Source organism: Trifolium pratense, linkage group LG1, assembly GCF_020283565.1.
Source record: "Trifolium pratense cultivar HEN17-A07 linkage group LG1, ARS_RC_1.1, whole genome shotgun sequence".
NCBI classification, from domain to species: domain Eukaryota; kingdom Viridiplantae; phylum Streptophyta; class Magnoliopsida; order Fabales; family Fabaceae; genus Trifolium; species Trifolium pratense.
Window position 1 is genome coordinate 11,823,274 of NC_060059.1, and position 133,257 is coordinate 11,956,530.

Below are 133,257 nucleotides of genomic sequence, written 5' to 3' on the forward strand. Positions count from 1 at the left end.
CACCACATAACCACATTATATTTGGTTCATAAACTGACACGAATATTGTTAGTTATAACGAACACTCTTATACAACAATGTTCATGGAAACCAAGATATTTGATTCAAAGTGGTTAACTAGCTCCCTCTAAAACAATGAACGAATTGTTTAGAACAATTATTAATCAAATTTGACTTGCCGTCAAATTCTGGATTACCGATTCCTCCATACCCCGACACCCAGGAACCATAGGTTAATAAAGAAAAAAGTTCATGGAGGCTTTAAGCCGTTTCATGACAATAATAATAGCAGCAATCATTGATATTTTTTTATATCTATCATCATAGTACTTCTTTATATGAACCAAAAAGACAAACCATATGCTCAAGGCAGGGCAAAAGACAATAGAATGATGCCATCAACCCTTGTTTGGATTCAAAGGCAAATTGTACAGCAAATCACCAAAAAGTCCTAATTCACATGAGTGGAAACAAAATAAACCCTCATAAAATTCACCTATTATTAATTAATTTCAAAGAAACAATAATAACATAGATAAAGATAGATCTATAATTTCCAACAGAAAAAAGCTCAATAATCCATTCCTAAATTGAATCATCATCATAAAATACAAATACACAATACAAAAAAAAACCTAAATATCAGAAACGTCACCGTTTAACCGAAGAACATCGTTGCAATCAAAGCCACAACCACACTGAGGAGATTCAAGGAAATTCTCAGCTCCAAAACTAGCACCAGTAATCCCAACAGAAAATTCAATATCATTACCCTTACGAGAAACCTCAACAATACTCAACCACAAAAGCACAATCTTGACAGAAACACCCTTCAATTTATAAAGCCTATTTTGAGAAATCACACCAGAAATAGTACTCTTATAACTAAGCGTATAACTTTCAATAGTAAAAGTACAAGTTTTCTCAAAATACACAGAAAATTGCCCTGTTTCTCTGTTTAACGAATACCCAATTGCTCCTATTGGAAGAAGACCCATTGGGAAACCATATTCCATTAGAAGATCGTATGCTGTTACCGAGTCTGGTTGTTGTAGGATTAAGGTAGATGATGATAATGATGATGATATTGTTAAAGAGATTAAAAAAATCAAAATCAATTTTGTTGAATGCATGGTGAAGAAAACAATTAGTAGTAGCTTATGATGATTGGGAAATTGGGATTTTTGTGAAAAAGGGTGCTTTAGAAGAATTGAAATTTTGGGTTGTTGTTTGAAGATGCGGTGGATATCGAGGTTAGATAGGAGATTCTTATGTTTATGGTTTGGTAGGTTAGGAAAAGTTTAAAATCGATTAAAATTAAAAAGATAAGATGTATATGAAAAAGTTGTTTAATTTAATGCGATTTTTTTTGTTGTTTTTAAAAATTTTACCAAAAAAAGTTTTATAAAAAAAAAATTATCAGTCAAAAAAGAAAAAAAAATTATCAGTCCAGTGAGCTTAGCTCAGTTGACGTAACATTGTAGGGCAAAATTTATATGCAGGGTGTCGGGATTAAAATCTCGATCATCTCACTTATTCCTCTTTATTTTTAGCCGCTAGACTACTCGATAATTTTTTTTATTTTATCAAACTACTTTTACAATTTTAGATATTAATCTGAAAACCAGCCTGCCTATTTTTATTTTATTTTAGGGTAAATAGAGTTTTACCCCCTGTAAAATAAGCCAATTTTGCATTACCTCCTGCAAAAAAAACTTGGGATTACCCCCCGTAATATTAAGATTCTCTCTTTTTACCCTCTGTTTGACAACTTGGCATAAAATCTTTTTTTTTATGAGGTGACATGCATATGTGGCATTTAATTTTTTTTATAATTTTTTTTTAATTTGCACATGTCATTTTTATTATTAAATAAACTAAAAATTAAAAAAATAATAATAAATTCTTTTCTAATTTTCCCTTCATCCCTACCACGATAACTTTCATCATTCAATAAGAACAACAACATCAACACCACCAAGAACAACAACAACATCAACAAAATCATCAACACCACCAAGAACAACAATCCAAAAAGAACCCAATTTTTTTCTTCCAAAAATCAATCTCGGTGATGGAGGAAGTAAACCCAGAAATATAATCATAAATTTCTTTTGTTCTTCTATTCTTCATCCATTTGCAACAACCCAATTTCTTCCTAACCCAAAAACATAATTCTCCTTCCCAATTCTTCATCCCATCAATTCAATCCCTAACTCATAAATTCAAAAACCCAGTTTCTGCCTTTGTTGAAATTTTAAATTTAGGTTATGGGGTTGTAGTTTATTTATTGATTGTTGACAGAAATTTTCAATTTTCAATTTTCGTGGCTTCTTGTTTATTCAAACTTTATCAAAATCAAATTGATGGAATATTAAGAAGAAAGATTTGGGATTTTATGCAAATTCTTTGCTATTAATTTCCAATGGAATATGGTTATTTTGAAGCATCTTAATTTACCAGCCATTGTGTTTCTATTCAATTCCATTCTATCAAAGATGGTGGTTTAGGCTATAAAATTCACCGACTTTTCAAAAATTAAAAGATATGATTTTTAATTAAAATAAATAAACAAAAAAGAATAAACCAGAGCCAATCAGTCGCATGACACGTTTTCCTTCGTGATTCTCGTTAAAATGTGATTCGTGGTAAATATCACTTCTCTAGAAACAATGGATTAACATATCTTTTTGAATTAACATATTTTTTTTTTAAATATTTGTCACCAATTTATTTAATAATAAAAATGACATGTGCAAATTAAAAAAATAAAAATGAAATAAATGCCACATATGCATGCCACCTCATAAAAAATAAAGATTCTATGCCAAGTTGTCAAGCAGGGGGTAAAAAGAGAGAATCTTCATATTACAGGGGGTAATCCCAAGTTTTTTTGTTTTTGCAGGGGGTAATGCAAAATTGGCTTATTTTGCAGGGGGTAAAACCCTATTTACCCTTTATTTAATGAGAATAGGTAGTTGGTTTACTAAAATGTAATTGGTTCGAGTGATAAAAAATTCAAATAATTAGTTATTTTTTTTGGGAAAAGATTCAAATAATTAATTATGAGTTTTATTCGTAACTCTTATTTTTTAATTTTTTTTAAAAAAATTATAATGTAGTCATAATTTGAGACTTAATGCATTCTACGCAAATCTTTTACCACTAGATAAAATCTAATGACTTTATTTTTGAAGAAAATTTAGTTGAATGGAGACTTTTCGACAAAGATTAGTTAGGGGTGACAAAATAAATTGTAATGTATAAAAAAAATCCATTAATTTGTTAAAATCCTAATAAAATATTTTATGGAAAAAGTTCGGTTGAATTGCGAGAATTGCTGTTGTGTGTTTAATAATAATATGTTACTCGATGAAAATTAATCACCATTAAACGATGATGAAAAATTTGTACTTATATATATACAATAAAAAAAACCGATATTAAGATTCTTTTTTTCAATACCGGCCTCATTTGTAAGCAAAAGTAGTTTTTTTAGATTCATTGGAAAAATGATGTATTTAGCCTAAATTTTAGACCGAACACACCATTTTTTTCAATGAATCTAAAAAAGTTACCTTTCCTTACATATGAGGCCGGAGGGAGTATGATATTATTTAGAGTGGTATGATGAATTTAGAAAAATATTTAGACAGATGAAATTTAATCTATATTATGAAATTTCCATAAAAAATATCAATTTATGAATTAAATTAAATGGATCAACTTCAATGAATCAGTTAATTAATTTTTATCAAGGGATGAATTGGGTACGTTGTTTCCGTGAGCTTAGCTCAGTTGGTAGGGACATCGTACTATATGTATAATAATCCGGGTTCGAACCCGGAACACTTCACTTATTCACCTTTAAGGTGAATTTTTTAGCCACTAATTTACTTGACCAAAATAAAAAGAATTGGGTAAGTTAAATATTGAATGGATATAGATTAATGAGTGTATTTACCATTTTTTTTAAATATAAAAAGTAATTTTTTGAGGTACCATGATAAAAAGTGTATTTGCTATGGAAAATGCTTTGTTGCACGACTCAAATTATCGTCTAATACGCACGACATCTTTATTCCAAGCGGTGATCATTCATTTTGTTGAGGTTTTTTTTATATCTTCTTTTCCTATCTTTTTATAGCAAACGGTGGGCATCCAAAAACAACAACTTTACATCAAGCAATCTATATTATTTATAGAGTATTATATTTTGTATAAATTTTTAATAGGACTAAAAATGAATCGAGTCGAACTCTTCTGAGCTTGACTCGATTCAATAAAAATTGGTTCCACTCAAAACTTAGTTTGAGTTACATGAATCATTTTTTTCAACTTAAGTTCGGCTTGTTTAAAATTTACAAACAATTTGGTACTTATTATAAGAGAAATAATTTTTTAGATTCATAGAATATTTAATGTATTTGATTCGTAATATAAACTAGAGACTGAAATTAATCATCGCTAACGGTATTCGTACCAATATCATGATTAGTTTGTGACACATCAAACATTCTATAAACCTAAAACTGATTTTTTTCCGATGATAAGTGTCCTGGACCGGGCATAGAAGCCCAAATACCAAAAGACTACGAGCAACCGCTACCGAGCAAGCCCTAATGCAACAATGCTCGACGACCTGTTCGACACACCAACGGTCACAATACCTACGCGTATTGTAACGGCCGTTAACCGAAATGATGAGCATTAACTGTTCATCAAGGCTTTCCAGCCGTTTTCCGGCAGTCACTTGATGATGATTAATGTCATCAAGGGCCTTGGCCCAGCGCTGAGGCTATATATACCCAACTCCTTGCCATTCCTCGAGGTATGTATACTTTAGCACAAAAAACCTTCACTTCACCTCACTGACTTGAGCGTCGGAGTACCTGCAGGTACACAACTCCCCTCCGCTTCAACAAGAGCTCACACGAACGAAACGCCGGCGCGGTCTTCCTTTCCGATCAGGTAAAATCAACAAGAACAGGTAAAAATATTATATTATTTTTTTTATATCTGTAAAAATATTATTTATTGATAAATCAAATTAGATACAAATTCCTAAATAACTGTTTAATTAATTATCAATTATGAAAGGAAATTCAATTATAAAAGGAAATTCAATCTGTTTTAAAGAGGTCGTGCGTTGTCGTGCTTGGAACTTGTCGTTCCATTTAGCAATGCTCATTTGCTATTAGTCACAAATTGACAGGTAAACAAAAAAAAAAGTCACAAATTGAGAATATATATGGAGAAAATTTGGTTGGCAAATGAGTCAGAAATTCAAATTTTGGTTATCTCACTTGTTTACCTTAAAGGAAAATTTCTAACCACCAATAAATTACTTGAAAAATAATATTAAATTGATATTTCCATGAATTTTACTCGATTAGTAAGAACATATACGGGAACCAAATTAAATCTCATACGACACTCTATTTAATCACCTTTAATTTTCTTCTTTAGAAAAAAAAAAATCATTTTGGGTCCAAAACTACAACCAAAGAAAAAGAAATAATATTCTAAGAATGCGAGGAACTCGCGTAGCACGTGAGAGACAAAAACTTTGTGCGGAAATGAATTTGTCTCTACATGAAAGGGATTTTCATGTTAAGCCACCATTTTTCACATGCTGTTTTATTTTATTTATATTTATATTTTAAATTTTTAGTTTACGATTAGTTCTTTTGCTTAAAACAAAATTAATTCTGCGTCAAAAAAAAAAAAAAATTGACGGAAAGTTTACCAGTAGAACAGTATTAGTTTTTCTGGACCGATTTTACTATTATTTTTTTTACTGTTTTACTAGTTTATCCAATATTTTTTTTTTTTGGTATTCAGTTTATCCAATATTTTGTTGTTGGCTTTTTTATTATGGTTGAAAAATGAGACTTCAATAAAATAATCAATTAAAATTTTAAAAGAACATCTCATTTATCTATTTTAAAAATGATTTTTTTTACATACTTTAAGAATTAAATTTTAACACCAAACTAAAAATTTAAACAAAGGTTATAATTTTGTGAAATCGGTCTATATTTTATCTATTTATATGATATAGGTATAATTATGCTTGCGATACAATTTTTAATACGGATTTTTCAAATATAGTTTTTCTATTAAAACTAAACAAATGTCATTTCACCCTTTTTTTCCCCATTTCCCTGAAACCCTTCTTCTCAAACATAAATTCCCACGATCAAGAAGACTCATCTCCATGTTCAATCTAGCTCATGTTCATTAAGGGTACGATTAATCTCTTTCTATTTGAGTCATTGGCTGGTGAAACATGTACCGTGAACTTTATAACAAACATGGAATAAACTTGACGACGGTAAATTTAAAAGAACTAAAATTCGAAGAAATTTTTAGTCTGCTTGTGAGAAATTAAAATAACGGGCCTTCACTTAATTTTTTTTTTTTTTACCACCCTATCTACTTCTCGCGCATCCTACACATTTCCATTTTTACCCTCCCACTACTTAAATATGTACGTTATATCCAAATGCAGTAGGTTTTGTTCCTATGATGTTTGAGATGATTGAGGCTTTAGATAACCGCACTACGTCAAAAATAGCCATGTCACTTTGTGTTGGGGCCTGCTTAAGAGGCCATGGGTATACTTGAACTCTTGCTTAGATGGCTGAACAATTCTTATAGAGTCAGATCGTCTACAAGTAGTGCCAAACATTAATGGCAACAATAGAAATCACAGAGAGCTTGGGGTTATTATAGAAGAATGCTAAAGATTGTTAGAATTAAATAACAACCGTAAGGTCACTTTTGTTAAGAGACAAGATAATCGAGTAGCTAACGAATTTAGCTTAAACAATTTGTTTTATCGTTAGTCCGCAGTTATTTCATTATTATCCGAATTAGTTTAAGCAACTTGTTTTATCGCTAATCCGCAGTTATTTCATTAGTATCCACCTTGTATTGAATTTTTTTATCATGAATAAAATTCATGAACAATACTAATTATTAATGGGAAATGTTTACTAGTGCATCATGGCACTAGTTAAGGGTACAAATACAAATTTATAAATTTAGAATTTTTTCCTTAAAATTGTATAGTTAAATACTTTAAAAATATAAATTCTAATTTTTTCAATTCATATTTTTTTTTCTCTCTTGTTAGTTCCTTAATTAGTGGTTAGCAAGACACTTAGTTTAATTTAATAGTAATAATTAACAATCTTAATAAAAAACAAAGTTTCATATACATATTCCCTTTTGAAAATACATACAAAATGTTTATAAAGAGAGAATGTAATAATAATATACAAATCAACAACTTGGTGTTTAAATTTGACTATATCAATCCAGTCAAGAAAGGGACACCAGTTTGAGGAATCCAACTACCAGTCAAGAAATTGGACACTGTGAAATTGGCTGCATCAGTAGCACCATAACCAGGCCATGTAACACGATTCACAGTGCTTGAACCTGCACCTCTATTATTGTATTCTGCATAGTACAAAGTGCTCAATGCAAAACTACCATTCCAATCATGCCAACCAGCTGGGTTTATGAAACTATCCATGGAGGATTGCATAAATACTGTCCTTGAGTATTCCTTCCATGGTCTTCCTAGATATGTTTGAACTGTTCCAACTTTAGGAGCCAAATCATCTGCTGCTTTAATAGTTGCATTTTGTATGGACGTTCCGGTGTTTTGATTTGGATCGGTTCGACCTTGAGCTGTGATGGAATTGAATTGACCACTAAGAGGAAGGCGAGGATAAATGTTACAATTTTGTAAAACAACTGCAGCATTTCCAAATATAAAGTCAACAGTTCCATAAATATCACATTCTCTATAAAACTGCCTTAGAGAATGTGTATACAATGTGTCTTGATACCCTTCAAAACTGCAACTATAGAAGGTCGACATATCTGCTCCACTTCTCAGTGCAACTGCTTGATGTTTTCCTGGTCCAGCAGTATTGCGAAACGTTATATTTACAGCGACAAACCCCTGACCAACCACAGCTGCAAATCCAAATAAAGCATCAAGTTAGTGAACAAATATATTTTTGTAGGGACTAAATGAATTTTATAGGGACAAAAAATAAATTTGACGACCATATTTAATATATGTTGAAGTGTCCCGTGAACTTAGCTCAGTTGGCACGTTGCATTATATATGCAGGGGGCCAGAGTTCGAACCCCGATCATCCCACTTATCCATCTTAAGGGTGAAATTTCTAGTCACTAGGCTACTTCACCAACAAAAAAAAATTATATATATATATATATAGAAGTATTAATTCTACATACCAAATGTGGCTGAATTGAATGTAGTGAACCCATCAACAACATTGTGATCGCCTGTTATAACTGTTTGATTGATTCCTTCTCCAACCATCATCAAGTACTTCTTGTTTTTTGGTATAGATACATACTCTTGATATACACCTTTAGTGATAAAAATGAAGAAGTATCCATCACTAGCAACTGTGTTATTCGGTGCAGCTGCTATTGCGTTGTTGATAGTGGTAAAATTTCCACTTCCGTCCTGGCTAACAACCACAATATCACTCACGACAACATTATCTTCATTAGTGACCATTTGAAGTAGTTTTCTTACATGGTGTCTAGAAGAATCATAAATAGCACGTGCTTTATTTGACATTTTCAATGGTAAACGACCATTTTTAAAATTCAAATGTTTTCCTTTTTGTGGCCATGATGTTCTTATTTTATTTTCAGGCATCCAAGCTTTCTTGTACAAGGCTAGGGTGACACTATGAAGCTTTATGTCATCGGAGAGTGATGACGACAAGTCGTTTTTCACTCTTTGATCAGAAGCTATAGTGTTCAGACCATCCAATCATGTTTGTTGGTTCGTCAAAACGGCACTGAGGAAAGTCTCAAAATCTTCAGCTTGAGAAGTTGGAAGAACATTATTCGATTGATTTGTAGTAGCATGAGTGTATGATAAGTATTCAAAGTTTAGGTCAGCAAGGAATTGACAATCTTCAATAGCGCGAATTGTGGATTGAGAAAAAGACGAGCTACCTTGAAGATAAGAGTTCATTGAGTTCATGAACTTACGGGTTTGGGATAAGGATTTTCTAATTGAAATGCGACCGTAGTCATAGATGTTTCCATTTTGATTGGCAAGTAAAGTTTTACAATAAGTAGGGTCTAAGGTAAACTTGCAAATGGTTTCTTGTGGAATACCATTTGCCACACACAATGATAGAAACAACAAGATTGAAAGTAGATCATAGGAAATGATTTTGTGTTTGAGAGCCATTGGTTTTTTTGGATGTAAGAATAAAGGGTTGCTTTAGCTATAGAACTATAGAAGGATGAGGTTATAAGGTGCATGGTTTGTAGGTTTTTATATAGAGGATGAATATTTTGTCGCATTATAATGATTAGTGAGAATGAAGGAAAGTCAACTAGTTGCTAGAATGAATTTGAATTGTCTTTGTATCTTTGATGTTGAAGTTGTGGCTACCTTGAATGCATTCACATGTACCAACATAATATTATGTGAAATATTATATTTTGTTAGGAATTAAGGATATGAACTTAAACATCCTTCAAATGTAATGGTGGATGTATACAAATATTCTTTGGGATTGTATTTATTTGTTTACGTTTGTTTTTTTAAGGAACATAGACTTATTTTATTGCCGTGGAATATAAAAGTACTAATTTAGTTGTTAACGGTGTGGTTGGTCGCTAGCAATCACTAGACACAAAAATACAAAACGATAGATTTTCTACGAGACGACATAAACGTGGTTGCTACTATATACTATTTTTTTTAGGTGCAAACGTGGATGCATATATTGTTACTATGTTACGAAAAACCACAAATGTGATAATCTATAGTTATAGACCATATATGTTTCTAACAACATCACTAGACGTCACAGAAAGAGAAAGTCGTGGCAAGGGTTGAACTTAGGCATGGCAACAGAACCCGTACCCGCGGGTACCCGCCCGAACCCACCCCGAGTTTGACGGGGAAAAACCGATTTGACTGGGTTTGGGTTCGGGTTTGGGTTTTCCCCGATTACAAAACATGGGGATGGGGCGGGTAACGGAGATATTGGTACCCACCCTGAACCCGTCCCCGAACCCGCCCGTTTATATAAAATTACTATATTACCCCTATTTATTTATAATGTCACAAATCATATAACTCATCTTCTCGCTTCCCAATTCCCACTTCACGTCTTTGCCACTTCCCACCTCCACCTAATTCTCTTTCTCACTTCCAATAATTTCACTTCCTAACAAGCAGTAATGATTCCTTCTCTCTCAATTCCATTCCAAACTTTTCAAGTTCTACACATCTTATATTGCTATGTTTCATTTATGGTTTTGATAATTTTGGTTTGATATTTTGGAATATCATTTCATTTGTATGTTTAATGCATTGAAATTTTGGTTTGTACTTTATTATTTGAAATTTTTTGTATTGTATGTATGTCAGCGTTCGGGAAAATTTTGGGTTCGGGTAAGGTTCAGCAGGACAGGGCAAGGTACGGGGATACCCGAACTCATTTGGGTAAACCCGAACCCATTTGGGACGGGGTTTGGGTTCAATTTTTCATCCCCGTCGGGTAATGGGCGGGGAACGGGTATTTATCAATGATTCGGGTATGGGGAACGGGGAAGGTAAAAACCGTACCCGCGGGTACCCATTGCCATGCCTAGTTGAACTTGAATGTTCTCTCATGATCTCATCAAAGAATTTTCACTATATTATCCAATATTGAGAAATTCAACTAACTGATTGGAAAGTTCGAACCACCGGGGGGGCTGCAAATGCAATTGACCATATACTAGCATTAGTACTATTTGACTTTGTGAGGAAAAAACCCAATGATATATACTTAGATCCTAATATGCAGTGGCGTCTTCGAGTTTTTGGAGACTCTGTGCGAAATATGAAAGTGGACCTTTAATAAAAAAAAATGTAACTTTTTTTTATAAAAAAATCATCATCGATTTAAATTGCAAATAACATAAAATTATAATTATTCTTCTAATTAACATAAAAAAGTTTCATAGTCTAACAATAACAACAAAATACATTATAGCAATTAAAGTAGAACCAAATAGACAACATTTTTTTTTTGAAAAGACCAAAATGAGATATCCAAATAGACAACATTGAAGTTGAACCGGTAAAAAAAGAAAAAAAGAACGTAATTAGCAATTAAAACAATCCAAATAGGACAACACATCAAACCAAATAGGACAATAAACATTAAAACATTATCATGTTGAAACTAGGAATATCCTCTCCACTTTATAGAAACAAAAGAACATCCCTATCAGTAATTAACTTTGGGAGAAAAAGAATGATGAGAATTGAGAATTGGAAACACAATTAAAATAGAAAAATTGTGATTTTACATTGCAAATTTTAGAAACCCTAACTTGTAAAATTTAGTTTTTGCCTTTGTTTCAACTTTAATGGAGTTTTTGAGAATAGAAAGAAGGAGGTTAATCGACGTTAATGCCGCCGGTGATGGTGGCTGGTCGACGCCTAGTGGTGGTGAATTAATTGAGTTTTTGAGAAAGAATACGTAGAACGCAAAACGCAAAACGCAAGATAGACTTATCTTGTCTGCTATTTTTTTTCCTTAGGAAAACGGGTTGGCTGAGCCTTACTGCCCTTACAACATTTTCTAACATAAATAATTAATTTTTATACCCCCTAACTTACTAATACTACTATCCGATAATTTTTTTTTGTAGCCCTCATTTTTAAGAGACCTTATGCCACGGCCGGCCTAGGCCGCCCCTGCTAATATGTAACACTAATATATAGACGTGAATGTCACTAATTCCAATATTCCATCAGTTATAGAAGTTGGTAATAGTAGCACTCTTGGTAGTATTATTAATTTTTTTTTTTGACGAATGGTAGTATTATTAATTGTGTTTACACCAAACATATTTTAAATTGTTAGTAGAATATATGCAGCTGGTAAATTTTAATATGGACCACTTTATCATGTGGTCTATAGTAGACAAGTCGTGAATAACAATATAACGAATACGAATTTTACAAAATTCATCGTTGGATTGAAAGTTTATATCATATAGATCATTCATAGAAAAATTTAGAAAAATTGAAAATCATTTGATATGTTATTGAGACACATCAAGATTAACGGTTTATTAAATAACGTAAATCTTGATGGGTCACAATAACATATCAAATAATTTTCAAAAATTTATGGATGATCTATGCGATATAAATTTTCAATCCAATAGTGAATTTCGTAAAATTCATATTCCGTAAATAACTTGTCCACGGTGGACCACCTTCACAAGTGGTCCACCGTAGCATTAGCCCTGAATTAAAGGTGAACCAAAATTTGAGGGTAGCTTGATAAAAGATGTGGTGAATTGAATATAGGGTAAATTCTAATATGGACCACTTCATCAAGTGGTCCATGATGAACCAGTCATGAATAACATTATAACGAATACGAATTTTACAAAATCCACCGTTGGATTGAAAGTTTATATCATATAGATCATCCATAAAAAAATTTAGAAAAATTGAAAACCATTTAATATGTTATTGAGACATATCAAGATTAACGGTTTATTATTTAACGTAAATCTTGATGGGTCTCAATAACATATCAAATGATTTTCAAAAAATTTATGGATGATCACTTGTTCACGGTGGACCACTTGTGAAGGTGGTCCATCGTAGCATTAGCCTTGAATATAGTTTTGGTTTCAAATGAGTCCTTTGTAGGCTCTCTTGTTAGAATATTTTTTTGGGAAAAATACACTAATCTTCTCTGAGGTCTGTTAAAATGACACTGACAGCCCCTCATGTTTAAAAAAATACACTAACCTCCCTTAAGTTATCAACAAATATACAAATATATAGTTCCCTTCTCTATTAACACCGTTCCGTTACCTTTTTTTTTTAGTTCAACATCTTATTGATTTAACCTAGGTTGTCAAAATCGGACCGGACCAGCCGGTCGAACCGAGAACCGGACCTAAATCCGGTCCGGTTAACACTTAAAACCGCTGAGGAAACAAACCGGTAAAAAAACGTATGAGCCGGTGCCGAACCGGTGAACCGGACCGGTCGGTCTGGGCGGTTTGGCGGTCTGTTTTTTTTTTTTTTTTTCATTTTAGTTTTTTTTATAACGTTTCAGTATTTTTTTTTTTTTAATTTTTATGAAAAAAAAATCAAGGAAAAGGAACAAACACGTTAACTCTATTTCAAGGAAAAAAAAAATAAAAACTGACTCGTTCCTCTTCCTCCTCTAGTGGCCATTTTTTAAAGTCATAATCACTGCAAAACTTTTCTTGATTTTTTCTTTTGCAAATTATTTTAATAAATACTTAAAGTTTTAGCTTCTTCATTTATTTTCAATACCAACACAGGAAGCCAACAACAACATATATATAAAATAAAAATTCCAACTTTGTTGAAATTGAAAATAGGTTGTGTAATGATGTTGTGGGAGTGGAATATCAGGGCTAAGAGGAGATTGATAAAATAAAAAGGATCTATTGTTCCTTTAACAATAGAAATTTGTAAAAAAAGAAGAGTTAAAAAGGTGGGAGAAGAAGAGTAAAATCAGACAATGAGACAAGAAGAATTTTGTGGAGGCTGCTGGTTATGCCTCATCAAGATTTGAGAGTTATAAATACTATAATTAGGGTTTATTATGGATTGGGCTTTTTTAGCAAAGTTGCTAGTTATATCTTATAAGAGAAGCCCAAAGCTCTTAAAAAAATAAATCTTCAACATGTTTTTTTTACACTATATTAATATTTTTTTGACAGAATTATTTATATATTAATTAAAATATATATTTAATTAAAAACGGTCCGACCCGGTTGAACCCCGGTTCGACCAATTGAACCTTGAACCGCTAAGCTCACCGGTTCGATGACCGGTCCGGTTCTGACAACCTTGATTTAACATCTACAGGGTTCATTGTTTAGAAGAAGTAACCCTTTAATCTCCTTTTAGTTTCTCAGCTGTTTCCTGTATATTGTTTTGGAAAATGATTAATCCTCCCAAAAGTAATTTTTCACAAGAAGCATGACTTAGCTCAACTTGGAAACAAAATCGTCGATATATGAAAATAATACAAAACCAATTGACTAAAAGACTTAGATTCTGCATTGTTGGCTCGTGTCCATAGATATTTTTGTTGTTGGCCTGTGTTGGTGTGCTACTGATGACGATGATGGAGGGAACCCTGTTTCTTGTGAAACTTTGAATCTGATGATGATGATACTTTTTTCTTACCAAGGTTTTTTATGAATCTTGTTGCATTAATCTGACTATTGTATGATTTTTAATGGATTTATCTGTGATTTGCAAATACTGTATGAATTTTTTATTTCAATTAATGTGATTAATGTGGTGTTTGAGAATAAATTCCCAATACTGTTTTGATCAGACCCCATTGCTCTCTTTGTAGGCTCTCATCTCTGTTGCTCTCTCTGCAAGCGGCATCATACTTCTTCAAGTAATGGAATTGAGTTCCATCAACTTATAATCTTATCTATAACAATCTTGATAAGGATCAAATATATTGTTTATTTCCAGATTCCATGGATATGGATTTTTGGACTCAGATGATTTATAAGTGAGACACAGATTTCCAGATTCCATGTTTTTCTTAAGGTGGTGTTGTAGTCGTTGCATTTAGGCCTTCAATATATAAGGGACCATAATTAAACTGAATTCGTTGCTTAAGTCAACCATATATCCTTTGGAGAGAGATGTGTATGATATCAATTCTTTTATAATAAAATTTACAACAAAGTCTCATATTCCTAATTGGACATCTCTACAACTACACAATTGCAAACCAACAAATAGCAAAAAAAAACAGGTGTCAATCTTTAAGCTACTCCACATAGGATTTTAACTTTCATGTTTAGACAAAATTTTAACCTCATTTAGGCAATGTTTTCAAAATTGATGATGGAGGGAAAAAAAGTGTGAAGAAATTCTCAAAGGGCCACAAAATTGGGTCGAAAATGCAAGGCCCATTGCATTTAGGCCCAAAACGAACAGAAAAAAAAAAAAAAAGCTGGCAGGAGTCATGGTGATACGTCGCTTTCCTCGTCTGTGTTGTTTCCCACTTTTGGTTAACAAGATTGAAACAAATTAATCAAAAAACAAAATCAAATTCCAAATCGATGCAAGCTTATGCTGTCCTTGGTCCTCATTCGTTAGAAATTCAAACCAAAAATCCTTCCACCTCATTCAAACATTCATTTCCTCATTCACGCTGCTGCAACGTTCTCTGCCCTCAATTCAAATTTCAAATTCAAATCACACACTCTCTCTCCCTCCCTCTTCTTTCACGTTCTTTAACATTCTTTAACATTGCTTTCACCTTCATTCAACATTCATTTCTTCGTCCGTTTCTCTGCTTCATCTCCCAGAATCTAGGTAACAATTTTTTTTCTCTCTTTGTTTTCACTTTGGTACAGATTAACTTCCACCGTTAATGATTAGTTAATATGTTATTTTCCTCACAGATTCACTTCCATCGCAATCTTCAGGTAACGACAATTTACGATTCGTCAATTTGGAAGTTCATGATTAGTTAATATGTTATTTTCTTGCAATTTACTGTTTGTTCAGGTTCACAAATTAGAGTTCATGGTTTGATTTCTATTGTTCTTTATTTGTTTGATTTGATTCTGCTGCCAATCTCATATAGATGCTATGTTGCTCTGTATTTTTTCAGGTTCTTGACACACCAATCCAACGAAAGGTTTTTTCTTTTTCTTTTTTCTTTTATGAATCTTTAACATTGAATATGTGTGTAATCTTTTATCACCATTATTTATTGTCTTTTTCATCACAAGTTATTCATTTCTCCTTATTTGAAAACTCTCATTTGATTGTGAAAGTGAGCACTCAAAGTGTTTGAGGAAATGTCTCAAAAGGAAAAAATGATGGCTTTGTGGTCTTATTATTTTGTGCTTTTCTATACCATCATTTGTATGCAATTAGTGAAAGAATTAGTGAAAATAGATAATTTGTTAGCTTCTACATCACCAACTTTAAGGTATTTTATAAAAATGGTGTCTTCTTCATCATATATTTTTAAATGATTTATTTAAATTTTTGCAACAATTGTATGAAATCAACTGTAATACTCTATTTGCACTTTGCAGGCCAAAAGATTTGTAGACTATTTGGCTACTTTGGTCCTCTAAATGAAGTTTTTGTGCCTCATGATTATTATATTAGGTAAGCTTATTTACTCCGTCTTAAACACAACTTATATATAGCTTCTATGTGTTGTTTTAATTTAAAGTTTTAATTTTCCAGTTCAATGTGTTATATGTGAAGTTGTATAGTGCTCCAAATTTATCATTTAGTTTTGGTCAACGTGATGACATTATTTCTCACTTTCAGATTACTACTTTTAAATATAGTTTTTATTTCTCATGTGAATATTTGTGTTTGTAAATCTCTTATAAGATGAGCTGAATATATTCCTGATGACTTTGACTTTTTTATTCAGGTTATTGGTAAAACATTGGTCCTTGATGAGATAATCAATTATACTCAATCATATCACCACCAAGTAGAGGTGTGAATTCTTTATCTAATGTTGTCATTCTTTGTGAAAATATGAATCTTTGAGAAAACTATCTGATATCTTTGTTAATGATACAACATAATTACAGGGTTAGGAATAAAATGGTCATAGTTTAAATGAGTCGATTAATAATGCCCTTTTTGCTTCTAGCTAAGTTCTTTGTAGGGCTACTTCTCTGTTGTTTAATAATCAATTATTCATGGATTAGGAATTCATATCAACAAAGGTTTATTGGCTCTTGGAAATGTGATTAGTGCTTTGGGAGATGAAAAAAAGCGAAAAGAAGGAGGCCACGTGCCATACCGGGATAGCAAATTAACACGACTATTGCAGGTTTGTGCGAGTTTTGTTTAACACAAGCTGTGTTCTTAAAGGCTTATACGCAATAGGTTATCTTTCCCACTATATGGATAATTCTTTAAACAATGTGAGATATAATGGACAAAAAAGCGCATAATATTAAAGTTTATTCATGAGTTCATGCGTTGTTGAAGTTTGCCTTGTCATTCTGTTTGACATATAAATACCATCAAAACAAGAGCCACGTGGCTAGAATGTATTACTATTACAGCCATGTGATACTAAAAAGCTTTAATTATACTATTTTGTATAAAATCTCGACTACATGAACTAATATCTCATAATGACATTTACCTGGGTGATGTATATGTAGGATTCTCTTGGTGGAAACAGCAAAACAGTGATGATAGGTATGATGAGAGAGTTGTGATATTTTGCTACATTCTATCATTACATGTATTTTCTTAATTGTTGGGTTTGTGACAGCATGTGTTAGTCCTGCTGATATAAAGTGATATGTTTTCACTATTAACTTGCCTTGGATTTCCTGAGTTTTGATTATGTATTTTTTTCTTTGAATTTCTGTTGAAAATATTGTTAGTTAGTTGTTATATTTATTAGGATTTGTTTCTATCTTTTAGTTAAATATCCCCCTACTTCTTAGGAGTTGTTAGTGGGATTTAGATGGTTTTTCCACACACCAGTTTTCAGTTAGTGGAATGATTTAGTAGAGTGATTTAATTTATTTGTTTTTCCTTTGTAAAGGCTTTATATAGGCCACTACATTGCAGTTGAATAAAATCATAACATTCCCTTCTTTCCATTCAACAATTTCATCAAAATGTTGGTGTGGTTAAGATGTATTGATGGATTTGGAGGTAGATCCATGTCCTCTCTCATTCAACTCATGGCTTTGGAGTATTGTTTTCCACCGTAGGTAAGTTACTTATGTATATATATTCTTAGTATTAGTATTTTGTATTGATATTATATATGAAATGTTGATTGATGCAAAAACCAATTCTTATGTTAGTTTTGACATGTCACTGATATTACATTTCATACTAGCTTTTATTTCACATTTCATTTCTTTTATGTGATTGTGCTTTAATTTGAGTAAGTGGTCCATGTATAATGCTAATTAAATATGATTTTCAATTTTTTTTTATTGTAAAAGTGAGCACCCACAAAGTGTTTGAGCAAATGAGTGAATATGCAAAACTGATGGCTAATTTGTGGTCTTATTTTGGTGCTTTTATCTTATATTTGGTTTGATATTTGATATATGTGATATTATATTAAATCATATTTGCAAATTTCATGATATGTATATGTATCAAGTATGATTCATCTTTGGTTGGAATTCAAAAAAATATATATGAATCTACTTTATTTTAAGTAATAAAATGGGTTGGAATTTTTACATGGAAATAGAAGAATTGAAGTGATATGAATGTGATTTTTTATATGCTTCAAGAACTTATAAATTAGTTACTCATATATGTGCTTTTAATTAACTTGGAAATTTTATTGGTTTGGTGACAATGCTATAATTTGATTTGGATTTGTTTTGATATTCATGTTTTGCAGACTCCAAAGAGAAACTACTGCAGAGTTATAAAGTCAAAAAGATGTGAGTATGTGTAGGGGAAATGAGGTAAAGCGAAGCATAGTTTTGATATGTCACTTATGCTACAAAAGACTACATCAGTACCAACTTTTAGCCCTACTCTGACACAAACAAATTGGGAAACCTTTCTTTTGAAATTCAAACACCTCTACTAAAGCCTAAAATACAAAATTTCCTTTCCATCTTTCACCCTCTCTTCTTCAATTTCCTCTGCGCACAGTTTTTCGGTTTGCTTCATTTCTCACAGCAACAAGCACACAACTGCAGCGAAGGTAAGCAATTCAAATCCATTTTCGTTTTTGGATTCCATATTCATTTTCATTTTTGGATTCCATATATATATATATATATATATATATATATATATATATATATATATATTATATTTTTGTTGCTTCAATCTATGGTGACACAACACCTGTTTTTAATGATATTGAATGAAAGGATGCATTGTTTGACAGACTTCACGTTTTGACCTTGAACTCCTACTTTTGGTAATTCTTTCACAGTCAAACAAAAAAAAATTGGCAAGGCAGAACACACAGTGTTGTGTCACTTTCAGCTCTGCTTTTCTTCTTTTCTTTCTGCATCTTGACCATCCCATTTTGGTGAAAAACCAAAAGCTGTTACTTTGCAATCCTATTCTACAAGCTGCCACTGGTTTTGTGTTTTATCTTAAATAAATAATACTTGATTAGTACCAGTGAAAATTTGGACACTAGAATGAATGAAAAATAGTATACTTATTTTACTTTCATTGCCATATCAATGACATTCCTTGACTACATTTCTTTTCTCTGCAGCAAAGAAGATGAAGAGAAAATATGACGGCTTAAATTATAAATTCTATTTATGTTGCACAATGAAGTTTTCTACATGATTTATAAGTTGCATCAAAGTTATAAAGGGTTAATTGAATGTCTTACCTAATTGATTAGAATGCTATTTTACTTTGTATAATCTATTTTATGTCGACTATACTATTATTCTACCCTAAGTAACTTCTCATTCATATATTCATTGTTAAATGACTTTTGGCTTTTTAATGTTGTGAATTTTCTTCACACCTATAATATACATTAGATTTTCTCATGAGTAATGACATTTAGATGATCAACATAAAAAAAAGTCTTTTGTATATCTATAATGCTATACACACAATTTCAAGGGATGAGTGTAGGAGTTTGAATCACCAGCATCATATTCAAATTATGCGAAACACATTGGATCACAATGTATATGAATTTAATATTAATTTTCAAATTATATATCTCTAAAAACGCACGGGGACTGTATGATTTTATGTAGCCTTTATTATACGCTCTATGTTTTGTGTATTCATTAAATTTAATATTAATTTTTAAATTTTATATCTCTAAAAAATGCACGGGGATTGTAAGATTTTATGTAGCATTTATTATACGCTTTATGTTTTGTGTATCCATTTTGTTTATCCATTAAATTTAATATTAATTTTCAAATTTTATATCTCGAAAAAATGCACGGGGACTGTATGATTTTATCTAGCCTTTATTATACGCTCTATGTTTTGTGTATCCATTTTGTTTATCCATTAAATTTAATATTAATTTACAAATTTTATATCTCGAAAAACGCACGGGGACTGTAAGATTTTATGTAGTCTTTATTATAAGCTCTATGTTTTGTGTATCAATTAAATTTAATATTAGTTTTCAAATTTTATATCTCTAAAAAACGCACGGGGACTGTAAGATACATTATCCATTCAAGATTACATTAATTTTTTAATTGAATTTATAATTTCATAATGTAACCATGAAACATGATATATGTTTTCCCATAAATAAATTTCAAATTTCGTATCTCTCGAAAATGCACGGGGACTGTATGATTTTATGTAAACTTTATTATAAGCTCTATGTTTTGTGTATCCATTTTGTCTATTCATTCAAGATTACATTAATTTTTTAATTGGATTTATAATTTCATAATGTAACCGTGTAATATGATATATCTTTTGCCATAAATAAATTTCAAATTTCGTATCTCTCAAAAATGCACGGGGACTGTATGATTTTATGTAGACTTTATTATACGTTCTATGTTTTGTGTATCCATTTTTGTCTATCCATTCAAGATTACATTAATTTTTTAATTGAATTTATAATTTCATAATGGTACCGTGTAATATGATATATCTTTTACCATAAATAAATTTCAAATTTCGTATCTCTCAAAAATGCACGGGGACTGTATGATTTTATGTAGACGTCCATTTTGTCTATCCATTCAAGATTACATTAATTTTTTAATTGATTTATAATTTAATAATGTAACCGTGTAATATGATATATCTTTTGCCATAAATTTCAAATTTCGTATCTCTCAAAAATGCACGGGGACTGTATGATTTTATGTAGACTTTATTATACGCTCTATGTTTTGTGTATCCATTTTTGTCTATCCATTCAAGATTACATTAATTTTTTAATTGAATTTATAATTTCATAATGGTACCGTGTAATATGATATATCTTTTGCCATAAAGAAATTTCAAATTTCGTATCTCTCAAAAATGCACGGGGACTGTATGATTTTATGTAAACTTTATCATACCCTCTATGTTTTGTGTATCCATTTTGTCTATCCATTCAAGATTACATTAATTTTTTAATTGAATTTATAATTTCATAATGTAACCATGTAATATGATATATCTTTTACCATAAATAAATTTCAAATTTTGTATCTCTTAAAAATGCACGGGGACTGTATGATTTTATGTAGACTTTATCATACGCTATGTGTTTTGTGTATCCATTTTGTCTATCCATTCAAGATTACATTAATTTTTTTTAAGAAACATTACATTAATTTTTTAATTTAATTTATAATTTCATAATGTAACCGTGTAATATGATATATCTTTTAAAATAAATAAATTTCAAATTTCGTATCTCTCAAAAATGCACGGGGACTGTATGATTTTGTACATATAGAAATCATATAGAGAGAAACACGTTTACATATCCAAAAATAGAAAATTCAACCACTTCATACTATAGTGTTGGAATTATAGACTAGGTCAATCCACTCAAGTATGGTACACCAGTTTGAGGAATCCAACCATCACCACTCAAGAAATTGGACACTGTGAAATTGGCTGCATCAGTAGCACCAATAACATGATAACCAGGCCATGTAACACGATTCACAGTGCTTGAACCTGCACCTCTATTATTGTATTCTGCATAGTACAACGTGCTCAATGCAAAACTACCATTCCAATCATGCCAACCAGCTGAGTTTATGAAATTATCCATAGATGATTGCATAAAAACTGTCCTTGAGTATTCCTTCCATGGTCTTCCTAGATATGTTTGAACAGTTCCAACTTTGGGAGCCAAATCATCTGCTGCTTTAATAGTTGCATTTTGTATAGACGTTCCGGTGTTTTGATTTGGATCGGTTCTACCTTGAGCTGTGATGGAATTGAATTGTCCACTTAGAGGAAGGCGTGGATAAATGTTACAATTTTGCAAAACAACCGCAGCATTTCCAAATATGAAATCAACAGTTCCATAAATATCACATTCTCTATAAAACTGCCTTAGAGAATGTGTATACAATGTGTCTTGATACCCTTCAAAACTGCAACTATAGAAGGTCGACATATCTGCTCCACTTCTCATTGCAACTGCTTGGTGTTTTCCTGGTCCAGCGGTGTTGCGAAATGTTATGTTTACAGCCACAAACCCTTGAGCAACCACAGCTGCAGATCGATATTAAGTTAGTGAATAAAATTTTATAGGACAAAATAAATTTGACCATATTTAATATATTTCAAAGTGTCCCCGTGAGCATAGCTCAAATGGCAGGGACATTACATGTAATATGCAGGGATCGGAGTTCGAATTCTGGTACACCCACTTATTCACCTTAAATGGTGAAATTCTAGCTATTAGGCTGCTTGACAAAAAACAATATATATGTCAAAATATTAATATGGCTTACCAAATGTGGCCGAATTGAATGTAGTGGACCCATCAACAACATTGTGATCGCCTGTGATAACTGTTTGATTGATTCCTTCTCCAACCATCATCAAGTACTTCTTGTTTTTGGGTATAGATACATACTCTTGATACACACCTTTAGTGATTAAAATGAAGAAGTATCCATCGCTAGCAACCGTGTTATTCGGTGCAGCAGCTATTGCGTCGTTGATGGTGGTAAAATTTCCACTTTCATCTTGGCTAACAACTACAATATCACTCACCACAACACTATCTTCACCACTATTCGTTTGAAGTAATTTTCTTCCATGGTGTCTAGCTGAATCATAAATAGCACGTACTTTATTTGACATTTTCAATGGTAAACGACCATTATTGAAATTCAAATGTCTTCCGTTTTGTGGCCATGATGTTCTTATTTTATTTTCAGGCACCCAGCCCTTCTTGAACAAAGCTAGGGTGACACTATGAAGCTTTATGGCATCAGAGAGTGATGACGACACGTCGTTTTTCACTCTTTGATCAGAAGCTATAGTGTTGAGACCATCCAAACATGTTTGTTGGTTAGTCAAAACGGCACTGAGAAAAGTTTCAAAATCCTCAGCTTGAGTTGTTGGAAGAACATTATTAGATTGATTTGTAGTGGCATAAGTGTTTGATAAGTATTCAAAACTTAAGTCAGAGAGGAATCGACAATCTTCAAGGGCACGGATTGTCGATTGAGACAAAGACGAGCTACCTTGAAGATACGAGTCCATCGAATTAATGAACTTCCGAGATTGGGATAAAGATTTACGAATAGAAATGCGACCATAGTCATAAATGTTGCCATTTTGATTGGCAAGTACATTTTTACAATAAGTAGGGTCTATAGTAGACCCACAAATGGTTTCAGGTGGAACACCATTTGCTACAGACAATGATACAAAGAACAAGATGGAAAGTAGAATGGTTTTCTTATTGAAAGCCATTGGTTTTTTTGGATGTAAGAATAAAGGGTTGCTTTAGCTATAGAACTATAGAAGGATGAGGTTATAAGGTGCATGGTTTGTAGGGTTTATATAGAGGATGAATATTTTGTCGCATTACAATCATTAGTGAGAATGAAGTAAAGTCAACTAGTTGCTAGGATGAATTTGAATTGTCTTTGTATCTTTGATGTTGAAGTTGTGGCTACCTTGAATGCATTCACAAGTACCAACATAATATTGTGAAATATTTAATTTTGTTAGGAATTAAGGATACGAACTTAAACATGCATGGTGGATGTATGCAAATATTCTTTGTGATCATATTTATTTGTTTTTATTATTTTTTTATAGGAACATAGACTTATTTTATTTCCGTGGAATATAAAATTATAATTAAGTTGTTAACGGTGGGGTTGGTCTCTAGCAATCACTAGACACAAAGATACAAAATGAAAGATTTTCTAAGAGCCGTTATACGTACTACGTGGTTGCTTGCTATATACTATTTTTTTTTAGGTGCATACTCCAAACGTGGATGCATATATTGTTACTCGAGTTTATGTTTTGATAAAAGTATAAAACCACAAGTGTACATGTACCTTCTACCTACTCCATGGAGTCTTAGGTCAAAAAAAAAAAAAAACTTCATGGAATTAATTAAAAAAAATTGGCAAGGTCGTTACAGAAAGAAAAAGTCGTAGAAGCAAAGGGTTGAATGTTCTCTTGATCTAACCAAGAAAGAATTTGGATCACCATATTATCCAATACTGTGCAATTCAACTAACTGATCGGAATGTTAGAACCACAGCGTTGCCATTGAACATATATTTATTTTTATTTTATTTATTTATTTATTTTTTGGTACAATTTATTATTATTTTATACCGTGTTAGAATATAGTTAACAACTTATTTGTCTCGTAAGCTTAGCTCAAGTGGCAGTATATTACATTATATAGTAGGGGTTGTGGTTCGAACCCCGTCCGGTCATCCCATTTATCTATCTTAAGAGTGAAATTTTCAGTTATACCAGACTACTTGACAAAAAAAGAATATCGTTAAAATTATTGAAATCTAGCAAAAGATGAAGTCATTCAAGCAAGGCTATGGGCGACTTCATTGACTTGTCTCCTAATGAGCTTAACATGAAAACGCATCATATTTGTGGCTAATAAAAGCCTTCAATTAGTAATGATAGCCCCAAAATCGGAGGTATATAAGTTTTTTTACTATATAAAGGCGGCTATTTAAAATCCATCTAAAAAATCATGTCATGCAGTTGTATTTCTTTAGCCCACTTGAGAGCATTCATAAGACCTAGTGCTTCTCCTACCGCAACCTCGAGGATATGTGACTTCCATTTTGTCTTTACTGCCACAAAATGACCTTGATCGTCTCCAATACACATTTTTATTCCCACTTTATTCACTCGTAGAAAAAGTTTAAATATCGGCGGAATTTAGAGACGGAATTTATTTCTTCTCTATTAGAGAAAAAAAATTAGTGACAAAAATGAAAATATATGTATTAGTGACGAATGTTAGAAACGGAAATAATATTTCGTCTCTAAATTATCCTGTCTCTAAATCCATATAAACTTGATTAATTTTTTCTTTTTAAGTATAAATAAAAAACAATAGTTGAAGACGGATTTTTGAGACAGACTTTGGCTGTCTCTAATATTTTTGGTCTTTGTATCTATATCTAATGGGTCAACTTGTTATTAAAATAGTCAAACTATTGTTAGAGACAAAACAAATCCATCTCCGAGTCTTTTCGTCTCTGTAGTCTGTCTCTATTAAATTAACATAATATTTCATTTTGCGCCAAACTTTTTACTAGCCCGAAAATTAAAATTTGGGTTAAATATGTTTTTTGTCCCTATAAATATCTTAAATTGCAATTTTAGTCTTATAAAAAAATTCATCAAGTTTTAATCCTTCAAATATTTCCTGTCACAATTTTTTTAACAAGAGATAAATTAAATATGAATTTTTTTTAGTTTTTTTCACGTAAAAATTCACAAATAATTCATCTTATGTTTAAAAGTTCTAAACTTTTGAATGAGAGGTTATTATAATATTATAAACATGAATACAAAAAATTATTAAAAAAAAATGAAAGCACACAAGAGTTGATTAAAAGTATGCACCGAAAGTTGTGACAAAAGTTATTATTTTACGGATGTGACATAAATTATTTAAGGACCAAAAATTGTTGAGATTTTTATAAGGACTAATAGTAATATTCGAAATATTTATTCATTAAAGAGTGGTTATTTTAGGCTACATTTGTTTTAATCAGATATCAACCTTCTAAATAGTTTTCTTTTTCCTATTTTATTCAAATAAGTGATTTTCACATATATTTTTTGGTTTTTCTCTTCGTTATTTCGCCGTCTTAGTGCGACGTTTTGTTGATCGTCGTCGTGGTGTAGCGTTATTTTGTTTTCCCATCTTGGTGCAGTGTTTGTTCAGTTCGGATTGACATATTAGATTCGACTCGGTGCATATTCAATCAATGGTTTTGACGTCGTCAACATTGCATACTCAGAGACATGAGTATTTAGAGCACTTCAATTTTGTCATATATTTTGTAGGTTTTCTCACATTTGTAGGTATTTTGCCATTGTATGTATGTTGTGATTTTATTGGCAAGATTTATGATCATTTTCAATTTGTAGCGATTTTGAATTTGTATTATTCGATGTATTCCATCAATTTCAACTAATAAATGTTGTTTTTAGTAAAAAAAAAAACTAAAAATGAAGCATTATGCAATTTTAATTTCGTTAATAGTGTACATAATTAATTAACCACATTATACAAAATAATGGGCTTGATAAAATTATCAAATTTTGAGGCCTTGTGTCGGGGGGGGGGCAACCTGACAGGCTATGTGACGAGGATAAGAAGTGATCGTTAGTCCACAAGACATGTATAGAAATGAGAGCAGCTTCCGGTCAAAAGAGATCCGATGAATGAACTAAATTCACACAAGAATAAGATGGATCCTGAGGATGTCCATACAAACACGTTTAGATAACAAAAAATATAAAATTCAACAACTTGATACTATAGATACTATAGATGTTTGAATTTGACTATATCAATCCACTCAAGTATGGTACACCAGTTTGAGGAATCCAATCATCACCACTTAGAAAATTTGACACTGTGAAATTGGCTGCATCAGTAGCACCAATAACATGATAACCAGGCCATGTAACATGATTCACAGTGCTTGAACCTGCACCTCTATTATTGTATTCTGCATAGTACAAAGTGCTCAATGCAAAACTACCATTCCAATCATGCCAACCAGCTGAGTTTATGAAACTATCCATAGATGATTGCATAAAAACTGTCCTTGAGTATTCCTTCCATGGTCTCCCTAGATATGTTTGAACAGTTCCAACTTTAGGAGCCAAATCATCTGCTGCTTTAATAGTTGCATTTTGTATAGAGGTTCCAGTGTTTTGATTTGGATCGGTTCGACCTTGAGCTGTGATGGAATTGAATTGACCACTAAGAGGAAGGCGAGGATAAATGTTACAATTTTGCAAAACAACCGCAGCATTTCCAAATATGAAGTCAACAGTTCCATAAATATCACATTCTCTATAAAACTGCCTTAGAGAATGTGTATACAATGTGTCTTGATACCCTTCAAAACTGCAACTATAGAAGGTAGACATATCTGCTCCACAGCTACATGCCAATTCAGACTCGAAACAGACAGGTTCAGGGTAACACCAACAATCAGCTATCTATTTTGCATGCTGAAATCACTAACCCGGGCACTCAAACTGAAGGTAAGTCTAGTCAAATGGCAAAGAATGAAGGAACGGGAGGTATACCAAAGAAAAGATTGCGGTTGGAAGGAGGTCTAGAGGACAGGTATGAAGGTATCGGTGATACAAATATGCAAGAAGAAGAACCCATAACAGCGAAAGAAGGAGATGGCCTGACCACTGTTCATGACAATCCTTTATTTTCTGCAAACACTGTAAAGGCAGGACCTGCTAAGCAGGCCTGCCTCAAAAAATGAGTTGTATAAGTTGGAACTGTCGGGGTTTAGGGAGCCCGAGTGCAGTTCCAAACCTTAAGTACCTAGTCCGGATATATAAACCGGCTATAATAATATTGTATGAAACCATGTCAAATGCTAATAAAATTGAAGAGTTGAAATATATGTTGGGTTTTGAATCTTACTTTACTGTTGATAGAGAAGGAAGAGGTGGTGGAATAGCTGTAATGTGGAAAAATTCTTTAAAGTGCCAAATTATGAACTATTCTCTAAACCATGTTGACATTGAGGTGATTGATGACTCGAGGGGAATGTGGAGATTAACTGGTTTCTATGGATTCCCTGAAGGAGGTCGAAGAAGAGATTCATGGAATTTTCTCCGCCACTTAGCTAGCACTTCTCAACTCCCATGGTGCATCATTGGTGACTTTAACGACATCCTCTCGTCCGATGAAAAGAGAGGACGTACTGATAGACCAGATTGGCTCATCAATGGTTTTCGTGATGCCGTCATGGATGCTGGCCTTATTGACATAGAGCTGGTTGGTTACCCCTTCACTTGGTTTAAAAGCCTTGGTACTGAAAGAGCAGTTGAAGAAAAACTTGATAGAGCAATGGCGAATATTGAGTGGTGCAATTTGTTTACACACGCTGCTTTGGAATGCCTCACAACAACAGCCTCTGATCACTACCCCCTACATCTAAGTTGGGTTCAAAGAGATACTGACAACAGACCCCCAAAAAAATTCAAGTTCGAAAATTCTTGGCTGCTAGAACCAAATTTCAAGCAATTTATGCATCAAACTTGGAATTCAGCTGAAGGACCGTTGGTAACGCAAAAGTTGAATAATTGCGCTACAAGTTTAACTAAATGGAGTGCAGCAAATTGTCAACAAACACGGAAGGAGATAGAAAAGTACAGGCGTAAGTTAGAAGTGGTAAGAGCTCATGTAGATGCTACAAATCTGCATTATTATAATGAATTACGCCAGCGACTTGATTTTCTTCTAGTCAAGGATGATATGTTTTGGAGACAAAGAGCTAAAACTTTTTGGTATCGCGAAGGAGATCTCAATACGCGTTACTTTCATGCTACTGCTACAACCCGAAAGAACAAGAACTGGATTGTACGGCTAGAGGATGTTCACGGTAATGTCTGCAATTCTGTTGAAGACATTAAAGGTATAGCAAAAGACTATTTCATGAATCTGTTTCAGCAGCAAAATGGAGAGCGCATGCCTGTTATCAATGCGGTTACTTCAAATATTTCCGCGGAAGATAATAATGACCTCACTGCACCTTTCTCTATTGCTGAATTTAAAGATGTTGTATTTTCAATGGAAGCAGATAAGTGTCCAGGACCAGACGGTTTCAATCCTGGTTTTTACCACAATTTTTGGGATCTTTGTGGTAATGAAATTTTTGAGGCTGGATGCTCGTGGTTAGAGTGTGGCGCTTTTCCCCCAAGCCTTAACTCAACAAATATCGCACTTATTCCAAAAGGTGATTCGCAAGCATCCATGAAGGATTGGAGGCCAATCTCTTTGTGCAATGTTCTTTATAAAATTGTTGCGAAGGTTCTTGCAAATAGGCTGAAACCAATTCTTGAAAAGTGTATCTCTGAAAATCAATCAGCTTTTGTCCCAGGAAGATCAATTCTTGATAATGCAACGGCTGCCATTGAAATCATCCACTATATGAAGTCTAAAACAAAAGGTAAGAAGGGTGAGGTAGCGCTTAAGCTGGACATTAGCAAGGCTTATGACCGTATCGATTGGGAATACTTAAAAGACATAATGGCAAAGATGGGTTTATCTCAACAGTGGATTGGGTGGATTATGTTATGTGTTGAAACAGTTGACTACTCAATCATTGTCAACAGCAACCTGGTGGGACCTGTTGTTCCTGGTAGAGGCTTACGTCAAGGCGACCCTTTATCGCCATATCTCTTTATAATATGTGCAGAAGGGCTTTCAGCTCTAATTCGCCAAGTTGAGAACAGAGGAGATTTACATGGTATCAAGGTATGCAGGCGAGCACCTATTATCTCTCATCTTCTTTTCGCAGATGATTGTTTCCTTTTCTTTAAGGCAACGGTTCATGAGGCTATTGTGTTAAAGAATATTCTATCAGTTTATGAAGCGGCATCCGGTCAAGCTATCAATCTCCAAAAGTCTGAGTTCTACTGTAGTAGAAATGTACACGCTGATTTGCGTGAAGAAATTGCTCATCAGCTTGGTGTGCCTCAAGTCCTAGGCACCGGAAAGTATCTTGGCCTTCCATCCATGATTGGTAGAAGCAAAAAGTCAACTTTTAAATTTATAAAGGACAGAATTTGGAAGAAAATCAACTCTTGGAGTAGTAGACATCTCTCTCAAGCAGGCAGAGAAGTCATGATTAAATCTATCTTGCAATCTATTCCAACGTATGTGATGAGCATTTTTCTACTCCCTAAAACCTTACTGGATGATATAGAAAAGATGCTTAATTCTTTTTGGTGGGGTCATAGTGCTAACAACGGTCGCGGTTTACACTGGCTCTCTTGGGAATGACTCTCGGTGAGCAAAGATTATGGTGGTATGGGCTTCAAAAACCTTCAAGCTAGTATTCAATATGGCCATGCTAGGCAAACAAGCTTGGAATTTAATTACAAGACCAAGCAACTTAGTCACAAAATTACTCAAAGCTAAATATTTTCCAAATTGTGATTTCTTCGAGTCGAGCATCGGGCATAACCCAAGCTATGTCTGGAGGAGTATATGGAGCTCTAAGTCACTAGTCAAAGGGGGGTGTCGGTGGATTATTGGTACCGGCGAGCATATAAATATATGGGAGCAACATTGGCTCAAGGAAGGCATGCCACTTACTACACCTTATGACATGCAACGGTTTGGTGATATTACAAAAGTAAAGGATCTCATGTTGATCAACTCAAAAACATGGGATTTTGACAAGATCCGTGGTATTTTTGACAATATTACTCTAAGACGGATTATGTAGACTCCTCTTTATGCTTCTGTTCGTGATGACAAGCTAGTATGGAAGTTGGAACAAGACGGGTTTTATTCTGTTCGCAGTGCTTACAAACAATGTGTTAATGATGCAGGTTATCAAGACAGACACGGTGTTGCAGGTCAATGGAATAACATTTGGCATGCCAAAATTCCTCCAAAAGTGAAGAACCTTATTTGGCGCATTGGTCGGGATGTTTTACCAACACGCAAGAAGCTTAATAGCTGTGGAGTACAATGTCCAATGCATTGTGTTGTCTGTAACGATGGAGACGAAGATAGTACGCATGTATTGTTCTCATGTACAAGAAGCATTCAGTGCTGGCAGCAAGCAGGTTTGTGGGCTCATATCAGTACAGGTCTGGTTGCTAATAACAATATTGCAGAAAATTTGTTCTCAATTTTGCACCGGTTGAATAAAGACCAGCAAGAATTGTTTTGTGTATTAGTGTGGAGCATATGGAAGCGCAGGAATAACAAAGTGTGGGAAGATGTCACTGATTCTGACCAAACTGTGGTTGAACGTGCTAAACATTTAATCACGTCCTGGCGAAGTGCACAACAGATCTGTCAATCAGCCCATATAACTCAGCCGAGTCCTCAACAAACGGTCTGGACCAAGCCAAGACATGGAAGATACAAGTGTAATGTAGATGCGTCCTTTTCGCTAGATCGCAACAAGGTGGGAGTTGGTATGTGTTTAAGGGATGATCATGGTAGGTTTATGGCTGCGAGAACAGAGTGGATAGAACCTATAGTCGATGTGGAGATTGGTGAAGCCATGGGCTTGCTGCATGCACTCAAGTGGGTAGAAGGAATGCAGCTATATGACACTGATTTTGAAATGAATTGCAAAAAGATAGTCGACAGCCTTCACAGTAAAAGAACCTATCTCTCTGATCTTGGTGCTATTTTAATTGATTGTAGAAATATTCTAGCTTCTAATCTTGTGAACTCTGATGTTAAGTTCATTAGGAGACAAGCAAATGAAGTTGCTCATAGGCTTGTCGGGGCGGCTACATCCTTAGCTAGTTTCCATAATTTTATCACTATATCATCTTGTATTTACAACATTATTATTACTGAAATGAGATAAGCTTTTTTTCGTCAAAAAAAAAAATATATATATATATATATATATATATATATATATATATATATATATATATATATATATATGCTCCACTTCTCATTGCAACTGCTTGGTGTTTTCCTGGTCCAGCGGTGTTGCGGAATGTTATGTTTACAGCTACAAACCCTTGAGCTACCACAGCTGCAGATCCATATAAAGCATCAAGTTAGTGAACAAATAAATTTTTATAAGACTAAAAAATAAAATTGACCATATATTTAATATATGTCAAAGTGTCCCCGTCAGCATAGCTAATTGCATATAATATTTAGGGACCGGGTTCGAACCCTGGTACTCCCACTTATTCATCTTAAAAGGTGAAATTCTAGCCAGACTGCTTTACAAAAAAATATATATGTCAAAGTATAAACATTGTTTACCAAATGTGGCCGAATTGAATGTAGTGGACCCATCAACAACATTGTGATCACCTGTGATAACTGTTTGATTGATTCCTTCTCCAACCATCATCAAGTACTTCTTGTTTTTGGGTATAGATACATACTCTTGATACACACCTTTAGTGATTAAAATGAAGAAGTATCCATCGCTAGCAACTGTGTTATTCGGTGCAGCGGCTATTGCGTCGTTGATGGTGGTAAAATTTCCACTTCCATCTTGGCTAACAACTACAATATCACTCACCACAACACTATCTTCACCACTATTCGTTTGAAGTAATTTTCTTCCATGTTGTCTAGCAGAATCATATATAGCACGTGCTTTATTTGACATTTTCATTGGTAAACGACCATTTTTGAAATTCAAATGTCTTCCGTTTTGTGGCCATGATGTTCTTATTTTATTTTCAGGCACCCAACCCTTCTTGAACAAGGCTAGGGTGACACTATGAAGCTTTATGTCATCGGAGAGTGATGACGACAAGTCGTTTTTCACTCTTTGATCAGAAGCTATAGTGTTGAGACCATCCAAACATGTTTGCTGGTTAGTCAAAACGGCACTGAGAAAAGTTTCAAAATCCTCAGCTTGAGATGTTGGAAGAACATTATTAGATTGATTGGTAGTGGCATAAGTGTTTGATAAGTATTCAAAACTTAAGTCAGAGAGGAATCGACAATCTTCAAGGGCACGAATTGTCGATTGAGACAAAGACGGGCTACCCTGAAGATACGAGTCCATCGAATTACTGAACTTTCGAGATTGGGATAAAGATTTACGAATAGAAATGCGACCATAATCATAAATGTTGCCATTTTGATTGGCAAGTACATTTTTACAATAAATAGGGTCCACGGTAGACCCACAAATGGTTTCAGGTGGAACACCATTTGCTACACACAATGATACAAAGAACAAGATGGAAAGTAGAATGGTTTTGTTATTGAAAGCCATTGGTTTTTTGGATGTAAGAATAGAGGGTTGCTTTAGCTATAGAACTATAGAAGGATGTCTTGGGAATAATGCCTAAATATCTTTTTTGGAAGATTTTATATTTAAATATAGTTTAGATTTATATTTGAAATAATATAATATTAGGGTTTATGATTTATATTTCTGTTTAGAATATTTAAGATTTGTTTAGAATTTATTATAGGATTAGTTTTGTTTTAAAAATATATGTGATTTGTTTTTATATAGCTCTATATATAGAGCCATAAGCATATGAATAAAATAAGAACTTTAGTATTCTTTATATAACCCTATATTTGAGGAGAGTTTTCTCCCTAAATTTATATCTCACCAAATTCCGCAATACAAAAACAAAAAAAAAACCATATCAGGATGAGGTTATAAGGTGCATGTTTTGTAGGGTTTATATAGAGGAAGAATATTTTGTCGCATTACAATCATTAGTGAGAATGAAGTAAAGTCAACTAGTTGCTAGGATGAATTTGAATTTTCTTTGTATCTTTGATGTTGAAGTTGTGGCTACCTTGAATGCATTCACAAGTACCAACATAATATTATGTGAAATATTATATTTTGTTAGGAATTAAGGATATGAACTTAAACATCCTTCAAATGTAATGGTGGATGTATACAAATATTCTTTGGGATTGTATTTATTTGTTTAATATTTTTTTTAAGGAATATAGACTTATTTTATTGCCGTGGAATATAAAGTACTAATTTTGTTGTTAACGGTGTGGTTGGTCACAAGCAATCACTAGACACAAAAATACAAAACGATAGATTTTCTAGGAGACGACATAAACATGTTTGCTATATATTTTTTTTAGGTGCAAACGTGGATGCATATATTGTTACTCGAGGTTATGTTCTGATAAAACCTCAAATGTATAATAGTTAGACCATGGTATTGTTTTTTAAGTACAACATCACAGAAAGAAAAAGTCGTGGCAAAGGGTTGAATGTTCTCAATTCTCATGATCTCATCAAAGAATTTTCACCATATTATCCAATATTTAGAAATTCAACTAACTGATCGAAAAGTTAGAACCACCGGGGGTTGCAAATGCAATTGACCATATACAATAGTATTATTATTTTACATTTGTTTCTTTTGTGACAAAAATAATCCGATGATACTTCGGACCTGCATAATATTGAATGAGGCCTAAAGATAATATTAAAGTAAAAATGTTTGATAGATGAAGATTAACGGTATTCAATAAAAACGCATAAATCATTAATTTTTATCGGTCTCAATAACATATCAAATGATTTTAGATTTTTGTAAAATTCAACATGGATGATCTATACGATATAAGCTTTCAATCCAACGGTGGATTTTGTAAAATTTGTATTCGTTAAAACGTTATTGAGCGGTGTAACATTACTCAAATGTTACACCGGTGTAATTTGATCTCTCCCCATATATATATATATATATATATATATATATATATATATATATATATATATATATATATATATAAAGTGATTTTGGTTATAAAAAATGCCAAATCTCAAATTAAAATGTGCAAAAACATGGCATGATTCGTAACAATATGAATTATATATATTTGTATTTGCATTTAAAACAATTTATTTGTAGTGTTTCGTAAATATCATACAATGCCCAAACCATACCCGTGGATACCCGCCCAAACATATCTGTTTTGACGGGGAAAATTCGAGTTGACTGGGTTTGGTTTCGGGTTTGGGTTTTCTCCGATTTCAAAAGATGGGTTTGGGCCGGGTAATGGGTACATTGATACCCACCCGAACCCGTCCCCGAACCCGCCCCACTTATACTAAAAAATAGATTTCACCTCTTTTAAATTAAAAACGCTTAAACAATCTCTTAAATTATATTCATATATTTATTTTTAATTTGTGTATTAAACAAACTATTTTCTCTATTTTTTTTCTTTATTTAAAAACATATTGTTGAGAGAAAATAATTTTGAACATTTAACTTGTTTTTTAATAAAAAAAAAACTAAAATACAATCTAAATTCATGTGACAATTTGAGTAAAATAAAAGAAATTTAACTTGTAATGACATACAAAATTGTAACTAAAAGTCAAAAATCCGTATATACACCTCATATATTATATAACCTATATACCGTAACTCGTCTTTAACGTAACCCGGATCTGTTTTTCATACCGAAAAATCTTTTTTAAAATTACTCGTCTTTCATTTATGTACAAGAAATTTGACAAGTAGTGACAGACAAAAATTGTCAATAAAAGTCAAAAATTTATAGATAGAGTTCGTTCTAACGTATACCGAAAATATTTTTTAAATTAGTCTGGTTCAGTGTCCCTTACCGAAAAACCTTTTTAAAAATTTCTGACTTTTTATTGACGTACAAGAAATTTGACTTGGATCGACAAATAAAGACTATCACTACAAATCCAAATTTTGCAAATATATCTCGTACTGGCGTGTACCAGAAAACTTTTTTTTCTTAAATTCTGGTTTTAAGTTCTAAGAAATTTGACTTATAGTTGCAGACCAAAAGTGTCACGGAAGGTCCAACATCCGTAACAAAAACGGTCATGTGGCGGTGAACTCATGTGTGGTTCAAAAGGGTGAAAAATTGAAGGATAAAATTGAAATATTGTGTGATTTGTAGGGGTGAAAGGGAAAAAATTCTATTTATTGGTTTCAAATGGGTCCATTTTAATCATTTTTTTAAGTTGGTTTCAAACTCAAAAATTGCAGACAATTTAGCATCAATGGCTATAATTTTCCTCGTTTGAAATAGTTAAATTAATTTGCAAGAAGAAAGGTTAGGGCTCCAACTATTTTCTAGGAAGCATTACATACCAAGGAAGAGGAGAAGCGCAGATGCGCGAAGGACTAAAAGTGAATTTTCACAAGAGTCGGATGGTGGGCATAAAAGTGTCTATCATGTGGATTCAAAAAGTGGCAAAGATGTTAAGGCATTAAAAAATAAAAATATTAAGGCGTTTAACACAATATTATTGGGTAAATGGGTGTGGAGGATGTGTGTAGAGAAAGAAAATTTGTGGTACAGGATTCTTAAGTGGAAATATGGAGAGGTTGATGGGAAAATTAAGATGGAGGGTAGGAGGGTTTTAGCCAGGTTAAGAGATTTAGGGAGAGTGAGTAAGGACTAGAAGTAATTATAATTGGTTCGAGGAACACTCAAGACGAGTGATGGGTGGGGCTTTTTTACTACAGCAGCACACTTTTAAGGTGAATAAATGAAGTGTTTAGAGTTTGAACTTCGACCCTTGCATATAAAATGTAATTTCCCTACCAATATGATGATGGTCGGCAAATAAGATGACCACGGCGTGGAGCTTGACTTTCTTCAGCATTAAGGTTAACATGAACCGTTAGTGCCACTCCCCAATCTCCCATAAGCGCGTCCAACATATATATATTTTCACAGACAAATGAAGTGTTCTTGGTGAGAAATATTTAAGGTGTTGTAGTTGCTGCATTTTGGCCTTTAACATATCATCAATGGCCACCAACAAAAAAGGAAAAATCATGTATGGAGATTGGTTAAAACATTAAATTCAGACTCATTCGTTACTGAAGTCAACCATATGTCCATATATCCTTTGGAGAGATATCATATGTATAAGTATAATCATCAATTATATTTTTATAATAAAATTTACAACAAAGTCTCATGTTCCCTTGAACACAAATGCATATAGAGAAAACACGTTTAGATAACAAAAAATATAAAATTCAACCAACTTGATACTATAAATGTTTGAATTTGACTAGCTATATCAATCCACTCAAGTATGGGACACCAGTTTGAGGAATCCAACCATCACCACTCAAGAAGTTGGACACTGTGAAATTGGTTGCATCAGTAGCACCAATAACATGATAACCAGGCCATGTAACTCGATTCACAGTGCTTGAACCAAGTCCTCTATTATTGTATTCTGCATAGTACAAAGTGCTCAATGCAAAATTACCATCCCATTCATGCCAACCAGCAGAGTTAATGAAACTATCCATGGAGGATTGCATAAAAACTGTCCTTGAGTATTCCTTCCATGGTCTTCCAAGATATGTTTGAACTGTTCCAACTTTGGGAGCCAAATCATCTGCTGCTTTAATAGTCGCATTTTGTATCGACGTTCCGGTGTTTTGATTTGGATCGGTTCGACCTTGAGCTGTGATCGAATTGAATTGTCCACTTAGTGGAAGACGAGGATAAATATTACAATTTTGTAAAACAACTGCAGCATTTCCAAATATGAAATCAACAGTTCCATATATATCGCATTCTCTATAAAACTGCCTTAGAGAATGTGTATACAATGTGTCTTGATACCCTTCAAAACTGCAACTATAGAAGGTAGACATATCTGCTCCACTTCTCATTGCAACTGCTTGGTGTTTTCCTGGTCCAGCGGTGTTGCGGAATGTTATGTTTACAGCTACGAACCCTTGAGCAACCACAGCTGCAGATCCATATAAAGCATTGGGTTAGTGAATAAATAAATCTTTATAGGACTAAAAATAAACTTGGCCATATTTAATATATGTCAAAGTGTTCCCGTGAGCATAGCTCAATTAAAAGGGACATTGCATGTAATATGCAGGGATCGTGGTTTCTACCCTGGAACTTCCGGTTATTCACCTTAAAAGGTGAAGTTCTAGCCACTAGACTACTTGAAAAAAAAAAAATATGTCAAAGTATTAACTTTGCTTACCAAATGTGGCCGAATTGAATGTAGTGGACCCATCAACAACATTGTGATCGCCTGTGATAACTGTTTGTTTGATTCCTTCTCCAACCATCATCAAGTACTTCTTGTTTTTGGGTATAGAAACATACTCTTGATACACACCTTCGGTGATGAAAATGAAAAAGTATCCATCGCTAGCAACTGTGTTATTCGGTGCAGCAGCTATTGCGTCGTTGATAGTGGTAAAATTTCCACTTCCATCTTGGCTAACAACTACAATATCACTCACCACAACACTATCTTCACCACTATTCGTTTGAAGTAATTTTCTTCCATGTTGTCTAGCAGAATCATATATAGCACGTACTTTATTTGACATTTTCAATGGTAAACGACCATTATTAAAATTCAAATGTCTTCCGTTTTGTGGCGATGATGTCCTTATTTTATTTTCAGGCACCCAACCCTTCTTGTACAAGGCTAGAGTGACACTATGAAGCTTTATGTCATCAGAGAGTGATGACGACAAGTCGTTTTTCACTCTTTGATCAGAAGCTATAGTGTTGAGACCATCCAAACATGTTTGTTGGTTAGTCAAAACGGCACTGAGAAAAGTTTCAAAATCCTCAGCTTGAGTTGTTGGAAGAACATTATTAGATTGATTTGTAGTGGCATAAGTGTTTGATAAGTATTCAAAACTTAAGTCAGCAAGGAATCGACAATCTTCAAGAGCACGAATTGTCGATTGAGACAAAGACGAGCTGCCATGAAGATATGAGTCAATTGAAGTCATAAACTTCCGAGATTGGGATAAAGATTTACGAATAGAAATACGACCATAGTCATAAATGTTGCCATTTTGATTGGCTAGCACATTTTTACAATAAGTAGGGTCTACCGTAGACCCACAAATGGTTTCAGGTGGAACACCGTTTGCTACACACAATGATACAAAGAACAAGATCGAAAGTAGAAAGGTTTTGTTATTGAAAGCCATTGTTTTTTAGATGAAGGAATTAAAAGTTGGTGTTATATTGCTAGAAGGATGAGTTTAAGTTGCATGGTTTGTAGGGTTTATATAGATTTAGAATGAAGATGTTGTTGCATTATAATCATTAATTAATTCGTGGGAATGTTGGAAAGTCAACTAGTTGTTAGAATGGATTTGAATTGTCTTTGTATCTTTGATGTTGATGTTGTGTCTACCGTGAATGCATTCACCAAGTACAACCAAATATATATATTGCTAAATATTTGATTTTGTTAGGAATTAAGGATATGAATTTAAACATTCATCAAAGTTCAATGTAATAGTGGATGTATACAAATATTCCTTGGGTTATATTTATTTGTTTACGTTGGTTTATAAGGTTAGTTTGGTACACGACTTATCTTATTGCAATGGAATATTTAAAAATTATAGTTTAGTTGTTAATGGCGGGGTTGGTTCCTAGCAATGACTAGACACACAAATACAAAACGAAAGATTTTCTACGAGACGACATTAACGACGTGGGTGCTATATATATTTTTTGGTGCAAACGTGTGTGCTATATAGTTTCTTGACATTGCGTAGATATTTTGATAAAATAAAAAGCACAAAAGTGATATTGGTGATAGAGAGATTTTCTTACCAAAGTGGTTAAGTGGTACTATAACCGAGCTATGTTTACTTAGCCACGAACCTAAATAATTTTAATTTAGGCATAAACACAAAAGTTTGAAAAAAATAATTAAAAATATAATAAAGTCGTGTTACATATGATGTGAATAAATTGTTTTACATTTAAATTTTTTCATTTGTGTGTTCAAATAATGTATGTGTCCAAATAATTTTTATTTTGAGTTGTGCCTATATAAGAATTATCCAGTATAACCTATACATATGACTTTCAAGATAAATTTCTTTAGTAGTATGTTTAATTAGTGTCTCACGGTACTCTTTAGCATTTTCTTTTACTTAATTTTTTATTTTTTTGGTCTAGTAGCCTAGTGGGTGAAATTTCACCTTAAAGATGAATAAGTTGAATGTCCTGCATAATATTTATAATGTTTCTACTAACTGAGTTAATTTCACGGGGACTGTATTTAATTTACTCTATCTTCTTTTTTCCATATTCAAGAACTAATAAAAAAAATTTATATATTTCCATGAAACTTATTTTAAAAAAAACAAAAAAAAACATAAAAAGTCATACACTTTTATAGAAATTAAAAATAAAAGTTGCTATTTATATAAAATAAAATCATATTTAACTCTAAAAATTGCAATTTGACCCCTAATTAATATTTGGCTAAATTATAGTTTTGATGCCAACATTTCTCAATTGTTCGATTTTGACCCTCTACTTTCAAATGAGGGAACTTAGGCCCTCACATTTTTCCCCTTTTGTATTTCCATACCACTCTTGATTATTTTGACAAAAAAACTGCTGACGTGGATATTTTTTATACTTGTCTTAATTATATTAGACAACCAGGTTCTATTTTCTAGAAGAAAAAAAAATCAACGTCAAAAAATTCATTGTTGTCTTCCCCAAAGTTCCGACAGTTAGAGGACATTAAGATATCGAACCACGTGGATTTATTTATGGATGATGAATACATTCAGATAGATGGTCTAGCTTGTCACCTTGGATTTGTGTTTAAGTACCCAATACCAAGTGTGTTTTATGCGATTTTTTATGGGCATGGATGGCCTGAAGTTGTTTCCTTTGTTAATAGGAATACTATGAGATTATTTTTTAAAGATGCTAATGCATGTTTTTATATGGGCAGATCATGCCTTGGCACATGAACAAACTGATGGGATTTGGGATGAGTTCTTAAAATTTCTCTTGGATGGAATGAGAATGAGTTGAGAGAAGTTAAGATTTTTAAGGTTAGAGTTTTGAAGAAGACAACGATGAAATCCATCGACTTCTTTTTCCTTTAATTCTATTTATTAAAAAATAAATAATATACTTTTTAGGTTGTTCAATAGAATTAATACAAGATTAAAATATTTCTATGTCAACAATTTTTTAGGTTAAAATAGTCAAGATGGGTCTGGAAATGCAAAAGGGAGCAAATGTAAGAGTCAAAATTCGCTTATTTCAAAGTATGGAACAAATTCGAACAATTGAAGGATATGGAAATTAAAATTGCAATTTAGCCTTAATATTTATATTTTCATCAAATGAAGGACTAAAACTCAAAACTTGGGCCTAAAAAAATATGGCTAAATTATTGGGCCCTAAAAGTTGATCTGCTTGCACAAACAAACAACCCACACTATGTGCTTGCCACCACGAGTTACCTTTATTATTAGTTAAATATAAGTTTTTTGTCTTGTGGTAATTATAACATTAAAAGTGGATATAATTTGACGTTGAAATGCATGTAGAGGGACGGCTGAAGCACTATATGATGAGGGTGATTGGAAGAGTTTATGGAAAGTTCATGCCCCTCCAAAAACAACTCACTTATTATGGAGAATTTGTAAGCGATGCTTGCCAACACGAACTCGTCTAAAATGAAAGGTTTGTGAATTGTCCTTTAATATGTCCCATATGTGATCAACATAATGAAGATGATTGGCACATAATTTTTGGTTGTAAATTTGTAATGACAGTATTAGTGCATGGCAAAATGTTGGTTTAGAGACAATAGTTTCTGTATATACTCATAGATATGATACCGTTAAAGATGTGATTATGCATATATGTGGAAATGAGAATGAAGAAGTGGTGGGACTGTTTGCTACAGTGCTATGGGTGCTTTGGAATAGTAGAAATAATTGCGTTTGGAAAGAAAAAAAAAGAAACGGGGCGCAACTTAGGAGGAAAAGCTTTGTGTTTATGGAATGAATGGAACCAAGTGCAGCTGACGCGCACCAACAGCAGCGCTGCTACTCAGCTACAGCAGCAACACAGCGCACAACAGTGGCAAAAAAACCCCTTTTGGGTGGTTTTAAGTGCAATGTCGATGCGGGATTTCATAAGGAAGTTAGGAAAACTAGTGCGAGATGGTGTGTTCGTGACAGTACGGGTCAATTCATCATGGCGGGAACATCATGGCATCAAGGTGTTCTATTATTGAAGGCGAGGCTATGGCTTTGCTGAAAGCAATGAAGGAAGTGGCTCGACGAGGCGTCAATCATGTAATTTTCGAAACCAATTCCAAAAGAATAGTCGATGCAATACAACGGCTCAATAGCGGTGTTTCTGAATTTAGTTCTATTATATGTAATATTCAAAGTATATTATCTTTAAATTCTAACTTTAAGGTGAAGTTTATTAAGTGACAAGCGAATATGGTTGATCATAAGCTTGCTAGAGCGGTCATTTTTTGGGCTAGTCGCCGTTATCTTGAGACGCTACCTATTTGTCTAGCACGTCACATAGAAAAATTAGTTCACAAAACATTTTTTATAAAATAACTATTGGGTCAATTTTACAATGGTCAAGCATATCTCTTTTCTCCGGTCAAAAAAAAAAAATTTATTCAAAGAGGAAAAGTAAAAAATATTTATTATATTTCTTTTCAAAAAATACATTTAAAAAAAGTTACATTTTTTCAAATGTGGATTCTATGATTCTGGGAAGCACATGGCAGTGACTGTATGAAATCAACGAGTTTAAAATCGTCTAATTAATATCAAACAATTGAGATTTTAACATCAAAGTTTATTATTAAAACTAAAATTAAAAATTGTCTAACTATTTGAATTGTTCGATCAAGATCAGATAATCCTAAAATATAAAATGTAACTGACAGCATGTGAACGCAGTTATTTCATGTCGTACTTTATAACAGTCATTAATAATTTTCAACAATGACAAAAGTGACCCCTATCATCAAGCTAGCTAACCGTGTATATATAATGAAATTGATCATAGAAATTGTGATATCATAGTCTCAATAAATCTCTTGAAAGCTAAGATGATTACAATCTCTAAATTTGTGTTGTTATTTTCTATGTTACCAACCATTATCGTTGCTTTGCCATTCAATGACACTAAAACCGTAGTCGGTCACAAAGTAACCGTGTATGTTGCCAACAACATGACTGACTATCAGCTCGGTGTTGATTGTAAAGACAAGAATTATGATTTTGGGTATCGAGTACTAAGGTTTGGAGAAAATTACATCTTCAGATTTAAACCTTCATTCTTAATAAAAAGATCCTTATACTTTTGTAGTTTTTCATGGATTAATGGAAATCACCACTTTGACATTTATGTTCAAAAACGAGATGAGAGTGATTGCAAAACCGAATGTCATTGGCTAGTAAAAGAATCGGGACCATGTAAGGTTAAAGCCGGGTCTATAGAATGTTTTCGTTGGAATCCGGATGCAGATAGAAAAGGGAGGCAACTTGGTCATACATACTCTTAGGGTGTAACATGATCAATATATCTCCTTTTGAACTTTATGTAGATTGAATAACAAAAAATAAGAAAATTAATAAATTATAAGTTTTGCTATAGTTAATCACAAATATATACATTAGAATTGTGATGTGAATTTGTTTTCCTTTTATTCTCAAAATGTTTGTTTTCGTTTATTTTTATATTTTTGGTTTTTATCGCAGTTTAATCTGGTTCGACGGTCAGTTTTGACATCAAGTAATTTCAGCCTCTTGTAATCACAATTGCGAGAGATCAAACCATAATCATCTCTATCAAATTCATCATCAATCACCACTAAATACGAATGATTTACCTTATAATGAGATCCAAACAATCAAACATAAAATAGTTGAGATGAAGCCATAGTATGAATTTGGTTTTCTGGCTAAACGTGGTGTCAGCTTTTTGATTGAGTTATGATCAAATTCAAATGTGACTTGTAATAATTAACATGTGTCTACCATCTTTAATCTTTTGGTGCATACGTTAAAAAATGGGCATGAAAGCCTAATTATTGCATGTGGAAGGACAACAGGAGCACATGGTAGTATGCCAATTTCTCAAATCCGTCTATTCGTTTTCTCACTCAAAGAATACAATACACATTTAGTATTTTATCTTGTTGCAAGTCAAAAAAATAAAATACCAATTAAAAAATTTCCCTTTCCTCTAATTTTCTTCATATATACAGTTTCTTTTTTTCGGCTTCGGCCTTCTATATTTTTAAAAAATCAAAATGGTTATTATTTATGTCGCATTTACGGTATGGACGAATAAATGTTTGAGTATCGATATAAAAATGTTAGTGAAATATTATAACTATTGCAATATAGGAGAAATTACTCTCGTCTCCAAATAGTCAACCTCAAGATAAGGTACTATGGTGTCGATTGGAGTGTCATTCCATCGGAGGATGGTGGTGGACGTGGATTTCAAATGAATAATGGAGCAATATTCAGAAAAGGGAAGGTCATTGCACAACACGGATTTAGATTAGTTAAAGACTTTTTTTTTTTACATTTTTTGTATATAGGCAAAATTTTAAGATATTTTTTTCTTTAAAACATATATAAATGCATTTACATGTGAAACTTTTTCTTTCTCAACAAATGTTTGTCCAAATGTAGTAGAGAATTCGCACTCAAGTGCTCTCTCTCTCTCTCTCAGCCGGCCCTAATTTTCTTTTCTTCAAGTCTACTTCTTCTTCCTTGAGTGGTGAGGGGTGGTTTTAGGTCTTTTTTTTTTGCCTAAAATCATCCATCCGCATTTTATTTTCCTCTCGTTTAATCTAAATAAGTGATTTTCACATAACTAGTTTTTTAGTTTTTTTCTTTTGTTGTGATTTTAGTCGTCTAAGTGCGGCAGTGTATTGATCATCGTCCGATTGGTGCGGCGTTTTGGATTATCCGTCGTGTTACGGTGTTTGTTTAGTTCATATTGAAATATCAACTTCAATCAATTGCAAATTCAATCAATGATTTGGACGTCAACGTTGCAGATCCGGAAGCATGGACATTCCGGTGACTTTAATTTTATCATATTACTTGTAGGCATTTTGTCGTTGTATGCTATTAACTTGGATGTTGTCAGTTTGTTCCCAGATTCATCCTTTTCATTTTTAGCAAAGTTGAATTTATATTTGCATCTGATGTATTCTATCAATTATTAAAATGAATGAACATCTTATTTTAGTAAAAAAAAAAATGTAGTAGAGAATTCAAATCTGGCGAATTTATAGCATCAAGGGTGAAAATGGCAAATTTATAGCATCAATGACATCTTGGTACGAGTGATTGTCAGAATCTCATAAACAGCAGACTTAAAAGAGGCGTTCATTTTGCTTGGTAGTATGAGTTTAGCTAGAGTATCAATTAATTTGACCGTAAGTATGACAAACTTAATAACATGTAGTAATCTCTCCAGATACAATTATAAGCAAAAGCGTAATAACATGTACTTTCTCCAAACACAATTATAAGTAAAAATTATTTTTTAGGTTCATTGAAAAAGTAATCTATATCCGATCTATATTAAAGTGGAAGTATATTTTTAGAGCTATATATTTTAAATACATGTTAACTAAAGCTTCTCTTAGTTCATTATCGAACTTTAAAGACAAGTATTACTATTATCCAAAGACAAACAAATAATATGGTCCATTTGTTAACAAGGACATCATCATTGATATGTCACTTATATGTTCATTTCAAAAAAAATCATGACCATATAACATCTTATATTATTTTTTAAAATAAAATGAGTTAATAATATCTCAATGATAAAAAATAGCATAGAAACATATATATGTTAGTCCGACTTTTTCTTTACAGCGATATAGTACATGTATATGCGTCTATGCGATAATCACATTACTCCAATCATTTATAAGAGAAACATGATGATGAAAAGTTATTCTTCTCCACATGTTTCATGTTATAAAAGTCTTCTTGTTAGCACAATACTTCTAATTATTTTGTTTGGTATCTTGGTGAAAAGTAACAAAGATCAAAGGTGCGTCGCTTGATCTTGGAAGAGGTTCAAGATAAGGTGTGTCACAAATCTTAAAATTTACACTTTGTCAAAAAAAAAAAAAGATTATTATACCAATCAACAAAACTATAGGATTATTACCATTATGTCTTATACCAAACTTCTCTTAGAAAAGGTTCTTAATTCTTTAAACCTTTTATATATTGGTCTGTCACTATTCAATATTATTTCAAATAGATTAACTCATGTGTAGATTTATTAGCTAAAAAAATATTTGAGGTTTCCTTCTTTCCTGATTTAGTCAAATATTTTTTTTGAACAACTTTAAATTTATTAAAAAGCTCTCAACAAAATACAAGGAGTATTTGAGGAGGCAAAGAAACCAACCACTTAAAAAGTGGAGAAAACAAAACAACCTCAATGGGAGGCTTAACAAACTTGCACAGAAAAACAAGCCAAACAACAATAAGTAGCTAAACAGCAAAAGCAAAAACAAGACACAAAGCCAAAACAAGCAGCACATGGTAGCAAAAAAAAAATGTTAGTCAAATATTGAATGTAATTTTCTTCATCCACTTTCATCTATTTTATTATTTTTAATTTTTTTTGAAAACTTATGTCCGACCTCATCTATTTTATTATTAAAAAATGTTAGAGAGAAATACCAAATTAAATTACAACGGATACGACCGAAATCCATCATTTAATAATTGTAAACATTATATAAATAATAATAATAATAATAATAATAATAATAATAATTGTAAACATATTAAGGAACTTATGTGATATGATACATTATTAATCTTATTCCACACAATCCATGCATGAACTTATTCATATTTTAAAATTACTCGTCATTTGATATTTTAGTTGTTTTTTTCTGTTTTGTTATTGTAATATAATTGTACAGAATTTTTATCGTCGCTAACAATGATTAATCTTCGCCAAAGAATTTGTGCAATATACAATACGAGTTATCGTCTTTCAACTGAATTATTTCCATACGCAAAAACAAAAATGAATTCTTGACCACTTATTTAAGAAGCTCAAGATCTTACTACTTGAATAAATTCATTGTTGTTACTTTATATTTTAGTTTGATAGTGACACAAAATATAGTAAAATAGTTAGATGCATCTTCTACAGAAATATACTCAATCAGATTCATTTTATATGAGACAATTCATCTTTCAAGATTTATTGAACAAATTATGTATTTGGTTTATAATATTGACCAAATACGTTATTAATTCAATGAATTTAGAATAATAAATTGTCTCTTATATGAACTTAATTATATAGGCTAGTATAAGCTTATTAAGCTAGCTTATTGTTCTTGTTAAACAAATTTTATATTTATATGATAATAATTGTTCATTCAAACATATGTAGGATGATAATCTCTACTTTATATGAAGTAATAAACACTACTAAAGCTCACATCATCTGTCGAGATTTGCATGTTCTTTTTAATGAATGAAAGAGTTATGATAACCTACGACGCGTTGTGGAGAAGCCGTATGTGTATGTGTGTTGTTGGTTATGTTACGAGCTGTCGTGGAAGGAAGATTTTGCTAGCAACCGATCGTTTCTAATAATGTTGTTGTCAGATGTTGTTTTTTTCTTCTAAAACGTGGTTCATTTGATTAACACAATTTTTAGATCATAATTAACTAATATATATTCTCATCAATTATTATTATAAATAAATAAATTTGATTTTTTGGTACATTGAAAAAGTGAAGTATGTAGCCATGAAATACATCCGTAACTTTTCAATATTATTTCAAATAGGTCAACTCATGTGTAGATTTATTAGCTAAAAAAATATTTGACGTTTCCTTCTCTCCTGATATAGTCAAATATTGAATGTAATTTTCTTCATCCACATTCATCTATTTTATTATTTTTAAATTCTTTTGAAAACTTGTGTCTGACCTCATCTATTTTATTATTAAACAATGTTAGAGAGAACTACCAAATTAAATTACGACGGATACGACCGAAATCCATCATTTAATAATTGTAAACATTATGTAAATAATAATAATAATAATAATAATAATAATAATAATAATAATAATTGTAAACATATTAAGGAACTTATGTGATATGATACATTATTAATCTTATTTCACACAATCCATGCAGGAACTTATTCATATTTTAAAATTACTCGTCATTTGATATTTTAGTTTTTTTTCTATTTTGTTATTGTGATATAATTGTACAGAATTTTTATCGTCGCTAACAATGATTAATCTTCGCCAAAGAATTTGTGCAATATACAATACGAGTTATCGTCTTTCAACTGAATTATTTCCATACGCAAAAACAAAAATGAACTCTTGACCACTTATTTAAGAAGCTCAAGATGTTACTACTTGAATAAATTCATTGTTGTTACTTTATATTTTAGTTTGATAGTGACACAAAATATAGTAAAATAGTTAGATGCATCTTCTACATAAATATACACGATCAGATTCATTTTATATGAGACAATTCATCTTTCAAGATTTATTGAACAAATTATGTATTTGGTTTATAATATTGACCAAATACGTTATTAATTCAATGAATCTAGAATAATAATTTGTCTCTTATATGAACTTAATTATATAGGCTAGTATAAGCTTATTAAGCTAGCTTATTGTTCTTGTTAAACAAATTTTATATTTATATGATAATAATTGTTCATTCAAACATATGTAGGATGATAATCTCTACTTTATATGAAGTAATAAACACTACTAAAGCTCACATCATCTGTCGAGATTTGCATGTTCTTTGTATCTAGTTGACCTCCCCCGCGTTGGTGTTGACTGTTTGGAGGTGGACTGTGTGCTGAGACTTATCTGCCTAGGTTTTCTTTCTACCGTTGCCCCATCAACTTTTGGCTCACTGATCTGTTTTTTGGATTCTGATGGGCCGATCACTTTTGATTCGAGATTAGGAGTTAGAGTCTAGAGACATCTTTATAGGTCGGGTTGATGTCTTCTCTGGTGGTCTAGAAGCTGGGGAGTGTCTTTCTAATAATGAGAATATATGTGAACTTCTATTAGGTGATGTCTGTCTTAGTATTTATCATTGGTGTTCCGCTTATATATGACACGTTTATTTTGTAGTACTCGTTTTATCAGTCTCTGTTCATCTTATGCGGAGACATAATTTTTAATATTAATAATAATATATTTGCTGTTAAAAAAAAAACTAAAGCTATAATTGTGAAATTTCTAATTTTATTATTTGAACCTCGTCGTGTCAATAACCTATGAAATTATTATACTCGATCCATCCATCTTTTTTACCCACGACATTTTCCTTTTATTGAGATTGAATTGAAAGGTAATGAAAACAACATAAGAACGAGAAGTGCGCTTTGAAACTCATACTGTAATTTAATAGCACCCCCAATTATGCCATTTGAGTCTATCTGAATGGAAGGACATGTAGGGTTTGGTTAACATGAGACCCGAACTAAATGCTGGAGTTGCTTTTTTCCTTTAAATCCATGGATGTTCCATCACTGTGTGTATGTGCTTTCATTATGTCCATTTAGGGAAAATTTTGTTGGATGGATAATTTGTAAAAGGATAAACAAGCATATATAGTGTTATAACAGACATGTGAGAATCACGGCGATCTATCGTAATTTTACAGAAGTTATATATGAGTATGCCAAAATTACGATGACCTAACTTTTTTTTTTTTTTGGTTACTACAAAGTGTAAATTCATAAATTTTTTATAAAAATGATCGTTTAGAAAAATAGGTGCAAATTAATTTTGCAAATAAATCATTGTTGTATAATATAAAATAATTGTTTTGACAAAACGTTATAATTTCAAAAATATATTTGTGAAATGGATCCATTTGGGCCACCACCTCCCTCCACATATGCATATAGGGTTTGTGTTTGCGACTAAAATTAAACAGAAATAGTCCCTCCAAAATTGGATAGACAATTTGGTATAAGGTGATACTTAAGTTTTTAATTTTTTGGATACTGATGTCCATGTTAATTGAGTTAAGTTAACGGGACATTGTGGTATAATTCTAGAGAAGTATTTACCAAGGTCGTCAAAATCAGACTGAACTGGTCGGCCAAACTGGTCGACCCGCCATTTGGTCCGAGTAGCATCTAAAAACGATGAGTCGATGACCCATGAGCTTGTTCTATAGGAGTAGGATCTTGTTGGGTCGTGAGTGGGTCCGAGATCATTACGTTGAACTTTAAACAACTACTACTCCGGCCTTATTTATAGCAAAATATTCTATTTCACACTTATTAAGATAGTTGTTGTAATTACTAAACTATCATTTACAATATATTAAATTTGCATTGAAAATATATAATTATCTTTTTTTTTTTTTTGACAACAAATATATAATTATCTTAAAAAGTGGAAAATTAATGAGGGGTATTTTAGGAACAATAACATTTAATAGAGTTGAATTTGGTAACTTTTGCTTATATTTAAGGCCAAAAAAATTTGTTGATTTTTGCTTAGTGAGTACATAAATTATACTCCCTCCGGCCTCTTTTATAAGCAAATATTCTAATTTGCACACTTATTAAGAAGTTGTTTTTTTGTATTGATTTTATGTAAAAATTCTATTACAATTACTAAAATGACCTTATAATATATTAATTTTGTATTGAGACTCTACAATCATTTTAAAAAGTAGAACAATTAATGAAGGTAATTTTGAAAAAATAACATTAAATAAAATTGGTTTTGGTGACTTTTGCTTATATTTAAGGCCAAATTTTTTTGTTGATCATTACTTATAAATAAAGTCGGAGGGAGTATAAGTGAGTTTGACACTATATTTTAACCCAAAATCTTAAAGTATTTAAATTGATGAGTCTTTTTACTTATAAAGTATTAAATATCTACTCTCTTCAACCTTAATTATAAACAAATTTTCACTTTTTAAATTCATTCAATATAATGTATATGTGCTTAATTAATTTTCCAATAAACCTAAAAAATTAGGGTCTTGTTAACATGTGCCCTTAGGGCACATGTTAAGATATACCAAAATAGAAATTCAACATTTAATGATACAAGAAATTTAATGCTTCAAAAGTCAAAATGCACAAATTAGCATTTAATAATTTCTATTTTTACTTCCTTAACATATGTCTTAAGGACATAAGTTAACTTTTTCCAAAAAAAATTATAATTTACTTACCATTAAAGTCGAAAGGAGTAGTAAGTTTTTATTGGATGTGGAACTCAAACAAAAGATGTGGACATAATTATTGTTGTCTTGTAACAAAGCAGACGTTACAAAGGCAGCTTTTGCTTTTATAAATACCAGTGTTCCAAGCAGATAAACAGACCACACTGTGTCTTGCAGAGGTGGCACTTTGCTTCTTGGTTGGTTGGTTTCTTTTCTTGTGTTCATTTTTTCCTTTTCACACTGTTCAAAATGACTCTTTCCCTTTCCCTCACTCTCCTCTTCCTTCTTTCCCTTTTCTCCTTTTCACTTCTCCACACTCATGCCATTCCACTCCATCGCCACCACCCTCACTTCGCCACACACAACTACAAAGATGCTCTCACCAAATCCATTCTCTTTTTTGAAGGCCAAAGATCAGGAAAACTCCCTTCAAATCAGAGAATCTCTTGGAGAAGAGACTCTGGTCTCTCTGATGGTTCAGCATTACATGTATGTAAACAAATTTACCCATAAACCCACCTCAAATCAACTATTATCATGTTCTTAGTGTTTTTGTGTTGCTTATTTTGGTTTAAATGTACAATGCAGGTTGATTTGGTTGGAGGGTACTATGATGCTGGTGACAATGTCAAGTTTGGTTTTCCTATGGCTTTTACTACCACCATGCTTTCATGGAGTGTTATTGAGTTTGGTGGGATGATGAAAGGTGAGTTACCAAATGCTAGAGAAGCTATTCGTTGGGCTACTGATTATCTTCTTAAAGCCACTGCAAATCCAAACACCATTTATGTTCAGGTTAGTTTTTTTTTACTTCTTTCATGGTTTTGAAGTTTTGAGTCAGGAGAAAACATGGAAAATTTGTTGATTTTTGGGGTTTCAATTTGCAGGTTGGAGATGCTAAAAAGGACCATGCTTGTTGGGAGAGACCAGAAGACATGGACACACCAAGAAGTGTTTTTAAGATTGATGCAAATGCACCTGGTTCTGAAGTTGCTGCAGAAACTGCTGCAGCATTAGCAGCTGCTTCTCTTGTTTTCAGAAGAAGTGATCCAACATACTCCAAGGTTTTAGTAAGAAGGGCTATTAGGGTAAGCTTCTAATTCATCATAAACTTTATAAAAATTGTTTCTTTTGCTTAAAATCTGAGTTTTTTTTCTTTCTTTCTGGGTTTAGGTCTTTCAGTTTGCGGATAAACACAGAGGATCTTACAGCAATGCCTTGAAACCCTTTGTGTGTCCCTTCTATTGCTCTTACTCTGGCTATCAGGTATAAAGTTTTGATTTTTATAATGTAGTTATTATGGACACTCTTCGAATCAGACGTGTCTCGGTGTTTGACACTTCGGTATCCGACATTTATGATTACATTAAATTATATCATTTTTTAAAAATTATTATCAGTATTGACGTGCCGGTGTCGTGTCCTGCGTATGTGTCCGTGTTTCATACTCTAGTACTCAATAGTCAATAGTATAAAATTTTGATTTTTCTAAAGATTAAAGTACTTTTGATTAATGTGTTGATAATGATTTGTTAGGATGAGTTGTTGTGGGGTGCTGCTTGGTTACATAAAGCTACAAAGAATCCAATGTACCTAAATTACATTCAAGTTAATGGTCAAATCCTAGGAGCTGCTGAGTATGACAACACTTTTGGTTGGGATAACAAACATGTTGGAGCAAGGATTCTTCTTTCAAAGGTCCTACATTTAATCATAACATAGTACTGTAACAAACATATTCACAATAATGGTTTGAATTGAAAGTTCCTAAATTACTTTTTTTGTGTGTCGTGTTGTGATTAGGAATTTCTAGTTCAAAGGGTAAAATCCCTCCATGACTACAAGGGTCATTCAGACAATTTCATTTGTTCTTTAATTCCTGGAGCTGGATCCTCTTCTGCACAATATACCCCAGGTAAGGTCTTGATCTTGTTTCAGTTTTAACTCTTGTTCATTTTAATGTGGTCCAAAGTTGTAACTTTTTGAGGTTTTAAAAACTTTACAGGTGGGCTTTTGTTCAAGATGAGTGATAGTAACATGCAGTATGTCACATCTACTAGCTTCTTGTTGGTAACATATGCCAAATACTTGACCAAATCACATACTGTTGTGCAATGTGGTGGTACCACTGTTACACCAAAGAAACTCAGAACCTTAGCCAAGAAACAGGTAAAAAAAATCATTCCTATTTTGTAACAATTAATTAGGCTTTAATATGCTTTGGTCCCCTCAAACTTATCATTGTTTGCTATTACTAGTACTATGTAGTAAATTTTGTTTTGTTTATAGTATAATCAAAATTCGGTTTTTAGGTTCAATGCATGATGTAGTATCTGGTTTATAATATAGATCAAATACATTATTTATGTATTGATCGGATATATTTTATACAATGAATCTGAAAAGTGAAATTTGCATATATTTTTTCATGAAGGGAGTATGTTTTGGGACTTGGAATGCATGCGGTCAATATTGCATGCAGTCAGGACAGATCTGACTGTCCGATTAAGATCAGATGGTCTAGATTTAAAGCAGTTATGCAGTCTGATTAAAACGACTTTAAATGTAGACCGCTGATCTTAATCAGACTGTCGGATTTGTTTTAAAACTGCTTTAATTGTTTGATTTCTTGAAGAGTAGAATTGATTGTCTTTAGATTATGGATTAATATTAGGTAGATTATTCAATTTTTTTTTTGTAATTTTTTTTAGGTGGATTACTTGCTAGGAGATAACCCATTAAAGATGTCATACATGGTGGGGTATGGACAAAGGTATCCACAAAGGATACACCACAGAGGATCATCACTTCCTTCAATGGCTGTACACCCAGGAAAGATCCAATGTTCAGCAGGATTCAGTGTAATGAGTTCACAATCCCCTAATCCTAATATTCTAGTGGGTGCTGTTGTTGGTGGACCAGATCAACATGATAGGTTTCCAGATGAACGGTCAGATTATGAGCAATCAGAACCAGCTACTTATGTTAATGCACCACTTGTTGGAACATTGGCTTATCTTGCACACTCTTTTGGTCAAATTTAGAAAGCACCATCTCCAACTTGATTGTGTGTATTCTAATTATAATGTTTTAGTTTTAAATTATCACTACTAGTTTGGTTAGTACTTATAATTAGTTGGAGTACTAACCATAGTGTTTACAAGGTTAATTTGTCGCATTGAGTAACTCATTGCATATGTTAGCTAGTAATGTTAAGCTATGTATGAAGGGAAATTACTAAGAACTTTAGCAAGTGGCATATATATCAATTATCAAGAACTTTATTAAGGTTCAAAGCAAATCAAAACTAGATGTGTTTAATTAATTTGCTTGTTATTTGCGTTATCAACTTCCAAGACATTGGTGAGGACAAAAGGATAAAATAAAGTTTGGGATAAAGGGCATGCGATATGGTTGAATTAAAAATAGATTAACAGATTAACTTTTCCTAGGAGCTTGGAAAATGGAAATAATCCAATGTTTTAAAGACACTTTCAAATAAACATCTTTGACCATTGTGATTGTGAATCGGAGAATTTTTTGTAGCGCCGAATAGCTGAAGATTCTCCTCGAGCAACATGGATCATGGAAAACTGGTTGAAAACCCTTTTGGTTGGATATGGGAAAATATTGTCTTGTTCATCATAATTTCAACGTGATCTACCTTTATTGAGCTACATTCCCTCAATGAGATTACTTTATTGAATGAGAAAATAGTCACTTTGGTCCCTGAAAGTGGTATCGTATCATGTATCGGGACTTCATAGATGGTTAGTACTTTGTAAATGTTAACTACATGTGGATCAGATTAGATGCAACCAATGATATGTGACGGTTTGATTGAGATGATGGTAGCACGAGCTTTGGCGGTAAGTGTGAAGTGAGTTAAGTCTTACATTGCTTGAAAAAATGGATATTGAACATTTATATAAGTGAATAGACTCATAAACTCAATACCTTAAAGTTTTGAGTAAAAATGTAATGTCCAACTAACTTGTTTGATTGCTCTTAAGTCCTATGTGGATGATCCCCGAGCTGATCTTTGATGACCCAATAGTGGTATTAGAGTTGATGGTTATACGAAAGGTTCGATTGACTCTTTGTATTGAAAGTCTTTCAGACAAATGTGGTCGGGCGGCGTGTTATGTTGAATGTGGCCAATAACGATGCAAGTGTATGGATAAAAAAAGTTTATGCTTAACGGGAAGCATAATGAATTGAATGACTCGTTTAAGGGAAAATTGTTGTGGCAAGTGTGAAGTGACTTAAGTTCTCACATTGATTGAAAATGTGGATATTAAATACTTTATAAGTGAATAAACCATAGTCAAATGCTTTAAGATTTTGAGTAGAATGTGTTGTCTAACTAACTTGAATAGTTACCGTTAGTCCCTCATGACCCAACACAAACAACATAAGAGAATGAATTTAAGAGAATTCACTCACCACTATACTTAACCTAATAACTTTCATTGTAAAATATCTCCTTGAATTTTGGTCGATTCTAAACTCCATTGTAAAAAAAACAGTATACAATGGACCGAATTACTCCATTATATTTTTTTTTTAAAAAAATAAACATTTCAACTTTCATAATAAAAATACTTGAGTCTTTAACATATTACTTTTTTTAATATGAGTGAAAAAATCAACATAATTAATTACTTTCTTAAAATGTGTAACGTCCTATATCTCTCACGTCTTTTTCTTGGGAGATTCTATGGTGCAGTCCTGTTTTGGACTGTTTTGATACAGTCTTTTTAATTGACCAATAGAATATCAATTAATTCCAAATCAACGCAAGTCTATGGTAAACCCTATAAACTTTTTATTTATTGCACATCAGTCCTTCGTTAAGTTAATATTAAGGGTCATGTTAACCGGTGCCCCCGGGGCACTGGTTAAGGAAACCAAAAAAGGAAATTTTAAAATTGAAAATAACACTTTTAGACTTTCAAGGCGTTGACTGCACAAACTTCAATATGATATTACTATATTTGGTTCCTTAAACAGTGCCCGGGGGCACTGTTTAGCATTTTCCTAATATTAAATACTCTCTTACTTAAAAATCAACAATTAATTTTTTTTATTGACGAAATCAACAACTAAACATAATCATTAATCAGTAATAAAAATTAATCAACATGAATTAAAATCTCATAAAACTAGCATATACAAAGACCAACATAACAGGAGAGTTGGCTTATGAACACAAAGAGAACATAAAAATTGCATTATTCAGAATCAATTCATTCCAGATATAAAATTCCAGATCTAAAAAAATTGCATTATTCACGGAGATTGAGGTGATTTTGTCACTTTTAATATGATAAGAATTTACTTACAATATTAATACATATTAGGATACATGGTAAATGGTTTGTACCATATAATTATATATTTATATTTGACAATAACTAAGTTAAGTGCATTCTTATTGGCCGGATTAAGAATGTACCAAAACAATCCAAATAAAAAATACACCATAGAATTTTCTCTTTTTCTTACCATCTTTTTTTTACCTTTCATCTTGAATGTAAAAGATGAATAAAGATAAAAATTTCTCTTTTTAGTGATGGAGTAAGCTAGTAGCACTAGCAATATGGTTATTTTAGTTACTAGGCAGTACTAGCTGTATGCCTGTATGATGAAAATAAAAGCAGGTATTTGACCATTGAAATATAGGGTGATGGAGAGAGAGAGAGTATAGTACTGTAATGGTCACGTTAGAGACATGTGAAAGAGAAGCAAAAGAACTGGTATATGTGTCAGAAGTGGTGGTGTTAACAATGACAAGAAAGGTACTTCCCCTAAGTTATGGCACAACGATTCCCATTGGGACCCAAAGACATTCCTCTAAATCCAATCCGTGCCTACATGAATACATACTGGATAATAAAATTAACCTCCCAAGTCCTTCCTAGCTAGCATGAAAACCCTGATATTTTTTAATGAATTCATGCCTACATACACGCTTAACTTGTGAACATATATTATATTTTCATCTAAATAAACTTGTGAACATACTTGGTAGAGTTGAGAAATGGTACATTTATTTTTAGAATTTAAGTGACATCCAATGAAACCGCTATTTTCCTATACTACTTTTACTTTTAAGATATTAGTTAAGAAAATAAATATGAATATATTATGTTAGAAATAGTGGCAGAGCTAGGACTCTCAGTTAGAGGTAGAGTTGACAAAAATATTCGTATCTGCGAATAAAATTCATTACGAACAGAATAAGATAATTAGATATTTTAACTATATGTTATATAATGTATATAGAGATAGACTTAATGATATTCATACTTGTTGTGGCAAGTGTGAGTGGTTAAGTCCCACATTGCTTAGAAAAGTGGAGGTTGAACACTTTATAAGTGAGATGACCCATAAACCTAACACCTTAAGGTTTTGGGTAAGAGTGTGGTGTCCAACTCACTTGTAGAGTTGTTCTTAAGCCCAATGTGGATGATCCCCGGCTGCCCCCTCGTGATGACCCAACAGTGGTATCAGAGCCGATGGTTCGACGAAGGGTTGAACTGGCTCCTTGTATCGAAAGTCTTCCTGACAAAGGTGGTCAGGCGGCGAGTCCCGTGGAGCAGTGTGGCTTACGGCGGTACAAGTGTAGGATGAAGAAAGCTTCCGCTTGAGGGGGAGCATATCCAAGAGTGGATGGACTCACACTTGAGGGGGAGATTGTTGTGGCAAGTGTGAGTGGTTAAGTCCCACATTGCTTAGAAAAGTGGAGGTTGAACACTTTATAAGTGAGATGACCCATAAACCTAACACCTTAAGGTTTTGGGTAAGAGTGTGGTGTCCAACTCACTTGTAGAGTTGTTCTTAAGCCCAATGTGGATGATCCCCGGCTGCCCCCTCGTGATGACCCAACAATACTTACAGATATCCGTATTCGTTAACAAAATAAGAAAATTATTTAAATATCTTTAGTTATTAAATATAAAAGAGTTTTTTAAATTTATTAGAACTTTGTTTTGATTAAAAATGAAATGTATGAATTCTAATATTTGTGAGGTCTCATGTTTGAATTCGGAAGTGTCTTGCCTAATTAATAATATCAATATTTACCATTTGAGTTGAGCCTTACGGAAAATCCATATCATATAAATCCTTATTATTATTCTTTTTTTTTATAACTATTACATGAATTTATATAATAATAAATATTTATTGTTTTACTCTTCTTGCTAAAGTATATTTATTTAAAAAATAAATAAAAATAAGTTTATATTTTGATACCTAAAAATAAGATTTATAATTTGGATCGTGTTTAAAAAGATCATCTTCATATTCATAATACTTGAATAGATCACCGATTATTGATCCCCTTAAATTAGATAAACAATTATTTTAATCTTTAAATGTTGAGACGTTGTCACTATAGTCTATGAATATATCAAAATTACGAACACATCTTCAATGTCCCTTTAATTGGTCATTTTGGTTTTTTTAATGAGTCAGGATCCGTTGACACCAACTAGTTTGACACCAAATGTTACACCTCTCAATAACGTTTTAACCGATATAAATTTTATAAAATCCACCGTTGGATTGAAAGTTTACATCATATAGATCATTTGTGTAAAATTTCAGACAAATCCAAAATCATTTGATATGCTATTGAGACACATAAAGATTAACGGCATTTAAAAAAATACAAAAACCGTTAATTTTGATGTATCTCAATAACATATCAAATGATTTTGGATTTATTTGAAATTTTACACAAATGATCTATATGATGTAAACTTTCAATCCAACGGTGGATTTTATAAAATTTATATCGGTTAAAACGTTATTGAGAGGTGTAACATTTGGTGTCAAACTAGTTGGTGTCAACGGATCCTGACTCTTTTTTAATAGTCATTTTGTTCTTTAAATTTGTTTTTTCATTAGGCAATGTAGTTCCTGAAATTACAAACAAAAGATACACTAAATGATGTATTTGCATTTTGGTATATCCAATCCAATGTCTATAATGATAGCACACACTTGCAATTTTGGTACATCCAAAGTCTATAATATTCATAAAAGAGGTTAAACAACTAATTCAGTTACTTGATTATAATGAAATATCATAGAACAATATATTGAACGTGAAATGTTAAAATTACTTGATTATAATGATTTTACAGGTCAAAAAGGCAAAATAAAATAAAATAAATGAATGTTAATTGTTAATCATGTTTTTATATTAAATTTCTCAGACACAATTCTGTGTATTGCAATTGCATAACAGCTAGTAAATTTCTGAACATATTACTGTTTCTAAATGTACATTCCTTTTTCCATTTCTAAATGTTTACTCACAGTCACCTTATTACCTGTTTTTCATAAAGACAGTCACGTTATTACTGACATAACATGTATGTATGAGCCCCTCAACTGGTTGTTTTTCTTCATATGCTTTGGTTGTTTTAATAATTGTAGGAGGATGACAATTATCTGAAACAAGAACAACAATCTTGTTTTCACAGGTGGCAGGTGTACTTTACATGTAATGAAGATTAATATTGCTAAGCAAAGCAAAACACATACAAAATCCAATATCCTTCATTAATCACATTTTGAACATGGACTAGATTGCCTGAAACTCGTATATTCCAGCAGAACAAGATTTTTAGGAAGAAGTCAGTCATCATAAGTGGTATAATTTGGATACAGAATTTCATCTATACTATATAGACTACTTACCGTCTTGAAGCAGAAATTTGGAATCTATATTATTAGATTATACTGTCGACAGTGAGAGACGCCGCTCGGTTAATTTTCATCATCCTTTGCGAGCGGAACAGACTTCGCCTGGATTGAAGTTGTAGAGCACACAAATTGAAAATAATGATATTAGTAGCTTTCTTTTGTTTCTGTCACATTTGTTATTAAGCATAGGACATAAAGATGATAAAGTAATAACACCCTTCATGATATCAACCCAATAATTTCCTATCAATACTCCAAGTTATGAAAAATGTTGTATCAGTATCACTCACCAAATCACGGTATTTAAGGATATAGAACATTTCAAGATATCGCCGAGTTTCACGCCTGTCTAATTTGGAGACGTACTTCCAGAAACTATAAACTCCCGCCAAGGTCATAAGCCTTTCAGAATAGATCCTCCATGTGTACCTGATTATTGTTTTGCTTATCATCAAATGTCCCTATAAGAAAAGCTACCAATTTTAACCGAAATCACACTATATACCTTTCATAAATTCTTTGAAGACCACCATCAGATATTTTATTCCAATGACTAGGATCCTCCTTACATCGTTGGAAGAATTCAACCAACAGGTCAGAAGCTTGATCAGGGTGATAAGGATCAATACTGAATCCCGATTTGCCATGATGGATAATCTCAGCTGGGCCACCATGACAAGTAGCAAAAGTGGGGAGGCCACAAGTCATGGCCTCCACAACTGTAAGACCAAAAGCTTCGTAGAAAGCAGGCTGCATTAAGAATTTAAGATAGTTATGTTACGATTACAAATTATGTATGGTGGGTTAATGAAGAGACAGTAAATATATACCTGTACAAAAGCACCTTTCGTGTCTGCTATGTAGCGATACAACTCACCGTTACGTGCTCTATTTGTCTGGGAAGCAATCCATCGAAAATCACCATCTAATTTATATTTTTTTATGAGATCATACATCTTTTCAATTTCTGCTATTTCTTCTCTGTCCCTGGACTTGCTTACATCGATGTAACCCGCCACTACAACAAGGTTTACCAGTTCTCTCAGTTTGTCGTTCTTACCAAAGATTTCTACCAACCCTGTAATGTTTTTCACTCGGTCTAGCCTTGCCATGGAGAATATTATGGGCTTTGACCGATCTTTCAGTGTACCACTGACAACCAAAAATCAAAACATCAGCTAAATGAGAGGGTCAATATTATATATAAGATAATTACACATGAACAAAAGGTAGACGGCCAAACAAGTTGCGCTGCTAAACATGAGCTAAATGCTATCAGCATTTTTAAGTTGCCATATCCTCAACTTACATATGAAAAATTGAGGTGTTGCATAGTATTTTTTACAACTGCATTAAATATTTTATCCTTTGAGTAATAAGCCAAAGGTCAGGGTGCGATTCTAGAGTCTAGACAAGCACGATACATCACATTAACAGAAAACTAAACAGATTACCATTCTTATCAAATTTCTAGACAACAGATAGTAACCAAGAATCACTAAATTAGACCTCTCACTTCGCAAGATATGGATCCCTCCCCAAGTATACTACCCAAGTTCAAAATTTGTTAAATTAAAAAAGACTCACATGTATTCATCAGTCTGCTCAGGATCATATAATAACTTTTCAATTGAACCATGCAGAGCTGTAAGTCTTTTCTGCTTTTCTGAATAGGGGAAATATATGCACATATCAGCTCCAGGAGAGACAATATTGAACTTAGGATCAAAAACATCAATGCCATGAACAACCCTATAGAGCCCAGGAAGAGTAAAAGCAGTGTGACTCTCATACTGGCCAACGGTATTCATCCTGAAAGAAAAACGATAAAGATAAGAAAATGAAGTAACTAGGCACAACCAAAAACAAAAGTATTAGCAAAATCTTTAGAAAGAGGGTAAAAAAGGAAATGAAAAATAGCACCATGGATCGCTAAAGGAGATACGTGTATGATCAATGGTATAGAAAGGGATATGGACACAACTAATTATCATATATGTTCAAGATAACATGCAAGTGTAGCATTTGGTTGCATATGATTGTTTAAAATACATGCAATCTGAAGCATGAGCTCGCAAAAGAAAAGAAACGATGGTTATATATAAGGGCCAAAATCATTGAGCAAAACTTACGTTCCTGCAATCTCTTGGTATGTACTGGTGATGATAAAATCAGCACTATTCATGGCTATTAGATCAGCAGTGAACTGACATGAAAAATGGTATTTATCATCGAACTTCCTCCAATACGTACCCGAGTCTGGATATTTTGTTTTCTCTAGTGCATGGGCAATTGTACACTAAATATGAACATTCATATCTAGTAAGTTCCAATATAAGTAGAAGATAGCATGAGATTCCCATTTCCATGGCAAAGTAAGAGAGAAAAGGAGAAAGAACAGAACCTGTGTGACTCCCATTTTACAAGCTAGTAAAGATGCAACTAGATTCCCATCACTGTAGTTTCCAATGATGAAATCAGGATAACCTTGTAATTCAGCAGCAATTTCACCAGCAACATCCTGTGACCACATAATGCTACCAATGTTTAAATGGAAAGACTTGAACATTTAAAAGTTCAAAACAAAGGCAATAGTTCAACATATATAATGAAATTTACCTTTGCAAAGGTCTCAAGAAAAGGCCACACATCAAACCTTGAAATCCATTTACGAAGAATTCCTTTCTCTGATCTAAAAGGAACCCGCAAAATATGAGTATGTTCAGTACCACATACTTTTTCTAGCCGCTGGTTGCATGTTGTCCCATGTGCATCAGGTATTAATCTGGTAACCTTCATAACAAAAATGGTATACATACTACTATTAGAATCTAGGTGTGTGTGATCAATATATTGGAATTAGATTTTGAAGAGATGGTGTAAGGATACACACATACAATTAGAATTTTGGGTGTGAAATCAAGTCCTTGTTTCTTAATCCTAAGGAGCATCTCTTTCTCAAGGGCACGCACTTGATCCAGTATATATACAACCTGCAGACAAAAATATGTCATCTAGGTTGCTGCTTATACACAATATTTCTTTAAACCAAAGCAAGAGAATTGAGAATTAGTAAAGAGGCCAAGGGAAAAGAACAAAATTAACATGTCCGGATCAAATATTATTATGCAAAGTATATGTTAAAAGAATACCTGCCCACCAGTGTCGGGTAAACCCAGGACATTGGCTTGCCCAAAGTAACCATGAGGAGATAATATGACGACATTGAACACCATTGGCACTCTCCCAAGAAAAGTCTCTAGTTGAGAAGGATCAGGAGCCTGAAGAAGGTCCGAGAGCAGATGCATCATCTCCAAAACCCGTTCAGCTGTATCACCCCAACCTCTCTCAAAACCCATTCCTTGATATCTACACTTAGACAAGAGTCAAAAATAAAAATATTTGACTGCAATATACAACTAAATTTGTCACATGAATCTGCAAGGAGGGGAAGACATATTAACTGATTTTTATTGAACATAATCTTACACATATTCAAACTCAGAATACGGTGTATCAGGTGGAAGCCTAGAAAGATGATCCTCGGCCTTGGCCAATGAAGACTGAAGTTTCGCAATGCTGTGTATACGATCATTTAACATCAGTCCCTGCACCATAAACATAAGTGGGAATTGAGAAAGAAAAACTGCAGGCTCACTTCATTACAAGAAAAGGTGGATAACTAGCACAGTACAACAAGCTTACATGGCCTTTATATTCGTGGGCTCGGAGGAAATCAAGCAATGGCTCAAGTGAATCTTTTTTTCTAAACATTATCGAAGAAAGGTGACGATTGAGAAACTGAACACCATTGCCAATGGAAGATGAGCGGGTTGGTCGAGGAAATGAGGCATTAAATGGCTCAAAATCAAGCTCTAATAAATATTGGTCATTATCCCTGTTGTGTATAATAAAATAAAACCAAACCAGTCATGAAAACAGCAATGAAGATACTCTTAAACCACATGGTGAGAGATTTTATTGCTTATTGCAAAAGCTAAGCAAGGGGTTTCTCACGTTCCATCGACAAGTTCTTCTTTGCAGCGGAGATATTCAGCAACACTTAATTGCTCCACACTAAGTTCATAAACGTGCACACGGACATATTCCCAAATACCAGGTCGTGGACGAACGGCTATTGCCACAAAAGGAGGCAAAACTATGGCTTCCTGTCACAAAAATCATGCTACACATTTTATTACAATATATCAGAAGAAATGCTAGTTCAAGTAAGTGAGTTTCAAATCTAATAAGTGAAAGTTATGGTGATGAAGATGTTAACTGCTGAGTTTCCTGACCAATATATTCTTTAGTAGATAAAGTGATAAACCACTTATAAATGCACTATCAAACTACAGATAGATTTAATTCAAACTAAATTCTATATACCATTTTGTTCCTCAGAGATCAAGTATCTACATATTGCTTTGCAAGAAATCTGTTTTGAAACCTTTTCGTTTAGACATAAAAAGAGTAAACCACCAAATTCATCCCTAACTTTGTAGAGTGCTCTCAAATAGGTCATAACTTTATGAATATTTCAAAAAATCCCGGACCTTATCAAAATTTTCTCATATTAGTCATTCTTAGAGTAAGCTAGGGACTAAATTGATAGTAAGTGGATAAACTTAGGGACAATATTGATAGCAAGTGGTTAAATATAGAGATCAACTTGCAGTTTAATACTGCTAAGTACTGTTGGGCTTGTTGCGCGGATATAAATGGTGGAGGGCCCGATCAGAAACCTGATTGCAGGCGGCCCGACGAAGTGGCCCAACGAATCGTGGATAGACTATGATACCATCTTAGAATTGAGTATTGGGCCTAATTGTAAGGTGATGATTGCCTCTTACTTATAAACACTTGTTCAGGCCATCTCGCAAGCAATGTGGGACTTCTTTAACTGTTATGAACTAATTTGGTGATTCACTCGACATAAAAATGAAATTAATCTTCAAAGTAAAAAAATATTTATATGCTTATAGCCTCACCATATTATCTAATTATACACGTATTCAAAATAATTACACAGAAAAGACAAGCAGATAACAAGCTGCGCCGCTAAATCAAGTTCACCTGAGCAGACTTGATGATTTGGCCAAAAGGACCACTTTTAAGATCCTCGGTAGCTTGAGCCTCGCCGTGGATACTTTCCAACTCATCAATCAAATTATGTGGTTGTAAAATCCCTTTTCCCTGATCAACATACCTTAAAAGTTCAAACACAATATCAACAAACAATTAGTAAAATATAATAAATAGTATTTAGAATTTTGAGGAAGAAAAAGGAACAGGTACGTACGTACCTGGAGAGGAGAGAAACGAGTTCGTTACGGTGGGCGGAGAGGGTACCCTCAACTCGGTCTCTGATACTAGGAAGTCTAGCGAGTTTAGAAGATTGAGACATGGTAATGATGATATTCACAGTTCTTCAGAGATGCTATCAAAGAGTGAGATTGGTGTCGTCTTCTTCATTCGCATTGTCGAATCTCACGCGACGATTATTGTCACAGACCATCTTGTTATCACTTCTACGGTTACCCGCCATTTTCGACCTTATTTATTTATTAGAGTTCACAACACAATGTCGATTTTGGAACCTTTGACACAGACTTAGGGAACTGATATTTTTAATTTTTTTAATATAAAGTTTAGGTAAATTATCAGGGGTCATTAGAGTAGGAGACATTCTTAAATGATCACTTGACCAAATAAATTGTATTTGGTCACACTTAAAAAAACTGTTATATTGTATTATTTAATAATTTGAAAAGTAAACCAAGTTGATTGGGCTCAAGTGGCAAGGAGCTCCTTCTAAGGACGTACCCGGGGAATACCGGGTTCGATTCCCAGGGGGAACAACGCTTGGCCAGTGCGCATGTCTCTACGCACGAGCTGGATTAGTCGTCCACCTTTGGTGGGTCGGAACCAGTGCGAAAGCCAAAAAAAAAAAAAAAATTTGAAAAGTAAATGTTATTTGATTATTTTTTAAAACAACTATTTTTTTTTTTGAAACAACTATTTACTTTTTATTATTGTGACCAAATGCAATTTATTCGATCTTGTGACCATATAAGAATATCTCATAGCGTCGGGACATATCTTAAGATTAATAGATCATTTACAAAGATAATTGTACGGAGATTGACAGCCTCGTAAGTGCACAAATTTATCGTCGTAATAAAATGAATATTGATCCACATAGATTAAAGAAGAAAATAAATAGTATTATTATTTTTATTTTTTTTTGGTCAAGTAGCCTGATGGCTAGAAAATCCACCTTAAAGGTGAATAAGTGGAGTGTCCCGGGTTCGAACCCGGACTCCTGCACATATAGTGCGATGTCCCTACCAACTGAGCTAAGCTCACGGGGACAATAGTATTATTTTTTTATTAAGTAGTATATATTTATATAAAATAACCTACGGTGATAGATTTTATCAAAAATACATAAATCCTAATCCAATCTAATTTCTCTCGTCATGGGAATTTTTTATTTTTTATTTAAAAAAAAAAAAAATGTCAAATGATAATGGAGTAAACTACATTGCAAAAGTCTTCTCTTGTGGCTAAATAAACCCAGGCCGCGGCAAAGCTTTACACACAAGGTGAACTTTGACTTGCCGGACACGACCGTGGGGAGATCCACAAGGCCGTGGCAAGCTCTCAATTTTGTAATTTCTTGATTTTTGACGACAATTTTCATCACATGTTGACTACGACCAACACTTAAATACATTGATTTTCCACATTCTCTTCGTTAAGAAAAGTCTTCCACTTATCATAAATCAAGTTTTGATCAATAAAACATCAATCTATGCATCAAATGCACTCATTTCTTCATCTTCCGTAACACAGCTCGTTTTTCGGTAAACCCAAAACAAGAAATCACCACCTAGATTTAGATTCTTGCCAATCTATAATGCTTTGATTATTTTATCTAAACCCTGAATGGCGTCATATGTAACAACCCAATTCTTTACTCACCAAATGCTCTATTATGGTGTTGTATAAAAACACCCCTGCAGCAACAATGCAAGATACATGGGGTAAGTTGGGTAAGTCAAGTGTAAAAACACCTCTATTCTCAAGCTAGGTTCATCTTTTCAGACAATATATTCCTTCATCATCAATTCCATTATTATGATAGGGTGAATTCTTCGGTACATATTTTATTTGAATATGTACTTGGTACACGGTTGAAGTGAATAATTTTAATAGATTTATAAATAGTATTTATCAATTTTTTATGCACATATCAGAATTATCCCCCTTAACGTGATACATATTCAAATAAAATGTACACCGAAGTGTTATGTGTTCACTATGTCATGTAAATAATTGCCTGCATTATCTCAATTCCTAGCTAACATAATCAAACCTAAGAGTTATGTCAAAAAAATAATCAAACCTAAGAGTGATGCGTTCTATACTAACTGAAAATTATTCATAATGATTACAAATGAATTCAGATGTGAAGAAACCAACACTTACACTATTGCAGTCAACGATGAAATGAACTTTTTCAACATTTGGTTACAAAATTAAGGGTTCAAAATAGGCCAGACATATACACACTAATTATTTAAGCATTTTGTTTATATAAGTGATAATTGTATAGCTAAATGTAGAGAAAAACAATACTAAATATAGAAGATCTAAAATCAAAAGATTTTCATTATCATCCAGATTAATAGGAGAATCATAACCAAAGATAGCTCATAGGCAAAGTATGAGGTATAGTTCTATTGTATAAATATGATTAATTCAAATCACATGCAACAAAATTTTTCAAGGTTTTCTGAATTGCAGTTTAGGTTGCAATAACAAAAACTGCAATTGAAAACCTTAAATATTTTGTTTAATTAAGGTTTCAAGCTGGTAATTAAATAACCAACAATATGGCTACGGCGAGGACCCTTTTTTTCTTAGCCATTGTTTTTATTTCTTGTAGCTTGATAGGTGCATCCCCTAGTTTTGGGGACCGTCGTAGCCTCCTCATTGATGGTGTTTCGGCACCAGAAACGGCACCAACAACAACCCCAACAACAACACCAGCAACGGCAACAGCAACTGCACCAGCAACAACACCAGCAATGACACCACCAACGGCACCAGCAATAACAGAGGCAACGACAATTTTTGACGTCAAAACCTTCGGTGCTGTTGCTGATGACAAAACCGACAATGTTTTAGTGAGTTAATTTTCTTTAAAATCGAATCATCTCCCTAAACTCAACAAATTATAATTCCTTAAAAATTACTTCTTCCGATGTTAGATATAAACAAAAATGAAAGTGTCTTTTTTCGGAATTTAAACAAAATACATTTTGTTATTATTCAAAAATGAAGGGAGTATCAAACTAACATAAATGTTCTAAAGGAATCAAACATATTTTTATTGGATTATAAAAATAATAATTTTAAAAGACAAACAAGCAATAAGTTGTGCCACTAGTCTTTTTTAAATGGCAAAATCAATCATTTTAAACACTATATCGAAACCTAAGAGACCCATAGAAGATATAAAATACAGAACATACATTATATTGAAAAATTGTAAGTGACAAAATAATAATTAATTTTGGTATTATGCAGGCATTAAGGGCAGCATGGATGGCAGCATGCAAAAACAGTACTAAACCAGCAACACTTTTGATCCCACAGGGAACATTTCGTACTGGGCAAACTCTATTTGCAGGGCCATGCACAAGCCCAAAGCCCATAACTGTTGAAGTTATTGGAACTCTTACAGCCACTTCTGATTTATCTGAGTATTATAGTCCAGAATGGATCAATTTCCTAAGTGTTGATGAATTGGTGTTGAAAGGCAGTGGAGTTTTTGATGGCAAAGGAGCTGCTAGTTGGCCTTATAATGATTGCAAGAAGACCGGCGAAAAATGTGCTCCCCTTCCATCAGTAAGCATATACTACATCCGGTCTTTTTTATAAGAAACAGTCGACATTTTAAGTTTATTGAATAACTGATGTATCTGGTCTATAATGTATCTGATGTCGAATCATTAAACATGTTTAACTTTAATTTTATACATATGTGCAGAATTTGAAATTTGATAAGGTGAACAATTCAATTGTGAAAGACATAACATCACTAAATAGCAAAGAATTTCACTTTCATCTCCATGGTTGTAGCAACATTTCATTCAACAACCTCACCATAACGGCTCCAGGAAACAGTCCAAACACAGATGGTATGCACATTAGCTCCAGCGACTTGATCAATGTAACGAACAGCGTCATTGGAACTGGTGATGATTGCATTTCAATTGGACATAGTACATCCAACATTTCTATCTCCAGCATTACATGCGGTCCAGGACACGGTATTAGTGTTGGAAGTCTTGGCAAGAGGCCAGAGGAAAGAACTGTGGATGGTGTACATGTAAAAAATTGCACTTTTACAAACACAACCAATGGTGCTAGAATCAAAACTTTTTTGGGAACAGTACCGGCTGAGGCTAAAAATATTATCTACGAAGATTTGATCATGAATGGTGCCCAGAATCCCATTATTATTGATCAGAGTTATGGCGGCAAAAAGAAACCAAGAGTGGTAAGCAAATTAACGATTGAAATTACCTGTAACTTATCATTTTTGCTAGCTTCGTAGAAGTTCCTAACCTAATTTTATAAATAAGTCTCCGAACTAAAATAATTATCAATTTATTTACATGGATCCCACAATAATATATTCAGGGACGAAAGTAGTATCTAATGTTTATGTGTGTACATGTGCGCAGGCTTCAACTTCAGTGTGGAAGATTAGTAACGTTCATTTTCGTAGGATTCGAGGAACCTCGAGCTCAAACATTCCGGTGTCATTGCAATGCAGCTCGACGAACCCGTGCGAAGCTGTTGAGGTAGCAGATATTGATTTGGCTTATGTTGGCCTTCCAAAAAATACAACCTTTTTATCCCTTTGTTCAAATGCAAAGGCTACTTTTGGAGGGAAACTTAATCCACCAGCTTGCCAATTATAAACGTTATGATAACGTTTAAATTGGTGATTACTTATTAACTTATAATTAATTGATTGGTTATTAATTACCGCTTGATTACCAGCTATGTATGTGTGTACAGCATGCTAGCTATTTGATGTATTTATGTATGTATGTATATATGTACATACACAATTATACTTAGCTTTGTATCTTTGCTGGGTGTATTATATATAGCTATGTATCTTTGGAGGGGTGTTGTTGATGTCAACCTCATAATAAAAGTTTGTTATTGACTTCTAATACTTGTTCGATCAAATCTGGAAAGCTCTATTCTATACTTCAAAAATGTCGAAGTATCGGTGTCTGACATGTATCCGACACTTTTACTTGTTTGATACGGCCTGATAAATATTAGAGAAATATCTATCAATTAAATTAATTTTAAAAATAAAAGAAATTTGGGTGATATGTTTACGATATGGTAGGGATAGACACAAGATACGGCTTTGTAGTAGGTTACACACAAGATACTTTAAACTCTAAATATTTTAAAAAAATAGCAAAGACTAAAATTGAACGCGTAAAATTTTTTAAGGGAAGAAAACATGTTACTTTGTTTTATAGGAACCAAAAACGAAATTTGATGATTTTATTGAGACCAAAATACATATTTAACCTTTTGTAAATATTACTAGTGTATTCAACATATATTACTTGTAAATATATGCTATAAACTTATTGTGATTTGAAGGGTAAGTATATCTTTAATGTGTAGTATCATAGAATCATACAAATTTATAAATGATACTACAAATTTTCTGGCTCCATAGCCCTCACTAATTCAACAAAGTGTGACAAGTTGATTTGAAATTCATATCAATATTCTAGTACTATTGCAGAAAAGAAAATTTCTGTGTAAGAAGCATAAGCAAAAGTATGACTAGAAGCAAGATCAACCCTGGCAACAACATAAGCAAAGTTGTCAATTGAAATGAGTTTGATACCAATATTGCTTGATCTTCATCATTCACCTCCATGTCTGTATTGGCTTCTTCATGTTCTTCATTCTGCATTTCAATTGTCCCTCCCTCATCCTTAGAATTAAAATCTTGTTTGTCCTTGGAATTTATTAGTATTGCTTTCGATGAACAATCTTTTTCTTCAACAATCTCCGAAACAACGCCATCATCAGCCTTTTCTACTTCTAAGGAAGCCAAACAGTCTTCATCAATTCTACTATCATGTGATGAGACACCACTTTCTGAGTTGGAATCATTGGATAACACAATTTCCTCCTGAAAAGAGGTCGCGAAAACCACTTCACTGACGTCGTTTATGTTAGCGACAGTGTCAATTTTCTCCTCCTGATGAAATAAATCAAATTAGAGCAACTTATTCAACTTCTTTCTTACATAACATAACCAAAGAGTCCAACGTTATAACGGATAGAATTCAAATTCTCTCGTAGACGATTATAAATGATCATCAGCGTCACTTTAATTAATACAAATTTCTCCGTTCCCCAATTAAAAAAATATAACAAATAACAAAGACAATAATAATTGATAAATCACCTGAATAAAAGTATGGTTGATGCTTTCTGTATCGATTGTCCCATGACTGTTGCAAATACAAAAGTTAACTATTAATAAACAGAGAAAAAAAGTTAAAAGAAGAGAGTTTTCAAATCCTGACAAATAGAATAATGCTAATATAACAACTAATATACTAACATTGTTTATCCAAACCGTTGTGAATTTGTCGAAAAATCACACAAATAAAAGAACTTGATGTGAGCAATAGAACGACAATCAATATCAAGAGGATAAACAATAATAATAACAACCATAAACAAGATAAAAGAGAAGAAAGAACACGATAATTTGTTTATTCAGTCCGGTCCTGAGTGAGAGAGCAGCCCCTCCGTTCCACTATAATCAAACTAGTAACTTTACAAAAGAGTTCCCAACAGAGTTACAAGAATTAACCTTCAATTTTAATTCTAAAAGTCTCGAATCTCTTCCCTTGGCCAAGAGACTCAATTTGATAGTCTGTCCAAGGTTTACCACAAAGATAGTTCCCATCAATAGAGTTATACCAAGAGAAAACCCTTTTTCCTCTCTAAAACCCTAACCTTTGTGTGGTGGCAAACCCCTCTATATCTTGCCTCTCGTGTTCTAAATCTTATAAACAAATCTGTTTATCAATTGTGGCGCCTAGCGCAATTCTTGCTGCGCCTAGCGCAGAGGCCAGTGTGCAAAACCGTTTTCTGACTTGTTGTGACCGAGATTTCAAGACATACTCAACACAAACAAAAAATACTATGAAATACCGACGAAAAGTTGAACAAGACAAAAAAGGGGCAGATTAATGTTACCATGGTGCAGTGTCTTTGATTTTGGTTGTTGAACTTGAAGGTTGAAGAAGAATATGAAGACCTTGATTGGTTTCAATTTCTTGATCTTCTTGGTTCTTAAGAGGTTTAGGTTTAGGATTTGACTCAAAACCCTTTTTCCTGTTTTTGTTGATTAAGGACAAAGAAACAACAGCTATAAAACCAGCCACTGCCAATACAAGTCCGGCAATCTCATTCCCGCCACCACCGCGACTACCGCCCTCACTTACGTTGCGGCTGATGAGATTTTCGTTCTTCTTTTTGTGATTGCTTTTCATTCTCAATTTTTCATCTCCCATGATGTGATGCCACTTCATTGCATGATTCATGATGCTTGATAAAGATGAAGAGTCATGTGCACGAATGAATATATATTAACGAAGAGATAGGAAATATTGTTAGTCAAGTCATAAACATTTAACAAATTTTTCATTTTCAATGTGAGGTATTGTTTTGTCAATTTAATTTAATTAATTAATAAAGTATAAAATGCTTTTGGAAAACCTATTTAGTCATTTTTTCATTTTTGGTGAAATGTTTAATTTACTACTACTATTAATTAATTTATTCAACAGAGTTTAATATCACAACAATTTTACTATTACACGAAATTTAGACATCTTTGTATGTTTTTGACGCGGTACGAAAGTGGGAAGTATCAACAAACGCTAATCTTAACAAAAGATATGTTAGCAAGCGACAAACCTGTCAGATAAAACTCTGAAATCCACCAGAAATAGTATATAATTTGGAATCCACCAAACTTGAGAAAAATCTCTATAATTGTATTGAATGAAAAGGTTGTCTTCAAGGTTACAATAATTTAGCTTAAATAGTAGGGAAAAATAAAAATAACAAGAAAATAATAGATCTAGATCTAGTTAAATAAAAATAACAAATTAATCTAGCTAAAAGATAATAAAAGAAAATAACAAATGTAGCTAAATAAAAATAACAAATCTAGCTAAAATATAGTAAAATCAAATATAGCTAAAATAATACTTCATCTGTTTCAAATTACTTGTCGTTTTAGAAGAAAAAAAATGTTTCAAATTACTTGTAATTTTAGTAATTTAAAATTATTTTTTGTCTATTATACTTATACCCTAATGTAAATTTCAAATATTTAGCAGTAATTGTTGAAACCGAAAAAGATTTAATATATATTTGGAAAACTAAAGTTTTTTTTTTTTGGTACATAAACATAAGTACATAACATATTAATTTTTTTTGTACAAAACATATTAAATTTATTGGAAAGAAAAAGTTTGTGCAAAAAAAAAATTATTGGTGAATTAAAATAAGGGTATAATAGGAAAATAAAGTGCAAAAATACACTTTCTTAATTTCGTTTTTTTTCTAAAAAAGTAATGTGAAACGGAGGTAGTAAAATACTAAAGAAACTCTCCTACATCATTTCGAGTGGTGGGTTAATGATCTTTAGCTGCATGACATGGACTTCGAAATGGATTTCAAATGAGCAGTGGACTGCTAGTATATATCTATATATTATATGTTTAGGAGTTTCTCTCTCTTGATCACTTTTCACATGTGGCAACCCTTGAGAAGATCTTCAATAGAAATTATGTGTGGTACTCATATAAGGAATGTTCTTTTCTTTGGTGTCATTCTCAATCAAAATTTAATGCTAATTCAAAATAATCATTCAAAAGGAAACAATTGAATACATTTTAATTTTTTAATGACAATATCAATTTTTACTTCTAATAATTTGATTATTTGATATTTTATTCATTATTATTATTATTATTATTATTATTATTATTATTATTATTATTATTATTATTATTATTATTATAATATTTTGGAAACAATGTCATTTTGTCTCATAATTTGTCAGTTAGATAACTGCTATTAAATGACATTTCTAATTTCGATCTTCATTCTACTAATATAAATAGCTGTGATTTGCAACCGATTTCACACACTATATATTGCAATTCAAAATTATACTCTTTGCAATCTTTTATCTCTATTCTTTTTTTAGGTGATTTCACTCTCATTTCCTTCAACTTTTTCGTTGTTCTATTTTATTATTTCCATGTTTTTTTTTCAAGTTTAATATTATATAGTATATTTTTGTATTTTGATGCTATCCTTTTTTGTGCCTACAAGGAGATAATCTTCTTTTCTTATTTTACCGCAGTAGCCCGTCTTTTTTGTGCCTACAAGGAGATGATCTTCAACTTTTTCTTTGTTCTATTTTCTTATTTTTGAAGATGTTATATATATATATATATATATATATATATATATATATATATATATATATAAAGCTTTGTATTTAAATGATGTTTATGATTAATCATAATTGTACTAATTTTGAGCTATAATTTTTTATTAGCAGGTCCATACGGAAGAACATATTGTTCGTTATTCAAATTAGGATTAGGTATTATCAACTGATGTTAGAGTTTTAAATATTTATTTATATTTTATTGTCATTTTTTAATCATGTTTACTTATTAAAAAACACTTTTTGTTCATATTATTTTTTATTGGTGTAAATCATTCTTATAAATGTTTTTTTTTTACTATTATTTATAAATGTTGTACTCTTTTTTTTACTTATTATTTTTTTGTTTGTCTAATTTTTCATGTGATATTTAATAAATATATTGATAAAATAGTAGAAACTCCTCGAAGGACTATACTATAGAACGAATTGCTTATATAAAAAAATACTATAGAACGAATTGGCCAAATGTGGAACTGAGAAATTGAAGGCTTAATATGCTTCAAAACAAAATTGAAGGCTTAATATGCTTCAAAACAAAATTGAAGGCTTAAGAATCTCTGGACGGAATATAAAAAAAAAATAAAAATAGTAATTTAATTGTTCACAAAAAAAGTTATTCTAAAACTTCATACTTGTCGAGCAGAGAAAATGGTGTGATTGTCTGAAATATAAAAGGAATGAAGTAATTGACTTCATAGATTATTTTTCTATTTTATTTTATTATTTTATTAATTATGGTTTACCTTAAGGTGATTTTTCTATAAAAAAAAAGTTACATAGTGATTTATACCAAACAAAATATTACAATACGGGGGTATTGATCAAAAAAATAATCTACATGAATGTATTAAGCAAAAAATAACTTACACGGAGTGGGACATACATTTGTAAATTTTATTATATAAAAAATACGATAAATATCAATTGAAAGCAAGAAAAGTAACAATGATTTTATATATAAAAAAGAAAGAATTAAAAGTAATAATATCATGTATTACTTTGTTTTTATTTTCCATACATCACTGTAAGATAAACAAATAAAAACAAATAGATAACTTTTTTTAAAATTTGCACCATTAACAAATGAGATATACATAAAAAAAATTATATAAATTTTTTTTGTGTCAAGCAAATGACAAATAATTCTACCGTTCATTACTCTTAAATAAATAATATTAACATTAAAATCGCCTCATTTTGATTCTCAAATGTGAAATTTTTTCACACGGGGACATGAGATAAAATACTCCAGAAGAAAACAAATGTCTAAAGGAGAAAGATGACGATTAAGAACAAATATATATTAACCGTTAGATTAGTGTTTGCTTAATGACCTTTTTTATGAAAATAAAAGAACAAATATACGAACATGTGGGTTGGGAACGGGGAGTGGAGTATCACTCTTCGTTCTACCATTTCTCCTTAAAATCTCCAAAATTTGGATCATTTATCATATTTAAATATATTATTACGTTAAATATAAAATTAATTTTACAAATAATTAAAAAAACCACAAAATATTGAAATTTTAATAATCCATATTTTTCATGTATTAAAAAAATATTTATATTTTTCATTGAACATTAACCCGTGCATTTGCACGGGTAAGTTATAGTAATAAAATGAACGTTTATGAGTTAGGTGTCCTAATTAATGATTGTAGACGTCTTTTAGCTAGAATGAATTTATAAAAGTAGCTTTTAAAAAATTACGGTGGATCGCCATCTTACAAATCTTATCCTAAACATAAACTAAAATTAGAGGAAGAGAATCCCCATCCAATCAAAAGATAGATAATAAACACAAGTTACATTATTAAATGCATAATTTATATATTAAGGGTTCGTTTGGCCCTGTTTTTTTTTAAGCTTATGCAAACAGTTTATGCAATATAAATTAAATTTTATGTTATTTTATAAGTTCACACTGGTGAAAATTGTAATTTTATAAGCTATTTTATTATAAACTACATTGACAAACTTATAATAATATATAAAAATCGCATAAGTTATTTGCATAAGCTCTAAATAAGAAGAAAAAAAAAGACCAGGGTAAACGATACCTAAGATAGTGTCGTTAGGACACATGTTAACGTGACACTTCTATAAATATGAAAAGAGTATTTGAACATTCCAATCTTAAAGATCTAGAACAAAGAATATCATGGAAGACAAAAGTCAAATCACATAACTAGCCAGCAGGAGAAGAGTATACAAAATGGAAAACAATCATCAAACACATTTAGAAAAATGAATCACCAATGAGCCTAGAGCTAACTGGAGATTCCATTCCAATCATCTAACTAATACCCATCAGAGATTGATTTGGGTGTTGGTGAAAACAAAAGGTCCTACAGTATACAAATTCATCTTCTTATCATGGAGGAAGCTATAAGAAAGAAGCTCAGCACCACTGATTCCTTTGTTAAAGTCAGTAGGATAATTGCAGTTGTCCAAAGGAGATGCATCAAGGAAAGTCCTGCACTCCTTCAACACCCTCTTTTCTGCAATGAGCTCTTGCTGAAACAATGTTGCAAGGAAATAGCCTTTTGCATTGGTTGCATCACTTAAAAAAGAGTATGGTTTTGTTTCAAATCCATATTCATCTACAGCTTCACACCTTATCCTTGTAACGGCCCCTATAAAAAAAAATTATTCCGTGGTTCAGTGAGCCACAAAAATTTCAGTTTTTATTAGCAAATCCTTTATCAAAGTTGAAATTTTCTTATCTGATCCTTTATTTTTTAGCAGATCAAATACATCATAAATACAACAATTATGATAAGAGAAAGCAATTAATTACCTTCAAGTGGGATGAGTTTAGAGCCAGATTTGCAATAAACAAGGCCTTGAATGCCAATATTATTGGACAGTAATTTTTCTTGAAAATTTTGTTTTTTGGTGTCAAAGTCATTACCGCTGGCATAAGTAAAACTGCATTGGACCAATATGGATGTGATGATCAAAAGCATGAAAGCCACAAAGGAGGTATTTGTAAAAGCCATTCTCTTATCTCACGTAATGTTCAAAACAAGTTAAGTTCACAAATTAAAGAGATGGATGAGGCAACTAATTTATATACATGAATTAATGTAGGGAGTTTTCTTCAATAATGTACATGTACACACTATAATAGTAAATAATTATAGGAAGTAGGATATGACATGGGTGCACGATAAAGACTTGAATTGCATGTCCTAAACAATTATTGGACTACATTGCTAGTACTATACATGAATTATATATTTTCGTTCATTCAATAAAATATTGTAGAATCTTGAGGAAAGTCTACTTTTATTTTCTTTCTCCTCATTTCTTAGTTCAAGTATTGTTTTATTCTTCCTTTTAATCTAAGACATATCGCTTCTATTTTTGATTTTTTTCGTTCACTCTTTGATTCTCAAGAGAAATGGGTTTCGATAATTCAAGCTTCGGTTGCGAGATAAATAAAATCAGACCAAAAGTTATTCCCACTAAAAATTAAACTTGGATTCTCTTGAACGAACATCACTTCGCTTCCATTTAGAAAATAAAAGATATTGTTCGAACCCACTTGTGGCAACATGAACCACATCCAACTTTTAAAATTTGGATATGTAAAATTGATTTTTTTTTTCCCTTCAACTTGCATTCGTTGTAATCATAATTTGGAAAGTGTTTGCACTACAAAAAACGCGCCAAATAGCGGCAGGTTTTTAGGCGAGGTTTAGTGTAACCCCCAATATATTGCGTTAAACAGGAATTTGGGATGGAACGCTCTTTAGTTTAGCGGGGGATTGAAACCCCCACAATTTAATGATTTAATTTTCCCTTTTTTAACTTGCGCCGCTCTTTTTCCCCCAAAATTTTCAATTCCCTCAATTTTTTTCTTATCTCATATAGAAAATTTATTCTCTTCAATTTATCGACTCAGAAATGCTCTCGTTCTATGAATCTAGCTCAATCGCTTCAAAATTTCAATTTGATCGCTCTCTTTGATCTTAATCATGCTCTCGTTCTATGGAGTTTTTTTATTCATTCGCAATTTTATGATTCATTAGTGTTGGCACTTGTTTATTGAATGCGCGGAAGTGTCCGATGTAATTGGCAAAAAAAATAAAAATTTGTGGCTGTTGTTTCAACCAATTATGCATGATTCCGAAGATTTTTTCTAGCATTTTTTTTACAGGTTTTGCATAGATTGAATGAAGCCCAAATATTCATGTTTGCCATTATATCATGGAGCATACGGAAGAAAAGAAATGCACAACTTTGGAATAACAAGAATGAATCAGTGGAGAATGTAAATTTTCATCCTCAAGATTTCCTCAATTTTGGCAACATGTTCACCAAGTAAACAGTCAACAGCCTAGAAATTCTTCCTCTCAACAAACTGTTAGTTGTCCCATGGTGTCTTCAAGTGCAACATCAATATTGACAGAGCAACATTCCAACATCAACAATTCTCAGGTACCGGAATTTGTGTGAGAGATATCGATGATCAAGAACGTTTCATTATGGCAATGACGAATTGGGGTGGTGTATGACACTCTAAGCGGTTGAATGTGAAACTTAGCTCAATTGGTAGGGACATCGCATATAATATGCAGGAGTCGGGGTTCGAACCCCAGACACTCCACTTATTCACCTTTAAGATCCACTAAACCAAAAAAAAAATATATAATTCGTCGACAATTATTAGAACTTCTAATAATTTTTTTACACTATCTACTGTGGATGTTATTACTTGCCTTCAAAATTAATGAGCATGTCATAAATTATTAAATCATGAGTGAGATCTTGAGATGTACAAATATATGAGTCTTTCATTTTCTAGTTTATGATCATTTTGTGGTTGGTTGTCATCATATTTCTCATAATTTTAAGGTCAAATTCCTCATCTTCTTGTGTTCATAATTTTCTTTTTAAAACAAAGTTAAAGAACTAATTATTTAGAAGCAGATGCTCTCCCTCAGTTCATCTAAGAACAGAGGAAAATGTATATAAGTAAATATGAAGAAATAAATAAAATTTAGCTCATGATGAACCTTGTTTTTCTTTATATATCAATAATCAACGAATTGTGAAATCAAATGACAAATAATAACAAAAACATTAGAAAAATGAAAACCCACAAATTCAAAACAAATAAAAAATAAACCATCATTCTTCAACTCTGCATCCATGCAAATAACTTAATGATCTCTTTGACAAATCAATGGACATGTTTCAATAACCAGGGACAGGTTTAGCTTCTGAAGTGTAGAAGAAAGTTGCCACAGAGTACAATCTGAAATTGTTTTCAAGAAGACGATATGACGAAAGAGGAGAACCACTGATTCCATGATTCACATCAGTTGGAAGTTTACAAGTCTCTAATGGAGAACTCTCTAAGTATGCTTTGCATTCAATATTCTTCAATTTTGATCCAAACTCTGCAAATGACAATGTAACATCATAATAACCTTTACTATCTGTTACATGACTCAATACTGTTATTGGACTTGTCTCATATCCAAGCTCATTCACACTTTTGCATGTAACTCTTGCCACTGCACCTGCATCTCATAAAAATGGTATAATATAGTTAATAATTTATAATCAAATCTAAATTTCAAACTAACAAAAGATTGATTGTTTTCAATTTCTTAGGTCATAAGAAATGTTTGTGAAAAATATAGTTAGGAAGAGTTCTGTTTTATTTTTTTCCTTTTTAATTAGATTTCTGGAAAAAAATTACCTTTAATTGGATAATAATTGGTGCCTGATCTACACAATACTGTTCCTTGAACACCGATGATTGTTGGGAGTTGTAGTTCGTAGTTTTCTTTTGGTTTAGGAACTTCATAATCTGGTTTTGTGGGTTTTGGGTTCTTAACTTTTGGTTTTGGAGCATATCCATTATTTGTTTTGGGTTTGGGAATTTCATAGTCTGGTTTTGTGGGATTTGGTTTGGAAACTACTTCGGATTTTGGTTTTTCAACCTTTGGGGTGGGATTATATCCATAATTTGTTTCGGGTTTGGGAACTTTATAGTCTGATTTTGCCGGGTAAACAGGTTCGAGTTTCTCAGTCTTTGGTGTTGGACTATATCCATAATCTGTTTTGGGTTTGGTAACTTCATAGTCCGGTTTTGGGGGATTTGGTGTGTAAACTACTTCAAGCTTAGGTTTCTCAATCTTTGGGATTAGATTATATCCATAAGTTGTTTTGGGTTTAGGCACCTCATAGTTTGGCTTATTGGGATTTGGTGTGTAAACTGGTTCGGGTTTGGGTTTCTCGGTCTTTGGTGTTGGACTATATCCATAATTTGTTTTAGGTTGGGTAACTTCATAGTCCGATTTTGTGGGATTTGGTGTGTAAACTACTTCAAGCTTAGGTTTCTCAATCTTTGGGATTGAATCATATCCATAATCTGTTTTGGGCTTAGGCACCTCGTAGTTTGGCTTATTGGAATTTGGTGTGTAAACTGGTTCGGGTTTGGGTTTCTCAGTCTTTGGTGTAGGACTATATCCATAATCAGTTTTAGGTTTGGTAACTTCAGTGTATGGTTTTGTGGGGTTTGGTGTATAAACTACTTCTGCCTTGGGTTTATCAATTTTTGGTGATGGACTATACCCATTATTCGTTTCAAGTTCGGGTTTCTTTGTCTTTGAAACTGGATTGTATCTATAATTTATTTTTGGCTTGGGAACTTTATAGTTTGGTTTTGAAACATGTAGATTGTAATCTATATCGGATTTTGATTTCTCAATCTCTTGAGTTTGACTATACTCATGAGCTATATTGGGTTTGGAAACTTCATAATCTGATTTCGTAGAATATGGTTTGTTATCAACCTCGGTTTTAGGTTTAGATTTCTCAGTATTTGGTGTTGGACCATACCCATAATCAGTTGCGGAGGCAATAGCTAGCAACGCAAAAAGAAGGATAGAGGTGGCAAAGATGGATCTATGAGAAGCCATCATAAATTAGCTTCTTTGTAATGTTTTAGGAAAAGGGTGGTATAAAATGCTTTCAAAGTAGTGGTGAGGTACCAATGGAAGAATGCCATGGCTATTTATAGATTATAGTGTTTGTCTAACATAATCATATAATGCATTATGGATAATTGGTTGCACGTTGTTGCTTATGAATCAGAAAATTCTTGGTCTATAGAACGTGATCGCATCATCATTTGGAGGGTGTTTCCTTGCAAGATTTTTTATTTTATTTTTGACTAACCGTTGTAGAAAAGATTAAGCACCACAATGTATGACTGGTTCACCTACCTACCTTACCTAGTGAGTGGAGAACATGTGTCCTGCCCTATAAAAATACACACTTAGAAAATCTTAAAAAATGTGATAATTGGCCCAAAAAATTATATTTTCTTTTCATTTTCTAAATCGAAGCAAAAAACCACAATTTTTTAAGGATAAAAGTATGGATTGGACCCAAATTACAAATAATGTGTGATAATTGAAGATCAAGTTTGAATTTAATAAAAGAGACTATTTGTATGAAGATCAAATTACAACCAATGTCTCACAAGCATTCTAACAAAAAAAATGTATTTTTAAGCTCTACAACCTCCCTATAGATTTTTATGTCAAATAGAAGGAGAAAAAAAACCTTTTTAGACATTTATTGATTTCTTGAACGAAAAATTCTGAATTTAAAACTTACATTAAATTGAATAAGTTTTTAAATATAAGAATAATTGAATGAAACATTATATATTATATTGTTTAATTACAAAAAAAAAAATTAATTAATAATATATCATTATTTCTGATATATTTATGATGGATATGGAGCATCCAAATTTTTTTACATGGGATGAAGGTTCTCTATGTTATATTAGTGGCTAGACTCAAAGTAGAGAAATAGAAAATCTAGGGTTTGAAGTTCGGTCCCCTAATAATGTCAAGATTTACCAACTGAGCTATATTCATAGACTACATGGATGAAAATTTTACAAGTATATGAATGAATGAATGTTTAATATAAATTACTTATAAGTTTTAAAATTTAAAAACTTTAATTTTGAACGTATAAAAATAAAATTTCAAGATTTGGTCTTTTGATCCTTGGTCAAGGTGTATAGAAATTAATATACACTTTCAGTTTTTTGGTGGAATAATTATTTCGAATAGGAACCAGAAGATTAACACACACAAAAATATTATATACACCTTCAAAAATAAGGTAATTGTTCATGCTAAAAAGTATGGGGTATATTCAGTGATAGATGGTTTATACACTGAGTGTGGTTGTAAATGTGTTTCTAGTCTGATTGGAACGTATCCTCGAATGAAGAAGGAGTAAGGTATATATAGGCCTTGAGATAACTATTTTTGCCTTTGGAACCCTCGTGTGCCATGCTTGCTCTTTCCCGCCAAGTCTGAATTTATCATGTGGCTTAACTACTGGATCGTGGGTGAGTTGGGTCATATGGTCAGGCGATATGGGTTGGATGCATCATTACGGGTTATAGGCCCAATAGGGATATCCAGTGGGCCTAGGCGGATTCGGTCCTAGCTTGTTCGCCCGGTCCATCAACCATATGTACATTTAAATTTATTATTAAAAAAATTACATTTTAATCTAATCTATTACTAATATAATAAAATCGATTACCACCAAAATTATTAATTTATCCTTATTACTTTTAACCATGTTGCAAGTTTTATATCTTTCCTTGTAATTTCACTAAAAAAATATTTTAAAAAAATATAGAATGATGATATGCTTAAAAATAGCAACAAAACAAAGTATAGATAAGAACAAATCAGAACAATCTATACATAAAAATAGGGAAAAAAAAATACAATACAAAAATTATAGAAAGTTTAACCAATATAAAAATTATAGAACAAATAAGAAAAAATCGCATAAAAATAGGAATGTAAAAATAAAAAACATACTCTATAGAAAAAAGAAACATAAGTAAAAAAAACAAAACATAAATAATATTTTTCATCAAAAAAAAAAAACATAAACAATATTACTACAAAGTCTATTACGAACCATTAATAAAAATATAATAAAGTTAATTAGTGGTATCAAACTTACTAAATTACTCTAAATATTCCTAATAAAATTTATAATTTTTTATTAAAAATATATACAGGACCATTATTTTTCACTAAAACATAAAAAGTTGAATAAATAAATTTAGCAAAAATAATTAACACAATGATTTCACATATATTTTAACAATATTACATAACAAATTTTTAAATATTTAATTTTAAGTAAATTTTCTACATTAATATAGTGGCAAACTCAAATATCGAATAAAAGTCAATAGACCCGTGCGAATGCACAGGTCTTTAAACTAGTAATAATATATTAAAATCGATTACCACCAAAGTTACTAATTTATCCTTAGTACTTTTAACCACGTTGCAAGTTTTATATCCTTTATTGTAATTATACTAAAAAAAATTAAAAAAAAAATATAGAAACAACATAAGATAAATACTAAAAAAATATAGAAAGAATAAGATGAGTCTAAGGCTAAGAACCTTTTACTGATGTTGTGTCTAAGGCTAAGAAAAAGAAATTGTAGAAGGAATTTCCGGTTCGTTATACTCGTTCTATGGGAAGTAAGTAGTACGTGTCTCTTCGTTTTCTTTTGTTGCGTTTGTTTTTATTTTCTTTGTTTTGTTTTTGCAGCTTTTGCTTTTATTTTATTGCTCTTTTGCTTGAGAAGGTTTTGGTCCATGTCCACCTTCTCTTTTGTATCTCCTACTTTTTATTTATCTATCCAGGGTGTTGCAATTGGTTCTCCATCTGCACCCCTTTTGCCTAAAAAAAAATGAGTAAAAAAATGTGTCAAAAAAAAGGATGAGTACAAAAAAAATATTATATAGAAATCTATGCATACAAATATGAACAAAAAAATAATAAAAAGATTATAGAGAGTTTAGTCAATAAAAATAAATTATAAAAAGAATATAGAAAAATAAGCTGAATATATAAAAATAGGAATCTAGAAATGGAAGCATAAACATAAACAATAACTATATTGAAAAAAAAACATAAACAATATTTTTCATAAAAAATAAAATAAATAATATTACTGCCAAGTTTACTACTAACTATTCATAATAATAAAATAAAGTTAATTACTATCAAATTTACTAAATTATCCTAGATATTCCTAATAAAATTTCCAATTTTCGATTAAAAAATATATACGGGACCATTATTTATCACTGAAACATAAAAAATTGGATATATATATATATATATATATAAGTTTTACAAAAAAAGACACAGTAGTTTCACTTATATTTAAAAATATTTTATTCTAAATAAGTTTTCTACATTAAAATAATGATAAACTTAAATATTGTATTAAATTCAATGGACTCGTGAGAATGTGCAGGTCTTTAAACTAGTTATTATTAAAATAATATAAAAAATTAATATCATAATAAATAATAATTTATATTTTTATAAATAAAAATTAACTCGTGCATTGCATAGGAAATTATACTAGTAATTAATTAGTCAAAAGAATCAATGGTTATTAATGATAATTATTTTTCCTTTTTGATAATAAGTAAAAGGGTAGTCAACTTTAGTCAAAAATAAAGTGTAGTCAACTATTTTTTTTGACGAACTTTCTTCGTCCCACAATGAGTGAATCGGTTGACTTTGACGCATGTCAATGCATAACTTTGAAGATTAATATTTTTAATTGTATAATAGTAAAAATTATAAAAATATAATATTGTGAAAATACTCATCGAGATGAATCCAACAACATCTTAATTATATGCTAATATTTGTTTTATTTATTAGTAAAAATATAGGGTAAAACATGATATGTGAATAGTGCATATAGTCAAAATGGCTCACTCATTTTGGGACGGAGGGAATAGTAACAATTTTATACTCCCTCCATCCTTAATTATAAGTAAAAGCCAACTTTTTAGATTCATTGAAAAACTAATGTATTTGGACTATATTATAGATCAAATACATCCATTATTGAATGAATCTCAAAAGAAAAATTTTGCTTATAAATCAAGATAAAGAGAGTATTAACTATTAGTCAAAAGAATTATTTAAGGTGGACTCTGATGTGCTATATATAAATAGACTCACTACATCTTTGTTTATAAAAAAACATATTCACTGCTAAAGAACATATATTTTGTGAAAACAATGGAGCCATTAAGAAAATATTCTCAAATAATGGCATTTGTTTTGGCTTTTCTTATCATTGCTTCAGGTTTAAATTAAACTTATTGATTTGACCATTTTTCATAAATTATCTTTTAAATTTTCATTTCATCAAATTTACTCGCATATTCTATCTTATTTAATATGCAATGTTGTTCTTATTAATTTATTTTTTTGTGTGTATAGATTTGCATAAGGAAACACAAGCTGAAGGAGTGAGTGAGAATTTCATCCCTGCTTGTTGGACAACTGCCGACTGTATACGTATCAAATTTCCTTGTGGAAAAGACTCAACTCCCCTTTGTTATGATGGTCGTTGTATATGTACACATGATGGACCACCAACCCGGTTATTATTGTAAAATAACTATCATGTTTGATTAAGAAATAATATTGAATAAAATGTTAACCAAAAGGGTTATTTATTGCACCATATTTGTATTCAAGTTTTATGAAAATGAGATGAGATGAGATGAGATAAAATTAGGCTAAATTACAGTTTTGGCCCCCTATGTTTTATAATTATGCGATTTTGGCTCCCCACGTTTCACATGTGCGATTTTGGCCCCCATGTTTCATAATTGTGTGATTTTGGCCCCCCATGTTTCAAATGTGCGATTTTGGCCCCCATGTTTGCCCCCTTTTGCATTTTTTGGTCCCCGTTGACTATTTTGACCAAAAATTACTGACATGAAATATTTTTGACACGTATCTTAATTGTATTGGCCAACCAAATTTTATTATTACTTTTGTTAAAAAAAAAAAATAAGAAAGGTCACGTGACTTTTTTTTTGGATTAATTATTATTTTTTTGACTAAATAGGTGCAAAAAATGGAACCAATATCTCATCTTCTTCTCCATCAGTAAAACAATCTCTTTGATCAATTTCTTCAGGTTATATCACAGCTTTCCAAACAAAATTCGAAAAAGCCTTATGACTGCTCGTGAATTGCCTCATATCACTCATCGGCTGTGCGTTCTTCCGTTCACCGACAAACCCAGAATTACCATCCGATTTCCTTTCCATAAATTTGGGTTTGGATTGTGTGAAATACCCTCTGAAACTTTGATTTCTTGACCTCCGTTGTCAGCATATTTACGAGGCAAGTGTTTGAAGCAGAAAAAGGAAAGTTGAAAGTTATTGGTAGAGTTGGTGTTGGGATTGATAATATGTATCTATCAATTATTCCTAATTTGGTGTTAGTAAAGAATTACAAGTGTTAAAGACAATTAGGAAACGTGAAATGTTTATATATGCACTTTGTGCATTATTAGTATATGTAAATATTACATTTAGTATAAATGAAGAGACTCATTTAGTATCAAAATCAAATCTTGTATTCTTTAAACAATTAAGACACGTGTCAAAAATATTCTATGTCAGCAATTTTTGGTTAAAATAGTCAACGGGGACCAAGAAATGCAAAAGGGGGCAAACGTGGGGGGCCAAAATCGCACAATTATGAAACGTGGGGGGCCAAAACTGCAATTTAGACATAAAATTATTATATACTATTTAGTTGTTTTTTTTTAAAAAATGTCAAATATATTAATAAGACTTAGGTCCCGTTTGGATTAACTTATTTTTGAGTTTATGCAAACAGTTTATGTAATTTTTATGTATTATTATAAATTTGTCAAGGTAGTTTATGATAAAATAGCTTATAAAAACACAATTCTCACTAGTGTGAACTTATAAAATAACATAAAATTTAATTTATATTGCATAAGATGTTTGCATAAGCTCAAAAGTAAGTTAATCCATACGAAATTAGTATTTCAGTCCCTTAATTTTTATTTTTATTTTATATTGGTCGCTTAATGATTAAACGTTCTTTTTTGTCCATAAAGATATTTCTGTTTGTCACATTGATCTCCGCTGTTAACTTTTTTTTTTCTCTTCATAAAACGTTAAATTTGGTTTCATATTGGTATATCCATTATCTAGTTTTGCATCTAAAATAATGCTAGTACAAATAGTTCATATGAGTCTTTAGATACTCCTTCCGATTATTTTTATAAGAAATTTTGACCAAATTTTAAATGTGAGTCTTTTGTTTTCTTACTTATGATCATTTTATGGTTAAAGATCAAATTCCATATATCCGCTGTCTAAATAAATTTGTTCTCAGCTATTTACTAAGAAAACAGAGGAAATGGAACACTTAATACTATAAAACATCATAATATAAAATAAAATAAAAAAACACAAAATAAAAAAATAATAAATAAAACTTAAATACAAGGAAATTTATTATTATTTTAAACTTTGCAGCAATCAGCCATGCAAATAATTTTATTTTTCTCACTTTATTTGACAAACTAATGGATATATTTCAATATCCATTAGGGACTTGTTTAGGTTGTGAGGTGTGAGGTGTAGAAGAAAGGTGCCACGGTATACAATTTAACATTGTTTTCAAGGAGACGATAAGAAGAAAGAGTAGCACCACTAATCCCATGATTAACATTGGTGGGAACTTTACAAATCTCTAATGGAGAACTCTCAAGATATGCTTTGCACCCATTAATCTTCAATTTAGAACCCATCTTTGCAAAGTAATAACCTTTATTATCAGTTGCATGACTCAATTTTGATATATGACTTGTCTTATTTCCAAGTTCATTCACACATCCACATGTAACTCTTGCCACTGCCCCTGCACCCCTCACACATGATAAAATTAGTAATGTATCATCAAATCCAAAATACAAACTAACATAAATTAATTGGTCTCAATTTAGTAATGTATCATCAAATCCAAAATACAAACTAACATAAATTAATTGGTCTCAATTTATTACATGCATGACATTAGAAATGTAAAATAATATTGTGGTTTCATCGTATATTTGGTCTCTTGCGTTTATTTTAAATGTTAATTTGGCTATTTTACATTTAAAAAGTTTTAAGTTAGTCATTTTAGTCAAATTTTTGATTAAATCTTCTACGTGGCTAACATATTTGCATACATAGACAACTTAGGAGGGTGCCACGCGAAAGTTTTAGAGAAAATTAACTCAAAATTTTTTGGAAAGTTAGACGAAATTACCTTAAATTTTAACAAAAAAGACGAATTTATATTGACATCAATAACATAAAAGACCAGCTTAAAATTTTTTAAACGCAAGAGATCAAATTAAAACTTAAAATAAACGTCATTAACTAAATATGTAATTAAGCTTAATATAGCTATGTAGAGTTTTATTTAAGGATTTTTCCTTTTATATTAGATCAACAAAAAATATTACCTTGAATTGGAAAATAATTGGAGCCTGATTTACACAAAATTACTCCTTGAACACCAATGGTTGTTGTGGGTTGTTGCAATTTGTTGCTTTCTTTTGGTTTGGGAACTTCATTATCTAGTTCTGTGGGGCGTAATTTATAATCTGTTTTAGGTTTGGATTTCTCGATTTTTGGTATTGGAGGATACGCATAATTTGTTTTAGGTCTTGGTAATTCATAGTCCGGTTTTGTGGTGTTTGGTTTGTAAACTACTTTGGACTTGAGTTTTTCGATTTTTGGGGTTGGACTATATACATAATCTGTTTCAGATTCGGGATCGTCATAGTCTGTTGTGTAAATTTCTTTGGGCCCGGGTTTCTCAAATTTTGGAGTTGGGCCATATCCATAATTTATTTTGGGTTTGGAAATTTTATTGTCTGATTTTGTGTGGTTTATTGTGTAAACAGCTTCGGACTTTAGTTTCTCAATCTTTGGGGTTGGATTATACCCGTAATCTGTCTCGAGTTTGAGAATTTTGTAATGTGATTTTGTGAGGTTTGATTTGGAGACTGTTTCTGACTTGGATTTCTCAATCTTCGGGGTTAGACTATGCTCATAATCTATTTTGGGTTTCGAAACTTCATAGTCTAGTTTTATAGAAGATGTTTTGTTATCTAATTCAATTTTGGGTTTAGATCTCTCAATATTTGGTGTTGAGCCATACCCATAATCACTTGCGGAGGCAATGGCTAGCAAAGCAAAAAGAAGGATAAAGATGGTGAAAATGGATCCATGATAAGCCATCATAAATTAGTTTCTTTATAATATTTTAGGAAAGAGGTAGTGAAAATGTTTCAAAGTAATGGTGAGGTACCAATGCTTCAAATACCATGACTATTTATAAAGCATAATGTATTATGTATGTCTCACAAAAATAAAAAACGTAGACTTAAAGTTCTCTGCATGCAATACTTTATGTTATCTCACAAGTTTGTGAAAGAAAAAAAAAGGTCAAGGCAACAATATTTAGATGTGTAAAGTTACAAAGTCTTCACTCACACTCTTTTCTCATCTTAATATTATACAACTTCATTACTATTTTAAGATAAATTTCAATTGGTTTCAATCACAAAAACTAATTTTCCATGTCATATTATAACAACATTAAGCTTCCTTTTCAAATCTTTCATATGTGACCTCCCCCCAATCAAAACAACTTCAACAATCAACAACATCAAAAGAAAAAAAAAAGTTTTATAATTTCTTCACTTATCTTCACGCAATTTTTCTTCTACATCACTAGTTTCTTCGATACACAGCATAGAAATTTCTTTTATAATTTCTTCACTTATCTTCACGCAATTTTTCTTCTACATCACTAGTTTTCTAAGAGTTAAAAACTTAAAATGAAGTTTGAGACCCTAGATTCAATCTCACACGAAGGAGAAATTTTTTTACTAACATTGACGGTTTAAAAAATATCTAACATTAAACTCTCTACCCAAATTCTTCATAAGCGACCTCCCCAAGACAAAACAACTTCAACAATCAACTTTTTTTCACACTTATCTTCATCTTCATGCAAGTTTTCTGCTATGTACCTCACAATATTATTCATCACACTACATAGAAATTTGCCAATTTAATGAGGAAAAAAAAGAGCCAAAGCCTCTCTCACACTCTTCTCTTATAGCATATATATACACCTTTAATTTGTTATTGGCCATTGTTTTAAGGTTGGTTTCAATAGGTGTCAATCACTAATCTTCATGGAAGAATAAAAAATACGTACAAGGCAACAATGTCCAATTGTAAAGTTCCAAAGGCTTATCTTGCACTCTTCTCTCATCTTAAGATTATACACCTTCAATATACTAGTATTTTGAGACATGTTTCAATAGGTGTCAATCATTTTAATAACAATAAAAAGAAAATGTTGTCTCATTCCAAAATCGGTATATGTCATAACTCTTCATATTTACAAATGTGTAAGTCTTTTGTTTTATTGTGTAAAATCATTTTGTGGTTATCTTTTAGAGTTCTGATTTCAATAATTCTAAGATCAAATTCCTCATCTCCATTGTCTGAATAATTTTCTTTTTAAAGCAAAATTGAAGCACTAAATAATTATAAGTGATTGCTCTCAGCATACCCAAAAAATAGAGGAAAGTGCATGCACGCATTGAATGAAAAATTTATTAAAACAATTCGAACATCTCATTTTTATAACATTAGACGGGTAACGTATGGTGGTTTTCAAAATTTCTCCAGAATTTTTTATTTTATAATGTTGGCTACTTAAATAGAGAAAATGCAAAATTAAAAAAGTAATAGGACATGCAAAAAGCATGGGATGCCAAAAATAATGCTCAAATTTAATTGCTCCCACTAAAATAAGGGCCTTTTATAGATAGAAAAATGTTCTTATGGCACCAAATTTTTTTTTTCTTTTTTATATTTAGGAAGTTAGGTTCCAATCACTTAGTTTTCGGAAGGTAACTTTCGAAATGGTATTTTTTATGCTGAAAGTTCAATTCAAATCCTCCTCCATTATTTTCAATGGTTTCAAGAAGAAGAATTCTGAATTGAGTCCCCTTCTATTATTTTCATGTGTTCTTACACTTCATCATAGTTTTCCTTTTACCTCAGTTACAAACATCTCCAAAAAGTCATCAAGGAAGCAAGTTATACCTACGGTTTTAATGCTTGTCACTATAACCTTTGTTGGTAAATGTAAAATTTCTTACCAGAGCTGTTTTATTTCTAGATAACACCATTTTGGACTCTAGGGTTCGAAATGCTCAAATTTGGATAGTAGCTTCCAAAACTTAATACCAATTTGGATTCTAGAATACAAACTAAACTGAAACCAAAATCAGGGTATTTTCGAATTTTGTGGAGCTGGAAGTAATATGAAAACCTAAAGAGCAATTTTTTATGAATAAGATCGAGGCCCTAAGACCAAATAAGTTTTTTTTTTCTTTCGTAAATATGTGTTTAGATTCACGTTTAAAAATCACAGCAACTATATTTCAATATATGAGTTTAATGGATATGTTAGGTCGGTGAAAATTAATTTTACACTGACATTCAATAGGAATCAAGCTTTCTTCATGTCATACAATTGAAGTGGGGAGTGGTTATGGTGCATAAGCTTTTTCCTTATGCACCATGTATAAATAATGAAAATTGCTTAACACACCCCCAAATTGCTTAGCGCCCCCCCCCCCAATATACTTAGTGCACCCCCAAATTTTCTCGCACGCCCCCGATTTTTTCTCACGCACCACCCCCAAATTTTCTCACGTGCCCCCCAAAATTATTTTTGTTGTGGAATGGTTTCACATTAGATGTACTTATAATGCAAAAACTATTTTTACTGTCGAATGATTTTAGAGGGTTGTAATCCAAAATCATTCTGCTTGTGAAATGGTTTTGTGTGTTCTTTATGTTGGGGGTGGGGGCGCGCTTAGCAATTTGGGGGCGGGCTAAGTAAATTGGGGGGCGATAAGCAATCTGGGGGGTGCGCTAAGCAATATGGGGGCGCATTAAACAAACTGGGGGGCGCTAAGCAATCTAGGGTATTTATGCATGCATAAGCAATAACTTATGCCATTGAAGTGAGTATAGTGTATTGATTTGATAGAATGCATTGTTACTATTGAATGACCGTAAAATTAGTTTCACACATACTATTTTCTTTGTATTTTGTTTCTAATAAAAACAAAAACTACATATCGAAGTTTTTTGTGTTGAAATAAAATTTTGTTTGGTTATTTTGGTTGATGCCTCGTGATAATGGTGCAAAATATATATTTTTTATTTTATTTTTGATAAATCAAATATATTCTTTTAAACAATATTGTTTAAAAAAACAACATTTTCTTTAAAAGTATTACTCCCTCTAGTCCTTATTATAAGAGAAATTTTACTTTTCAGGTTTATTGTAAAATTAATGTATCCAGATCATAATATAGTCCACATAAATTTGTTTTACAATGAAACTAAAAAGTAAAACTTCTCTTATAATAAAGATCGGAGGAAGTAAACCGAGTCATTGGACTCAAGTGGTTAATGAGCTTCACCAAAAAGGACGGATTTCAGGAGAACCTGAGTTTGATTTCTGGGTGAAACAATTTTTTAATCAGACTTTACTTATCTCACAGCCGAACTCTAAACTACTAAGTCTCATTTTCTCTAGACCAGAGAATTATAAAAAAAAAACGGGGGAGTAATTAGCTCGAATAGAATGAAATGAACTCCTCCGATGAGGTGGCCTGAGAAAAATATTATCATAGAAATATAAAAATTCAAAGCTCCTTGTATCTTCATTTTAAAAAGTCACTGTAATTTTTTTCAACTTTGTAATTCAAAGTCAAAAGGCTCCTCATATCTTCTTCTTGTCGGGTCGCAAGCCTACATATCTATTGTTATTTAGTTCAATATTATTAAAAATCAACAAACATTTGACCAAGAAAAATCAACAAATATAAGAAAAATTATAAAAAATCAATTGGTGAAAATAATTACTATAAAATGTTATAATTTTGAATTTTATTTTAACTACAACCTTATATTAAATGATCAATAAGTGATTTAGATAAAAACTTCCCTTGGAATATAAATTATAAAAAAATAAGCTTAAGTAGTTCCTTATGTTTATGGTTTTAATTTGGTCTATTATATTTAAAAAGTTTTTAATTTGGTCTACCGTGTTATTGATGTCAACATAAATTCATCATTTTTATTAAATTTTGAGTTAATTTTTTTAAAATTTTTCGTTGATATTTGAGTTAGTTTTTCTTAAAACTTTCACATGATACCCTCCTAAGTTTTTTGCGTACGCAAATCTATTAGCTACGTAGACAATTTAATAAAAAAAATACTAAAAGGATCAACTTGAAATTGTTCAAACATAAGCGCCCAAATTGAAATCTAAAATAAATATAAAAAATCAGATATGCAATTAAGAAAAAAAATTATATTAAGTTCTAAAATATTATTTCACTAATTTAAATTTTATTTTTTTCAATATCTCTTTTATTCCCATGAAACAAGTTTCATTGATAAAAATTAGAAATACAATTAACTTTTATTTCTTGAAAAAAATTAATTATTCAGACCTTAAACCATATAACCAATTGCATGTGCACAAAAGAGCTTGAACCAATTAATCTTTCATTGAACTTTTATACAATTAACCTTCAAACCCATATAATCAATTGCATGCGCACAAAAGAGTTTGAACCAATTCATCTTTCATTGAACTTCTATACTTATTCAGAGTTTTTTCTTTTAAAAATTTTATCCAGGACTTTAATAATGTTATATACCTACTCATATATTTTTTTTAAAAAATAATTATAATTTATTCGAATTTACAGACCGTCTGTGGCTCATTCAGGTTAGCCCATATTTTAAACGGACTTTATTCGACAGGACTAAAAAGCTCAGAAAAAACTCGAACTATTCGAAACAGGCCATTTTAACAGCTCTACTTACATTGCAATCAACTCTAAATTATGGGGATTTTTTTCCTATAGCAAGAGGGTTTAAAAGGTACTTAACTTAATTTCCTTCTAGTACCACCACGGATGCCAGCAAGCAAAGTAGAGTTTGGTAAGCGAAAAAACAATAGTAAAAGGGCTTATGGCGGCGTAGGTAAATCTAGTACTAGGAAGGTTCGTGTCACATCTGTCACGCATTGTCCTTAAGCCCCTTCACATATTTTTCCAACTACATATACCCTCCAAATCTATCCACATCCTATGTCATTCTCATTCTTACACAATAATTACACAATTCTCACAACACAAACATTTCTTCTTCCTCAATAATAATATTAACCCATTCATTGCCCTTTCATAACATCATTTCACACTCCCTCAAAACTAAACTCTGCTTATTTTTTCACACTAAGTAGTAACAATAGAATGTGTGGCGGTGCTATCATCGCTGACTTCATTCCTCGCCGTGGCGGTCGTCGTCTCACCGCCGCTGAACTCTGGCCTAACTCATTCGGTCAACAAATTGACTCCACTTCATCAGACTTTGATTTTTCTCATACTGTTGATCAACAACCACCACCACCACCCACTACTCTCAAAAGATCACACCCTCTCAAAGGTCAGTAGTTAGTTACTCTTTTATGTTTTCATACATTTATTTCATAAAATTATACATTTTTTCTGATTGAGGCATTTTATCGAACAGTTAACGAGCGAGTTGAAAAGCCGGTGAAAAAACAGAGGAAGAATCTCTACAGAGGGATTCGACAACGTCCATGGGGAAAATGGGCTGCAGAAATTCGTGATCCTAGAAAAGGAGTTCGTGTTTGGCTTGGTACATTCAACACTGCTGAGGAAGCTGCTAGAGCTTATGACAAAGAAGCTCGAAAAATCCGCGGCAAAAAAGCTAAGGTTAATTTCCCTAATGAAGATGATGAATATTCCATTCAAGCTAATCGTCGTCCACCGCAACCGATTCGACCGCCTAATCATGCTCTCTATCATCAACAACAACATCATCAGCAACAATATCCAAAAAATCTGAACTTGGAATTTGGTTATGATCTGAACCAAGCTGACACAATTCAAAATTCTCATGTGGGTTCAATGAACACTGAACCTTTTATTATATCTGGTTCTGGTGGTTCTGGTGGTGATGAGAATTCTGTATATGGGTCTGGTTCAGGTTCTGAAATCGGTTATTCCGTGATAGAGTTCAATGATGGTTCGAATCCGAATGAAACCGGTTATTTCTGTGGTGTTGTGAATGAACATGAGAAAGAAAAAGAGAAACTTCAAGTGCAAGAAACACAACATGCTGTTGAAGCTGATGAAGCAGCTAAGAATGAAGTTCAAGAGTTATCTGATGAATTAATGGCTTATGAGGATTACATGAAGTTTTATCAGATTCCATACTATGATGGACAATCTATGCCACCAAATATTGTTCAGGAACATGTTGTTGGTGATTTATGGAGCTTTGATTGATTGATAATATATTAAATAACTGTTTTTTCATATGCTTCTACTACTACTACTGTGAAGAAGCTTTCTGTGAAGACAGAATTTTCCCATGATTATGATTCAGTTATGTCTATTTTGCATTAGGATGGATGGAATTGTAAATTTGGGTATGGGTACTTTGGTTAGAATTTGTGTTTGTGTCATGAACATGAATTTCGATTCTCTTAGTTTATTTAATTGTTTTTTGAGTTTTTGGCTCTTTTTTGGTCATGTCAAGTTTTGTTCAATTGTACTACTTCTTCTGGTTTTTTACCGGACGAAATTAACAATGTTTCAATTCCAAATTATCTGTACTTAAATCATTTGATTTTACTTGTTGATTATGTTCATTTCCCTCCTTAATTTGAGCGTTTTTTATTCTGGTACTGGAAAATGGGAACACTTTTTTTTTTTGGTCAAGATTGGGAACACTTTTTTAATCTACTCTAATTTATTAAGAACAATAAAATAAAACCATTTTTCTGTTTATTTTACAGTGTATTGGCGTTTCAACATAACGAAATATTTCTTCAAAAAACAAAAATGACGAAATAAATAAAATGAAATTCTGCTTAGCAGCTCCCTAAGAAAATGAAAAAAATTGATGTTTTTTTATTAAATAAAATTCTTTGCATAATTTTTGTTAAAGAATATTATCTTCTTAGGTGTGATGAAACGGTGTCAAGGCACTTTTGAGATTTCTTTGTCCTTAATATAAGACTTCAAGAAATATTAATATTTTTTAGGCAAAATTACACTAAACATCCTTTATCTTATTTTTTTGTAACACTTTGGTCCTTTATCTTTTTTTTGTAACAATTTGATCCTTTATCTTTTTTTTGTAACACTTTGGTCTTTGTCTTATTTATTTATAAAAAATAAAGGACCATAATGTTACAAAAAGAAAAAGATAAAGGACCAAACTGTTACAAAAAAGGGACTAAAGTGTTACAAATAAAAAAAATAAAGGACTAAAGTGTTACAAATAAAAGATAAAGGACCAAAGTGTTACAAAAAAAAAATAAAGACCAAAGTATTACAAAAAAATAAGATAAATGACCTGAAGTGTAATTTTGCCTATTTTTTATGTATTGTAGTACCATTACCAATAATAACTCAAGAAGGGTAAAGATAATTATAAGGATTATGAAACAGTAACACATTTTGTGCCAATGTAATGTAATGTAATGGTGGGACAGAAAGAGTACTTAGGATTAAAGACTTTTTTTAAGATTATTATATTGGCGACAAAGTTGGATAACGTAAGCACTAGTACTACTTTGCTTGCATGATTGAATGGCGCAAAAGAAAGATGGTGATGTTATGCAATGCAAAAGCGGGAATATGAAACCAGTGGCGCACGCAGCTGGTTTGTCTTTCTCAAGAAAACAAGTGACGCCGGACTCGGTGGGCGCAAACGGGTTCATCAAACAGACTTGTACTCACTCACTAAGGAAAGGGTCTACTAGTTGTTGTTGTTGTTGTACTGTACTACTGTCACTAAGGTGGCTGGCATAAATAGTACTCACCTAAAACGAACACACGCTTTCAATATTTTGTCTTGGTCAGACATGCGCGGAATGCCGGCCTGTTTCTAACTTATGTAAAAAAAAAAAAAAATTTATGTTATGGTGAATTTTTTAATTAAAAAATTTTATTGCTAAAAAAAATAAGGGTATTGTTGGAATTATGAAAAGTCGACACCAAAAATATTTGTATCTTCTTTATATATAGTATAGATATAATATTAAGTTGGTAACCGTTCATGTATAGGCAACTCATTTGCCACTTATTCTCATTTTTATGATTTGATTTTTTATTTTATTTTAAAAATAATCCATTAGTTAATGGAAGTTGTGAAACTAAGTCAAGGTAAAATAGATATATTGAAAAATTCATCCCAAACTCATCTATCTTTTTTATATATTGTTATAGATTTTTATATATTGTTATAGATATAAGAGACGAACTCACTTGGTTTGGTTTAGTGGTATTAGCTTGAGTCCTTGGAGTATGCTCTTCTCAAGGTCTCAGGTTCGATTTTCTCTAGTGTCAATTTCGGTGAGCTTGTCCATACAGAGCAAAACAACTTTGGCTTTAAATGGAGCCTCCGCAAGTGGGCGGTGGAATTGATCCCCTCGGATTAGCCGGTCTAAGGTCAGATACCGAGTTTTCAAAAATATATATATAAGAGACGGTGATTAAACTTTAAACCTCCACTTATTTATGATTAAGGTGAAATTTTTAGCAACTAAACTACTGGACAAAAAAATTACCATAATGTTTTTAAGGGTCTTGCTAAGAAACTTAAAAATCGAAGTTTTGTATTGATAACAACCAAGTTGTATTTTAAAGGTGTTGAATATATAACTTTTGAGATGAATTTTTTATATTAAGTTCTTTAACATGTATCTTTAGGACACATGTCATTTTTTTTCATTTTTTAAAGCATAGTTTATACACAAATTTTGTTCCACTAATTGAAATATGCTCATAAGGATGTTGTGAAAACATCTTTAATTTTTTTTTCTTTTTGGTGATAAAGCATCTTTAATTTCTATAATATAAAATAAATAAATCAATAAATAGTTGATCACTCGCCTATATTGACTCGCCAGGGCAAGTTGGTCTGTTTGTCAATAAATATAACTTTAGGGGAAAATAAAAATTGTTAATTGTTAGCAAGTTGATATATAGGTTGACTGAACAAACATTACCTAGAAAATACAAGAAAAACAGTATATTCCAATAATTAATTAAATTATTTTGACCAAAATTTAATTCAATTAAAACAATAAACTAGCATAACAGATAAAACAAAATTGTTATTTCTAAAGGTGACCTTACCTGATTGGAACGGATGTGGTCGGTGTTGTTCCACTTCATTGTGAATATGGTGAAGGTTGGGAGTTGTACATGCAGACACTTTGACAACTAAATAATAGAATTTGCACTTAAGTGAAAAAATTTAGAGTAAAAAGTGAATTACACGACCCTTCTGCATTAAAAAGATATATATATATATATATATATATATATATATATATATATATATATATATTAATGGGAGGTCGTATCTGGCGGCTTGTTAGAATAACGGTTGAAAAACCATGTTTGACAGTAAATGTTATTCATTCTGATGTCAGGAGTTATATAAAAAGAAATATTAGCATATAAGATGTTGTTCAATTTATCTCGACGAATATTTTTAAAATATAAATTTTTTATAATAGATAACTAAATATATTAGTGATCAAAGTTGTGCATTGACATGCGTGTAGTGATCTAAAATGACATTTAAAAAGAAACGAAGTGAGTATAATGTATCTATCATATGGATTTGGATCCTTTAAAGTATAAAGTTAGAAAATCAAGGGTTGTGATTGTAATGATATCATGATTTGTTATGATGTATGTATATTGTATAATATCTACCATTGATTTATTAATTAACCGGTGATGTTATCCACTTTACACTCTATAGTGATTCACTCACTTAAGAAAAGTTGGACCCCTGATAACATCTACCTTTGGTTTATTAATCAATAATAGATATTACTTACTCTACACCTTAAATTGATTCACTCATTTTAAATGTTTACGGGGCATGTTGAAGTGATAAAAGTTTTTATTTTTTATTTTTTGAAGTAGTGATAAAAGTTAAATAATTGAAAATTTGTACTTCCCCTTAGATTCTCGAAATCTCCCTCATTTTCAGTTTTACTCCTTTCAAATTATAAAATTTGGACGAAAACTATCTGAATTGTCTATTTCAAACTATTATGGGAAGTCTAACATCGTATAGCAAGTTAGTCAATTCAAATACCAATCTATATAAGTCAATAGTTTGGTCTAGTGGTGAGGGGTTTGAGTATACAGGAGGTCATAAGTTCGATTCTTTTTGGCTCCATTGTAAAAAAAAAATACCAATCTATATTTTAAATTTTAAATGTTTACAAGTTATGTCATAACGAGGCGAGAAAAGTTAATAGAATGAAAATTTCTCTCCTTACATTCTTAAAAGCTCCATATTTTTCAATTTTACCCCTCTTCAAAGCACAAAATTCATACGAAAGTCGTCCAAGATTAACTAATCCAAACTATTATGAGAAGTCTAACATCATATATAATATTGGTTTACTCAATTATTCGATTTTTTTACACCTCCAAATTGACCGTTCTGGAGTATAAATAGGGGTAAAATTAGAAAAGAATTTAATTTATATGCACTGTCAGTGTAAAGTTATTTTACACATGCATCCAATAATATACTGACACATCATGTATGGTATTTAAAAACACATGATGTGACAACTTATTATTGAATGTATGTGTAAAAAATCTTTACACCGACGGTGCACAACAATTAAACTCAATTAGAAAATTAAGATATTTAAGAAAGGAAAAAAAAACCATTTATTGTCTAAATTTCAATGAGAAAGCCCACGAGTTATTCGACCAAAAACTAGGCCCATAAAAAAACCCAAATTAACTGACCCAATACGCACAAAAACAAAATGGTGCAAAATCTAGGGTTACGGAGAGGTAGGAGATATAAATAGCCTCGTTCCACCGCCAGCATACCAAAAACCAGAGAGAGAGAGAGAGTGAGAGGTTAACGATGGTGTCACTGAAACTTCAGAAGCGGCTCGCCGCTAGTGTTCTCAAGTGCGGACGAGGAAAGGTCTGGCTTGACCCTAATGAGTGCAATGAAATCTCCATGGCTAATTCACGTAACTACTTTTCCCTCTTTTATTTTTTGTTTTTTGTTAATGATTTTGTTGATATCTCTTAATTGATTATGTTTCATGTGTTTTTAGTTATGAACATGTTTTGTATCGTTTGTTTTAGTCATGAAATGTTTTATTTTTATTTGAATTAGATAATACATGTTGTTTTTTGAGCTATTAATGTTGTGTTCTGTTTAATTCTAAGGAAAAGCTATGGTAGAGAAAATTACTAGAAATATTAAAAAAAAAACTAGAAATATTGAAATATTTTGATTCAGTTTTTGCATTTAGTTGCTTTTGCTTTGGTTTAGAACTGTTATTATACTGGTTTAATTTCAGAAGCTAGTTTTTAGTAATGGTTATATAATTTTTTTTTAATCTCAATTCAGCTCTCTTCAATTGTGAAAATTGGGTTTTTTTTTTTCTGACATATTGTTGATTTGATGTATTATTTTATTTATCTTAGGAGAGATCAAAATGCCCCATTTTCTCAATGGTTTGTAGTATTAATTAATTATATTGGTTGGTTAAATACTATCCCCTAAGTACAATGAAAGTTTTATTTGAGTGTGTAAATTACTGATTGTGTTATATAAGTATCTGATGTATTTTTCTGATCATATACGGTTAATTAATAGTTTATAAGTATGCAATTTAGCTGATTGAGTTTCTGTTTGTAGGCCAAAACATCAGGAAGTTGGTTAAGGATGGTTTCATTATCCGGAAGCCAACCAAGATTCACTCCCGCTCCCGCGCTAGGCGTATTCAGGAGGCCAAGAGGAAGGGACGTCATTCTGGATATGGTATTTAACCATTTTCAACCTTAATATATAATTTCATTGAAGGAAATATGATGCATACATTCAAGTGTAGTGCGTATTAGTTTGTAACTGTGCTTGTTAAGATTGTAAGATTTTACTTATGATGATGAATAGGTAAGAGAAAGGGTACAAGAGAGGCAAGGCTCCCCACCAAAATCCTTTGGATGAGGAGGATGCGTGTTCTCAGGCGTTTGCTTCGCAAATACCGTGAGTCAAAGAAGATCGACAGGCACATGTACCATGATATGTACATGAAGGTGAAGGGTAACGTCTTCAAGAACAAGAGAGTCCTTATGGAGAGTATCCATAAGTCCAAGGCTGAGAAGGCCAGAGAGAAGACGTTGTCTGATCAGTTTGAGGCCAAGAGGGCAAAGAACAAGGCCAGCAGGGAAAGGAAATTTGCTCGCAGAGAAGAGCGTTTTGCTCAAGTGAGTTCCATAATGATTTGATAATATATTGATGTATATGTTGAATTGGTATTGTAACTTTTTTTATCACAGAATTTAGCTGTTTACAACATCTAGAACTGGAATTGTAACTCGACTCTATTAGGAATTTGGCTTTTTAACCTTTCCTTCTAAAATGGTAGGGACCCGGGGAGAAGGAACCTGCAGCACCAGTTGCACCAGCTGCAACAGCAACCCAGCCTGCCCAGTAAGTATTTAAGCACTTCTGTTTTTGGCTTAATTTTTTGTTATGTTGTGTTCTAAATGTATGTTTTCTATGCAGATCAAAGAAATCCAAGAAGTAAATCAAGTATTCAGAGGTTGAGTATTTCATTTTATAGCTTTTGTTTTAACTTAAATTTCAGTTGTACAAGTACAATTTGTATTGGGTTTATTTTTTGTTGACATTTTTGGTATGGAGATGCTTTTTGTTAAGAAATACTATTGTTATTTTATATTCTGGTTTTGAAGTTCCTTGACTCATTTCCTCGATATAATTAAGCTAGACACACTCACGGGTTCGATACAGATACATTATCAGCTTATGGAGAGAAATTCCTTAATTTCACCTTGTGCATCAAAAGCCTCGTTTCTATCTATTTAGCCATGCAATTGTGTCATGTCATTAACATTTTTTTGGGGATAAATTTCCTAGATAAATGTTTGATGGAAATGCTGTTTTCCCTAGAGAAATTTCCATATCATGTTAATTTACATTTCCCTATGGAAATTGTCAAAGTCATTTCATATACTATATAAGAATCTTTAAATAAACTTTTCGTCCATGTATTTTTTAGAATTTGATTTTAAATACACACTTGAAACGAAAGTGTATTGAAAATGTTTTTTTGTCAAAAGCCAAAAACCTTAGACCTTTGAAGTGTATCTTGAATGTTTTTCGCATCAGATACCGATGCTGTTGGTAATCATGTCTATTCAAAAAGTTTTGTAATGCATATTCTATTTTTCAAAATATATTTTACTAGATACGTTTGAGTTCTCAAACATACATGCATATATATGTGAGACAAGGTTGATGAACATCAATGTAAGATTGAGAACAGTCATTCGAATTAGTGTCTTTGGCCAGTTGATTAACAACTGTGTTATCTTGTCTCTTTGTGATCTCAACATAAGTGCTTAAACAAAATAATGACAGAATTCTTCTACACTACAGTATAATGCCAAAAGTTACCTCCGAACTAGGTTAGACGGTTCAGTCGGTCATATACTGATGATGAAAAAAAAGAGTCAAACATGGTGATGTCGTCTTGATGGTGATTAAATCCTTCCCCACGAACTTGGCATCTATTTGAGAAATAACATTCTTCAAAATAAGCTCTTGCATCCAATTGATTTGTTTACGCTTCTCCAAGTCTTTTTTTGAAACAGCAAATACTTTATTAAAAGCTCAAGCAAGATGTACAAGGCATACAAACAAGGAGCCTAAGAAAGCAAACAAGCCACACAAAAGCTGTCCACTGACAGAGCAAGGCAAAACAACCAGAAACTAGAAACAGAAACCACAAAAAAACCTGCCAAACCACCAAACAGTTTCCCACCCCATCTCAGCAAGACAGGAAAAACAGCAAAACACAGGAAAAAAACCACCAGTCATCTAGAGAAACAATGTTGGGGCTCCCAAGACCATTCGTAGAATAAACACGGCTCAATCTTCAACCAGTGAACACTCCACTTCCAAGACAGCACCTTAATCTCATTCACCACATCAGTACAAGTTTTCATCCCCCCGTTAAAAATCTTATCAGTTCTCGCTTTCCATAGTAACCATACCGTCGTATGCCAAACAAGGATAAAACCATTCCGGAGCTGCACCTTTTTCTCCGCACCATAAAAATTGAGAAACAACACACAGATATTAGGAGGTATTATAAAATCCAGCCTCAACCAATTAAACACCTCCTTCCACACCTTTTGCGCAAAATCGCAATGAACCAGCAAATGAGTGGGCGTTTCAGCCGCATCCATACACCACACACAGTTACGAGAATCCGCATCAAGAGCGACCCCCCCGCCTCAAAAGTTTACTTCTCGCAGGTATTCGATCATGAACAAGTTGCCATGAGAAGCAAATCACCTTCGAAGGAGCCAGACTTTCCCAAATTCGCTTAAACAAGTCCTCCTTCAAATTAGGGAGCAACGGCACCCCCTACAACATCCAAAGCGAGCACTTCATATGTAGATTTAACCGAAAACTCACCATCCTTATCCGGCAGCTAACGCCACTTGTCTCTTTCTGAAGACAAAGGGACACCCCGAATCAGCTCCTTTAAAAAGACCGCTTGTTCTTCTTCCCGTTGGAATAGTCTTCTCCGCCATAACCACACTCCCTGATCAGCACCCTCCCCCACCATCTCACTCACCAACACATCCTTTTGTACAGATAAAGAGAAAAGTCTAGGGAAACGGACGAAAAAAAAACTAAACTCAAGAATGATCCAACGGGTCTTTGCTCCCACGAAAAAAAAAAACTAAACTCATCTCTAAGACCAATGGCCACACAATTTAATTGGTCAAAGAAAGAAACAGTGGCATTTAGGATACCCAAATGCAATTTCAGTCATTGATTTATATTTCAAAATTTCAATGGCAATGATTTTAGAAGGTAACATGTTATGAGTAGTTTTGAGTTCTTGACCCAAAATGAAGTACTTGTTGATCATGTATGGAAAGTTTTACCAGCATAAGAAAGAACATCTCGCGAAAGGAGTTTGCATGTAGAACTTGTGCAATCAGGTTCCAATGATGAACCTTGCCCTAGCATTTCACACCTCACAAAGGAAAGCGACACGATAACAAGTTTAACCATGAACAGCATATCAAAGTGCAATTTAGACTGCAAGCAACATCCGAGCTCTCAGTAAAGTCTTGGTCGAAATGATATCTCCACACACTTTCGAGGTGAAAATTTTAACTTTTAAAGGAACATTGACCTTTGATAATTTCCTTCAACCTTGAGCTCTGATGTATCTATGATTTGATCCAACCAAAGTGATATGCAAACCTCACCGATTACACCCCTCGCAACTCTGACCATCACACATGATGTTCCTCAACTACAGAGCGTTTAACTACCCTCTATTTTTCGGCTGAAAAGATTGACTACACCACATTGGAATTCATTCCTTAGATTTAACTAATCACTGAATATTGAGGAAGAGGCACCAATAACTCAATAAGGTTCCCCCCACACCACCTGGTCCCTCTGATTTAAGAACCACTCAAGCTTTGTTTCCCAAAAATCAGTAAATCACACTTCAAAAAATATTTAGCTTTCAAAAAGGGTCTCTTGTGTAATTAACCTTAAACCAAATTTTCCAAGTGCAATATTGAACACATAAATGTCTCCTCTAGCTTGTTTGAGATGTTTTGTTCTCACAAATCAACTTGTAATTTTACCATATTAAAAATATGTACATTTTCCACAGATTGCCCTTTTTTAATCCCCCAGCTGAATAATTATATGATACTCTCTGTTTCAAATTTATTGTCGTTTTAAATATATAATGAAAACCAAAACATCTGTCATTTTATTGTTTTAATGCAGTATTATGTTTTCTCTCTATTGCAATCAAATAAATACTACTACATAACCCGCATGTTTCGAACACGTCAGACTCAAACTTTAGAAATTGAGTTCTCTACTCTTAACTACACGTAGCACACCCTTTTTTTTTGCGTTGAATTTCACTCTTTACCACAACCAACAACTCAAATACATCAATCGACAGACTAGAAAAACACAAGGAAAATATAATTCAAAGACAGTAAACAAAATTGTTTCCTTTATTTGTTGTCTCGTTACAAATTTGGAGGAACTCTTTCCTCAAGAATGCCGACTAAGAGTCAAAATCATTGGTTATTTGGATTGCCATTTCCCACTCATTCAATGGGTAAGCTTCAAAAATATTAATCCAAGGTAGCTGATGAGGAGCTAAGTAATAATTATTAAAACAAAACACATCATATGATAACTAATCAGTTGGGCCAATCATTTTTTCGGGCACCACAAGACTGTCGAAATCTTCAGAGCTCAGTACTCCAAGCTTCAATGCAGCTTCCTAAACATCATTTCGATTTCAAAATTTCAGAAAATTTGTTGAAACAACAATTAGATATAATTTAATAGGAATACATTCACCCATACAAACATCACTAATGTCAATGGCACTCAAACAAGTATAAGAGTCAAAATGGTACTTATGAGAGGTATATGCTTCTAAGATTAAATTTGTTTTCATAGTGAGATATCAAATTAGGTCAAGTTCCAAAGACAAACAGAAAAATAAAAATAACAAGGTGTCGTCACCTTAAGTGTAGTCCCCTCTTTGTGGGCTGTCTTGGCAACTGCAGCTGCCTTGTCATAACCAATTTTCTGGAACAGATGAATTAAAGTCAGTTTCGCATGTGAAATTTAGTGAGTAACAACAGGATAAGACAGGAGAAAACTTACTGGGTTCAAGGATGTGACCAGCATTAGTGACTGAAAGTTGAAACAACAGCATACATTAGATAAGGGTTAGGAGATTTGATACACCAGTTTTGATTCAAAATTCTAATAAGTTGTCAACTCACCTCATGCAATAGCTTTGAAATTCTATCTCTATTAGCTTGAATACCTCTTACACAATTCTTTTCAAAGGAAGCAGCTGAATCTCCCAGCAGTCTCACCGACTACAGAATCAAAATAGTGAGTAATTTAGTACGTCTTAAAGGTATTCCAAATTGCATAAATTTGGAATACAAACAAAAGCCAACAGATGCCCGTTTATTCCCACACCCCGGATTTATCTTCTTTTTTGGTGCATTACCATATCATATGTAATATTACCATGTCATCACAAAGACATGTAAGCATTCTAAACAAACACAGCATATCTGAATTATCTTTCCTTCCCATTTCCTACTTTGCCAACATAACAAAGAATTTGTTTAAAATTCTAGCCAAGTCCATCTGACTTGCATCAGAAAAATATATGTTGCCAAACTAACAGAAAGGAAGTATAGAATTTAATCTATGCTTCAATGCACAAAGCTTAGCGCTGCATAAACAATTTTTCTTTCTATGCACCAAGCCTAGATCAGTGCAAGAAGTTCGAGCATTACTAAATAGAAAGATTCAGCTACTTTTAGATAATATTATACCAAGAGATATACACTAAGCTTCTTATTAACCTAGAATCAGGTAACATATTTGGACCAAATTAAAAGTTAGCCAGAAGTTACTTGTTTCCGTGACATTAATTTACAATTAGAAATAAAATATCAAGACAAAGAATATGAAACATACTTGCAGGAGACAACTGGCAATCACAGGTTTGAATACATTGAGCTCAAAATGACCATTTGATCCACCCACGGTGATTGCAACATTGTTTCCCATGACCTGAAACACATGGATCGTAACACTTATTCAGTAATAGTCAGAGTCACTGAGAAACTATATAACCAAAACTAAAATCAAAGTTAGAACTCAAAGAATGTATAAAAAAGAGAATAAATAACTGTATTTTTCAATACTCGAGGAACTTCAACATTGATTTCCAGAGTTCAAAGCCCCAACAGAGAGACTATTGCCCCTACATACCTAGCCCTATGCTAAAAAATTTCCCTCCCCCCCCTCTTTTGCTCAACACTTCCCTCCTAATACTAATAGCGAAACACTCTTTCCTCTAACAAACTTCAACCACCTCACTAACATAACTAGCCCCTTCACACCAACTTGTCACCCTGTCCTGTTTCTTTTTCAGTTTTTCTTAGTGTAACTGTAAACTGCCAATATTTTATGTATCACAACCCCCCGTCCTGCACTACATATTTTTCTGCATTATGGACCCTATTAATCACCATAATTCAAAATGTGTGACTTTATTACAAGTAATAATATAAACTGTATGCTTATCAGCACTCCACAAGTCAAAACACCACACACAAGTATTTTAATAAAATGAAGAGTGACTAGATGACTACCTGTGCACAGACCATAGTCAAAGCCTCACATTGGGTAGGGTTAACCTTCCCCTGAAACAGAATAAGATTGTGGCACAGAATCAAATCCCAATTCTAAGGCTAACAAAATAATAAGCTATAGCCAGTAACAATAAAAAAATACTCGTTTTTTGTGACAAATGTATATGTATATATTAGGTAAGAATGAGGATCTTACAGGCATAATACTGCTTCCTGGTTCATTTTCAGGAAGAATGAGTTCACCAAGGCCGCAACGAGGACCACTGCAATAGGACAGAATTAATAAAAACCCATGAAAAAATATTTTCTACACAAACATGCACACACAACCATATAAAAGCAATTTGTCAGTAAGATTTCAAGCATTCTACCTTCCTAATAACCGTATATCATTAGCAACCTTCATTAAAGAAGCCGCAATTGTGTTGAGGGCTCCACTAGTTTCAACAAAGGCATCATGGGCAGCCTGCAAAAGGAGAATATGAGCACAGTGCAAGCCAATGTTTTTCTGCGTGTGATGCTAGATGCCAAGATTCATGAAAAACCAATGTGATGAAAAATAGCATGAGACAAATCAAAGACAAGGAAAATAAAAAGTTTTAGCAACAAACCAAGGCCTCAAACTTATTTTCTGCTGTTACAAACGGCAAATGTGTTTCCTCAGCTACTGCAGTTGCTATCTTAACATCAAACCTGAATATAATCCAGCAAATTATCACTGTTAACCACAAATGTTTTCTTCAGCTTAAACAGATTGGCCTAGCCTAGCACATCTATTTTTATGACAAAATAAACTCATATCATATCCATAGACTAAAGGGTGTTACAAAAAGGAAATAGAAGAAAAGCAAGTGCTTAGCCTTCATGAAACATGCATACCCTTTCTTTGTATTCAATCCAGTCCCTACAGCTGTACCACCCTGGGCGAGCTGCTCAAGTAACAACTACTCAGTCAGAACTCCAGAAACAAACAGGTGAAGAACAAGCATTTAATGTTTATGTTTAAGTGTCAAACCTGATACATGCGTGGCAAAGTGCTAATCACACGATCAATACTATACTTCACCTGTAAATAAAGGGAAAAATTATGAGAAAAACCTCACTACAAATTAGTCATAATTTAAAAAAGCATACCAATGATAAACAAAAGACAATACATCATAAAACAAATGCAAGCAAGCTTACTTGTGTAGTATACCCACTAAACTCTTGTCCGAGAGTCAAAGGTGTAGCATCTTGAGTATGAGTGCGTCCAATCTTGACAATATCTTTGAATTCAATTGACTGGTAAAATGGTTTTTATAAAAACAAAAGCAGAAAGTTAATCAATACTGATATAGCAAAGACAGTGATAAATGGCAAAAAAAAAAGAATTAGAATTACAACGAAAGTGTCTCCAGTTTATAAAATTCGATTTTAGAGGCCAAGAGAAATAAAGATTTCATAAAAGTTAAAAGACCACAAAGATGTTTCCTGTCACAATATATTTGCAATTAAAAATTGCATACATGATAGACCAAAAGGAAAGTTGCGGAAAAAAGAGCAAGCTAAAATAAAACCACAAGTAACAGAATAGAATTTTTTTTATCATGCAATGATTCAACCAAGGGAGACCACTTTTGACAATATCAGTAATGGTCAGAGACGTAAGAACAACAGGTAAGGTGAACATGTTAACTTGCCACGATTTTCACATTTATATCAGAGATTTCTGCATAGAATGAAAGAAGCATGTCAGGTCTACTGAAAACCACTAAAGTTCTTGTCTAACCAGGATTGAGTTTTCTTAGTTTGAAATGGTTTGGTTAATCACGGAACAATTCAACTAACAGCATTTTTCAAACCAGATAGACACTAGATAACCACACAAAAGTTTGCCACATTGTATGTCCCATACATAGAGATTTCTGCGTAGCATGAAAGAAGCATGTCAGGTCTACTGAAAGCCACTAAAGTTCTTGTCTAACCAGGATTGAGTTTTCTTAGTTTGAAATGGTTCGGTTAATCACGGTACAATTCAACTAACAGCATTTTTCAAACGAGATAGACACTAGACAACCACACAAAAGTTTGCCACATTGTATGTTCCATACATAGGATCACAGACAAAGTAAGATGATGTGGGGAGGGGGAGTTAGTATAGTTTTATAAACACATTATAAGTTTATAACTTGTCTTAACGTATGAACCTAGAATTCAAACCTTTGAGTTAAGTGTAGAATGTAACGTTTTCAAGCCGGGGATTAGTCTTGAGTTTATTTCCATTCCAGCAGCAATGTGCATCACCTGGAAAGAGAGAAAAAAAACACATAGTAAAGAAATATGAAACAGTGTAAAAGGAATTGCACATGACAGAAAGCGATTGATTGATAAGAAACTTTTGGAGATGAAATTGCTAAAGATATACAACAGACTTACAGTTGGAAATGTATCATTAGAAGATTGAGATCTATTCACATGGTCATTTGGGTGCACAAACTTCTCACCCCGCTTATGGCCAAGAATCTCTGATGCTCTGTTGGCAATAACCTGAAAAACGTTCAAACACAAACTTTCTTATTTCATAATAGGTCTGCAGTGATTAAATGGATGGAAGGGTTATGTAAGTCAAATTACCCCCTCACAGTCCAAACAAAGCAAATCTAAGAACCTTAAACATGAGGCATAATATTTTTCATAAAGAGGACCTTTGGGTCCAGTACCGAACACAGCCGCACAATAGAACTAATACATTTGGGTGAATAGATTAATTAAACGCTCATTACATAGACACTTATCAATTATCATATACGTGCTTATCTACGAACTATTTTTATAATCAAAGGAAAAAATTTAGCTAAATTGTTTTCATATAAGTTGCATGTTGTTTTCATGGGCAATCATGAAGAGTTTATTAAAATCAGCAAAAACAGCCTATAAACATGATATAGGCCATGTTTGGTTAAGCAACTTATTTAAACGCTAATGCATAAGTGGTTATCTTATACATATTTATGCATAAACGAATTTTATAACAAAAGATAAAACCAAATCAAATAGTTTTCAAATAAGCTATAACTTGTTTTCATAAACTATCCTTGACAGCTTACAGAAATAAGCTGAAAACAACTTATGGACATGTCATTAGCTAGCTGTTTCTATAAGCTCTCCCACACACTTATCCCAATAAATAAGCTCAAACAAACCAACTAAACAGCCCATAAACTATTTTCATAAGCTCTTCCAAACAATTTCAACAGGTGCTTATATCAACAAATCAGCCAAAATCAAAATTTTCATAAACAAATCCAAACGCAGTCTAAATATAAACCTCATTAGCATTCATGTTACTTTGAGTGCCACTTCCAGTTTGCCAAACAACAAGTGGAAAATGATCATTTAGTTTCCCTTCAGCAACTTCTTGCGCCGCCTGCATAATCGCTTTCCCAATAGTCGGATCAAGACCATACTCCATATTAACCTACATTACATTTCAACACCAATTCATCAATCAAATGAAAAAAAAAACACAATTTTCAAAATCAAAAACAAAAAAAATAAAAAGCTAAAACAATTAGTTCATTAATTATACAGTGAATTCAAAATTGAACCTTAGCAGCGCATTTTTTCAAGATACCGAAAGCGCGAACAATTGGTTCAGGCATACGTTCACGGGGGCCACCGATATCGAAATTTTGCAAAGATCTCTGAGTTTGTGCTCCCCATAATCTAACGAAAAATAAATACAATTAGATGAATTAACGAATTTATAAATGAATGAAAATGAGGATTGTGAAAGAAGAATAACGAACTTGTCGGAGGGAACTTGAATGGGTCCGAATGTATCTCTTTCTTCTCGGAATGAAGAGGATGATGAATAGTTGGAAGTGAAACGTAAGGTGAGTAGTGTTGTTGAGGTTGATCTAGTTGATAAACGGCGTGAGAGAACGTATAACGCCATTGATTTGAGTGGTGGATGGCGGTGGAGACGACGGAGAGAAATGGAAGAGTTTGATCAGCGAGAGAGGAATGCGAAAACGATGGGTATATAAGCCAATCAGGTACGTGACGCCGCAGCGGAAAAGAAAATATTTGTTTTTTTAGGGGGTGTATTCAATTAGGATTTCAATGGATTTTAAAAGACTTTTTTATGATGATAAAATCCTGTGGTATTCAATTAGGATTTTAAAAGACTTTAAAAAAGTCTAGTGGTATTCAATCAAGATTCTTTACAACTTACAAAAAGTCTTGTGGTATTCAAAAGTATTATAATTTCGATGGATTGTTTAAAAAATAGGATTTTAATGGATTTTGATGGACTTTTTAGTGAATTTTGAGCTACAAAAAGTCTTTCCTCATATCATGAGATTTTGATAGATTCTCATTTTTTTTATTTCTTTCACTTTTCCTTCATGTTTCCTGATTATCTTTTATAATCGCTTATATTTTCTCCCTACCTCTCTATCATGTTTCCTCTTCATGGTTGTCCTGCTACCATAGATAGTGTCACGATTCATTATAGGATATAGACATTGAAAATATATACAATAACAACATGTTTCAACAATAGCAACAGAACCTTGTTCGTAATTTTAGATCTAAGGACTAATTTTGGCATTGTGCCCATAAAATTAATGTCAAAGACCCAAAAATTGGGATTTTGTTTTTTAACAGCAAAAATATGTATATAACGTATAAGGATTTAGGGGAATAAATTTGGGATAGTTCAAATGATGATATGTGTAAATAGTATATCTCCTTATTCTAGATGTTCACGATAAGGATTTTTTCTTTTTGCATTTTTTGAGCATGCATATTTTTGTTTATTCATTAATTTTTTTTGAGCATGCATATTTTTGTTTATTTATTAATTTTTTTATTATATTAATGATTGTTGATTTTTTTAAGGAAAAATTAATTTTCATTGATTGATTCATTATTATTTTAGAAGGAATTTATATCGAATTTATTGACTCATTTAAATCTTAAAAGTCTATAAAGTACTTCAAAATCTCAAAAGTTTGTGTCATAAAGTCTAACAAATTCTTGTGTTAAGAATCTTGATTGAAAAAGTCATTCAAAAAAGTCTTCTAAAATCTCATAAAATCAATACAATCTCACAAAGTCTTTTAAAATCTTCAAGATTTTTTTTTGCTAAAATTGTCTTGTGAAATCTTAATCCAATACACCCCCCTTAATTGATCGAATGATTTATAATTTTCACCTTAAGGTGAAAAAGTAAAAACTTTTAAAAAAATAATTTTTATCTTAATTTGTCAAAAAAAATAAAATAATTCTTATTTTAACCGCAAATAATAACATCAAAAACATAAAAAATAATCATTCTTGTAACTAACATAAAAATATTCATATAACGGGTGAGAACATGAAAGTGAGACTCTGATTGTGTAAGCCTGTTCTCAATTATGTATCGAGAGAAGGGAAATTTTTATTTTTATTTTTCTCTTTATCTTTTATTTTTCTTCTTTGAACCACTAATAATGGACTTTTTTTTTGTTACAATGTTAATGTAATAGAAAAAAAAAGAATAAAGACAAAAAAGAAATAAAGAACTATTCTCTAATGAAGAGAGTCTCAGATGTGTCACTCCTGAGAAGATCAAGTATGCCTGTCGGAGGGGAACTATGAATTACTAGATCAGCATCCGAGGAAGCTTCTAGCTTTGCTAAAAAGTCAGCGCATTGATTTTTCTACCTTAGAGTGTGGCAAAGAGTAACATTGTTGTAAGAGAGCAGCTCATTTATGTCTTGAATCAATACATCATGGACATGAAACTTAGAAATGAAACCTTTGATAAGATTGATGAAATGTAAGGAGTTGGAGTAGCAAACAAATTATCCAATTGCCATATCCTTGGCAAGAATGAGACCCTGGTAGATTGCATATAATCCAGCTAGCATAAATAGTAGCATGAGTTATTTCTGATAAGACGCCCAAAGCCGGCTCGAACAGGAGAATCAAGACAACTTCCATCAACATTAAGGATGATGCAACAATAGTTGTTATTCCATTTGACGAACCTGTCAATCGGTGCATCAACAGAAGAAGGAGTGAAAGCACGACATGAAATCTTCAACCGTGCTTTGAATGTTGTAGGATATCCTATCTAGGGACCAAGTCTCGTTGTTCAAAATCATCAAATTTTGATGCCTCCACGCCCACCAGATACCCGCTAAGAAGGTAAAGGCTTGGGGACCTAAAGAACCAAGTTTTAACCAATCATGAATATCCATAATTGAGAAGAAACCTGTGTTGCTAAACCCAAGGTGGAGCCAAAGATTTCGAGAGAAATTACAGTCACGAACACAATGGAGAAACGTTCCCATCCTGAAGGCCACATCGAACACAAATAGGTGAGGGATTCATCTTTTTATGGTTAAGCAAAGAGAGAGTAGGCACTGAGTTGTGACATGCCAACCAATAACAAAATTTGATCTTTTAGGAAGCTACAACTAACGGACTTTCAATCTTGAATTAAGCCTCTTAATATTATTTTTTGTTGAACAAAGACAGATTAAGAGATAACACTTGGCCTTTTTTAGATGAACCTTTTAATTTTTTTTTTTTTAAAAATCTACTACCATATAATAATATTTTTAGGCCCCAAAAAATGAAGGCCCGTGAGCTGGCTGCAACTCCTAAAGGTCCGCCCCTGATTTGCGTAAAAGTAAAAACCAATATTCAAGCACAAGAAGTGCCTAAGATAGAAAAATACAAAAAGGTCTAAAAAAGGATACAAAACAATGGTTCAGCCGTTGGTTTTTTTCCTTAATCTCTTAACCTAGTCGTCAGCATTTTTCTTTTCTTCTTGATTAATCAGTGGGCGGTTTAGGGTTAATTTTGACCCAAAATCACTCTTCGAGATCATTTTTCTTTCTCTTTTTAGTTAAACAAGTGTGGTTTTCACTTAATGCGTCATTGTTTGTTTTGATTTTTCTTCTTGGTGCGATGTTTTTTTGATTTTCTATCCGATGCGGTGTTCACATAGTTCAGGTTGAAAGATTAGTTTCGATCTAGTGCAGATCCAATAAATATGTCATCAACATTACATATCAGGAGCACGATTATTTCAGACACTTGAATATAGTCATATTCGTATGCTTATGGAATTTGTCATTTTATGCTTAACTTGAATGTTATGAATTTATTTGCAGATTCATCTCTTTTTAAATTTGTATCGCATCAATATACTCTAACAATTTGAATGAATATCGTTTATTTTTAATAAAAAATACTAATAAACTTATAATTATTTAAAATATATAGAGTACAATAAAATAACTATTAAAATTACAATAGATAGAAATAAGCCACCATATCGATAAAAGACCCTTCTAAGAATTTAAAGATATCAACTACATAATTTAATAAAGTACACATGAAATTTGGCTTTTCCTAATTCTTTATGCAGGATTCCCTCAAAATTAATTAGGCAACAACCAGCACATAGTTTTTGCACATATTGGACATTTATGGTCAGTTTTGATAACCAGCAGGTGCTGCAGACAATTGGTGCATCCCCTTACAACCATTGATGGTAGCTCAACTTTGGCTGTACCACCAAGATCAGAACCTGATATTGAATACAAGTATGCTGGCAATGAAGTTGAAAATTTTGGAGCATATTCTAAGTTGTCAGATTCATTTTCTGGTAATGCTAATTTCAGTGTTAAATCAACATTTGAATAGCGATCCCATACATTCGCTAAAAAAGCAGCCACTCTTCTGTTTCTTTCGACTATTGCTGGTTCAACCTTTGAATGTACAACAAAAAACATACATAGAAAAATATATAATCAAGATCCATTGTATATTTATTGAATTAAAAAATGAGATCGAGAATATATTAGTTGATAATCTGTAACTATGTTAAAAATAATAATTGAAAAAAGATCAAGAAAAATACAGCCTTCAATACCAATTGATCAAATAACTCGAACTCATATTATGATAAAGTTGAAACTAAATGGAATAAAAAATTACCATCAAATTATATTCATCCTCCTGCGCTGGTTGATTAAGATCAAAAGAGAAGTGAATTCTTTTCTCTATAGACATATTTGTGTTTTTTTTTTTGTGATTTAAAGGTTAGCGTCTGCTATACCCTAAACCAGAATGAATGAACTAAAAAGTTTATGTGTTCGCTTGTATATATAGAGAACAATATTTAGGATAAACTTCAACGTGGTCTTTTTCAATTATTAATTTTTTTATTCTGTCAAAAAATTATATTATTTTTTATAAGAAAAATGATAAATATATTTTTTATCAATATTTTCAAATAAATAGAATGACCGTACAATTAATGTACTGAAACAAATAATATAGAAACATGATAAATTTCAATATAAACAAATTTAGTTTTAAAAAATGTGAAGCTAGTATAAGATTTTTTAAAAATATATTAACATGAGAAATATAATAAAGGTAAAATAAAAAATGGTATGAAACAAAAAATATACATTATAATCAAGTTCAAAATTCAAAGTATTTTAACAAATGGAATGTATAATAAAGTTATATTTTATTTCTATTTTTTTGAGATAAAATTTATAGGAAAGTTATTATGATAATAAATTTTATTAATAAAGTTAAAATTCTATAATTATTCTTATATTTTATTGACATCATTGAGATGATTTTATTTTAATTAATTAATCTCCTTTAAAATGTCAAATGAAAAATATTTTAAATTAAGAGATAGAGAGACTATTAACCTCCAAAAAAAAAATGTAATTAATACAGCTTTGAATATAGAAAATACAACTTTGAATAAAAAATTGTAGTCAAAATTTTATAAAAAATGGAATCAATTCAAATGTATATTTATATTATAGAGTAATTAAATATCCACCAATTTAATTCATATAGTATTTTGAATTCTTTATAAAATAATTGAGACTTCCATCCTCTAGTCATATGTATAAGAATTTTTTTTTTTTTAGATTCATTATATAATTGATGTACCTAAATATAAGATTGTCTAGATACATCAATTGTATAATGAATCTAGAAACTAAAATTTTTCTTATATATAGGACCGAAAGGAGTATATTTTAAAAATTGCTAAATTAAACACTCATTAAATACATTAGTTATTTTAAAATAATAATATTTGATTTATTATTTAAAATAATATTTGAAATATATTTGTTTATTAATAGGAGTCAAACTTTTTTTTTTATATGGATAGTATTAGTAGGAGTTAGGGATGGCAGGAAAACTCAAACTCGATAGACCCACCCGAACCCAAACTCAAGTCAATGAGCGAAACTCAAGTTGACTGAGTTTGGGTTCAGGTGGCATCCGAATATATGGATGTGAGTTTTGATAGTATCAAATCCGCACCCATGGACACTCATGTCATCCCTAGTAGGAGTCAAACTTGGTATATCATATTTACAACATTCACACATAATATAAGGTCTGTTTGGTAAGTTAAAAAAGCTAGCTTATAGCTTATGACTTATAAGATAAAAGACTTATTTGGTAACAATCTTTTCAGAAAAGAGTTTATAGCTAATTTTACTAACTTATATTTTCCAGAAACTGTTTCAAGTAGCTTCCGAGCTTATAACTTCTAGCTTATCATTTTTTCTTTCAATTTTACCCTTATAATTTTATCTTAAATACTTTTTTATCCTTTAAAATTTATTACAATTGAAGGGTTTTACAATTGAAGAGTAATGCTAGGAACACACTCCCTAACAGGAATGGATTCTCTCAAGTGTGATTTACACTTGAGAGAATAAAGTGTAATCTAACACCATCTAAATTCATTTTCTCTAAATTTTTATATGTTTCTCTCTCTTGATCAATGGTAACAAACCACACTTTATTCCCTCAAGTGTAATTACACCATCTAACACACTCCTAACACACTCGTTTTAATGGAGTAAGAGGAAGGTGACTGAGGTAATGGAGCACAAGAAGGTGACTGAGTTAATTGAGTACAAATTGGTTGGATCTATAGAGTTTTTAGAGATTGGAGAACACTATCATGGTGTTTTTCTTTTCATAGTTATGTTAAAAAAAAAATTCATGTTATCAACTTGGAAAACCAGTTTTCCGGTAAAGAAACATAAAGAGGATATGACGTGGCTTTAGAAGATTAGGGTGTGTTTAAAGAGTGTGTTAGAGTGTTTAAAGAGTGTGTTAGAGGGTGTGACCCTAGCATTACTCTACAATTGAAACACGCAACCTACCAAAAACTGCGATTCGGCCAGGGACGGATGGACTAAGGGGCTTGGTGTGGCTAAAGCCACACCAGATTTTTTGATATTTTTTTTATAAATATGTATATAGATATATATTGTGTTAAATATTGTCTTCGGATACTAGTTAAATACATTAATAAGGAAATTTTATCTTGTATTTTGTGTGTTTAATACTTTAAAAATAAACTACTACAAAGTTATCTTTGATTTCCTCTTTTAATATGTTTAACAAGTGCTCCCGAGTACTGTTTAGCACGACTCATAAATGAGTTTCATATTGGGCCATTAACTAATTAACGTTACAAATCGTCCCTTAACTAATTAAAGTTACAAATTGGTCGCTTAACTTTATTTATGTTTGGCATATTGATCATTTCCTTTAATTTTACTGAAAAAAAACGTTAACTTTATCTTTGGTCTAAGAAAGATGTCTGAACTTGTAATCATATTTCTTAACACGCCTACAAATATTACTCATAAATAAATCATTTATGCGTACATATAACGAATAACATAAAACAAAGTTAACTTTTTTTGAGAAAAACTAACGAAAATTATCAACATGACAAACAAAATTAAAGTTAAGGGGTCAATTTGTAACATTAAGATACCAATATGAAACCAATAAATAAGTTAAAAGACCAAATGTCCAATTTATCCAAAAAAAAAAAAGAATTGTTTTCAATTGAAGTAGTGAACACAAAACACATATGTTTCTCTCCCTTTTTATCAATCAACTTCATCACCCACCCTCCCCATAGCCACCACTCACCAAGTTTGAGTCCCTCATTGTCATTTGGAGCTTTAGATGTGCACAATTATTGAGAATAGTTGAGCTTTATCCAAGTGATTTTGTAGATGAGCCAAAAATGGTGGTGCGACATCAACTTTAAAATTATATTACAAGTGTTTAATTTTAGCCACACCATTTTTTTATGTCTGGATCCGTCCCTGGATTCGGCCCTAAATTACTATTACTAAATTAGTTCAAACATAGCGAAGAAAACTCTTTATGCTCACCTGTGTGCCCTCTTGATGCAGCAATAAGGAAACAAGCTTGATCTAACCCGGCTACTTCTCGCCCCACGTTATCAGATAATAAATTCAACAAGTCTAGATGACCATGACAGCAAGCCACAAAAATTTGTTATAAAACCTAAAAAATGTTATGTTTAACTTTTTTATCAAGTATCATCATTGAAATGAAAATAAATTTAAAACAAAATTTTAAAGAATAAAATTTAATTTAATAATATATAAAAGATATATTAAATTAATAAATTTAAATAACTAAATTCGAAGTATATTAAATATTAATTAGATATAGATTCTATAAAAAAAATTACAAGAGGTTTTATTATATATAAAAAATGACCGTTTATGTAATTTTACGTTTATCGGTTAGTTGAACTGCTAATTTTACCAAACACTTCAATTAGCTTATCATCCATAAGTCATCAGCCACCAGCTATAAACTATCAACCATCAGCTATAAGTTATAAGCTAACTTATCAGCCAACCGCTATTTTTGCCAAATAGAACCGTCTAAAAAAAATTAACTTGTGTTGGTAGCCTTGGACGAACAAATTAACTTGTCATCAAAATGCTCTTTGTTCCTCCAAAGCCATAATCTATGGCACGCCATATAGTCCAAGTTTTTGGCCAATTCTCATTGAACTGAATAGTACCATAATTCTTTATATTAAACTCGATCCATTGCAGGCTTGCAGCAGGTTACCAGTAAAAAATTGCTCTCTAACACTGTCATGGACCATATGTAGCCACAAAGGCATAACTAATTAGGGGCACTCTCTCAAAGCATGCAACATACCTTCAACAATAAAAAAGTTTCTCCGCAATGTTCTCCTATAATCTATTCCATTTCTTCGGTGAAAGCTTAATTAGTATAAGACCATGAGCAAGCTAGCTAGGGCAATGTTAAGAGAGGTTGATGTAAGTAGGCAAACAAAGTAGTGTAGTTAGTTTTTGAGATCCGAAGAGGAGCACACTCCAAGGGTTCATGATATGATATGGTTAAGTCATTAGGTTATGATATGAAAGATATGGCAAGGTTATATGCCTATACCATTGTGGTGTTGATGTAGTGGCACATTAGGTCAATAAGATACACTCAGATCCAACTATCAGAGGGAACTCTGATACATGCCGCACTTCACGAGCTGAGGATAATGATCTGGAGAATCTTCTACATTATAAAAGGGCAGAAAACCTCCTCCACAATTCCAATTTCCAAAGAAACTGTGAAGAGGATCTGAAGCTCGAAAGAGCTTCCCCAAGGAAGCGACTCAGAATCCTTAACATTGTAGAAGACATAGTTGAACATATAGATGAATTGAGGAATTCTAAACTCCACATCGAGTTAGCACTTAACAGTGAGAATTTACTTACATATCTAACGCTGACTACTGGGGACGGGAAAATCGAAGTCAACTCGCTGGTTAGGATTGTGTGACCACTATAGAAGTATATAGAAAACTAGGCTGATTTCAAGAATATCTTAGAGATGTACAAGCAAGAGAAGATAAGAAATAAATTAGGCTGGAACCAGCAAATCAAATCAAAACAACTGATGCAATTTTTTACATAACCTGAAAGCTCTAATGTTAAATAAAAGAATGACATGCCATAAACATGTACAAGCAACGGGCATTATTGCTCCATTATCTGTGTAAATACAACAGATTACAATACAAACATAAACCCAGCAAAAAAAAAATATATGAATTTTTTTCGTGTAAAAGCTCTCTCTCCTCGAACTAAAAAAATTGTCAAGGAACAAACAAAAAAAAAAAAGGAAAAAAAAAAATCACCCACTTGATGTGCTTTATAAGAAACATGTTTCACTTTCTAGTCCCAGTTTTACGCTTTATGTCAACAGGAACTGGTTGTCTTGTTGGTGTTCGATGTGAGACACCATTCGTTTGTTTCCGTGAAGGTGAAGGAGCAGTAGACGAATGAATACTATTCTTGCTGCAAAAATTGCAAAAACATCATTAATATGAATCATATCATGTTCAAATTTGTATCACCACAAGTATAACTATTTTTATACATATATACAGGTCATGCACTGTCAATATAAAATAGTTTTACAGTGACGCTCAATGAGAATAAAATATTTCGCAGTTATTTTTAAAATGCAGCTACAAAATGAGCTTGTATGAGCAATATGCATTTTTGCATTACCTCAATGCTGCTGGGCTTTTTGCTGACTTTGAGACAAGTTTCCTACCCTTTGATTCATTACCATTGGCTATGCTTGTAACTTTGGAATGATTAAATTGCCAAAGCAAGTCATGTTCTGAGGAATCACTAGTTGCAGCATCAACATCATCAGCATCATCTGAACCAGCAATGTTAAACTGGTTGCCTCTCATGAACATATTGTAAGATCGCTCCGAGTATACTTTGGAAGAATCTTGGAGATATTTTTGATAAAATTCCTCGGATAAATTCCCATTATCTGGTTCCCAACACCCTAACATGTTACCGGTTTTGTTCACATCTAGCTTGTTTACCATGACCTTATCAACCCACTCTCCTGTACCGGTTTCTTTATCATCATCTTCCACACAGTTTTGAACAAGACCATTCACTGGCGGCCACGGTGGTGAATTTGTTAATATCTCATCAAATTCAAAGCTCTGAGTTTTTTGCCTCAATGTAGTATTGCTCTGAAGTTGCAAGACCAGTTTAAAATTTCCATCAGATTTTCATAAGGAATAGCAATAGTCAAATAAATTATACAATATCTGCGAGATTATTCATTTCTTATAACCAGATACCAATCAACAAAAAAAATATACATACCTCTAAGCTTCCAACATCAAACATTGGTTGTCGGCACCCAAAGGGACCATCCACGATACCTGCGGCCCGCTGGCTTGCATGATAGGGTGATAGTTCACTAGCCGTTGTCCTATATTTTCCAGGGCTGCCAGATATCGAATGTTCTGAATTTCCTTCCTTTCTTGCCAATGCTGCCTTAAGGCTAGCAATCTGAAAATTTATTAAAAAATTAAACTTAACTGAAAAGGTAAGGCTTCCTAAGATTATTATGAAGAACTAGGTCAAAATTTGAAAGTAAACCTGATCTTTGAGCTCTTTGACATCTGCCCCGTCCTTGTTTACTCGAGCAGCGCCAAGTTCAACTGTCGCAACTCTTTCTGCAAATTTTAGTGTGCTAATTGTTTCTCCAATAGCATTAGTCTCTGGACTAATGTGAACAAACATTAGTGTCTTCGCCTGTCCTCCTGAAATTAATTAGCCCAAGCAACGTAATGAGAAATATTAATATGATAGAATTGTATAACTAAGGACTAGAAAAGAATATAGAAGACTAAAATATAGTTACAACTACCCTATTAGCATACCAACTTCTTAAAACTTACCAAGCGAATCTTGGAGTAATTGCGTGAGTTTGCTATTTCTATAAGGGACATGTTGGTTTTTCTGAGCTAGAGAAGCTATGACATCACCCAAAGCTGAAAGAGATTTGTTAATATGCTGTGCCTCTTTCAGTCTATCACCTGTCGCCTCAGATTTGTCGACCCTCTCACTTCCTGCCAAGTCAACGAGATGCATGCATCCGCGTAGGACAGCTCCAGATGTCAAGTCTCTTCCTTGAACATGAACAGTCAAGCAACTGCAAAATGATAATTAAAGAATCCAATAGTCAAGTACTTTCATAACAAAAATGTTACAGAAATAGTTGTGGATAACGGGACAATGAATAGGATATATATACCTGTGAGATCGGCTACTACGGTCATTAAGGGCTGTTGCTCCAACTGCACGGTTCTTATGGCCCAAGTTCATTAGTTCAATAACATCATTCGTTGATGATACTTGGACAAGGCTTGCATCTGGTACACTGAGCCCTCTTTGAGAGTTACTACGAATTTCTAACGTATGAATGGTTAAGGGAAAGCATTGCCAACAAAGACTTTTCATCATGAGAATAACCAGTATATTTAAAAACAAAAATCAAAGCAGAAGTTGGTTGTTCCATCTATAATTTTAATGTAACAACTAAAAGGATATCTTTTGGTTGTTCCATCCGTAACCAATAGATCTCTGACTTGCTCATTATAAATTTCAATCATCTGAACAGACACATCATAGCGAAAAGTGTCCTTTCTTTGATTTGCTGTATAAAACAGATCACTTAGAGCCCTATAATTTACACCTTGGCTTTTTTCTGTGATCTCTTTTGGTCCAGTCTAAATTTAAAATACAAAAAATAAAATAAAATTCATTAAAATATTCAAGCCGACAACTCTAAATGTATATTATCATGGTTTTTATAAGTCCAGTCTACATTTCGAAGAAAAGTAACAAGAAAATGTCATGAAAGTATTCACGTTTTTACAGATGCTAACTTCAAGTGTATCTTACCATGGTGAAAGTTTTTCCTGATCCTGTTTGGCCATAAGCAAATATGCAAACATTAAAACCATCAAGAACAGACCTAACGAGTGGCTGCATATCAGCGAAGACCTCCCCTGAACACAAGACAATAAATTTCCGATTATATACTACTAAAACATAGTGATGATGTAGATAACTAAAACTGAAAACGTAAACAAACCTTGAGCTGCAGATGGTCCAAAGACTTTGTTGAAGTTGAAGGATCTGCGCCCTTTCCCATTCTTTGACGGAACATTAATTGTGATAACTCCATCTTCTATGTTCTCTACGGTACTCAAATGGTTTGGTTGTCCAGATAAGAAAGGTCTTACTCGACAGTACACCCTAATACTCCCTAATCAAACAAAGTTACCCGCGTTAATTTTATTTTGGCATTAAGTCCTTACAAAAGCACAAATAGAATAGAAGCTTAAAGCAGCCAGCCAACCAATAATTTATTACCCTTAAGATCCTGGACTTCATTGTATAGTTTGCGATTTTCTTCGAGAACTCTATGATATCCAGAAGCAGCATGAGCTAAACCATGAATGTGCATGCCTATAAATAGAAGTGGAAACTAAGATATGATGAAGCGTCTAATTCAACAGTTAAAAAATAAAACAGAAAGGATTGAAACAACATTAAAATGTGAACTTACTATAAATTAATCACAAAATGTTAGAGAAGTATTACCTAAATTGGAGAACTCCTCATGAAATTTCATTTGCATGAATTGCATACCAGCTTTGGTGGTTTGAACTGTATGCTTTAACTCCTACAAAAAACACAAGGATAGCAATATTTTACTAATAAGTTGAAAAAATGTTAATTTAAAACGATTAATATCTTTGCTGCTCCTACTTGAATATCTTTTTGCCGTTGATCAAAGAGCATTTGCTGCTTCATAAGTTGTTTCTTTGATTCCTCATCAGCAACATGGTTTTTATGGATGAATTCCTCTTTCTTTGTTACTATAGAAATCTTGTTATCCACCTAATCAATAAAAAACTACAGCATAAGAATCAAGCATTTTGAATTTTCAGAAAGGTTCGTGAATATGTTAAGTGTGAAGAAAATACCAATACCTTTTTATGTGCCATAGTAAACTTTGATACAGCTCCATTGCTTTGGGACACTGCACCTCTTGAAGTTGTTTTTGTCTGTGTTATGTGATAATAATTAACAAAGAGCACAACTTGTCATATAAATCAACTTCAGCGAGAATTTTGTTTCTTCCTATGAATTGAGTAAAATAATCACTTAATAACTAATGGTATTACTAAAGGTGAAAAGTATCATACCTGTTCATCCTGGCTTGCAATGCGATGCTCGAACTCCTCCACGACTTTAGTCAAAACAGATTCAACCAACTGTTCCATGCAGAAGAACAATATTACTTTAAGAAAGTAATCTCAAAAGCCACTCTTAGTATTATGAGTATTGAGCGACAAGATTGAAATTCAGCAGCAAGAGACTATAGTGTAGTACTGCTAGATGGGACTGTCAATTCTGCATTCAGTGTTCATTTTTCAGTGTTTCAAGCAAATGAAACGGCCACAGAAACTAAAAGGAAGAAACCCCTAATCGATTTCGTTTTAGATATCTGTCCAATTTTTAGATGCATACTACTTATAATGTAACATACTTGTATTTCCTTTGTCTAAATAAATTAAATTCTTTAGTGAGACACAGATGAACTTATTCTCTTACCGTTGGAACTTCTTCTGGCTTCTTATCGAATAATATTGCACGAACAAGCATACCTAAAGAATGAGAACTAGACTGCAAGCATAAAAAAGTTCCATTTAGTTATTCTGTTTGCTCATCTAGACAAAACCTTAGCACATATAAAATGCCAAAAATAAAGCTTACCGACCATTTTATTAGACTCAACATCAGAGGCAAAAGCAGTCATAGATTTTTCATTTTTTTCATTGATTGAAGAGGTTCTTGACAACGAATTGGTTCTTGACAACGAATTGGTAAATGGCTCCGAGTTTTTCCTCACAAAAGATTTTGTACTGATTGCAGGTTTGATAGTTCCACCAAATTTCCACACACCATTAGCCCCAGTTTGTTTCCATTCACTATAAGATTTAAGGGCCAATACACTGTTCACAATCCTCGACGATTTTCCTCCCTAAAACATAAATAAATCAATTACATACAAGAAAACCAAAACAAATGTTATTGAACTTTCATAGTAAGCAACACTCAATTGACAATTCGTTTCACCATGATACATTTGTCACTCATTTTTTTGAAACAGTAAAAAAATTTTGATCCTTTACATACTTGTTCCAGATCAGATGATTCAAAGGTAGGAATTCCAATTTCCTGAATAGCCACCAGAAAGTTCCTAACATTTTCAAAATACTGAAAGGCCGATAATGGCGCTCCATCCGGGATTAGTCCAGAATCAACAGGACTCTCCACAACCTTAAAGAAGAACACAAAATTTACATTAGTAAACAAACAAACAATAATCAAAAAGTAACCATAGTAATTAAATTCAGGATCAATCTCTCTCTCTCTCTCTCTCTCTCTCTCTCTCTCACCTTGGATACAGCACCAGGTTGAAGCTTGTTAAGAACATTACAAAGAATGATCCCACTTCTCAAACCAAGCCTAAACTCTTCCTCAGAAGGCTCTGCTGGTAAATCTTTAGCTGCAACAACTCCAACCATTTTCCTCAACCACCCTGCTGCTTCATATCTTCTGAATGCTACATTTTAACCAAAAAAATTTCAGTCTCAAAACAATTCATACAAAATCCACATACATCAAAATCAGTTTAAAATTGACAAACATCAACCTTCATCAAAATCAACATCAGAAAGAAAAAGATAATAATTTGATAGTTAAATCATTTTCCACAACACAAAATGTAATTCCTAAAGCTAAATTGACAAACATCAACCTTCACAGACACAGATACCAGACACGACACGAAAATAATAATAATTTGAAAAAAAATGACATAATTCAATGAAATCATATGTGTCGGAGTCGGACACTCTATCAGACACCGACGTGTGTCCGACACTTGACATGACTAATCCGAGGAGTGTCACATGAATTTTCCCAAAAAGAATTATGATAGGAAAATGAATTTTACCAGCTTCTTCTGATTTTCTAGATTCCAAATCAAGATCTTTGAGACGAGTACCATGTTGTTGAAGAACATCCTCAACAACAGATGCAACTGAAAAAGACAATGCCGCCATAATAACAAAAGAAACAAGGTAGTTGTTGTTGTTGTTGTTGTTGAAGTTGAGAGACAAAATTCAAGTCATCAACATTGTCTTTATCAACAAAGAAGAATTAAAGAGAAAGAATCTCTTCTCTTTCTCTCTCTATGATCTTATACTTGATGATGGTGTTGTTGTTGTTATTAAGGTTTATGTTATGAATTGAAACATAGACGAATGAAGATTCTATTCTTCTTGTTACCTTTGCCTTTTTCTCTGTAACACAATTACACAACACAGATACAAATACTTTGTTGTTCCTTTTTTTCTTTTCTTTTCTTTTTCTTTCTGTATCTGTGCTTTATACTATACTCCTCTCCCCACTACTCTCTTTCTTGCTTCGGTGCTTACCTTACCACTTGCTTCGGTTCCGAACCCCACTATGTTCCAAATTTCCTTTTTTTATAGTTTTATGTTTATTTTTATTTAAACTAAAAAATATAAACGATTTTTATTTATTTATTTATTTTTATTTCAAAGTGTTTAACGAACAACCGGTAAGCTTAACTCGATTGGTTGTAGGAACATTATGTTATGGGTCATGCTAAACAGTGCCCCGGGGCACTTGTTAAGCATACCTAAAAAGGAAATAAAAAATAAAATTTATATTGAAAAGATAACTTTTTGTACTTTTGAGGCATTGAATGCACGCATTTAGAGACAGAATTTCTATTTTAAGATGCTTAACCAGTGCCCCGGGGGCACTGTTTAACATTTTCCTTATGTTATATATGTAAGAGTTGGGGTTCGAATCCCGAACGCCGTACTTATCCGCGTGAAATTTCTGGCAATTGAACTACTTGACAAAAAATAAAAAACTTATACACTAAAGTTTTGTGTCTTTACATATATTCTTTTAATTTTTTAGGCCTCTATTTTAAAAAAATTGGCAAAAACATTACTACGGTATCCCCTTCATTTAATTTTAAATAATAATTTAGATTTTTATCTTTTTTTCACATCATTTTCATGTTTGTGTATGATTTCTGAAACTTTTGAATTTATGGTTTTCTTTTAAAGCATAACATGTATTTATGATTGAGATTGCAAAAAAAAATCGTATATTTAAAGATTAAAATTCTCCAAACATAAAAAAGACTAACATGACGTGAAAATAAAATAAAGAACTAAATCGTTATGCAAAATTAAGTTTAGAGATTGTAGAGTATGAAAAATAGAATATTTTAGGTGATTTATTCCCAAACTCACCATGTCTATCAATGGCTTAAGAGTAAAAAAAAACATGATAAATATATATTATCCTCCGATAAAACCTTTATGTCAACAACACTTATATGAGTAGGAAATATGAATCAATTTTAAAACAAATTATTTTTAGAAATAATTCAGTTATTTGGAACAAGACGCAATATTTTTTTTATAAGCAATGTTAGTTGTTAGTATTTCAACGTTATGTTAGTTTTTTTCTCTTTTGTCAGAACTTGAACTCTGGACGTCCTTGCTCCTTAACCCTTAGCTCAACTAGCTTAACCAGCTGAGCTTAACTAGCTTTGATAGGAGGCAATATTACTTTTTAGCAAACATTTTGATCTACCATAAAATAACCTTTTAACCTGCAGTGAATGATTGTCTCGTTTATTTTTCAGGTTAGTTTTCCAAACCATGAGTTGTGACTTATGATGCAACTCTGAACAAAAATATTAAACCGTCGACAAACTGAGAAGTAAACTAAATATCGTTTAATATAAACTTGATTGATGTAGATCACAATGATTTTGTCTGATCAATTTTAGTAACTTTTATTTCATAAAATTAAATTTAAATTACTTTACGCATCATGTCATGTATGGAACAAATTTAAATATATTTATATGATGCCACTTTCTGCCTTGGTCATTCTTTAAGTGACCAAATTATTTATGGCTCTTTTTTACTATCTCATGAAACTCAAAACATGGCATTGTATAATATATACTTCGTTAAAAATTAATCAACTTTTTCAGATGTATGAAATTTGCACACATAAAAAAAATGCAATTTAGCTAGCTAGCTAGGTTATGCTTAAGCGAATATTGGTTTGTTGCCCTAGCCTCTTTTCCTCCATTTTTTTGTTTTTGTTTTTAACCTTCGATTTTTACGAGAGTTGGACCACAAAGTAAATAAACTCTGGCTAATTAAGAATTATTTTCACTAGAAATTAAATTTGGATTCTTCCAAATAATTTTTATGAAGAACTCATTAATCCATCGAATCCGATATCTTAATTTCCTCTATGTATTTTTAATTTAACTGAAGTGTATAGTTTAGGAGTCATGAAATGATTACATTAAGACTACCCTTTTATTTATTATTATTATTAAATAAAATATAATATTCTGCCTGCTGATGAAAAATATATACTAATATAACGTAGGCCTAAGAAAAGTTAAGTACAACGTCCTTCCTAACTTAACTTAGAATAAAATCCCTCCTTAAGAATTCAAAATAACTATTTAAATATATTCAAGCACTTAAAAAATCTTATTGAGACGTTGGAGGTGGTTGAGTTTGTCTACTTCGTTAATGCTCATCCACAAAACATCACGTTTGGTCAATCAACTTTTTTTTCTTTCAAAAATTAACATTATTTTGGCCCTTGATCCATATTGTAAGAATTTAGTGGGACCCTCTCCTATCCATGGAATTTCAAACTAATCATGGTTTTATAATCATAATAATAATTTTAAGAATAAGATTATGATGAGTTTTTGTAACGCTTTTATATTCCTAATTGTTTTATCTTATGAAAAAGACTCAAATGAAATGATATGATGTATAATTAATGTTTAGGCTAATTGACCTTTTTAGAATAATTAAGCTAGTGTTAATGAGTAAGATTGAGAATGTGTCACGTCAATTAATTAGATGCAAAGCATGTGGCATATTTTTTCGACTAGAAATTATTAAGACATAAGAATATGCATGCATATCTATCATGGATGGAAGGTGGTTAATAAGTTTTGAAGTCACGAAAGTGGGTTAAGAATATGGAATGTTGGCTTAAGCTATCCTAAGTTAAAAAGGTTGAAATTGAAAGCATAATTAAAAATAATAAAATAATTATGATATTATGATAGTAACTTAAAAATGAATTGGGGCATGGTACCAAAACATTAAGGGTAGACGGAATGTCTCTGTCGGTTAGTGAAGTTGTTGATGGAAAACAGTTGCCACTGCTTCACAAATGGTAAATGTGTGGGGCTTATAATTTTAATGATCATAAAATAGATTAAAATTAATACTATTTATGTTCAATGTGTAATGGAAATTAATCCGTGGCATTCTCATCTGCAAGAAGACATAGTTGATTTTGTTTGTTCCCTAGTGTAGGACCTAATCTAGGGAGACTTAAGGTCCAACTTTGTGGAAGGATACCTAAGTACAGCTTCTAGTATCAAATATATTTCGATTGGAGTCTAATAAAAATCAATGTTCTTTTGTACTTACATTGTAACTACATTTGTATGTATTATGTATGTATATGTGGGTGACCAAAAACCAAATCATCTCCTAATTAAGGAATAAGCAAACTACAAGAATCTCTTCCAATTGTGAGTAGTTAAAACTAGTGCATTAAGGAACTAGTTTACTTTTTAAAATATAAAAAATATTCTTTTTTAATGCAATATTTTTTTCTTTAATTAGTATTTCATAAATATTAGTATTTTTTTAAGCAAAAAAGGCATAAATAATGAACCATAAGTCACACCTTAGAATATATATATATATAAAAGAAGTAAGAACAAAAAAGAAAGGAGATATAGACAAAAGGCGAGAGAGAAAATTGGGGGCTAAAAACTTAAGAGAAAACAACATAATAATAAAGAAAAGAAAAAACAAAAGAAGAAACTCAATCGGATAACCTATTCCTATAATAGGTATTGTGAACCTGAAAACTCTTTAAAATTTTATTTTTCTTTGTCTTAGACACAACCTCTCAGGGAAAGACTCTTCACTAGCAGCAACATAGTTTTACAAATAATTAATGGGTTGTCTGAGTATAAACCTTATGTCTAATGTCTCTAACATGTGTTTGTTTCTATACATGATTATGCGAGACATGATAATTAAATCTATTGAAATCGTAAACACATCAATAATGTCTTTTTGTCAGCCGCTGATGAGGTTTCTGAGCCAGGATCATCTTTTTGTGTGTAATTTTGTGAACTAAATTAATCAATTATAAAAAAAAAATTATGACTAAATTGACAACAAGGCGGATTGCTCCGATTAGAAAAAAAAAATATAGAATTAAAAATATTTTCTGAAAACATCCATTTTTCCAAATTACATTTTCAATGGCCAATATAATAATTTTCCCTTAAATTAAGAAAAAAAAAATGAATTCACTGAATTTAGTTTAGTGGTGAGGGGTTTGATATTATGTTAGAGGTCATAAATTTCATCATCAACTCATTTGTAAATATTAAATAAAACAATGTTTTATTGAAATGTGTACATTTGGATTTGACTTTTAAACTTTTCAAAAATTAAATGCACAAACTTTGATAGAATATTACTACTCTCTTCGGTCTTTAATATAAGAGAAACTTTACTTTTTAAATTCATTGAAAATCTCTAATATACTATTTAGTCAATAATATGAACTAGATGTATTAGATTTTCAATGAATATAAAAAATAAAATTTCTCTTATATTAGGCACCGGACATCGGAGCAGTATTTTTAAGATGTGCCCTAATATTTGCATGACCCAATAAAAAAAATGGAAATATAGAAGCATGTGAAACCTGAAAGGGGGTATTATAGTGAAAGCATAGTGCCGTAACGTTCAAAATATTCAAAAGAGTGGTTCGGAACCAGAGCGAGGAGGTTCGGAGCGTGGTTAAGGTAGTGAAGAACATATTGAGCGGGACCCACTTCACGATGTAATGGACCCACGCATTCGTTATTTTGACGGAGTCGTTTCCTACGTGGCACCTTAATTCTTGCAATACCCACCACCAACGTGCCACCCAATACTCACTCACCTCCTCAATCCACTTACTACTTTCATACAGAAAATTAGAAGGAAAAAAAAAAAAACTTCATATCAAAAACCACATGATGCATCCTTTGCAATAGCTCACTACTTCCAAATTGTGCTAGGGACTTGAAATGAATAAGAAAAATGGTGAATGTTAGTGTTTTTTTTTTTTTTTTTTTTAATTGGCAGCCTCAAGTTAATTTTTCTCTTTTTCTAGGAGTTGCTTACTTCGTTAATTTTTTTTGGTGTTTTGTTTTGGACTAATGCTTTACTTTTCGCGTTGTACTTCTTTCCGTCTAATCTTTTGATTAGTGTATTGGGCAAATTCTCATAATTGCCAATTGGGCCATAGACGTTATTGTCACATGGGCCACACCAATCTAAGGAATGTGAGCTCGTGCCATCCAATGACCGAAAGACTCAATATCTTCGTAGGATCGGGCCAATATGTCTCATTAACGACTAGTCATGACAAATAGACTATGACTTGGTCATAAGGGTAACACCCATGGCGGAAAAATAGGCCACGTGGGATATTTCTCCGGTTTCTGGCGGGTTCAACTGCCCCACTCTTGGAGGGAGCGTCAATTTCGCTAAAGCTGGTACATACTAAAGGAACCTATGTATAGGGAAATCCTAGCATAATGAACGATCATCACATTTTTTACATATTCACTTATTCCAAGACTTAGACTCAGATCATTTCAGACTAAGTATCACTACAAACTTTCTACGTAAAAACAATTAGATTGACTCAATAAACCTCTATATATCAGAGAAGGCTCCATTGCACGTGTCACATGGACCATGGCATAGAGCCTCATAAATAAGTCTAAAGACTTTCTCTTAGAGATGAATCCTTCCTCTATATATATATATACACAAAAACACACATCTAACAAACTGTTTGTAGAGTTTCTTAGATTATTGTAGTTTATAATGCTGAATAATCTAAAGAATTAAGAAGTCTCTTAGCTAGGTTTATGATTGAAAGGTTAAAGTTATGTGTGATTGCTTTTTCTTTAGGATCGAATTTCACATGTTAAGTGAGCCCGGGTATAACATATGATAAAATTATATTCATGAACACCCTTTGTAGTAGTAAGGTTTACATCACTTTTCTAATGTACAAAATATGCACACATTGATGCTGTCAACTCTGAAGATGGCAAGCCACATCACAAAATGTAAGCACATGCTCACTCGTTTTGTTAAAAGCAATACTATCTTTATACCCAACCCACCCTCTCAACACAGAGAAACAAAATTCCTCTTCTACAAATTAACGTGAATTGTACCCATTAACCACTACTACAAAACGTGCAAATAGAGGGACACATGAAAATTTCAAATAAAGAAATAAGTGTAGTCCATTAAATTTTGAGTATCCTGTGCGAACTAAAAATAAAGCAATTAATGCTATAGAATTTACGTATATCTTTGGACATATAGTAGATTAAAATTTTCCAAAGCTTTAAGTAGAATGAAAATATACGTGAAATAAATAAGTTGAAAATCAAGATATTGAACTCGAGTGTTTAATACATGATCTCTCTATTTTTTATTTTTTTTGGTTTTAGTATAAGAATTTGCATTGTCACAAAGGTTCTAGTTCGGGTGATGACATATCAATATTTTTACAAATATCGAGTTTAATAGGATATTAAGAGTGTGGAGATTGAGCGAGAAGTATTTTACCACTTATTTTTCTGCCATCTAAAATATTTTTCATCCTCATTTTTCGTTTTGGAGAGTATTTTTCCTTCACCCTATCCCTACGAATCCCCACAGTTTTGGCGAAGATCTATCAACTTTTAAAAAAGTATCAAATTTCAATT

At 32.2% G+C, this 133,257-nt stretch overlaps 16 protein-coding genes, 1 long non-coding RNA gene and 1 pseudogene across 23 annotated transcripts; 5 read left to right on the forward strand and 13 right to left on the reverse strand.

The window, feature by feature from the left end:
• Positions 1-392: 392 nt before the first annotated feature.
• Positions 393-1,313, reverse strand: LOC123881540. Its single transcript, XM_045930285.1, has one exon. It carries the CDS (start codon positions 1,131-1,133, stop codon positions 636-638), a length of 498 nt encoding a protein of 165 aa, XP_045786241.1. The 5' UTR covers positions 1,134-1,313; the 3' UTR covers positions 393-635.
• Positions 1,314-7,315: 6,002 nt separating this feature from the next.
• LOC123881624 (probable pectinesterase/pectinesterase inhibitor 7) lies at positions 7,316-9,269 on the reverse strand. Its single transcript, XM_045930376.1, has 2 exons — positions 8,284-9,269; positions 7,316-7,995 (listed from the first exon to the last, which is right to left on the reverse strand). Exons 1-2 carry the CDS (start codon positions 8,717-8,719, stop codon positions 7,316-7,318), a joined length of 1,116 nt encoding a protein of 371 aa, XP_045786332.1. The 5' UTR covers positions 8,720-9,269.
• Positions 9,270-15,117: 5,848 nt separating this feature from the next.
• Positions 15,118-19,548, forward strand: LOC123881717. 2 transcript variants are annotated; one of them, XR_006799585.1, is made up of 10 exons: positions 15,118-15,433; positions 15,523-15,546; positions 15,735-15,761; positions 16,168-16,243; positions 16,521-16,589; positions 16,807-16,931; positions 17,272-17,308; positions 17,385-17,835; positions 18,489-18,800; positions 19,332-19,548. It is a non-coding gene; the product is annotated as an uncharacterized LOC123881717 (long non-coding RNA). The 2 variants fall into 2 exon arrangements; XR_006799580.1 differs by having other exon boundaries at positions 15,123-15,433; positions 17,664-17,835.
• A 1,988-nt stretch (positions 19,549-21,536) lies between these two features.
• LOC123881806 (probable pectinesterase/pectinesterase inhibitor 7) lies at positions 21,537-23,530 on the reverse strand. The gene is made up of 2 exons (XM_045930579.1): positions 22,525-23,530; positions 21,537-22,282 (listed from the first exon to the last, which is right to left on the reverse strand). Exons 1-2 carry the CDS (start codon positions 23,495-23,497, stop codon positions 21,591-21,593), a joined length of 1,665 nt encoding a protein of 554 aa, XP_045786535.1. The 5' UTR covers positions 23,498-23,530; the 3' UTR covers positions 21,537-21,590.
• Positions 23,531-26,476: 2,946 nt separating this feature from the next.
• Positions 26,477-33,056, reverse strand: LOC123881898 (probable pectinesterase/pectinesterase inhibitor 7). 3 transcript variants are annotated; one of them, XM_045930824.1, is made up of 4 exons: positions 32,049-33,056; positions 31,718-31,809; position 31,369; positions 26,477-27,198 (listed from the first exon to the last, which is right to left on the reverse strand). In XM_045930824.1, exons 1-4 carry the CDS (start codon positions 33,019-33,021, stop codon positions 26,600-26,602), a joined length of 1,665 nt encoding a protein of 554 aa, XP_045786780.1. In that variant the 5' UTR covers positions 33,022-33,056; the 3' UTR covers positions 26,477-26,599. The 3 variants fall into 3 exon arrangements, with proteins under 3 accessions (XP_045786780.1, XP_045786644.1, XP_045786713.1); XM_045930688.1 differs by lacking the exon at position 31,369 and having other exon boundaries at positions 26,477-27,205; positions 31,724-31,809; XM_045930757.1 differs by lacking the exon at position 31,369 and having other exon boundaries at positions 26,477-27,195; positions 31,723-31,809.
• Positions 33,057-36,607: 3,551 nt separating this feature from the next.
• On the reverse strand, positions 36,608-38,779 carry LOC123882102 (probable pectinesterase/pectinesterase inhibitor 20). The gene is made up of 2 exons (XM_045930939.1): positions 37,756-38,779; positions 36,608-37,503 (listed from the first exon to the last, which is right to left on the reverse strand). The coding sequence occupies exons 1-2, from the start codon at positions 38,726-38,728 to the stop codon at positions 36,812-36,814; spliced, it is 1,665 nt and encodes a 554-aa protein (XP_045786895.1). The 5' UTR covers positions 38,729-38,779; the 3' UTR covers positions 36,608-36,811.
• Positions 38,780-50,852: 12,073 nt separating this feature from the next.
• On the forward strand, positions 50,853-54,047 carry LOC123882374 (endoglucanase 17-like). Its single transcript, XM_045931262.1, has 8 exons — positions 50,853-51,299; positions 51,399-51,605; positions 51,698-51,898; positions 51,984-52,076; positions 52,347-52,508; positions 52,614-52,725; positions 52,816-52,979; positions 53,522-54,047. Exons 1-8 carry the CDS (start codon positions 51,060-51,062, stop codon positions 53,852-53,854), a joined length of 1,512 nt encoding a protein of 503 aa, XP_045787218.1. The 5' UTR covers positions 50,853-51,059; the 3' UTR covers positions 53,855-54,047.
• A 4,803-nt stretch (positions 54,048-58,850) lies between these two features.
• Positions 58,851-65,146, reverse strand: LOC123882187 (sucrose synthase 2-like). 3 transcript variants are annotated; one of them, XM_045931019.1, is made up of 17 exons: positions 64,838-65,083; positions 64,608-64,740; positions 63,549-63,700; positions 63,237-63,429; positions 63,021-63,139; positions 62,684-62,900; positions 62,429-62,524; positions 62,151-62,324; positions 61,936-62,052; positions 61,664-61,830; positions 61,119-61,343; positions 60,362-60,683; positions 60,037-60,281; positions 59,822-59,960; positions 59,526-59,633; positions 59,370-59,418; positions 58,982-59,276 (listed from the first exon to the last, which is right to left on the reverse strand). In XM_045931019.1, exons 1-15 carry the CDS (start codon positions 64,936-64,938, stop codon positions 59,595-59,597), a joined length of 2,439 nt encoding a protein of 812 aa, XP_045786975.1. In that variant the 5' UTR covers positions 64,939-65,083; the 3' UTR covers positions 58,982-59,276; positions 59,370-59,418; positions 59,526-59,594. The 3 variants fall into 3 exon arrangements, with proteins under 3 accessions (XP_045787051.1, XP_045787124.1, XP_045786975.1); XM_045931095.1 differs by lacking the exon at positions 59,370-59,418 and having other exon boundaries at positions 58,851-59,276; positions 64,838-65,146; XM_045931168.1 differs by having other exon boundaries at positions 58,898-59,418; positions 64,838-65,146.
• Positions 65,147-67,623: 2,477 nt separating this feature from the next.
• LOC123882464 (exopolygalacturonase-like) lies at positions 67,624-69,590 on the forward strand. The gene is made up of 4 exons (XM_045931359.1): positions 67,624-67,726; positions 68,130-68,450; positions 68,593-69,105; positions 69,293-69,590. The coding sequence occupies exons 1-4, from the start codon at positions 67,628-67,630 to the stop codon at positions 69,530-69,532; spliced, it is 1,173 nt and encodes a 390-aa protein (XP_045787315.1). The 5' UTR covers positions 67,624-67,627; the 3' UTR covers positions 69,533-69,590.
• A 627-nt stretch (positions 69,591-70,217) lies between these two features.
• On the reverse strand, positions 70,218-72,264 carry LOC123882595. Its single transcript, XM_045931379.1, has 3 exons — positions 71,871-72,264; positions 71,068-71,113; positions 70,218-70,857 (listed from the first exon to the last, which is right to left on the reverse strand). The coding sequence occupies exons 1-3, from the start codon at positions 72,215-72,217 to the stop codon at positions 70,384-70,386; spliced, it is 867 nt and encodes a 288-aa protein (XP_045787335.1). The 5' UTR covers positions 72,218-72,264; the 3' UTR covers positions 70,218-70,383.
• A 4,050-nt stretch (positions 72,265-76,314) lies between these two features.
• LOC123882755 (protein SEED AND ROOT HAIR PROTECTIVE PROTEIN-like) lies at positions 76,315-77,248 on the reverse strand. The gene is made up of 2 exons (XM_045931397.1): positions 76,951-77,248; positions 76,315-76,786 (listed from the first exon to the last, which is right to left on the reverse strand). The coding sequence occupies exons 1-2, from the start codon at positions 77,150-77,152 to the stop codon at positions 76,461-76,463; spliced, it is 528 nt and encodes a 175-aa protein (XP_045787353.1). The 5' UTR covers positions 77,153-77,248; the 3' UTR covers positions 76,315-76,460.
• Positions 77,249-79,157: 1,909 nt separating this feature from the next.
• On the reverse strand, positions 79,158-81,161 carry LOC123882838 (extensin-2-like). The gene is made up of 2 exons (XM_045931501.1): positions 79,867-81,161; positions 79,158-79,684 (listed from the first exon to the last, which is right to left on the reverse strand). Exons 1-2 carry the CDS (start codon positions 81,092-81,094, stop codon positions 79,356-79,358), a joined length of 1,557 nt encoding a protein of 518 aa, XP_045787457.1. The 5' UTR covers positions 81,095-81,161; the 3' UTR covers positions 79,158-79,355.
• Positions 81,162-87,644: 6,483 nt separating this feature from the next.
• On the reverse strand, positions 87,645-89,341 carry LOC123888383 (annotated as a pseudogene).
• A 4,958-nt stretch (positions 89,342-94,299) lies between these two features.
• Positions 94,300-95,891, forward strand: LOC123882919 (ethylene-responsive transcription factor RAP2-2-like). Its single transcript, XM_045931593.1, has 2 exons — positions 94,300-94,663; positions 94,751-95,891. The coding sequence occupies exons 1-2, from the start codon at positions 94,471-94,473 to the stop codon at positions 95,530-95,532; spliced, it is 975 nt and encodes a 324-aa protein (XP_045787549.1). The 5' UTR covers positions 94,300-94,470; the 3' UTR covers positions 95,533-95,891.
• Positions 95,892-100,089: 4,198 nt separating this feature from the next.
• Positions 100,090-102,014, forward strand: LOC123882989 (60S ribosomal protein L19-3-like). The gene is made up of 5 exons (XM_045931698.1): positions 100,090-100,280; positions 100,958-101,080; positions 101,213-101,526; positions 101,688-101,752; positions 101,828-102,014. Exons 1-5 carry the CDS (start codon positions 100,169-100,171, stop codon positions 101,847-101,849), a joined length of 636 nt encoding a protein of 211 aa, XP_045787654.1. The 5' UTR covers positions 100,090-100,168; the 3' UTR covers positions 101,850-102,014.
• A 3,305-nt stretch (positions 102,015-105,319) lies between these two features.
• LOC123883079 (fumarate hydratase 1, mitochondrial) lies at positions 105,320-111,625 on the reverse strand. 2 transcript variants are annotated; one of them, XM_045931891.1, is made up of 17 exons: positions 111,327-111,625; positions 111,126-111,243; positions 110,846-110,995; positions 109,954-110,064; positions 109,738-109,821; positions 108,721-108,819; positions 108,551-108,601; positions 108,415-108,464; positions 108,147-108,228; positions 107,907-108,001; positions 107,732-107,798; positions 107,536-107,586; positions 106,856-106,951; positions 106,141-106,239; positions 106,019-106,048; positions 105,875-105,940; positions 105,320-105,626 (listed from the first exon to the last, which is right to left on the reverse strand). In XM_045931891.1, exons 1-17 carry the CDS (start codon positions 111,473-111,475, stop codon positions 105,540-105,542), a joined length of 1,485 nt encoding a protein of 494 aa, XP_045787847.1. In that variant the 5' UTR covers positions 111,476-111,625; the 3' UTR covers positions 105,320-105,539. The 2 variants fall into 2 exon arrangements, with proteins under 2 accessions (XP_045787847.1, XP_045787768.1); XM_045931812.1 differs by having other exon boundaries at positions 109,738-110,064; positions 111,327-111,567.
• A 3,165-nt stretch (positions 111,626-114,790) lies between these two features.
• Positions 114,791-115,636, reverse strand: LOC123883222. The gene is made up of 2 exons (XM_045931996.1): positions 115,519-115,636; positions 114,791-115,289 (listed from the first exon to the last, which is right to left on the reverse strand). The coding sequence occupies exons 1-2, from the start codon at positions 115,591-115,593 to the stop codon at positions 114,960-114,962; spliced, it is 405 nt and encodes a 134-aa protein (XP_045787952.1). The 5' UTR covers positions 115,594-115,636; the 3' UTR covers positions 114,791-114,959.
• A 4,641-nt stretch (positions 115,637-120,277) lies between these two features.
• LOC123883306 (kinesin-like protein KIN-14I) lies at positions 120,278-126,861 on the reverse strand. Its single transcript, XM_045932103.1, has 19 exons — positions 126,301-126,861; positions 125,741-125,907; positions 125,478-125,621; positions 125,059-125,322; positions 124,893-124,964; positions 124,484-124,552; positions 124,268-124,342; positions 124,044-124,175; positions 123,876-123,957; positions 123,645-123,740; positions 123,364-123,537; positions 123,171-123,277; positions 122,817-122,995; positions 122,521-122,682; positions 122,165-122,418; positions 121,863-122,026; positions 121,584-121,772; positions 120,960-121,447; positions 120,278-120,743 (listed from the first exon to the last, which is right to left on the reverse strand). Exons 1-19 carry the CDS (start codon positions 126,407-126,409, stop codon positions 120,614-120,616), a joined length of 3,057 nt encoding a protein of 1,018 aa, XP_045788059.1. The 5' UTR covers positions 126,410-126,861; the 3' UTR covers positions 120,278-120,613.
• Positions 126,862-133,257: the final 6,396 nt, after the last annotated feature.

Bases quoted from the DNA above. Each gene is read 5' to 3' on its own strand.
- LOC123882919 (XM_045931593.1), top strand. From the start codon at position 94,471: ATGTGTGGCGGTGCTATCATCGCTGACTTCATTCCTCGCCGTGGCGGT. The intron at 94,664-94,750 runs GTCAGTAGTTAG...TTTATCGAACAG, and splicing joins AAGATCACACCCTCTCAAAG to TTAACGAGCGAGTTGAAAAG.
- LOC123881806 (XM_045930579.1), bottom strand. From the start codon at position 23,497: ATGGCTTTCAATAAGAAAACCATTCTACTTTCCATCTTGTTCTTTGTA. The intron at 22,283-22,524 runs GTAAGCCATATT...ATCGATCTGCAG, and splicing joins ATTCAATTCGGCCACATTTG to CTGTGGTTGCTCAAGGGTTT.
- LOC123882838 (XM_045931501.1), bottom strand. From the start codon at position 81,094: ATGATGGCTTCTCATAGATCCATCTTTGCCACCTCTATCCTTCTTTTT. The intron at 79,685-79,866 runs GTAATTTTTTTC...TATGAGATGCAG, and splicing joins CAATTATTATCCAATTAAAG to GTGCAGTGGCAAGAGTTACA.
- LOC123882989 (XM_045931698.1), top strand. From the start codon at position 100,169: ATGGTGTCACTGAAACTTCAGAAGCGGCTCGCCGCTAGTGTTCTCAAG. The intron at 101,527-101,687 runs GTGAGTTCCATA...CTAAAATGGTAG, and splicing joins GAGAAGAGCGTTTTGCTCAA to GGACCCGGGGAGAAGGAACC. The intron at 101,753-101,827 runs GTAAGTATTTAA...TTTTCTATGCAG, and splicing joins ACAGCAACCCAGCCTGCCCA to ATCAAAGAAATCCAAGAAGT.
- LOC123882464 (XM_045931359.1), top strand. From the start codon at position 67,628: ATGACACCACCAACGGCACCAGCAATAACAGAGGCAACGACAATTTTT. The intron at 68,451-68,592 runs GTAAGCATATAC...ACATATGTGCAG, and splicing joins AATGTGCTCCCCTTCCATCA to AATTTGAAATTTGATAAGGT. The intron at 69,106-69,292 runs GTAAGCAAATTA...ACATGTGCGCAG, and splicing joins GCAAAAAGAAACCAAGAGTG to GCTTCAACTTCAGTGTGGAA.
- LOC123881624 (XM_045930376.1), bottom strand. From the start codon at position 8,719: ATGCCTGAAAATAAAATAAGAACATCATGGCCACAAAAAGGAAAACAT. The intron at 7,996-8,283 runs GTATGTAGAATT...TTGGATTTGCAG, and splicing joins ATTCAATTCAGCCACATTTG to CTGTGGTTGGTCAGGGGTTT.
- LOC123883079 (XM_045931812.1), bottom strand. From the start codon at position 111,475: ATGGCGTTATACGTTCTCTCACGCCGTTTATCAACTAGATCAACCTCA. The intron at 108,229-108,414 runs GTATGCATGTTT...GATTATATTCAG, and splicing joins GGATTGAATACAAAGAAAGG to GTTTGATGTTAAGATAGCAA. The intron at 105,627-105,874 runs GTGACGACACCT...AATGATGTTTAG, and splicing joins AAGAGGGGACTACACTTAAG to GAAGCTGCATTGAAGCTTGG.
- LOC123883222 (XM_045931996.1), bottom strand. From the start codon at position 115,593: ATGTCTATAGAGAAAAGAATTCACTTCTCTTTTGATCTTAATCAACCA. The intron at 115,290-115,518 runs GTAATTTTTTAT...GTACATTCAAAG, and splicing joins AGGATGAATATAATTTGATG to GTTGAACCAGCAATAGTCGA.
- LOC123881898 (XM_045930688.1), bottom strand. From the start codon at position 33,021: ATGGCTTTCAATAACAAAACCATTCTACTTTCCATCTTGTTCTTTGTA. The intron at 31,810-32,048 runs GTAAACAATGTT...ATGGATCTGCAG, and splicing joins ATTCAATTCGGCCACATTTG to CTGTGGTAGCTCAAGGGTTT. The intron at 27,206-31,723 runs AGTGGAGCATAT...TTGGCATGTAGC, and splicing joins ACCAAGCAGTTGCAATGAGA to TGTGGAGCAGATATGTCTAC.
- LOC123882187 (XM_045931095.1), bottom strand. From the start codon at position 64,938: ATGTCTCAATCTTCTAAACTCGCTAGACTTCCTAGTATCAGAGACCGA. The intron at 60,684-61,118 runs GTGAGTCTTTTT...TTTGGTTGTCAG, and splicing joins GAGCAGACTGATGAATACAT to TGGTACACTGAAAGATCGGT. The intron at 59,961-60,036 runs GTATATAGTGTG...AACAATAATCAG, and splicing joins CTTCAAAGAATTTATGAAAG to GTACACATGGAGGATCTATT.
- LOC123881540 (XM_045930285.1), bottom strand. From the start codon at position 1,133: ATGCATTCAACAAAATTGATTTTGATTTTTTTAATCTCTTTAACAATA.
- LOC123883306 (XM_045932103.1), bottom strand. From the start codon at position 126,409: ATGGCGGCATTGTCTTTTTCAGTTGCATCTGTTGTTGAGGATGTTCTT. The intron at 124,553-124,892 runs GTAAGAGAATAA...TGCATGGAACAG, and splicing joins AGCCAGAAGAAGTTCCAACG to TTGGTTGAATCTGTTTTGAC. The intron at 124,343-124,483 runs GTATGATACTTT...CACATAACACAG, and splicing joins TTGCAAGCCAGGATGAACAG to ACAAAAACAACTTCAAGAGG.
- LOC123882595 (XM_045931379.1), bottom strand. From the start codon at position 72,217: ATGAATCATGCAATGAAGTGGCATCACATCATGGGAGATGAAAAATTG. The intron at 71,114-71,870 runs GTAACATTAATC...TATTTGCAACAG, and splicing joins ATCAAAGACACTGCACCATG to TCATGGGACAATCGATACAG. The intron at 70,858-71,067 runs GTGATTTATCAA...TTATTTCATCAG, and splicing joins TCAACCATACTTTTATTCAG to GAGGAGAAAATTGACACTGT.
- LOC123882755 (XM_045931397.1), bottom strand. From the start codon at position 77,152: ATGGCTTTTACAAATACCTCCTTTGTGGCTTTCATGCTTTTGATCATC. The intron at 76,787-76,950 runs GTAATTAATTGC...TTTTTTTTATAG, and splicing joins TAAACTCATCCCACTTGAAG to GGGCCGTTACAAGGATAAGG.
- LOC123882374 (XM_045931262.1), top strand. From the start codon at position 51,060: ATGACTCTTTCCCTTTCCCTCACTCTCCTCTTCCTTCTTTCCCTTTTC. The intron at 51,899-51,983 runs GTAAGCTTCTAA...TTCTGGGTTTAG, and splicing joins TAGTAAGAAGGGCTATTAGG to GTCTTTCAGTTTGCGGATAA. The intron at 52,726-52,815 runs GTAAGGTCTTGA...AAAACTTTACAG, and splicing joins TTCTGCACAATATACCCCAG to GTGGGCTTTTGTTCAAGATG.
- LOC123882102 (XM_045930939.1), bottom strand. From the start codon at position 38,728: ATGGCTTTCAATAACAAAACCTTTCTACTTTCGATCTTGTTCTTTGTA. The intron at 37,504-37,755 runs GTAAGCAAAGTT...ATGGATCTGCAG, and splicing joins ATTCAATTCGGCCACATTTG to CTGTGGTTGCTCAAGGGTTC.